At 37.8% G+C, this 144,179-nt stretch overlaps 3 protein-coding genes across 8 annotated transcripts; 1 reads left to right on the forward strand and 2 right to left on the reverse strand.

Moving 5' to 3' along the window:
• Window positions 1–7,457: 7,457 nt before the first annotated feature.
• On the forward strand, window positions 7,458–66,877 carry CLCN3 (chloride voltage-gated channel 3; the record flags this gene model as incomplete). 6 transcript variants are annotated; one of them, XM_080710784.1, is made up of 13 exons in its annotated part: window positions 7,458–7,626; window positions 35,417–35,574; window positions 39,151–39,250; window positions 40,763–40,950; window positions 42,443–42,565; window positions 43,602–43,808; window positions 48,995–49,075; window positions 49,909–50,454; window positions 51,981–52,167; window positions 53,549–53,947; window positions 59,251–59,467; window positions 65,005–65,080; window positions 66,719–66,877. In XM_080710784.1, 13 exons carry the CDS (start codon window positions 7,458–7,460, stop codon window positions 66,875–66,877), a joined length of 2,610 nt encoding a protein of 869 aa, XP_080566910.1. The 6 variants fall into 6 exon arrangements, with proteins under 6 accessions (XP_080566910.1, XP_080566911.1, XP_080566913.1 ...); XM_080710785.1 differs by having other exon boundaries at window positions 7,458–7,617; XM_080710786.1 differs by lacking the exon at window positions 7,458–7,626 and adding an exon at window positions 18,693–18,771.
• Window positions 66,878–72,988: 6,111 nt separating this feature from the next.
• Window positions 72,989–97,613, reverse strand: HPF1 (histone PARylation factor 1; the record flags this gene model as incomplete). The annotated part of the gene is made up of 8 exons (XM_080709869.1): window positions 72,989–73,120; window positions 75,272–75,444; window positions 78,257–78,344; window positions 84,102–84,252; window positions 89,238–89,336; window positions 91,202–91,391; window positions 94,250–94,409; window positions 97,566–97,613. 8 exons carry the CDS (start codon window positions 97,611–97,613, stop codon window positions 72,989–72,991), a joined length of 1,041 nt encoding a protein of 346 aa, XP_080565995.1.
• A 1,569-nt stretch (window positions 97,614–99,182) lies between these two features.
• LOC308273025 (calponin-3-like) lies at window positions 99,183–100,146 on the reverse strand (the record flags this gene model as incomplete). Its single annotated transcript, XM_080710122.1, has 2 exons — window positions 99,183–99,754; window positions 99,858–100,146. 2 exons carry the CDS (start codon window positions 100,144–100,146, stop codon window positions 99,183–99,185), a joined length of 861 nt encoding a protein of 286 aa, XP_080566248.1.
• Window positions 100,147–144,179: the final 44,033 nt, after the last annotated feature.

Consider the following 144,179-nt stretch of genomic DNA (forward strand, 5'->3'; position numbering starts at 1 on the left):
TTACCAACTCCTCTTAAATATTTGTCAAAACTCTTTCTGCTTCTCTATATTGCTATGACTTAGTTCATTTATGCCCTCACTGTCTCTTGTTTAGAATTGTCCAAGGGTCTACTCTTGTCTAACTCTTCTATCTTTAGTCCATTAATCTCTTGTCCATTGCTGTCTTCCACACTGCTACTAGTATTGCTTGATCGCATTAATAGCTGATCCTGTGCTTTCTCTTTTTAAAACTTATTTTCCTATGTGTGCAGATGAGCACAAGTTGGCTTAGCATGACATATGAGCCCCTCCCTTTGTGATCTGGCCTGTGCACGTCTAGCTACTCTTCAGTCTCTCGCCTCTTAATCTGCCCAAGCAGGTTTTGTTATGCTTATGCTTCCCTGTTGTTGTTTTCTCTTCTCTCCTTTTCTTTTCTCTCCTCCTCCTCCTCCTCCTCCTCCTTTTTCCCCTTGTGTTGACTTTTTGCCTCATAGTTAACTAGTTAACTCATCCTAATCCTTCAATACACTGCACAAACGTTCTCCTTATTAAATGTTCTCAGGTTATTTCCCAGCTAGAGTGGTCACTTCTCAATACATACGTTTCTTATGGTGCTTGTCATACCCAATGGTATTGATCTTGTCACCTTCAGTACCTTTGGAACAGGAACCATTTCTTATTCACTACCCCTGGCACCTGGCTTTGTGCCTGGACATGCTAGTTGCTAAGTAGTGATTGTTGAATAAATAGCACTCAAGACTAGCTCTGGCCACCAGGTCAATGCTAATCCTGCAGATTAAGACTGGCAAAGTAGGAGGACAAGAAAGTTTAGGGCAAGTACCTATTTAGGTCTTGCTGAATTTGAGCTCTTCTACAGTAACTAGGTAGCAATTTATTATTTGTTTTTATTTACTTGTTTATTGATCTATAAGCTCTAATTGACCCAACAACATTTTTTGGTTGATATAGACAAAATTATTCTAAAATTTACAGGGAATGGAAAAAGCTAGAAATCAGTGTACCGATTTCAAGACAATATAGCTGCAGTAATCAAGACTAGATGGTATGGGCATACATATAGACACATAGATCATTGGAACAGAACAGAGAACTCTAAACTCATACAAACATGCCCAACTATATTTGTTTATTTATTTGTTTGTGGTACAGGGGATTGAATCAGGGGCATTCTACCTCTGAGCTAAAGCCCAGCCCTATTTCATTTTTTATTTTGAAATAGGGTTTCTCAAAATTGTGGAAGGCCTAACTGAATTGCTGAGGCTGACCACAAACCTGTAATGTCCTGTCTCAGCTTCCCAAGTATTGAGATTACAGATGTGTGTTACCGTGCCCAGCTGACCAACTTTTTATTTTTTATTTTTGCAGTGCTGGGGATCTAACCCCACAGTCATGCTAGGCAAGTGCCCTGATACTGAGGTTCACGCTCAGCACAACCCAACTACTTTTTGGCAAAAGCATGAAATAATTCAGTGGAGGGAAGCTACCTTTGAACATATGGTGCTAGAATAGTTGGATAGCCCTTTACAACCCTCCTAAGACTCACAACACTCCTGGAAACAAGCTCAAAATGAATCACAGACTAAAATGTAAAACGATTGGAGTTAGGGTTAGGCAAGGCTTTCTTTGACTTGACACCCAAGGCTAAATCCATAAAGGAAAAATTGCTAAACTGAATTTTATCAATTTAAGTACTTTTATTGTGTGATAGACCCTGTTTAATGGATGGAGAGATGAGCTTTAGAGTAGGAGAAACTGCTAAACAAAATATTTGACAATAAGTAGTATCTGCTGTATATAAGTGATTCTTCAAACTCAACAGTATAAAAGCAGTTTAGTCAGAAAATGAGCAAAAGGCATTAAGAATCATTTCACTTACAAGGTTATACACATAATAAATTAGTAAATAATAACATGTCCAACATCATTACCCATTAGGAACATGAAAAATAAAACTAGAATATTATGACACACCTATCAGAATGGCTAAAATAAGCAACAGTGGTAGCACCACATATTGGCAAGGATATAGAGAAGCTAGATTACTCATACACTGTTGGTAGAAATGGAAAATGGTACACCACTGTGGAAAACAATTCGGCAGTTTCTAAAAAACTCCCCCAAACTAAATATGTAACTACAATGTGGTCCAGCCACTGCAGTCCTTGGCATTTATCCCAGAGAAGCCAAGACTTAATTTCACACAAAAACCTGTGGATGGTTCATTAGTAATTGCCGAAAAACCTTGAAAAAAGCCAAATGTTCTTCATTGGGTGAATGCTTAAATTGTGGTACATCTACACTATAGACTACTCAGCAATAAAAAGGAAAAGACTGTCAACACATACAACAATCTTGATAACTCCAGAATTACACTGAGTACAAATAGTGAGTCCCTAAAAAGTAATGTACTATGCAATTCCATTTATATGACAATCTTGCAGAAAAAAATTATAGAAATAGAAAACATTGTGGACTGCCAAGGGTTAACCAGGCTGTGGGGTGCTGGGGAAGTGGCTGGGGCAATAAGGGGAAACATGACAGATCCCTGTGGTGATGAAATGTTCTGTACCTTGACTCTATCAATGTCATGTCCTGATTGTAATACTGTATTAAAGTTTTGCAAGATGTTACCATCAGTGGAAATTGGGTAAAGGAGCCTTTCTTTATTACTTGTTAAACCACAGGTGATCTCAAAATAAAAAGTTTAGTTAAAAATAATTGAATCTAGGTGTAGTGATACATGCCTATAATCCCAGCAGCTTGGGATGCTGAGGCAGGAGGATCACAAGTTTGAGGCCAGCCTGGGCAACATAATGAGGCCATGTCTTAAAAAAAGGGCTGAGTGTAGCTCAGTGTAGAGCACCTGCCTAGCATGTATAAGGCCCTGGTTTCAATCCCCAGTGTTGAAAAAGGAGAAAAACTGAATACCAAATATGTGTTAGATATTGTGCTAACCATTGAATTTACAGTGTTGAGCAAAAAGTGACTTAGTGCGAGACCTGACATTCTAGAAGGGAAGATAAGAAACATTAATAAAGCAACACATAAATAAGTATAATATTACAATCAGAGTAAGTGCTATAAAGGAGAGCTATAAGAATTATGAGAAAACTTGACCTAGTCAGGGAAGACTTGACCAGGTAGTAAGTAGGTCAGGGAGTTTTTTTATTTTTACTTTTCCCTAGGTACATGACTATGGACAAGTTAGTTAAGTGTTTGTGTCTCAGTTTCCTTCTAGTTAAGCAGGAATACTAGTAGCACCTAAGCTACGTATTTTAAGTGAGTGAATTTGTTAAGTGCTTAGCATAGTGCCAGCATATAGCGAGCTCTTTATTAATTAGATGAGCACTTTTATGAGATCTGGAGAATGAATAGGCGAGGTAATTAGATGAATATTCTGGGCAACGAGATTAACAAAGGCCTAGGGGCAGGAAGCATCTGGTCTTGGTAGGACTGAAAGATTGAACAATAATGGAGCCTAGAGTATTATGAAAAGTTTACATTATAGAGTGAAAGTGGGAGCTGTGGCCCACACCTGTAATCCCAGCCACTCCGGAGGCTGAGGCAGGAGGAGGCTGGAAAGGCCAGCTTGGGCAATTTAGCAAGACCTTGTCTCAAAAATAAAAAGGAGGGCTTGGGGTCATTCCCTAGCACCAAACATACAAACACACACCACACACCAAAAAAGGAGGAGGGAGAGGAGAAGGTGAGGAAGAGGAAACAGACAAAGGCCAGGCTGAGTAGGGCTTCTAAAGGCAGGGAGAAATGATTCAAGATTTCGTTTTTTTTTTTTTTTTTTTTTTTTGTACTAGGGATTGAACCCAGGGTCTTTTTACCTTTTATTTTGAAATGGTCTAAGTTGCCCAGGCTAACCTTGAAGTAGATTACAGGCATGTATCACCACACCTGGTTGATTAAAGGTTTTTAATCAACCAACATGCAAGGGTAGTACATAGGCCATTTAGGAATGTGTTACAGTAAAGCAGGCTTTATTCCTAGAAATTTTCATTGGTTATCTTTAATCTTCATAACTGCAAGAAATAGGTTTGAAAGCTACTATACATATATTACAGTGTTTTAAAGTAGTTTTTAATACATTTATTCAATTAAAAGGAAAAGGTAACTTTATTTTCCTTTTTTAATATGCAGAATTTTAGCTGCTGCTTTATGGTTTTTAAAAAGCCTTCTGTTGTTAAGCTTGGTAACTGAGTTAGAATCTAAAAAAGATTTAAAGCTGATATTCAGATTTTCTTTTGTATTTTCTTTATGCTACCCTAGAAATATGAATATTTTGTAGCAGTGCTATTCAAAAAAAATTTGTGATACAAGTTTGAGCCAAATTTAAGAATTTTAATAGCCTCTTTAAAAAGGTAAAAAGAAAGTGTTGAGGTTCAATTTAATATTTTAACTCAGTATGTCTAAAGTCTTATCTTTAGTCAAATATAAAATTATTAATAATAAAATATTTGACTTTCTTTTTTCATATTGTTTTGGAAACTTGGGAAGTATTTTACCCATAAGGTACATCTTCACTTGGACTAACCATGTGTTAAGGGCTCAGTAGCCATGCTTGACTAGTGTTTGATGCATCAGATAGTATAGCTCTTTGGGTTTCCAGGTTAATAAAATAAAAGCTTTTATTTTTTCTTTGTGGTGCTAGGGATTAAACAGGCATTCTGCCTCTAGCTACACCTCCAGCTGTATTTGTTTTTTTATTTTGAAACAGGGTCTCATTAGATTGCAGAGGGCTATGCTGTTGTTGCTAAGATGGTCTTGAGCCTGTGAAACTCCTGTCTCAGCCTCCCAAGTACTGGATTATGGGTGTGTGCCTACCACTCCTAGCTAGGAATCATTTTTTTTTTTGAAGTTACCAAATTTATAGAAATAGTAACCCTCTCAGACCTGAGTTTAATTAGTTTTTTTGGAATTTGGTTGGATGCTGTTATTATATAGAAAGGTCTGGAGTCTACGTGCCTCAAAGGTGTTATGAAATTAATTTTTTTTTATAGTGTGAAAGAGTTAAGTTTCCAGTTCTCATTTAGTGTGTGTGTGTGTGTGTGTGTGTGTGTGTTGCTTGGGATGGAACCCAGAGTCATGCTACCTTCAGTCTATACCACCTGCCCTATTTTTTATTTGGAAACAGTGTCTTATGCACTGCTGAGATCCTTCCTAAGTTCCTAAAGCTGTCCTTGAACCTGCAATTCTCCTGTCTCAGCCTTCCAAATATAAGTACTGGGATTACTGGTGTGTGCCACCACACCCAGCACTTAGTTTTTAAGGTACTTTTAGGAATGATATGGAGCTTTCTGATTGAGGTCCCAGTACAAAGAAAAATTTGATTATTTTAGAGAGATTTCCTGGTGCTGTGTAGTTTATAATCATTGACGTATGTTATTACATAAGCCCGTTTTCTCTGATCATCATGTAAAGAGATGAACAAGAGAATGTCTATGTTCTTTGCAAAAATCTTACTCTTATGCCTTGATAAAATAAAATGGTTCTTGAACTATTAATGTTATTTTTAAAAAGCCTTTTGGTTGTTTATGTAAGAATCACAATATTTAGTTTACTTATCTTCAAAGACCTGCAGAATTATTAGCTTAAGTGGTTATTTTCATAATTTTCTATTTTAACATAACTATAAAACTTAACTTTAACATAACTATAAAACTATAAAACTTTAACATAAGTATAAAATAATTTCAATATAATAGCCATCTTTGGTAGAGGTAACTGTAAAATATAAAGTTGCAAAACTAAAAAAAAAATTTAGTTTTCTGTGTAATTTATGAGCTAGTTTTTGGTTATTCCTCCAAGTTGAATGCTGTTGCAGAGAGAATTTGTTTATTGAAAACTAAGTATGTTTCTCTCTTCATTCTCATGGAGTGAATGAATAAATAGTTTGATGTTTATTGACCATACATTGGGCTGGTCATTTGCGAGACGCTGGGAAATAGAGGTGTACTCTCAAGTACTTTCAAGATCTCAAGGAGCACTCAAAATGCACTGTCTTTAAAGTAAACTTTAAGTTAGGGAGTTTACATAATAAGCCTGTTAAAAACGGTGGTAGTTATTAGTAATATTTTTATAAAAGAACTATATGCTTTTTATTATTAAAGCTTTCTGAAGCTATTTAATTTTCCATATGCAGAAGGAAAATTTGTTGAAAGCAAATGATTGCTTTTTTTTGGTCTTCAAGTCTCTAGTAGAAGTCAGCACTAGATTGGAGTATGCTTATTTTCTTTAGCTGTCTTTCATTTTCTTTATGTACTTACTTTGACCTAACCAATCAGTCTTGTTTTACAAGTCTTACTAGTTTGACTGCTTTTATGATTGTGTCTCTCAAGTCTCACACAAGTACTTTTCAAGTCTTTCACTAATGTCAACACACTGCTGTTAAGTTCTTAATTTGATGTTGAGTGGGTAAGTGATGTATTTTTAAAATCAAACTACTTGGAAGTAATATGAGTAAACTTACGCTTATTTGTTTTTACCTGCTCTGAAAAAATGAATTGCTACTTTTTATTTTTTCCCCATGGTTAATGTTTAACTGTGGATTCTGAAGATTTAAATTTTAGAATAATGAAATGAAAAGAAAATTAATATTAAAATTTAAATTGCAGTATTAGCTTTTAAAATTTAGATAGTGCTGGGCATGGTGGTGCACACTTGTAATCCCAGCATTTGGGAGGCTGAGACGTTTTGTGCAAAATCTCAGCTACTTAGTGAGGCCCTGTGCAACTCAGTAAGTCCCTATTTCAAAATAAAGAATAAAAAATAAGGCTGGGGTTATTGCATGGAGGTAGAATTCCCCTGGGTTCCATCCCCAGTACTACAATAAATAAATAAAATAAAATTTAGGTAGTGTTGCACATGGCAATATACTCACAAAGGACAGTGTCCCTTTCAAAACTGTGAATTCAGCCATTTTATTTCCTTTCTTGGAAATTCCTCAGTTATATAATCTGCATATTTACAAGCAATTATGCACAGAATTTCTCTTTTTATCCCCCTTTTTGTGAGGAGAAAATCCCACATATAGTATACTATTAAGTGCATCTCTGTACTTTACTTTTTTGTTTAACTTAATTGATCTTGGAGATTGGCTTATACTACTACTTGAATAGTTTATATTTTTGTAGCTGCATAAGTGAGAAAAAAACTATTAAATCCCCCCCAACTTAACATAGAGATAGTTATTGTTACAGTGGATGAGCTTAGTATTTTTAATACATACATTATATTTTTCTTTTACTTTTTTAAAAAAATTGGTGCATTCTAGTCATACATCTCAATAGGGTACAAGATGGTAGAGGCATATATTCACACGTCACTTAGCCCTTCCCCACATAGATCTTTTGTGATAATAAACTAGAGGCTTTGCTTTTTTTTATATATTGGAAAAATGTTGAAACCATTCCCTCCCCTTCTTTTCTTCCAGATAATCAGACAGCTAAATGGAGTCTGAGCAACTGTTCCATAGAGGCTACTATAGGAACAGCTACAACAGCATAACAAGTGCAAGTAGTGATGAGGAACTTCTAGATGGAGCAGGCGTTATTATGGACTTTCAGACCTCCGAGGATGACAATTTGTTAGATGGTGACACAGCAGCTGGTAAGTTCAGTGTGGCAGCTCCGTGTAGGCAGCCTTGAATATCTAACTGTAAATACATGCATTGTTTTATTTAGATGGACTTTTTGGAAAACTTTTTTTTTTTTTTTTGGTGGTACTGGGGTTCCTGGAAACCCTTCTACCTCCGGGCTACACTCCCACGGGCTACACTCCCAGACCTATTTTTACTTTTTTATGTGGAAACAGGATCTCTTAAGCCAGCGAGGCTGGCTCTGAACCAGCGCGATCCTCCTGTCTCAGCCTCCCAAGCGCGGGGATTACAAGCATGCGCCACCATGCCTGGCTTTGGAAAACTTTTTAAAATTGAGATGAATGCACTCAACGTAAACTTAACCATTTCAAAATGTATACTTCAGTGGTATTTGACACATTCACACTATTGTACAACCAATTCTTTTGTCTAGTTCCAGTACATTTCTATCATCCCCAAAGAAAACCCCACATTTGGGTAAACTTTTAAATTGAAATATAATATGATATAGAGAGGTGGATAATCATTATATGTGTAGAAATTGATGAATACCTGTAAAGTGAACACAACTCGTATAACTATCCCTCAATAAAAAATGAAATATTGCTGGGCGTGGTGGTGCACGCTTGTAATCCCCGCGCTTGGGAGGTTGAGACAGGAGGATTGCGCAGGTTCAAAGCCAGCTTCAGCTGCCTTAGGAGACCCTGTTTCCAAATAAAATATAAAATAGGTCTGGGCGTGTAGCCCAGAGGTAGAAGGTCCCTGGGTTCCATCCCCAGTACCACCAAAAAAAAAAAAAAAAAAAAAGAAAGAAAGGAAAGAAAGAAGGAAGGAAGGAAGGAAAGAAAGAAAGAAATGTTACTAGTACTCCAAGAATCTTCTCTTGGTCCCCTTTTCATTTCATTATTTTAACTTCTATTTAGATTAGCTTTGTATGTGTTTAAACTTTATATAAAAAGAATCGTATGTGCTCTTTTATGTAAAGCTTCTTTTACTTGTGTTTCAAGCTCATCTGTATTGTTGCATATAGCAATATATTTATTTCCCGTGCTGCGTGGTATCCCATTGTGTGACTATGCTGCAGTTTACTTATTGTATCTACAGCTAACATACAGACTTTTTCTCTGCTGGTTTTGGCTCTTGCTGCTATACATTTTCATGTAAATGTGTTTTAATGCACTCTCTGTACAAAGTTCTTTGTGGAATGGAGTGCTTAGATCATTGAGTGTGTGTATCTCAGCATTATCAGACACTACAAAAGGTATTTTTCAAAGGGGCCATAGCATGTGAATTTCTACCAGTATTGTGTGGAAGTTCTAGTTGTTTCATATCTGCACTAATACTTGATATTATCAGTTTAAAAAATATTGACTATTCTATTGTGATGCAGTAGTCTCTCATTTTGGTTTTAATTTGTATTTACTTGATAGATTATGAGTTTTTTGTGCATGTATTGGCTTTTTAGATTGCCTCTTTGAAATGCCCAACAGTCCTATTTTTTAATTTATCAGAGTTTGCTGTGCTTTCTGAGTGGTCAGATAATTGTTTTGCAAATGTCTTCTCTCACTTTGCGGTATGTCTTCTCATTCTCACTGTGTGTGTGTGTGTGTGTGTGTGTGTGTGTGTGTGTGTAGTGCTGGAGTTATATTCTTGGCCTCTTTTTACTTTTTGTTTGAAACAGGGTCTTGCTAGGTTGCTAAGAGTTGAGCTAACTTGTTGAGGATGGCCTCAAACTTGCAGTCCTCCTGTCTCAGGCTCCTACATACTGTGATTACAGGCATGCACCACCACGCCTGTAATGTACCACCATTTTCAGCTTCTGTTTTATTTTTAAATTTGTCTTTTTTCTACCTATAGTCTACTTAACATTATCACCAATATACATTTCTTCATTATATCTGTTCTTTTCTTTCCCCCTCTGTCTATTCCCTATACTACCTTGTTAGTTATATATATTCTTTTTTGTTCAGTGGGTTATTTTAGAGATTATAATATGTACCTTTAATTTATTAGTTATATAAATTAGTACTTTTTACCACTTCATGGAAAATATAAGGACCTCAGAATAATTGTTATTTTTATCCCTCTTCTGCTTGTATCTTTATTGTCCTCAGTGTTTAACTCTTCGTGTCTATATTTTTAAGTGATGAGGTTTCACTGTGTTCCTAGGATGACCCCAAACTCCTTGGTCGAGCAGTCTTCCTGCCTCAGCCTCCCAAATAGCTGAGAATATGGGGGTGCACCACTATGTCCAGCTTCTTCATGCATTGTAAACTGCATAAGACCTTATTACTATTTAGTGTGGTCAGTCTCTATTTAGATTTAGCCACATTTTTACTTTTCCCATTGCTCTTTATTCCATATATGGAAGCACTGTCATATTTGTGTGTGGGATATTTCTCTGTCTGAAGAAATCTTATTAGATGTGTGTGTGTGCGTGTGTTACTGAGGGTGGAACCAAGGGGCTTTCTACCTCCGAGTGTGTGTGTGTGTGTGTGTGTGTGTGTGTGTGTGTGTGTTACTGAGGGTGGAACCAAGGGGCTTTCTACCTCCGAGCTATACTCCCAGACCCATTTTATATTTTATTTGGAAACAGGGTCTCATTAAGTTGCTGAGAGCCTCACTAAGTAGCTGAGGCTGGCTTCGAACCTATGAGATCCTCCTGTCTCAGCCTCCCAAGCGCGGGGATTACAAGCGTGCGCCACCACACCTGGCTATCGCTGATGTTTTTTAATTAGTCATTTGATGTTTATTTTCTTTTCTCTAACAAAAGCATTTTAATGACAAAGGTATGAGCTAAAAGTACATGTATTAATAATTTGCAAAATCAGGTAAAAAATAACAGTATACTCATTTTTTTGTGTGCTTAAATAGCACTTTTGTCCTTTATGTAAACAGGAAATATACTCAGGAAAGCAGAAAGAAATAGGAAGATCTAGTCCTTTCCATCTTTCCACACTGCTATCAAGTGTTGGTAATGTGTTTACTCATGGTCTTCAATAGGAGAGTGTCGAGCAGAAAGGAAGGGACAAGAGCACAATGCAGTATAATTTTCCTAGAACTCTATGAATATATTTTCTCTGTGTCACCACCCAGAATTAAGTTATGTGTTCAAACTAAGACGGTTCACTGGCAAAGGGAAATGAGATCATTGCCTGGGTAGGACAACTAGGATTCCTTCATTGGACTTAGACATGCTACCAACCAAATGAAATGAAGGGAAGAACTCGGAATGACTGTAGGGTAAGCAGCCATTGGTGTTTTCCATACAGCTTTTGTATTCAACAGTAGTGTAGTTCACTGAGATGGCAATCATCAAGGACTGAAAATAACAATGTGTTGGCAAGGATGTGGTAAAAATAGGAACTCTTCTACCCTGTTGGTGAGATTGTAAACTATTTCAGCTGCTATGGAGGTCAGTGTAGAGATTCCTCAGAAAACTGGGAATGGATCCACCATTTGACCTGGCTATACCACTCCTGGGTATCTTTCCAAAGGGCCCAAATTTGAGAACTACAATAATATATGCATATCCATGTTCATAGCAGCACAATTCCCAATAGCCAAATTATAGAATCAGCCTAGATATCTATTAACATATGAATTGATGACATTATGGGAAATACACAAAATGGAATTCTGCCCAGCAATAAAGAAGAACAAAATTATGTCATTTGCAGGAAAATGAAAGGATGGAGAATGTTATGTTAAGTGAAATTAGCCAGTCAAATAAAGTGAAGGGTCAAATGTTTTCTCTCATATGGCAAGCTAGGGAGTAATTAGGATATAAGAGGGACTCCAGATAATGAAGGAGAAACCTCAGTGGAACCTGGGAGGTGGTCTAAGGGAAGGAGAGAGGAAAGACTGAGGTTCATTAATGGAATTACTACTGTTGACTGTGTACATATGTGAAAATACTAACGCCAATCTCAGTGCTTTGATTGGGAAGGGGGAAGATGGGGAGGTGGTGGGGAAAGCACCTAGTGCCTTGTACATGTATGTCACTGTCAACATTTACATTATGATGTGAGATTATAAGGCATCAGTAAAAGCACTTTATAAAAAATAAAGTAGATAAATGAAGGTGCAGGTTCAGATGTGAGACAGTAGTACCACCCCCATTACTTAAATATATATATATATATATTTTTTTTTTTTCTTCAGTATTGGGGATGGAACCCAGGGGCATTCTACCTCCCCAGCCCTGTTTTTTATTCTTTATTTTTTGAAACAGGGTCTCACTGAGTTGCAAAGGGACTCACTAAGTAGCGGAGGCTGGCTGTGAACCGCCATCCTCCGGTCTCAGCCTCCCAAATGCTAGGATTGTGAGCATGTGCCACCACACCTGGCTCCCTAAACATATGAATTTTAAAAAGAAAATGAAGCACATGACTTTTCATCAATAGAATTTAGAATTTATCGAATAGTCTTCAACTGAAGTAAGTTATAGAGGATGACTGATGGTGTAAAAGCTGTTGTCAAACAGCCTGTGAGAAAGCTTTCAGGAAGAAAGGAGGGTGAAACTTTAAAGGGCAGTGACTGGGGTACACGGAGTGAGAGAAAGGACGAAGGAAGGGACCCAGACTGAGAGGTAGTTAAACAAGGTTTAAACCATGTAAGGTAAGGTTTTTACACTCCTTTTCTAAGATTCGTAGAAACCCCTGAAACACTAGTGGTAAATTTAATAATTATGAATAGAGATGGCAGTATACAGTATTTTGAAAATTGGTAGTAGAATTATTTCTAAAGATAAAACATCTAAATTCGGCCAAGATTGTTGGAGTTGATTAATTTCGATGAATATTCAAGGATAACCAAACTCTTTGATATCAATTCAGTAACACTAACAGAATAATCCAGGTATAGCTTTTTAGTAAACAAAGTATTCTTGTATGTAGACTTGTAACGAAAAGAAAATTTTGATAGTATAAGGTTGTGGAGAAGCTCAGAAATTCAAGAAAGGAATTCTAAGTTAGAATAATTTGACTTTGCTACAGCATTTTAGAGGGTATACTTGTGTGTGTTTCTGTGGTAGATGACAAGCCAATTTTAGTTGTATTGTTTTATTTGGCCTCTACCAATAACATTGGTGGTATTGTTCTCATGAATGTGACATTTGGCAACATGTCAAATTCTAAAGTAGAGTTTGGCAATATAAATTCCTAAGCCTTTTAGAAAATATAAAATAGTTACATTGTTAATCTTTGGAAACTGATGTTTTAGAAATTGTTAAAGTTAACAAAACAGTTAACTACGGCTACTACTTAATGGCTGTCTCTAGTGAAAAGGTCACAACTATTTCAAATGGACTACTCAGAATTATTTTTAGAAATAATTCCAGAGTTCATCTGATACTTACTCCAAGCAAGATTGTGTTCTTCTAATATTTGATATCCTTCATATACTATTGCCAAATGTTTACCTTGTAAACATTTCCTGCACCTACATCTGCAGGCTGCTCCAGTGAGAGCAACCTACTTAACCTACTGAATGTTCATAGAAGTAGGGGACTGCCCAAAATTGTGTATTTGTCCCCAAAGCTGTGTATTTATGTAAGAGTGTCGTAGCACCTTTATTGATAATCAACCAGTGCCGAGCTTATAATGTGCCTAAGATAACAAGGCTCATGAAATACTGGGTGGGTATCATGCAAAATCAGGGGAAAGAAGTGAGCTTCAGTCTTAATTCTGAGCTTAATTCTTAATTCTTAGCCTGTTGATTTGTACCTCAAATATCATCTGTAATTATTGCTATTGCTCTCTCTCTTAAAAAAAAAACACAAAAATTAAAAAAGAAGTCCAAAGAAGACTACAATTAAGTCATTGGAGAGCCGCCCTCCCCATATGTTACTATCTACTCTGCCTTTCTCACTTGAATCTCATGGGCAGTGAGTAAATCTTCCTCCTGTGTGCATACAGTAATACCTTTCACCTGGCCTTGGGAGAGTTAGGAACATGAAGGAGAAATTTCTTAGGAATCATGTTTTAGAAGAAATTGAAAGTCATTGTTGATACTTATATAAAACTGTTACCTGCAACAGATTAAGGCTATAAGTAAGATAAAACTAGAGGGGTTTAGTGGGGGTAAGAAGAGGAGGAGGGAGAGGAAAAGGAAAAAATCCACATTAGATATTAATAGGAGACTTTTAGAATAATTTTCTAACTCAAAGATTTTCTAATTGTGATCTTGCACATGTCAAAAAAAATCCATGAAATGTATTTGTATAGTTTATTGAGTTATTTTTTTAAAAAGCATATTTGCAGTCCACCCAGGTTAAGAAAATAAAGCATAGCCATATTCCAGAAGTTTCTTGCATGTGCTTCTTGAATCATGACCTCTTTCTGTTCCTCTAGAGGCAAATATTTTCTCCTTTTTAGTTGCTTTATTGCTTTACTTTATGATTTAATCATCTAAGTTTGCAGTGTAAAGAATTTAGTATTGCTAGTTTTTGAAGGTTTAATGAATGGAATAAGTTGGTGTATTATATGGCTTTGTTTCTTGTTTTTATGCACTGTTGATTTTTAAGGATCATCCTTGTAGTAGTAGTGGGTAGTAGCTATTTGTGATTTTGTTCTAGATTGTATTATTTATTTATTTATTTATTTATTTATTTATTTATTTATTTTTGGTGGTACTGGGTTCCTGGAAACCCTTCTACCTCCGGGATACACTCCCAGACCCATTTCATATTTTTTTAAAATTTGGAAACAGGGTCTCTTAAGCCAGCGAGGCTGGTTTGTCTCCGCCTCCCAAGTGCAGGGATTACAAGCATGCGTCACCACGCCCGGTTTTAGACTGTATCATTCATTTTTAATGAATGATCTATATAGCTTGTTCATTCATTTTACTTTTGTGAGGTCTTTAAGTTCTTAACAGATTTTGGTGGTTAAAACAATGCTCCTTTGAATATTAAGCATGTACCCTGGGGTGTATATGCAAAATTTTATTTATTTATGTGACTCTTGTGTCTTAGGTTATGTTTTCTATAGTGGTGTTCCATATACACTTAGACCAGGAAAGTTCCACCATTCATTAACCACTTCATGTTGCCAGGCATTTAATTTTCTTTTAAATTTATTAAAATTCATTTATATATTTTTCTTTCTGGTGCTCAGGTTGAGCCTTGGGCCTTATGTTGCTGAGCCTATTCTCTATCGCTAAGCTACATTCCCAGTTCCTAAACCATTTTTTTCAATTTCTTTTCTGACCTGTCAATCTTTGACATCGATATTATAAGTTTGTAGCCAACTGTGTAGCTTTGCAGTGGTGTGTGTGTGTGTGTGTGTGTGTGTGTGTGTGTTTATGTGTGCATGTGTGTTGATGCTTCACCTAGGGAGGAGAACCAACAATGCAAGTGTAATGCCATATTATTACATTTCCTAATGTAGATGTATAGTAGCCACTAACCATTGTAAGTTGTACTTATTAACCTGCTGCTTCTAGTGATCGTGTATTTAGTTTGAAAACTAAAGGATATAATTTTATTAGTATTTAGGATATAATTTTATTAATATTTCATACAAGTGATTTTAATTTAGAAAATCATTTAGAAACTATTTTCAGAATGAAAAATCTTAAAAGTATGGGTATGAGTAGTATGTACCTCTTTGCCTATATCACTTAGCTTCACAATCATTAATTTATGGCCAGTCTTATTTCATCTTGTTTATTTTGAAATCTGAAATATATAATTCAATATGGACATATATGCATATATATTTCATTATACATTATGAAAAATTTTTAAGACTATTATCACAAGTAAAATGTGAATAATTACTTAAAATCAATGTTGTTTTATATTTTCCCATATGTTGCATAAAAATATTATACATCACAATTGATATATATTTTAAGTATTTTTTTAAAAGTTTATAGGCTCCCCCTCCCTTTTTCCCTATTTATTTGCTGAAGAAATTAGCTCATTCTTTCCTAGTTTGTGTTTTTCTGATTGGATTCCCAAGCTATTATGTTTCTCTGTCCCTGTATTTTTGCAAATTGGTAGTTAGATCTAAAAGCAAAAACAGTATCAGAAATTATTATTAAATCTAAGTCTTTCTTAGAACTAAGGTTGTGGATTTCTTGAATCCTTAGTGGAAGCATTGTGATGTCCTTGTTATCTGGCCTGCCCCACTCTACAGATATGCAACACATCTAAGAGAGGAGGTGGAGAACCAGCCAGAATCTTACAGGCTGAGATTGGTGTGGAGGGTGCTTTTGAAAATAGCAATGCCCTTCTTTCTGATTTTTTTTTTTTTTTTTTTTTTTTTTGGTGGTGGTAACTGGGTTTCCTGGAAATCCTTCTACCTCCGGGCTACACTCCCAGACCTACTTTATATTTTTATTTGGAAACAGGGTCTCTTAAGCCAGCAAGGCTGGCTTCGAACCTGTGTGATCCTCTTGTCTCCGCCTCCTAAGCGCAGGGATTACAAGTGTGCACCACCACGCTGGCTCTTTCTGAATTTTTAAGTCCTACATGTGCACCTCGTTAGTGTTTTTGGTTCTTCAGGACTTCAGTCTGAGTGTTTTCCTCAAGTTGTGCACACTAATTCTTGAATTTGCCTTCTGTTCTCCTTGCATCTCACCCTCACCTTATTGTAATTCTCTTTAACCTGGGAATACCTAATCTTTGTCAAAGTTCTTTTTTGCCTCACCTCCCAGGGTACTTTGTACTTTTTGAAGTGTAACTGGAAAGCATTTTAGCCTAGGTAATGATTCTTTCACTTTAAGAGAAAGTGGTGTCCTTGCACTCGATAAGCATGAGGTTTGCTGACTTATGGAATGTGCTTAGGCACTGAGTGAAGCCCTCCTCTCCACTTCTTCCTCATTCCTTAGCGATACCAATTGCAAAATTTGTTTTGTCTCATTAAGAAATAAAAAAATAAGCTCTCAACGGGGCATAGTGGCATATGCCTACAATGCTAGTATTTGGGAGGCTGACACAGTGGGATTACAGGTTCAAGACTCACTTCAACAACTTAGTGAAACTCTCAGTAACTTTGCAAAATCTTGTTTCAAAATAAAATTTTAAAAAATGTCTGGAAATGTGGTTCAGAAATAGAATACCCACAGATTCAGTGCCTAGTACCCTCCTAAAAAAAGAAAGAAAGGGAAAAGGAGAGACAGAGACTGAGAGATTGATTAGTTCTCTACAAATACAGGTATAATTCTAATGTTATATCAATACACAAATTTAGATCTTTAAAAATAAATACGTCTATAAAACTTTTAGTTATGCTGCACTGCCAGTATATTTTACAGGGAAGACATCCTCTTCCCTGAAGTTAATGCCGCTTGTTATTTTCATTCTTTATGACCAAGTTGTCTATCAGGAAAAACAAGTTAGGATGGTGCCTAGAAATGCCAACAAAACTTATAGATAGGCCTTTCATTTTTACTTAAAGGCATACAAGAACATGAATAGTGGCCTAAAAGCTAATTATTTATAAATGCCTTATGATACATATTTTCAGAAAAACTGTACAGTGGTGGAACATACTAAGACCATAAAAGGCTACTTTTACCTTGAGCTGGTTAATGAATTTAGCTTGTGGTCAAAGTTGTCCTGCTAGCTGACTGTTAATGTTGATAGCTAATGTCAGGATTAAGTGGAACATTTCTGTGGTAGTAATTCTAGTCTGTATTCCTTTCTTGGAACCCTGGTCTCTCAGATTCCTGGGGGTGGGGGGCTGGTAGCAAGAGCTCTCTATCTAAGATTTGAAAATTTTAAAGCATTGAAACTAGTTTGACCTATGAAATTAATAAAAAAAAGACCCACAGATAACTAAAATGTACTAAACAAATTGAATAGAATTTCTCTCTTCTCTTTATTTCGATGAGATCTCTGCTTCTTTTTCATGTATACATTTTGAGTTGAAGTGAACCTTAGAGGTTGTCTCAATACAGGAGAAATAAAATTTTGTAGAAACGCTCTAAGTTCTATGGAATAGTCTCTAAGATACATTTTAATTTAGTGTTACTACATAACATAGACATTTAATAGATTATTCCAGTCTGAGCTATCACCTCAGAGGTAGCTGTAAAATTTTGAACTCTGATTGCAAATGAGCATCAATTTTGTTTGGAATGACAATTTTAAATAAAACTTTATTTTTAAATTTCACAAACATATCTAGCAAAGAGACAGTTGGAGTACTTCGAGAAACATTAAAAAAATCTAAAGAACAAAATCTTTTTGAGGTAGGAAAAAATAGGAAGGTAGGAGGGACAAGAAACTTTCTTGCTAAGTAAATCTCTTTTTGCATACTTTCTGCGCACACAGTAAAGTTACTTAGTATATTGGTTGATAAGTTTTTCCTTTCTCCTCTAAAGCTAAAATGTCTTATGAGCTAGTTCCTTGAAGGAAGGAAAATTAGACACTGCTGGAGGGGATTAGTGAGATTAAACACTGCTCAGCTGTTCACTTATTCAGATTTTAGTTTTCAGTAGAAAGCTGCTATACATTTTAGACAATTATGAATATAGTAGAAATCAAGTCTCTTGAGAAACCTTTGGAATGTTTTAGCTTTTCATCGTTAAGACTCACATGACATTACTGCATAAAATTAGCACATAACATACTACCTTATTGTGTAGTTCCCAGCTTGCTACATTAGAAATAACAAGGAATATTGTCTACACCCAGAATTTCCTTTCATGTCTCTGTGTTAAATACTTTTCTCTCCTATTTATCTTAAAACCCAAATTGGCTTACTACAGTCCTCACTGGTGCTATTGAAGCTGTATTGTGAGTGCTTTAAAATTCTCAAACCAGTTCTGTCTGTTATACTTGGCGCTTAGTCATCAGCATACGTAGCAGGACCTGATTAGAGGCTGTTCTGCCACTAAGCCTTGCTAGATTGTAGCCACTAGCAACCAGGCTGCAATAATTTCCCTTTGATGACATCATCCACTGTGGAAGAACCCAGTTGCTTCAGTGAGTGGAACTACAGTTCTTGCCCTCATCAAATATGGCATCTCCCTTGCCTGCTGCAGCAGGGGTGGAAAAAATGCCACTGTCTTTTTAAGCTAGCAAGCTCTTCTTTTTCTTTTTTTTTTTTTCTTCTTCTTCTTAAAAATTCTAATCATGGATGCTTCTTCCGATCCCTACTTGCCTTATGACGGGGGAGGAGACAATATTCCCCTGAGGGAATTACATAAAAGAGGTAATACTGTTCCCTTGCTCCGAATCCTCTGTTGGTATGTTTGTTTTGCATGCTGGGCGGTTTGCTAGTTTAAGCAGGTTCTCCTTCCTTTCAGTACTGCAGTGGGTGGTTCAGTTGCACCGGATTGTTAGTGGGGGGAATGCAACCTTCAAAACGGTTCTGTAGTCGTCCCGGATTGTTTTCTCAGCGCAGATTAGTACTGCTTCAGATCACATCGGGCTCCGACTCCATCTTCTGTGTGAAAATCCTTTCTATTTAACTACGAAAATGAATTAAGCCGCTTTTACAGAGCTAACATCCTGTTGGTTGGCACCTAAAAATTGTTTTTCTTCCTTCAGAAAACTTATGTTTCCTTTCACTGACACAGGGAAATCAAGTGTCTGTGTGGTATTATATTTCATCTGCTCCCGATTACATGTAGATTTTATATCACAAAATAAAATTGGAGTGCAAACTCTTAATTACATTTTAGAACACTTTAAAATGGCAACAAAGAACCGATTTTTATATTAACATTTTCTACTTAGTATGTATTATAGCAGATTAACATACGATATTGTCTTTCACAGAAATGAAATTTGATCTGTTAAAACATATTTAAGGTGCTTTTTACACATCAGGAAAAATGTACATTGGGGGATTTAGTAAACCGATCTGTGTTTACTTTATTGATATCTTTTGCATTTTAACAGCATTTATGTCAAATAGAAAGGCACCCAGTAATGGTGTAAGTCTTTTGACAGGCACTGCCTTGGTCTGCTTAAAACTAATTATATGTTAATTAGATTGCCCTTTTATTCGTTTTTCTTAAATTGATATTCTAAAACTTGACTGGTTAACATTTATTATTCTAGAACAAAATTAACTTCAAGAAAGATCTCCTACCTGCATGAATTTATGAGCCATATTTGAATTACTTCATTATATTATAAAGTTATTTCATGGCTTAACCCAAACTTTTATTAATAAAGTAAATTAGGAAGTCATGACTTTTTTGAACATATTTAGCCTATTTTATTTAAGATATTTAAATTATTTAGAATATACATTATGTTTCAATAACACTTTAAGGTCCCATTAGAATTTAAAACTTATAATGTATTCTACAATCATTTATTGGTTACATTGTGTCTGCTAGACACTATTTTAGGTTCTGAACAGTTGCAGTATTATTTGTCCTGTAGAATTCTGTAGTTAGTAAAAGGTTGGTTTTTATTTTTTGAGAAAAAACTGTAAAGATTGTTTTGCATGTATTTTACTTTCTCTTAAAGAGTTTTCCTCTTTATAAAATTTCAATTGACAAGTAAATATATTATATTAGGACACTTGAGGAAACATCTAAGAGCACAAAGAAGAAAATTTCAAATTTCATTACACAGATATCTTTTTCTATTTTTAATATTGTGATCATAATTCTCCTTTTCCCCTATGTTCCCGTCATCAGTTTTCTGTTAAGAATTTCTTCAAACAGGAAGCAAGGTGAATGAATAATGATTGTTCAAATGTCACAGTATTTGTTAATCAGTAATTAAACTGTAAAACCAGACAGGCATGTTTTCTCTGAGCTATTACAACATCCGTTTGCTAATGATGACAAACTAGAAGGCCTGGGCTTTGAGAAATTTAAATTTCCTGTGTGATGTCTGGTCAGTCTTTGACAGAATTAGTGTAAAATATACTAATTCTGTGTAAAATATACAAACAATAAGAATAAGTTAAAGATTATATGAGAGCAGCTATGGTTACTGATGATACCAAAATATGTTTTTTTAAAATTTCTATTATATTTTCATAAATTGTCTTTTAGGAATCATACTTAAATAAATCCCATTCTACGTGGCCCAAATAGGGTCCTCTTTTCTTTAATAAGACTTGCTCTATCAAAATAGTTTTTTTAAAGTAATGTGTAGTTGTGGTATAGATCAGCTTAGTTATTATTAGGCTTACTTGATTGTATTGTATTACCGAACACATACTCTGCTATCTTAGTATCTATGGATAAGAGGCTGTTTTCTATAATTTATGGCCCATTGTAGCCATGAGTCAACACAAAGAAACTGTTGATTTGGAGATTGGCAGCTAACATAAATCAAGAAAACTGAGTCAGCTTCCCAGTGAGGACAAAATTATAATGATTAGAAATAGATCTGAAGGCAAAGAGTGAAAAAGAAGATAAAGCTAAAATTGCTATGACTATCAATAAAGTAAACATAGATTTGTTTACTGAATCCCTGAAGGTAAAGCTAAGAATTACCTTTGTTGGGTGAATTAGACTTAGCACTTTTATCAGTTTAAAAAGGTGAGATGGTAAATGAAGCTTCATACTCAAGTGAATAATACAAAAACTAGAAGTATAAGTAGATTAAAAATAGAATTAGTTAATATATTATTGGTGGATTAGAAATTAAGAAGTAATTTTAGAAATAGCCATCTTTGGGGGATAAATAGCCTATATAGAAACAATCAAGTTCTCTCATAAACTGTGTTTTCCTTTTTTTAGCAGAAAAAAAATCTTGATTTGTTTGGGCTGTTAGTTTTATTTGTTACTTTGACTTTCTTCATTTCATAAAGTTTAAGTGATTTTGAGGTTGAATATCTTTATTTTACCAACCCCTTATAATGAATTTGCTCTTTGAAGTCTCCATTTACTCCATGATGAATCTTTAAAAACTACTTGAACATGGTTTTACTCAAAGTATTTACTGAGCTCTTGTGTATAAATAAAGTAAGACTAATTTCTGTGGGGAATGATGGTGATAATAATGGTATATTAATAATAACTAATACTTTTGGAATGTCTGTTAAGTCCAGTTAGAGGCATAAGGATTTCTGAGTTGAAAAGAAACAACCCCCCCCCCCCGGATGTTAATAAATTTTAGTGAATAACATAGACTGCGTTTTCTGTGCATTTTAGGAGAGGAAGTGATAAGACTCCCTTTGACAAGAGCTATAAAGTAGGTCATCATCAAGAACACAGGAAATTTGATAGGACATATCCTGGCGGATAGAATGAGTAAATGCTACAACAGGAATAAATGCCTGATTAACTTTATTGCATCAAAACTAATATATTTTGTTAAATCAGTGAAGGAATAGTAAAGAAAGGTAGATGTGTGTGTGTGTGTGTGTGTGTGTGTGTGTGTGTTCTACTGGAGATTGAAGCTGGAGGCATTCTACTTTTGAGCTATAACCCTAGCCTGATTTTATTTCTTATTTGGAAACAGAGTCTCGGTATGATGATGAGTCTCACTACTTCCTGAGACTGTCTTCAAACCTGTGATCCTCCTGTCTCAGTCTTCCAAGTACAGAGATTACAGGTGTGCACCACCGTGCCCAGCTTAGGCAGATATATTTAAATAAAGCTTTTTTGTTCTTAGTATATACAAAAAGTGAATTGGTTCCTTTTTCTTCCCTACTGAAAGTATTAGTAGTTAGCACTTTTGCACATTATTTAGAAATACAGAAAATGATATTCTTACTGCAGAGAGATATTCTTTAGGTTCCTTGTAAAATGATTTTAGGATTCAAGTAATTTTTATACTTCTACCACCCCTAATTTTTATCCAACAGATGTTAAAACTCTTCTTAAAAAATAATTTGTCCAAGTGGCTATAATTTAAAAGAACAAATAAATATTCCTTATTTGGTTAAAAACTCTGTTTTATACTATTGTTTTAGAAATAGTCATAAAATTTATATTGCCCATAATATCTGAATTTATGTTATCTCATGATTTCTCATACTTCAGAAATGTTTTGTGTATTAAGATTTCAAAGTGAGCCAGTCTCTGACAACATTTTGGCTAATTTTTTCCAGTCTCTGTTTTGTACCTATAGAAGAGACTGGTAGTAGCTGGGCATGGTGGTGCATACCTGTAACACCAGTTCTTGGGAGGCTGAGTCAGGAGGATCATAGGTTCAAAGCCAGCCTCAGCAACTTAGCAAGATACTGTTTCCACATAAAAATAAAACTGAGCTTGAGGTGTAGTTTAGAGGTAGAATGCCCCTGGGTTCAATCCCTAGTAACACACACACACACACACACACACACACACACACACACACACACCAAAAATAAATAAATAAAAGACTAATAGCTAAAATTGATCATTTTCCAGCAGACATTTAATAGACCATCTACTAGGTTCAGAACACTATGGTTGGCATTACATGTTTAATCTTTAATTTGGAAGTCTGTTAACTTTCTGGAACTCCTACTATCATTAGCTTTCTGGAACTTCTACTATCAGCTTGTAACATTTACTTTCCCTTCCCTTACCAGGATGACCATGTCTTATCAGTAAGGTCACAGAGGGAGAAAAAATAAATATATATTGAGGACTAGACTTCCTGCTCTTAATATGCAGAAGTAACCTCATTGTGAGAGGATACTTTGAATTTTGTTATTTCTGTATTCTTTTATACATACATTAAACACACACATATTTCTGTGTGTTTTTAAAAGTTTATATGTTTTATGTGCATTTGATACAACAGTAATCTATCTGTACTGTGAGCTTAAATGACAAGTTTCACTACTCTCTCATCTTGGAGATTGACCCCAGGATAGTTTATCGAGTAATTTATGTGCTTACTTTTTTATGGAAAACTATTATTTGTGTTCACCGTTCAGGAAAGTCTTAGGCTACTGTTGATATGATTATAAAATTTATTGCTAAACAAGCATTTGTTAAACTATAGGTTTTAACATGTTAGGCATGAAATTGATTGGGTTGTGACCTACTAGTATAAAAAAAAATGAAAATAGAAAGTAAAGTCACTCGTGTTTTGGCCAACATTCTCACTCAGTGATTTAATTACTGGCACACAAAACATAGAGGAATAAAGATTTAATGGGACTCAGTTTCAGAGGTTTCAGTCTATAGGGCCAGCTCCAAAGCATAGATGGTGGTGGTGGCAGGGTTCTCAGAGGGATACCGCCCTCATATCATGGGGCTGAAAGCAGAGGAGAAGGGAGCGCAGGGAGCTGGTGGACATGTATAGCCCCCAAAACCACACTCCCAGAAACCCGCCTCCCAAGCTGTGCCCCACCTGTCTGGATTGCCATCCAGCAAAACCACTCAGCCTTTTAATCTACTCATGAGATTAGGACCCTCCTGATTCAATTACTTTATTATCTCCAAGCATTTATGTATTGCCAATACTTAAGTTTTTCCAGGGGACATCTATATCTAAACCATAACAACTATAACCAAGTAATAAAAGTAAATATTCTTTAATAAGAATTAAGTTTACCAGCCAGGACTGGTGGCATATATCTGTAATCTTACTCCTTGGGAAGCTGAAACAGGGGGATCAGAAGTTGCAGCCAGCCTCAGCAACTTAGTGAGACCCTGTTTCAAAATTTAAAAATTAAATAGGGCTAGGTATATAGGTCAGAGGTAGAATGCCTCTGTGTTCAGTTCCCAGTACCACTCAAAAAAAAATTTTTTTTTAAGTTTACTTAGAAGCTTTAGTTTTACTTGGGCATATGTTTGTATTTTATATCAGTGAGAAATATATTTTTTGTGGGCCACAATCAAAAAAGGTTGAAAACTAATTTCTAGGTGTTCACCTGGAGGCACAGTTAGCTCTACTTGGAGTAAGGGAGTGGGCTTGCTACAGCATAAGATGAATCTGGAGCAGCCTGAGGGTGAGAATGGGGGTGTATTGTTGTCATAGACATCTGCTAAAGCATACTGACATGAGTGTTGGGAACAAAGTTGTGCCTGTGACTATTACTGCAGCATTTTAAAAAAATTTTAAACATTTAAAGAGATTTAGAAAAAAGTGGGCTGGAACACCAAAGGCAAAGAGGAAAATGATGGTGAAGTCTAAGGTTGTATCTATTGTCTAAAGGTCAAGGGCACATGTGCAAATGTTTGTGAGAAGGTACTCCCTAATAATGCTAATCTACTATGAGAGAAGGATGTCTACATATCTTAAAACATACAAGTAGTCGGGCGTGGTAGTGCACGCTTGTAATCCCCATGCTTGGGAGGCGGAGACTGGAGGATCACGCAGGTTCGAAGCCAGTCGCACTGGCTTAAGAGACCCTGTTTTCAAATAAAAATATAAAATAGGTCTGGGAGTGTAGCCGGAGGTAGAAGGGTTTCCAGGAACCCCAGTACCACACACACACACACACACACACACACACACAAAAAAAAAAAAAAAAAAAAAAAAAAAAAAAAACCCAAACAAACAAATAAAAAAACCATGCAAGTAAAATCAACTATGAAATTATTTTGTGGCAATGGTACTATTAGTAATAATGACTTTGAAATTAAGCTTTTGGAATAAACAATTTTATACTGTTAATGCTTACATTTAGATCTATAATTCGTTTTGAATTATTTTTTATTTGTGCATGTGAGGTAGAGGTCTAATATTCCTTTCCATGTGAATATCCAGCTGTCCCAGTATTCTTGGCTCTTTCCCCATTAGAAAAATTACTTCTTTAAAGAATAATGAATAATAGCCAGGTATGGGAGTACATGCCTGTAATCCTTGCCCTTGAGAGGCTGACATAGGAGGATTACAGATGTGAGACTTGCTTCAGTAATTTAGCAAGGCCCTTGCAACTTAGTAAGACCCTGTTTAAATACAAAAAATAAAAAGTAGTGGAGATCTAGTTTGGGGATAGAAAGCCCTTTGCTTCAATTCCCCGTAAAACATACACACACACACACACACACACACACACACACACACACACGAACTGTGTATATTATGTTTTTATCACATTGAATCTCACTGTGATGTATAGTTGCAATGCACTAAAATAATTTTAAAGACTGAGAAAATGCACATATTTTAGGTATTTTTACAGTGACAAGCCAGCCTAAAGGTTTACTAAATTAAAATTTGTAACAATTGAATATTATAATCTGAAATAACCAAAAATTATGTGCATCTAATAATGTGAAATGGATGTCAGATAGTACAAATGAAAAGATACCTGGCTTATAAATAAGTGTGGCTAGTAGTATAGTCTCATGTATATTTCATTTATAGAAAATGTAATATGCTGAAGGAAATAATCAGCTTAAGAATCATAACTCTTGTTTATTCGTTCTCTTCCTTCTTTAGAAAAACCTCATGTAATTGGGCAAAATTGATTCTTCATCAGGCTTATTTTGGAAACTCTAAGCCTTTTACTTAAGCCTTTTGAAACCCAGAATCCCATCTCTTACAACTCAGAAGTATTTGCTTTTATAACTTGTCTTTTGTGTGGGTTTTAGAAGCCTTAATTTGAAAGGTAGGAATGGTAATATTGAAGTGTGTTCCCTGTGATCCTTGTCGTGCTCTCTTCCTATGCCATAGGGTATCCCTGACTGAATTTGTTGGGGGAAAGCATGTGGGCAGTACAAGAAAATACTGTGGGCTAAAGGACCTTTATTTGTGTTTTCCAAAAGGTATTCTGTTATATCTCCAGTATCATCTTCATAAATAAATAAATGAGAGCTGCATATGCATTGATAACTAAGTTCTTAGGTAAGTTCTGTTATTTTTAGCTTAATAAAAACCCAACTGTAAGAAGAACATTAGCTGAGGACAGTGAAAGACGTAATCAAGGAAGCAGTGGTCTCACCACCTTTATTTCAACTTGAAGACCTCTTTGTCAGCCAAAGCTCTACTCCATATATCTGTTTTAGAAAATTTACATTTTATTGCCCAGTTAATCAATTCTTGAAATATTTTTATAGGAAAGAAAGAAAACTCTCCTTTATATATGAGAAAATTTTAATTAATGCTTGTGTCAATTAGCTAAAAGATGTATGCCTCATTTATAAGATGAAGTGGAGAGGTAAAGTTGGATAATTTGCATATTAAACTGTTGCTTCTTAAAAATGTTAACACATAGCCAGGCGTGGTAGCGCACACCTGTAATCCAGTATTCAGGAGGCTGCGACCAGAGGATCATGGTTCGTGGACAGCCTCAGCTACTTAGTGAGGCCCTCCGCAACTTAGTGAGACCCTGTTTCAGGATAAAGAATAAAAAATAGGGCAGGGGTGTAGCTCGAAGGTTGAATGCCCCTGGGTTCCATCCCCAGACCCACACGCACAAAAAATTTAACACATGTATATAATTGATTTGTGTTCATCTCATTTAACATGTGTAAGTTAAACATTACACACATCTAGATAGCAATGAACTGTACACAAAAATGATATTTTAGGAATATTGTAAAACTTAAGAAACATAGTTTTAAACTCCTTACATGGAGTATTTATGGATTTCTGTAATAATATTAGAAATGGAACATTCTCTACCCAGTTTAGAGTAGGATAGAAATTCTTTCTTCTCTCCTTTCTTTTACTACTTACAGTTCCACGTTTGGCAGAACATATTACAAAAGAAAATATTTAAAGCATCACCTACTAAAGTTAATGATTAAATTTAAAAATTGCTGGTTTTCGCCGGGCGTGGTGGCGTTTGGGAGGCAGAGACAAGAGCGCTGATTCGGAGCCAGCCTTGCTGGCTTAAGAGACCCTGTTTCCACATAAAGTTAAAAAATAGGTATGGGAGTGTAGCCTGGAGGTAGAAGGGCTTCCAGGAACCCCAGTACCACCAAAAATAAAAATAAAAAAATAAAATAAAATAAAATGAAAATTGCTGATTTTCAGAGGGACTCCAGATAATGGAGGGGAAACCTCAGCAATGCTAGATTGGAAGGATAGGAGAGGAAGAAGGCTGAGGTTGATTAATGGAGGAGCTACATTCGAATATGTGTAAAAGTAGTGTGTAGCATGGTCAACCTGGACATTCATCGTTGGGGGTGGGAGAGGGCACCAAGCACAGTCTGAATGTGTGCCATTTTCAATATGATCCACATTTAAAAAAAAAAAAAAAAACTAGCCGGGAGTCGTGGCACACGCTTGTAATCCCAGCATTCTGGAGACGGGAAGATCGCGGTTCGCAGACAGCCTCAGCTGCTTAGTGAGGCCCTCTGCAGCTCAGTGAGACCCGGTTTCAAAATAAAGAATAAAAAATAGGGCAGGGGCCGTAACTCAGAGGTCGAATGCCCCTGGGTTCCATTCCCAGACACGCAAAAATAAAATAAAAGAAAATTTAAAACCTGAAAAAAATTGCTGGTTTTTAGGTCTTATTAATTGCTGTATAGTTTTGTAAACTAATGTGTGAGAGTAATTTCCACAGAGTAACTATTGGAAAGGCACTGAACTCAAGGCACATAACTGATGTAACTGTTTATTGCACTGCTGTACCTTTTTCTATCTCATAAAAATGAAAATAGCAGTTTCCACTTTTTTGCTTCCTCATTCATGAGTCGGTTGAAGACTCAGGTTTCCCTTGCTTATCTTCATGGTACAAACAGCCTGAAAATTCCTTGTATGGGTGTATATTGTGGATGCATGTTGAGGGGTATAGAAGTTTTGCTTTTTTAAACATTTTTTTCCATAGAAGAGTAATAAGTCTATTTTTCCAGTTAAGGAGAGTGCAGGGAGGAAAGTGAAGTTTGCAAAACATTTCATAGTAGACTTTTTATTTAAAGTAACTTTTGCCCGGGAGGTAAAGTTCAGGGGTAGAGCACTTGACTATCATGCACAATTCCCAGCAATGATAAAAAGGTATTTTTAGACACAGAGATTTGAAAAGAATACAAAGAATCCCATATACCCTTCACTCCAATTTGTCATTCTGTCTTTTGTTATTTTTCTCAGTATTATAGATGCTATTTTATCTATAACATATATAATTTTAGAGATAATAGTGCATATATACATGTACTACATTATTTTTTCAGAATCATGTAGAATAAAATGCAGAGATAATATATGTTTACCCCTAAATATTTCAGTGTATATTTTCTTAAGGAAGGACAGTGTTTTATATAAGACTATTATTTGATTTCTAGACCTTTTTCAATATGCTTGTTGTCCCACTATGTCCTTTAGTAACAAAGGAGAGACATATTTCTTGGTTCAGGATTGAATCCTGGAGCACATGTTATAGTTGACTTATCTCTTTTAGGCTTCTTCAATCTAGAGCAGTTCTTCAGTTTTTCTTTATCTGTTTCAGCTTCAACATTTTTGAAGAGCACAAACCACTTAATATGCAGAATTTTTCTCAGTTTTATTTTTTCTTATAAGATTGAGTTTATGGATTTTTGACCAGATACTACAGAAATTATGCAGAATTTTTCTCAGATTGATTTTTTTCTTATAAGATAGTTTGTGGATTTTTTTACCAGAATACTACAGAATACAGAAGTACTATATAAGGTCTTGACTTTCTTCCAAAATATTTTTAAGTTATTAATTTTAATATTATTATATGGTAAACAGTCAAAACTTCTTAGATTTGTCAAGAAATTAAAAATCAGCCTATTATGTTTATTTTCCAATTGCTTCTTAAGAATATTTGTAGCCTTTAAAGTACCTTAGACAAAGTGAAAATTACTGAATATAATTAGGGTGGGGGGATGGGGAAGAGCTTAATGCTTGAAGTATAAATTGGAGTATGTGTTTTATGTAAATGAACACAGACATTGCAATGCTATTGGACCTTTAATCCTTCAGCTAAAATTGGTAAATTATTTATTCCTTGAGCATTTCTGCCAGAACACTGAAATCAATATACTATTCTCCTTTTAGGAGTTTTACACCTTCCCAAGGCAAACATTCAAATGTGTTCAATAGGGAGATAAGAGAGAGCACTGTTAGGTAAAAGAAAATAGACTAAGTTTATTAGTACACTTTTAATGAAATCTTTTTTTTTCTTTTTTTGACTTTATATTATTTTTTATACATTTACTTATTTTCAAAAAAAATCTATCCTAACATGAAATATGAACTCGAAAAAGAACATAGCTAGAAGATGTACAATTTCTGATTTCAAACCTTATAAAGCAACAATAATCGAAACAGTGTAGTACTGCTATAAAGGCAGCTATATAAACCAGTGGAATAAAATAAAAAGCCTAGAAATAATTTCTTCCATATATGCTCAGGTTATTTTTGACAAGGTTTCCAAGAACATTTGGTGAAGGAAATAATAATTTTTTCTCTAAATATTGTTGAAAAATAACAGTTACATGAAAAGGCATAAAATTGGACCCTTACCTAACACCATATACAAATATTAACTCAAAATAGATAAAAGACCTAAATGTAAATCTTAAGACTATAAACTTTTAGAAGAAAACCTGGGTCATAAAACTTCACAACATTGAAATTGGCAGTGATTTCTTAGATATGATTCCAAAGGCACAGACAACAAAAGAATAAACAAACAAACTTCATAAAAAATAAAAAATATTGTACATCCAAAGACAATGCAAACAGAATTAAAAGTTACTGATAGAATGGAATAAAATATTTCCAAATGCTATATCTGAAGGTATATTAATATTCCAAATAGAAATCCTAAAAATTAGCAACAATAAAAGCAAACAATACAATTTAGAAATAGGTAAAAGACTAAAATAGGTAATGAATCTCCAAAGATTTTTATATGACCAATAAACACATGAATATCACTCATCATTATCATAATATAACTAATCATTAAGGAAATACAAATAAAAACTATAGTGAAATACTATTTCACATTTGTTAGGATGGCTACTTAACATGAATTACCTTGCTCCAGCCCTTTACCTTGAATTTGTTATTCTCTTTACTTGTAAAGTGTGTTTCTTGTAAGCAGCAGATGGATGGATTCTGGTTTTTAATCCATTTTACCACTTACGTCTTCTTATTGGGGAATTGAATATTTACACTGAATGTAAATATTCAGTGTAATTATTGAGAGATAACTTTTAATACCTAACATGGTAAGATTTTATTTCTGTTTGAAATACTGTTTATTCTTCTTTGCTTAGTTGTCTGCTGGATGGAAAATCTTGTTTCTCTGGTTCTGGTGTATATTACCTATTTCCTCCTTGTAGTTAATCTCTTTGAGTATTTTCTCTAGTGCTGGTTTTGAAGACATAAATTCCTTCAGATTCTGTTTGTCATGGAAGCTTCTTATTTCCCCATCTAATCTGATAGATAGGTTTGCTGGGTAGGACATTTTTGGCTGGATGTTGTTTTCTTTCAGAGTTTGGAATATGTTACTCCAAGTCCTTCTGGCTTTCATGACTTGGTTTGGGAAGTCTGGAGTGATTCTAATTGGTTTGCCTCTGAATGTCACTTGGCCTTTTGTTTTTGTTTTTGTTGCCTTTAAGATTCTCTGCTCGACTTCTACATTGGCCATTTTGACATTATGTGGCATGGGGAACCTTTTCTCTGATCCTGTCTAAAGGGAGTTTTATAAGTTTCTTGGACCTGTGTATCAACCTCTTGCTCTATGTTTGGGAAATTTTCTGCTATTATTTCTTTGAAGATATTATTGATCCCTTTGGTTTCACTTTCTTTTCCCTTCTCTATTCCAATTATTCTTAGGTTAGCTCTTCTTTAACTGGGCCCATATTTCTTCAATGTCAGATTCCTGCCATCTAATTTTTTTTCTAAGTTATAAATTATGCGTTTGTTTTTGGAGTGCTCATTCTCTAAGAGCGAGATTCTATTTTCCATGTGGTCTAATTGATTGTTTATACTTTGAATTAATGCCTTTACTTCAATGATTGCATCCTTTATTTCTTTTAGACTCTCTCTAAATTCTTTTCGAATTTTTATTTCTGATTTGATATTATATTTCTGATTTGATATTATGGGGTTGTGGGCATTCATTGCTCTATTGTTGTTCCTCTTTCCCATAATTTCAGAAGTTTGTGCCTTCTCTGGGTTCTTACCCGGGTCACCATGACTTCACTTAGGGTGCTCTGGATCTCAAGTTTGTCGTAATCTCAGCCGCCACTACTCCTTTACTGGGTTGTATCGTAAAGTCTCAGACCCAGGGAGTTAACCGAGGCTGCACGAGACCGTGGGAGGTGCTGGGCTGGGCGTTTTCCCATAGGGAGCTACAACTAGGGTGTGGTATCTCTGCCACCGCTCCTGGGTTGGTCTGTAAAATTTCAGACCCAGGGAGATTATCAAAGCTGCGCAAGTCCCTGGGCATGCAGTGCTGGGATTTCTCCTGTAGTGGCTGCAATTTCACTTATGGTTATTGTGCGTACTGATCTGGAGTTGTCAGGCCTGGTGAACTCGCCGCCACTGCTGGCAATATGGAGCCGCTGCCACGCCCTCGGCTGTGAGGATGGTGTATTTCTTTTCTGGTTTTGAGCTCCGTTCTGAGTCCCTGGAAGGCGTGATGATCTTGTCCACTGGGAATTTTAGACGTTCTTTGCACTGGAAGAACTGCTGAATTACACCCAAATGATTCGCAGCTGCTCACTTCGGCTCTTTGTTTATCTTTCTTCTCTGGAGCCTGGTGCTGTGAGGGAAGATGGTGCCGGCGCGGCTCTGCTGCCACATTGTGGGCTGGTTTCTTTTTTGGTTTCTGGTTGTTCTTCTAGACTTCTTTTTCTCTGTCCCTTGTGTTTACATTTTTTATTTCTCTGCTGATAGTGTTTTCTGGGTATGAAAAGTGCTGATTTTGTGGCACTATTGAGTGTTAGCAAGACTCGTAAATGCTGCTTTTCTTGGTTGCCATCTTCCCGAAGTCTTAATGAAATCCTAAGTCATTGTGTACTTGTTGAATCAATCCTAAAATTTAGAAACCTTTTTTTAGGTATTTCCAAATTGCCTTCAAAATGGTCAGATCTATCTTTGCTTTTACTGTCAAATTCAATAATTCTAGTTCTTAGCCACATGTGGTGGCACACACTTGGGAGGCTGAGACAGGAAGATTGCAGGTTCACAGCTAGTGAGGTCCTATGCCACTTAGTGAGACCCTGTTTCAAAATAAAAATAAAATAGGGCTAGGGGTGTATCTTGGAGGTAGAATGCCCCTGGCTTCAATCCTGAGTATTCAATGTATGAATCTGAAAAAAAAAAAAAATCTAGTTCTTGAATTATATTTCTCCCTTGGCCTGTTTTTTTTTTTATTTCTCCAAAGAGTAATATTAAGCATTTTCCTTTTTGTTTTTCCCTATGGTACTGGAGGTGGAACCCAGGGGCCGTCTACTTCCAGGCTGTACCTCCAGACCTATTTTTATATTTTATTTGAAAACAGGGTGTCACTAAGCTGCTGAGGCTGGCTTTGAACCTGTGATCCTCCTCTCTCAACATCTCAAGTACTGGGATTACAAGCATGTGCCACCACGCCCCACTCATGAAGTATTTCTTACATGCCATGAAGTATTTCTTACATGCCAATATGATATATTTCTTCTTTTCAGAAAGTGATATAAATTATCTTACCTGAGATGTATAGCTATTATTCTCATTGTGAAACTAAAGCCTAATTACTCCACATTACAATTTAAAATTTATATTCTTTATGATATTTTCTAAAATTAATTTTATCTTGTTCTAGACACTAGTCCTAAGATTTCTTTACAACAAATTGAATACAGTTAATGTGGCTAAATTTCCATTTATAGTGCTTTGATACTGGACCGTATCATTTTTATTGCACCCTGAAGTGAGGAGGAGTATTTTTCTTAATATATTTGTATCTCCTGTTCTATACAGATGAGTGACATTTATATATATATATATATATATATATATATATATATATATTTTTTTTTTTTTTTTTTTTTTTTTTTTTTTTTTTGCGTGTCTGGGGATGGAACCCAGGGGCATTCGACCTCCGAGCTATAACCCCTGCCCTAATTTTTATTCTTTATTTTGAAACTGGGTCTCACTGAGTTGGAGAAGTCTCACTAAGTAGCTGAGGCTGTCCGTGAACTGTGATCCTCCTATCTCAGCCTCCCGTATGCTGGGATTACAAGCATGCACCACCACGCCTGGCCTTATATAAAAAATTTTAATGTCATTAGTTGAGTTTATTTTGTTTTGTTCAGACCTTAAATCATGAGTTGACAAACTTTGGCCCATGTGTCAAATCATACCCTTCACCTGTTTTGTAAAAAGTTTTATTGGAACATTTTTATACCATTCATTTATATATTTCTGTGATTCTTTTTGTGATGTTGTTGCAGAGTTGAGTAGTTACAATTATGTGGCCTCCAAAACCTAAAATATTGCCGGGTGTGGTGGTGCACGCTTGTAATCCCTGTGCTTGGGAGGTGGAGACTGGAGGATCACATAGGTTCGAAGCCAGCCACGCTGGCTTAAGAGACCCTGTTTCCAAATTTAAAAATTATATAAAATATCTCTGGGAGTGTAGCCCGGAGGTAGAAGGGTTTCCAGAAACCCCCGTACCACACACACAGAAACACCCTAAAATATTTATTCTCTGACTTTTGTCTGGCCCTTGTATTAGGTGATGCACATTTCAGCATGCTATAATCTTGTTTTCTTTTTATAGCATACAGTGTGTTGTTCTCTCCATATTGTCCATGATTTGTCTATGATTTATGAACTTATTCAAGGATTATACAAGTAATAACTGTAGGAAGAATTCCTAGGAGTGAATTTGCTGGTTTGGAAACTTTTTAAAATTTGGGTAGCTTTGGCTTTCCCCAAAGGGTTATACCAGTTTATATTTAAATTATTAATTTTGTGTCAGGGCCTTTTTTTCCGTAACTTTACTACTCAGTGCATTGACACTTTTTAAAAATCTTTACCAGCCTCTTAGAAAAAAACTATAATGAATGATTTGCTCATCTTTTTAATGTGTTGGATTGAACTTATGTTTCTATTTAAAAGCCATCTAAGACATGCATGGTGGCTCAGGCCTATAATTCTAATACTTGCGAGAATGAAACAGGAAGACCACAGGTTTGAGGTCAGCTACAGAAACCTAGTTATGACCTGTTTCAAAAACAAAAAAATAAAAAGGGCTGGGGATGTAGCTCAGAGGTAGAGTACCTCTGGATTCAATTCCTAGCAGCACACACACACACACACACACACACACACACACATGAGCCATTGGTGTTTCCTTTTGTTTTTGTTTTTGTTTGTTTTGTTATTGTTTTTGCAGTGCAGCAGATCTATTCCAGGGCCTCGCACACTAGGCAAACATTCTACCCCTGAGCTACATCCCAGCCCACATTTATTTTTCATGAATTGTCTTTAAATGTCCTCCCTGGAACCTTCTTGAAGTCTGTTATACTCTTATAAAATATATAGTGAGCATGTGTTCACTGTAGATTTATTTACCTCTAATAAAGGAAGTTGCATGATGATAAATGTGATTCTGAGGAGGATCTATGAATTTGAAATACATATAGTCAGTGAAGGAAAGAAATTCTTACAAATTATACACATACCCCCCAACAATTCCAAGGACTATATTTCTTACTAGACAGAATCCATGTACATTTTACCAGACAATTATTCTCTATTGACGACCAGTTTTCTCTGACAGTCCAACTTTAGAGTCTATTCTTTAATCAATAGTGAATGTTAATTCACACAAAATTCTCTTCTCCAGAGCATCAGATGATTATTCAGCAGGCTGCTTGTTGATAACTATACCATATGAAGGGACATGAATCATTTGCCATATTTCTACATTTTGGATAATTTTTATGAAAATTTCTCTGTTTTATTAAAATTATTTCAAGAGATACTATTTCTTTAAAGTTTACCAATGAACTTCTAAGAAGGTCACAAAATTCACTAATGTCTATTATAAAATATTTTCATTTTTCTTTCTGTAGGAACTCATTATACAATGACAAATGGAGGTGGTATTAATAGTTCTACACACTTACTGGATCTTTTGGATGAACCGATTCCAGGTGTCGGTACATATGATGATTTTCATACTATTGATTGGGTGCGAGAGAAATGTAAAGACAGAGAAAGGCATAGACGGGTAAGTGTTTCAGTTACTTTTGAAGACAGTGCATGGAGATCACATCATTGATTTTAGTCCATCAAAATATGTTAAAATTTTTTAAGTAACTTTCTTCATTTTGTAAATCTGTTTTATCCTCTTTCTTTAAAAAAATTATATACTATATCTTTTGGAAAAGCTTAAAAACAAAGAAGTATGATTAAAAGACAAAGTAGGAAAGACAGAAAAAAAGCACAGCATGGGTTGGGAGAAGATCAAGCCAAGTTTGAGCTGTGAAGTCAGCATAATTTTTGGCCTTGAGCAGCTGAGCAAGCTAAAGCAAGAGAGAAAGCTTGTGAAAATCCATCATATTATAAAAAAAGAAGATTTGTACTGGGAAATAATTTTTTGGACTTTGCTGTCTTATTCCCTTTTCAGTATTAAATTCTGAAATATTTCTCAGATTGAATCCTGAATAAAGCTTTTTGTGTGTCTTAATAAGTCAGTAATTTAAAAAATGCTTACATGTAGTACAATGTATAGATTCTTTTTATTGACAGCCATGACTCACTGGTATAATATAATCCAAAGTATGTATTTTTGAAAAAGAAAAAATATCTTTGAAAAATTTTCTACATCGCTAGAGGCTGCATTTCTAGTCTTGTAAGTTTATGTAGTTTTCTAATTAATTTATATATATATTTTTAGTGTTCTAATTTAAATTCATTTCCCAAAGGGCTTAATGTCTAGTTCTCAAATTGGTCCCCATTAAGTCACAGTCATGCCAAAAACGTCAACATTACAAACTTTGTAACTTAATTCAGTGCACATACATATGCACACACACGCGCGCGCATACACACCACTGTCAGAAAAAGTATCACCAACAATATACTTTCTGAAAATTTTAGTGTTTTTTTCTGTAATATTTGTCTTACTATTGATCCTGCTAATGTTATACAAACTACTGTTTCAAAGTCCCTTGGAATATTTTCTTTCTATGTCATTATGTTACCATGTAGATGTATTTAGATTCATTTGTTTTAATTTATTTTGATTTTTTTTCAAAAATTGTGTTTTTAGTTTTAATTTTGCTTTTTATAATTATTTAGAATATTTCTATGGTTTCAAAGCTAAATGTACAAAACATATATTCAAAGAAGTCTAGTTTCTTTCTCTGTTCCTTTTAACCTTGTCTTTCTCCCCTACAAGTAATGATTTACATTTTTAATCATATGGTTTATCCCTTCACTTTAAAAACACAACCATATGTATTTATATTATCTTTCTTAGATAAACAGCATACTTCTAGCCCATGCTTTTTCCCCTCAAACAAGTGTATCCTTACTAATTGCTACAGAATTTTTCACTACATAGATGTTTTAAAGTTTAACAAGTATTATATACTTAAAAAGATTTAGAAGATTTTTTTATTTTTCTTAGAAGTAATGATGAGTGAACATGTGCATAACTATCTTTTTTGTGCTTGTTATTTACTATCAAGCATTGGTTTAGTGATTGGGGTGATAAGCATTAGTGCAAAGAGAATGGTAGTCTGAAACTCATTTAATATTACATGTTATCAGACATTAGTTATGTTTAGTGAGAAAAAGTAATGTTGAATTTAGTCACTTTTTTTTCTTTTTTAATTAAAAAAATTTTTTTTGGTACTGGGGATTGAACCCAAGGCACTCTATCACTGAGTAGTATCTCATGCCTTTTTCATTTTTTGAGACAGGGCCTCAGTTACCCAGGCTAACTTAACCTGTAGTTGTACAAAGTATTAATGCCTGTGTTTGGATGCTTGGATGCTTTTAGTATAGGAATAAAATTTCCTTATTCCAACTGATGTAGGTGTGTGTGTGTGTGTGTGTGTGTGTGTGTGTGTGTGTGTGTGTTGTTTGAACCCAGGGCCTCATAGGTGCAGGGCAGGTGCTCTACTCCTAAGCTGTATCCTCAGTTTTGTTTTGTTTTTTTAATGGAGCCGTGTGACTTCAGATAGACCACATAGACCGCATGCTTAAAATAGACCAGGTCATTGAATTCCAGCTGAAGCTTTCCTGCAGCAGGATGGTTGAGCACTAAAGTCCTAGGTAGAGAATATAGCTTTTAAAAACACAATCCTAGTAGGACAGAAGTAGTTTGGGCTAGTTAGGGAGTAGGTTTAGAAATTCACTTACCAAGTGCTGTGTGCATGTATGTTTATTTCACTTTACACCTTACTATGATGTTTAATTACAGTGCACCAAAAAAGGTGTATGTGTGTGATTGTGTGTGTGTGTGTGTGTGTGTGTGTGTGTATACATTTTTTTTTTCTGGGTCTGAGGATGGAACCAAGGGGCATCCTACCTCTGGCCTATACCCCCTTCCCTAATTTTTTTTCCTTAATTTTGAAACAGGGTTTCACTAAGTTGCGGAGGACCTCACTAAGTAACTGAGGCTGTCCACAAATCGCGATCCTCCAGTCTCAGCCTCCTGAATACTGGGATTACAAGTGTGTGCCACCACACCTGGCCAAAAAGTATATTTTTTTTTAAAAAAAGAATTTCATTCTTATGAGAGAGATGAGACTTGTCATCTTGTGTCTTGATGGACTTAGATCTGGATCAATCTATTACCTTCCTTTTTTCTCCTAACTGCCTACACTGTATTCAATGAAGGACACTTTTCTTTTGCTGTATACAGTGATGAAGGAGCCTTTGGATCCTACCAGTGAGATTGGAACTCTTCACACTTGTATATTTACAGATCTATAAATTTGGGGACTCTCTTTATCCACAAGACTATTCTACATTGTATTTATGGTCCTTTATTGTTCTATACTGATGTTACCTTTTAAAGATATTACCTTTTATAATCCACTTAACTATAAATATCAGAAAATGACAGATATTTTCAATAGTATTTTCTTATTCCACTAACATAAACATACCTGTGTTAGAATTTGATTCAATTCAGAAGTCTTTTTGTATATGTGTTTATGTTACTGGAGATTGAGCGTGGGGACTGTAACTCTGAGCTATACCCCCCAGCCCAAATTAATTAATTGGTTAACTAATTAACTTTGTGGTACTGGGAATTGAACCCAGGGGCATTCTACATCCAAGCTGTACCCCAGCCCTATTTTTTATCCTTTTATTTTGAAACAAGTTGTCACTAAGTTGCAGAGGACCTCACTAAGTATCTGAGGCTGGTACAAACCTGTGATCCTCCTTTGTCAGCCTCCCAAGTACTGGAATTACAAGCATGTACCACCATAAGAGTCTCACTTTTTGCTGAGGTTGTCTTGAACCTGCAATCCTCCTGTCTCAACTTCCCAAGTACTAGAATTACAGGCATGCACCACCACACCCACATGGGTGGGTCAGACTTTTATGTGGTTCATAGACCCCTTTGCACTCAAATCCTGACTTTTTATTAAAATATAGATCTTTAGGTAAATGCTTATCATCTGGCTTCCCAGTCATCTGACTTTGGCCAAAACTTACCTTCCCTGCTGTTTAGTTCAGAAGGTACTTCTCTGTTTAAGGTAACTGAGAAAAACTGCTAGATCCTGAAATTGTGGCTTCTATTTATAGTTTGAAAAAAATGAAGCATAAACATTTCTAATTTCAGATCAACAGCAAAAAGAAAGAGTCAGCATGGGAAATGACGAAAAGTTTGTATGATGCGTGGTCAGGATGGCTAGTAGTAACACTAACAGGATTGGCATCAGGTAAAGAAAATCTTTAAAATAATTCTTTTTTAAAATGAACAGAACTATAAATAGTTCTCCACTTCTTCCTTCAAATTTTCTCTCCAGATTCTGCTGTATTTTTTAATGCCTTTTTTCCCTCCCTCAAAAAATATTCTTAGATTTTAAGAGGCAGGAGGGTCCTGAGTCTGGTCTTGGTTCTGTCACTTTAAGTGTCTTTTTAACTCAGTCTCTTTTTGAGCTCAGTTTCCATAACTGTAACCAGATAACCAGTGAAATTTCTTCTATTTTGATATTTTAATGGCTAATTTTTATTTAGTGCCTCCCATGTGTCATTCAGTATTCTAAAATCTTTACATGCATTTCAGTCTCATGGCAATTCTGATGCACAGTTGCTATGACAATACCCTGAAGGGACTGGAGAGCCAGAGCAGTAGAGGACCAGGGCTGAGGTCATTTGTAGGCACGTGAGTGCTTAGCCAGTTTTAATTCAGCAGTCTAGCTCAAGAGACTATGCCTTTAGCCACTGTGCTGTACAGCATGGCAACAAAGTCCCGGGTGGGCAGTTTTAAACACAGAGCAGTTGAGAATGTGAAAACAAATATTAAGGATTTTTTTTATCACTTTTATTATGTCCAGAAAACTTGAGATAAGAGGGGGAAAGATTGACAACACTAACGGTCATGCTCAAGAACCATCTGGACTCTGTGTGATTCATTTATCTTTTTATATAAAATAACTCAGATTTGACCATGAATTTATGTATTTTTATTTTGTCAATAAAGTAATCTTGACATTATATATGGTTTTTTGTTATTTAAGAAAAACTTGTAAATCTGCTGCAGTAATTTATACATGATATGAAATTCACTATTTCTAATGGACATTAAATTTTAATGAGTTTTACAGCATTTGTAAGTCTGTCAATTAAGTTTTGGTTTGAAACATACTACTTAGAAATCCTGACTTCAACAGCCAAGATAGATGAATCTCCTGCCAAATAGCTGTCTTTCTAATGTGCTTGAGTATCTTTTAAAGACTTTCTAAAAAATTACAGTTGACTTGAATGATAAGATTTGGTTTTAATTTTAAATAAGTAATAGTAATTTCTTTTTTTTTTTTTTTTCGGTGGCACTGGGGTTCCTGGAAGACCTTCTGCTGCCGGGCTACACTCCCAAACCTATTTTTCATATTTTTTTAAATTTGGAAACAGAGTCTCTTAAGCTAGTGAGGCTGGCTCTGAACCAGCACGATCCTCCTGTCTCCGCCTCCCAAGCGTGGGGATTACAAGCGTGTGCCACCACGTCTGGCCAGTAATTTATTTTAAAGAATAGCTCTTATAGTTTTTAAGGTACTGTATGTATACTTATATTTAAAATTTGAAAATCTTATATCCACATAGTTCCTAGTGAGCTTTTATTTATAGGAAATCTCCTTTCCATTAATCTCTTAACTAGATTAGTTCTTGACTCCTAAAAAATGATTTATTTTATTTATTTATTTTTTTTTACCATTTCCAATATGTTTTTACAGGGGCATTGGCTGGATTAATAGACATTGCTGCTGACTGGATGACTGACCTAAAAGAAGGCATTTGCCTCAGTGCATTGTGGTATAACCATGAACAGTGTTGCTGGGGATCTAATGAAACTACATTCGAAGAGAGGGATAAGTGCCCACAGTGGAAAACATGGGCAGAATTAATTATAGGTCAAGCAGAGGTGAGTCTGGCTTTATTCAAGATGAGTTAATCACTGAGATAGTGAAATGTCTTTAGTTCACTTAATTATAGAATTAATCATGCATTAGATAATTGCACCCTGCATTAAAGGAAAAAAAATGTGTTATAGAGTAGAATGGAAAACATGAGACTATATTACAATAGGAAAAAATACTATTTCAAACAACATTTGTATGTAATTATATAGTCATATATAAAGGTCACCTGGGTTATAGTACAAATTTATTTATGTGAGTTATGTTAGAAAACATTCATTGTATTCATTGTAATACAATCTTTGAAAGTTACTATGAAATTACTAAAATAGTTAACACATAATTCAGATTAGGAAATATGAATTATGAGAATATAAATTATTAAGATAAATAAGCCTTCTAAATGAAAATATCTTAAAGAAATTTAGAGATTTTTCTTTGTGGCATTAGAGTACTTAAATGATTATCTTAATGCTCTAATACTCTGTAATGTAGGCTATCCTGGAACTTAGAATATTATTTATATATGAATATATATCTTAAAAATTTTGCTGTCCTGAACTTAAGAGTTTAAAAGAATGCATTTTCTAATAAGATGTGTAGTATATTCTTCCTCGCCTGGTTTAATTGAGTTCAGTTTAATGAACTTTTGGAGAATGAAATCTGAGTGCCAGTCCAACTTTGTCTCCACCAGTTGTTTCCAAAGCATTGTGTGTGGGTAGGCAGAGGTTATAAATGTCTTGGTAACAAGACTATAGGGATCAGAAAGAGGATTAAATGGGATTAAGGCTACGTGGTATGTATTGGAATTATTTTTTGGATTATACTTAGATATTTTGGTAATGTAAACATTTTATTATTGTGAAAATAAACTATGAGAGCTTTTAAAGGTTTGCCTAGCTGATTATGGTATCATATTCTATAGTCCCGGCTACTTGGGAGACTGAGACAGGAGGGTCCTTTGATCCCAGGAGTTCAAAGCTAGCCTGGGCAACATAGCCAGATCCTGTCTCAAGAAAAGTTTTACCCAAGTATTTTTTTTTGTTGTTGTTGTTGTTGTTGTTGTTGTTTTTGAGTACTGGCTGCCTTAGAGATGCATTTTAGCCTGGTGAAGTGGTGACTATCTGCAACCCCAGTACTTGGAAGATTAAGATGTGAAGATCACAGATGTAAGGCTAGCCTTAGCAATTTAGCTACACTGTCAGCAACTTAGTGAGATCCTGTTTCAAGAAAATAAAAAGGAGCCAGGCATGGTGGTGCATGCTTGTAATACCAGTACTTGGGCGGCTTAGACAGGAGGATCACAAGTTCAAAGGCAGCCTCTACAACTTAGTGAAGTTCTACGCAACTTAGTGCGACCCTGTTTCCAGGGATAGAGGTATAGCTCAGAGGTAGAATGCTTCTGAGTTCAATCTACAGTACCTCCTCCCCCCTCCACACACACACTCAAAGAGAGGCACTGTAAATTAATACTCTTGGGCTATTTTTTTTTTTAAGGGTCCCGGTTCTTATATCATGAACTACATAATGTACATCTTCTGGGCCTTGAGTTTTGCCTTTCTCGCAGTTTCCCTGGTAAAGGTATTTGCTCCATATGCCTGTGGTTCTGGAATTCCAGAGGTAAGACATATAATATTTAGTAGCCATAAACAGTTATTATTATGATCCTTTTTTGGGGAAAATGCTTTTTCTAATATGAAAAAAGAAATTTAAAGCATATAAGCTGATTGTAGATATCATTGAAAAAAATTTTTTTCCAATAATCGGTTCATCATTTGCTGTGGAGACTGATTTTTTTTAACTCATCACTAATTTAGCACATGACAAATATCAGAAAACTTGGTTAGACAACAAGAGCCTAGAAAAATATCTTGTGCCTTAAGATTCTTTGATGTTTTCTGTTATGACCCTGATTTTAATACAATAATTCTCTTTTGTATAACTTTTGATTACATCAAATAAGTTAATGATTCTTGAATTTGGCCATTTTACATTTTGAGAAAACATTTGATCACAGTCAGTACAAATTTTTGGGTTTTATTTTTTATCCACAGTAATTTAAAGGAGAATCAAACTTGAACTTATTTCTTCCCCTTTTATTTTTCTGAATAAGCTTTTTCCTAATGGATTTCTTTAAGAACTAAATTGTAGTGATTGTTAAAGCTGAACTAGTTAAGAATATCTTTAATAAGGAACATTATAATGCAGGAGTTAGCCATTATCATCAGTTATTCTTAATATATAGTAAAACTTTCCACATAATTAAAGTACTCTGAGAATGCAGAATATCTCATTTTCTGCCAGCCAGTCTGAAGTGCATCTAAATTTTTTATGCTCATTTCAACAATAGAAATACTTACATTTGCCTTTCCTGGGTTATATAATCACAGCCCTTGAAATTAAGATCTGCATTTGCTGTAATGTTGCCTGTTATTTTTGTTTATTGAGATAGGGTTGCCTTTTGGCTCTAAGTAGAGAATTAGAATGTGATATAAGTTTTATAAACGGCATAATAAAGTTTTTGAAAAATTGTGGGTTGTTCCATAGTTTACTAATATATGCCATGTAGTCTTGAGTAAAACAAGAGAACATTTTAGATTGGTTAAATTTTTATGTTTTCTAAAGGAAATTAAGCTGTTTCAATTTTCTTTCGTAGATTAAAACTATTTTGAGTGGATTCATCATCAGAGGTTACTTGGGAAAATGGACTTTAATGATTAAAACCATCACTTTAGTACTGGCTGTGGCATCAGGTTTGAGTTTAGGAAAAGAAGGCCCCCTGGTACATGTTGCCTGTTGCTGCGGAAATATCTTTTCCTACCTCTTTCCAAAGTATAGCACAAACGAAGCTAAAAAAAGGGAGGTAAGTGTTCTTTTGTAGTTCATTTGACAGAATCATATCTGTTATATAGGCGATGTCCACGGGGACTCTCCTAGTATGAAGGCCACATTTCACTCCATTGAATGACTTCGGTATTTTAAAAAATTGTTTTGGAATTAGTTTGTGCTTCTTTTCCTTTTCTGATTTCCTGACATCTTTGCTGCTCAGTTACTCCTATATTTTAGAATGCTTTAGGTAGACCAGCTGGTATCCATTTGGTTTCAGTTGATCTTTCATAAGGTCTTTCCTCTTTGGAAATGTTTTCCAATCATAACATTATTTTTAGTGAGACCCTGTTTCCAAATACAAAAAATAAAATAAGCCTGGGGGTATGGCTCAGAGATAGAATACCCTTGGTTCAATCCTCAGTACAAATAAATAAAATAAAAGGCTTCTTCTCATTTCTCTAGATTTTCTCTATATTACTTCTAGACTTCAGAGCCTAATTCTGTTTTCCCAGATCTTAATCTACAGCCTAAGTGTTACAGAGATATTAAGATATTAAGTTTTTCCGGGCGTGGTGGCACATGCTTATAATCCCCGCGCTTGGGAGGCAGAGACAGGAGGATCGCGCAGGTTCGAAGCCAGCCGAGCTGGCTTAAGAGATCATGTTTCCAAATATAAAAAAGTATAAAATAGGTCTGGTAGTGTAGCCCGGAGGTAGAAGGACTTCCAGGAACCCCAGTACCACCAAAAAATAATAATAATAATAATAATAATAATAATTAGTTTTTACATATATTAATTGTACAAATTAATAACATTTCCATGCATTAACACATCATGCACTGAACACATCTACCTTCCCTCCTATCTTCTCTTACCCTCCTTCCAACTTGCTCAACCAAGACCCTAATATCTCCTTAGAGTTCTTAAAGTATGTGTGTATATCATTAAATACTGAGAATTTAAGGTTCTGGCTCTAGCACAGCATCTTTCATTCTGTTGTGCTTTCATTGTTGTTGTTGGTTGTTTTTTGGTGTTAGTGCTGAGGATCTCAAACTTGGAGCCTTGCAAATACTTGGCAAATGATATACCACTATGTATACTGTCATCCCCATCTTGCCTTTTTCATGTAATATAACAAAAAAGTAGAATGTTTTGTCAAACTATTTAGTTCTTTAATTGATAAATTCTAGTGCTTTCTAATAAGTATTAATAAGTTTTTCAGCAGGGCGTGGTAGCACAAGCTTGTAATCCCAGTTTGGGAGGCTGAGACAGGAGGATCACAGGTTTATGGTCAGGCTCAATTACTTAGTAAGGCTTTCCGTAACTTAGTGAGACCCTATTTAAAAATTAACAATAAAATGGGGCTGGGGGTATAGCTCAGAGGTAGAATGCCCCTAAGTTCAATCTCCAGTAACACACACAGACACACACAGACACACAGACAAAATAGGTATTTCAAAAATAGACACTTAGCTGGGTGTGGTGGCACATGCTTGTAATCCCAGCATTTGGGAGGCTAAGACAGGAGGATTGTAGTTTGTGGACAACCTCATCTACTTAGTGAGACAACAATCTCCAGTACCACACACACGCGCACGCACACACACACACACACACACACACACACACAAAATAGGTATTTCAAAAGTAGACACTTAGTTGGGCATGGTGGTGCACGCTTGTAATCCCAGCATTTAGGAGGCTGAGACAGGAGAATTGCAGTTCATGGACAGCCTCATCTACTAAGTGAGGCCCTTTGCAAGTCACTGAGATTCTGTTTCAAAATTATGAATAAAAAATAGGGCTGGGTGTGTAGCTTGAATGTAGAATGTCCCTGGGTTTCATACCCAGCACTGAAGAAGAAGGAAAAAAAGGTATGCATTTATAAACATAGCTCCATCTCTGACTAACAATTGTGATTTTTTTTTTTTGTGGTACTAGGGGTGGAATTCAGGGGCTTTCTACCTCCAGGTATACTCCCAGCCCTATTTTTTATATTTTATTTTGAAACAGGGCCTCACTAAGTTGCTGAGAGCCTCACTAAGTAGCTGAGGCTGGCTTCGAACCTGTGTGATCCTCCTGTCTCAGCCTCCCAAGCGTGGGGATTACAAGTATGCACCACTACGCCTGGCTAACAGTTGTGATTTTAATACTGTATAACAAAAATAGCTAGCATTATTCATTACTATGTATATGGTATTATATAACAAGTACTGTACTTGGATCTTAAAATTTAATTCCCTAATAACCCTAGTAATGTTATTGTTTTGCTCACTTATAGATTAGGAAACTAGGGCTTATAATAGCCAGCTGACTTCTCAAGATCACATGGCTAGTTACTGGCTGAACATGGATTGAGTTTCATTTTTTTTCCTGACTCCACAAGGACTATACTCTTAACCTTTGTCCTGTAACTGTGTGGGTGTGTGTTTGTGTGTATTCAAAACAAAACCCAAACCATACTGTAACACACAGCAAGTTAGTGGCCAAGCTGGAGCTCTTGCATATGTCTCCTCAGTTCAGTTCGTTTCCTTTCTTTTGTGCTTTGACATTTTGCAGTAAGGTTTTTATTTACTATAAATTACATTAAAAGCCGGGTGTGGTGGTGCAATCCCCGCGCTTGGGAGACAGACACAGGAGAATTGCATAGGTTTGAAGCTAGCTGCACTGGCTTAAAAGACCCTGTTTCCAAATAAAAAATATAAAAAATAGGTGTCTGGAAGTGTAGTCCGGAGGTAGAAGGGTTTCCAGGAACCCCAGTACCACCAATAAATAAATAAATAAATAAATAAATAAATAAATAAATAAATAAATAAATAAATAAATGTGTAATTTATTGTAATAGGTTAAGTTGAATTAATTCACCTACATTTTTTTTGGGGGGGGGACTGGGGTTCCTGGAAACCCTTCTCCCCCCAGGCTATACTCCCAGACCTATTTTTTTATATTTTCATTTGGAAACAGGTCTCTTAAACCAGCAAGGCCGGCTTCGAACCTGCACGATCCTTCTATCTCCGCCTCCCAAGCGCGGGGATTACAAGTGTGTGCCACCACGCCCGGCTAATTCACCTACATTTAATGTACAAAGGATGGTGATTAGTTTCCTTTTATGATATTGTCATTCTGTTACCTTAGTTTATACATGGTAAGAATTTTCTCCTTAAATGCAAGATTTCTTCCTATGCTTACTTCCTTGACATGTTTGTTTTTTTGTGGTTTTTTTGGTGGTACTAGGGTTCCTGGAAGCCCTTCTACCTCCGGGCTACACTCCCAGACCTATTTTATACTTTTTTATTTTTGGAAACAGGGTCTCTTAAGCCAGCCGGTCTGGCTTCGAACCAGCGCGATCCTCCTGTCTCCGCCTCTCAAGTGCGGGGATTACAAGCGTGTGCCACCACACCCGGCCCTTGACATGTTTTAAATTAATGCTTGTTAGATACTTATGAAACAGATTAAAGCATGTACATAAGTTATATTGGATTAGAACAAATCATTGCATAGATGTACTGTGTGTAGTCCTATTAGAGAAAAAAAATAAAATTTGCTTCTCTTCCTCTTTGAAATAAGCAGATTCTATATCCTAAAGCCAGGCACAATTTATTTAAAACAAATATTTGTTTATTTGTAACTTACCAAACTCATATAAAGTGCTTACTGAATTCCACATGATGGTCTAAGCACCTTATGTATATTATTTAATCCTTATGAGCTATGTAATGCTCTTGCATCCTCCATTTAGAGAAAACTGAGGCACATAGAGGGTAAGTTATTTCTTCTTGGTCTCATTGGTAGTAAGTGGCAGAAGCAGCGTGTCATCCCAGCAGCTCTAGTGTACAGCACATGTTCTCAGCCATGCTAACGTAATGTTTATTTATAATTTCTCTTCCATAGATGTAAAAATTGACTATTTGAGGAAATGCTCTAGGTAGCCTCATATTTATTGGATGAAAGTAGTTAAAAATAAAAGCTCTTTGAAAAATAATTATAAATATGGGTCAAATAAATGATATGTATTATTGGTTTCATATGAGTGGCAATGATCAAGTGACAGATTGAGAGAGTTAGAGGTCTCAGAAGAATGTGTTTGGAATTCTCTTCAACTTCATTCTCAGGGTTCTGGTTGGTGAGGCTGTAACTCAGGGGCTGTTTAAGCTTTCAAAATAAGGCTTTTTATATCAAGGGTAGCAAGATGTTCAGAGAGTTTAGAGTAGTAAAATACAGGAAAACTGTTTAATAGAAATTAGGAATTAAGGTTTTGATATCTTGCTAGGATTTAGAAGCAATTATCTCTCAAACTAGGAGAAATTACATCTTTTTTTTTTTTTCTTCAATGCTGGAGGTGGAACTCAGGGACATTCTACCTCTGAGCTACACTCCCAGCCCTATTTTTTATTCTTTATTTTGAAACAGAGTCTCACTGAATTACAAAGGACTTCACTAAGTAGCTGAGGCTGTCCTTGAACCGTGGGATTACAAGCGTGTGCCACCATGCCCAGCTCCTGTTTTTTTTTTTTTTTATTAGTGCATTGTAGTTATACATCTTAATGGAATACAAGATGGTTGGGGCACACATGCACACTCACTCTTTTAGCCCTTCAAATTAAACTCTCCCCTTCAATCCCATCATCTCTCTTCTCTTGTCTCTACAAACATACACATTGAGGGTTATCTACAGAGTGCCTTCTCTTTGCAACATATTCTCATTAGTCTATCTGACACAAATGTTTTTGACTGACTAGTGAATGTGTGAATGAATTTTCAGTTAAGGCAGCAGAGAAAAAAATGTTTTTAGAAAAATGTAGCCAGCCGTGATGGCACATACTTGTAAATGCCCTGTACTAAGGAAGCTGAAAAGAAGTATTGCAGGTGTGGGACCAGCCTTGGCAACTTAGTGAAGCCCACCACCACAGTTTAGCAAGAACTTGTTTCCAAATTAAAAAAAATAAAGTAGGGCAAAGGGTATAGCTCAGAGGTAGAATGCCCCTGGGTTCCATTCCCAGTAACAATAACGAAAGAAAAGGAAGGAAGGAAGGAAGGAAGGAAGGAAGGAAGGAAGGAAGGAAGGAAGGGAAGAAGACAAGATAATGAATGCATACCCTTTGCTTGGGGAGCAGGGTACTGGAGTAAATTCAAAAGAGGCATTTTGAAATTTCATGTAATGGGAATTTTCATTTGCTATATTTGAATTTATAAGAAAATAAGCCACATCCTCTTTCTAGGTGCTGTCAGCTGCCTCAGCTGCAGGTGTTTCTGTAGCTTTTGGAGCACCAATTGGAGGAGTTCTTTTTAGCCTGGAGGAGGTAGGTAAAATAATGTATAACTACCATTACAGATAAATTTTGGCATACATTTTGGTTTTATAGCTGATGTAACAAGTACAAAAGTTTGGTTTTAAGTTTGTAAATTTGCTTTTAGAAAGTTTTTATGTTAAAAGTCATATGCTCCATACCTAGCAAAAAGTATGAAGTCTATTTTTCATGTATAAATATTAGTAATTATTTGAAGTTGAACCTTACTTTGTTAACATAGAAAATAAAGAAAATGTAAATCTGACTTAATGGAAGACATGTAAGAGAATCTGTCATTGGTCAAATTATAATCTCTATTTTTATTTTATAAATTTAAATCAATTCCTAAATTGGCTTTTAAAGTTGTGCTTTTCTTAGTTATTGATATTTCGGGAAGTAATTTTAATTGTTTCAGTGGAATATATTATTTTTGTTTATTCATTGGTGCATAAAACCTTTTTTACACAAAAATGTGACTAGGAATGTTTTTAAATTTATGTTTTTTTGTCTAGTTTGTGTTCCTTTTTAATATAGAAGAGGCAAATCAAATACTTCTTTATGACCTAACAGTCACTGGTGATAGTACATTTATATTTAACTATCATAATTGAACTGGGTATAAAACTTCTTTCAAAAATAAAACAATACTAGGTATCCTAAATAATTATTAGACATTTATAATTTTTGTGATTTTGTAATAATATGACAACCAAAGATAATGTAAATTCTAACTGCGATAAAGTTTAGAGATGGCTACAGTAATAATTTAGAGATGTATTTTCCATTCAAATTATAAAAATATTAGAAACATTAATTTTTTGTTTCCTTTTCTTCCTCTTTTTTAGGTTAGCTATTATTTTCCTCTCAAAACTTTATGGCGATCATTTTTTGCTGCGTTAGTGGCTGCATTTGTTTTGAGATCCATCAATCCATTTGGTAACAGCCGCCTGGTCCTTTTTTATGTGGAGTATCATACACCATGGTACCTTTTTGAACTGTTCCCTTTCATTCTTCTTGGGGTATTTGGAGGGCTTTGGGGAGCCTTTTTCATCAGGGCAAATATTGCTTGGTGTCGTCGACGCAAGTCCACCAAATTTGGAAAGTATCCTGTTCTTGAAGTCATCATTGTTGCAGCCATTACTGCTGTGATAGCCTTCCCTAATCCATACACTAGGCTCAACACCAGTGAACTGATTAAAGAGCTTTTTACAGACTGTGGTCCCCTGGAGTCCTCTTCTCTTTGTGACTACAGAAATGACATGAATGCCAGCAAAATTGTTGATGATATTCCTGATCGTCCAGCAGGCATTGGAGTATATTCAGCTATATGGCAGTTATGCTTAGCACTCATATTTAAAATCATAATGACAGTATTCACTTTCGGGATCAAGGTAAGTGCTAATGTGAAGTGATATTGAAGTAATTAGGCGTGTTCAGATTTGTATGTGGAATGAGAAATTAAATCTTAAAGGTAGCTGTTTCATAAATGAAGGATGAAAAAGCACCTATCTTTTGAGTCTAGTTTTAAATAATGGAAAAATTATACCTTGGGATAGATTGTCAAGCATGTTATTGGTTGCTATATAACAGATTCCCCAAAAACTTGGCAGTAGCCTCCTGGAAAATACTGTCCCCAGCTGCATCCCCAGGGATATTTCCCCAGCAGTCAAGTCCCACCTCTAAACATGAGATCTGGGGGACATTTTAAAATACAAACCACATCATTGATATATGGGGAAGCAGATGTTGGCCTGTCCTTGTTCTTGAAATTATTAAATCCATAGTTCACATAATAGTTAATATCTACTAATGATAGTATGCTTTTTACATGTGAAATAATAGCTTTATTTCTTTGAAAATGGAATATTGGTAGTTTTTGAAGTAAGATCTTTTTTTTTTTGTTGTCTTCATTATTCAGTCCATTTATTATCTAAAGTCTTTAAAGCTTTTTTCTTAACAAATCAAGTTAAAGGGGATGTTAAAACTCCTTCTTTCTACCATACATCCTTTTCTGTAAATCCCTAGTTTCTCACTATCAGTTGAACTATGCTGATGACCACCAGTGACTAGAGCTGACTGTCACTTGACAGTGATATAAGGAAACTGGAGGCGATTGTCAGGCCTTTGTTAAGTTCCACTTTGCACTGAGCTCCAGCCAGCCAGACAGTTGTAACTGTTAGGAGGTTGTAGAACACACTTTGATCCCTACTGTTGTGCATCTGTTTAATGACCCTCATGAACTCCAGCTCCTCAGCAGTCTACATTCACCTGGTTTCAGGTCCAAAACGGGTTAAAGCTATCCGTCTTTAAGATTTTTCTCAAGATGTTCCTATTATTCTCTTTAAATTTAGCCAAATACTTTTCTCTTTTATTTGACACACACACACACTCTCTCTCTCTTTTTCTTCTCCCCCCCTCTCTTTTTCTCCTCCCCCCCATTCAAAATATTGGGGGACTTGGATAAGATCACCAGCCTTACATTGTACCACCGAAGAGGAATAGCATCTATCATTTATACATATGTAGGAAGTTTATAATCTTGAAGTTAAGTATAGCACTTCAAACTGAATTGACTTAGTTTTATGAAAAATACTTTATATTTTTCTTTTTTTCTCACCATGGACTTATAATAAATTATGTTCGGTGCTAGGATGAGATTCCCAGAGGAAAAGGATAAATGACTCTTGCGTTATTTTCTCTTTGGCCTAGAGGATGTGGCATGTTATTTTGCAACCAAATTCATGGAATTGTTAAGATACTGTTAAAATAGGATTTTGCTATATTTTGTTTGCACTGGGATTTTGCTATATCAGTAAGTGTGAAAGAATCAAAACTTAGAAACAAATCCATAGAATGTGGATTCCAAGGTTGTAATTTGAAGATCTCCACCTCATCAAGCATTCTGTTTTTATTGTAGGTTCCGTCAGGCTTGTTCATCCCCAGCATGGCCGTTGGAGCCATAGCAGGAAGGATTGTGGGCATCGCAGTAGAGCAGCTCGCATACTACCACCACGACTGGTTTATCTTTAAGGAGTGGTGCGAGGTTGGGGCAGACTGTATCACGCCTGGCCTCTATGCCATGGTTGGTGCTGCTGCGTGCTTAGGTAACATGACTCTGTGTGTGGCTGTTTGCACTTCTGAAAGGGGAAAGAGCCAGTGGTGGCATGCACATGTTTAACTATTGGGTGATTTAGAAGGGTTAGGATAGAGGGAAGGAATATTAAAACAGAAATGAAATAGTCATGTTCTACTGTATTTTATAGTACTGGTTTTCATTTTACTGCCTGAAAATATTTGTTAATGCAAGATCTTAATATCAGTTAGCATACTTGTAGTATTACATAATGCCTTTGACAGAGACCATCTCAGGACAACACAGCCTCATTTGAATCCTGTCCAAGGAGATTGTTGCTTTTCATTGTTAAGGATCTTTGCCTGCCTTTAGCAATAATAGTGCTGTTCCTCACTTTAGCATTATAACGAGGCTTCAGAATAGTTTTATTTTGATCTGTGCAGTAACTCATTAGCGTTAGTAAAGATTTATTTGCCAGTCCAAGGTACATTTATAGCAAAATTAGAAAAGTGACAACTCATTTTAATAAGAATAAAAGCAAAACACTTGAACCAGGCATGGTGTCACACACCTGTAATCCCGCTACCTGTGAGGCTGAGATGGAGGACCACAGGTTCTAGGCCAGCTTTAGCGATTTAGCAGTGCCCTCAACAACTTAGCAAGACACTGTTTCAAAATTAAAAAATAAAATATGGTATTAAAAAACGGTATAGCTTGGAGGTAGAATTTACTTGGTTCAGTCACCAGTACCAAAAAAAAAAAAAAAGAAAGAAAAGAAAAATTTCAAGATAGCCCCTTTTTAAGAGAACTAATGCTTCATGTATAGTTGTCCTGTCTGCTCGTACTTTTTTTTATATTGCCCCCTTTTTTGTCTTCACTTGGATTATGGACTTACTGATGACAGTTTTGAAATTTCCCACCTAGAAGTTTTGGAATATTTAAACTGCTTCTAATTTGTTCAAGTAAAGCAGTTAGTTTTAGGGTTGTTTTTAGAGTAGACAGACTTGCTTGGTTCTCAGTTTCTAACACCATCTCTGAACATGAGTTAATTCGAATCATATTTGTTCCTAAGCTATCACACCGGTACCGTGTGGGATATACCAGTATTTAGGGTAAAAATATTTATTTCTAGTAATTGTCCTTCTCCCAAACATAATGAATAGTCCTGTGAGTAAAATAAGACCACAGAGTTACTCTATAAGGTGTTTTGAAGGATGTGTAGCTATAGGAAAAGCCTCACTGAGATGGACCTCCACCTGAGCTTTATTTTAAATTAGTAAAACTTAAAGAATTAGTTAATTCTCACTAAGTCCTATCTACAGTTTTGTGTTCACTGGCTAGTGTAAAAAATCTAGTCATGTGTGATGGTGAAGATTCTGTCCTTTCTAAACAGTGGCGCTTGCTTTTTTCAGGTGGTGTGACAAGGATGACTGTCTCCCTGGTGGTTATTGTTTTTGAGCTCACTGGAGGCTTGGAATACATTGTCCCCCTCATGGCTGCAGTAATGACCAGTAAATGGGTTGGAGATGCCTTTGGTAGAGAAGGCATTTATGAAGCACACATCCGATTAAATGGATACCCTTTCTTGGATGCAAAAGAAGAGTTCACTCATACCACCCTGGCTGCGGATGTCATGAGACCTCGAAGGAATGATCCTCCTCTAGCTGTCCTGACACAGGACAATATGACAGTGGATGATATAGAAAACATGATTAATGAAACCAGCTACAATGGCTTTCCTGTCATAATGTCAAAAGAATCTCAGAGATTGGTGGGATTTGCCCTAAGAAGAGACCTGACAATTGCAATAGGTACCTTTGAGATGTGTGTGTGTGTGTGTGTGTGTGTGTGTGTGTGTGTGTCTGTGTATAAATAGATTTCTGGAAGAAAAGACAGCAGTAAAGTTTAAGTGGTTGGGTTTTCAGGGGTAAAGGGTATTAATTTATGTCCCTTAAAGTCTTATGTTCTTCAGGGAAGGAATGTATGCCTCAGTGAATTGGTTTTTGCCAAATATAGTTTTATCTTTCAATTTAAATGAAATAATATACATAGTCCTGTGATACTGATGAGAAGACCAGATAATACTTTTAATTTTTTCCACTAAATTTTTTTTGGACCCTTTTCTCTCTGACACTCAAAAATCACAGAGGAGAAATACATCAAGCCATTGCTTTGTTAGTCCCCAGGTTTATTGTCCAGAACTCTGAGCTGGAAGTGTCAAGTGTTTGGTCTGTCCCTAATGGTCATTCTGCTGAGCACATTGTCTGCTATCCAGCTTACCTCTGGGGCCATTGTAAAAGGGTTAAGAAAATATATTTTTTTTTGTCCAGGCATGGTGGCGCATGCCTTTAATCCAGTACTTGGGAGGCTGAAACAGGAGGATCATAGTTTCAGGGACAGCTTTAGTAAGTAGCGAGACTCTCATCAACCTAGTGAGATCCTATTTTAAAATAAAAATTAAAAATTGGGCTGGGGGTGTAGCTCAAAGGTAGAACGCTTCGCTGTTCAGTCCCTAGTACCAAAATATTATTAACAATTAAGTATTATTAATAATAATCATTATTTTGAAAGGGAAGCCTGGACAATATAGATGGGAGAGAGTGTTTCTCAAATCAAATTGGAAATTCAATTTGCAGAAACTATTGGAGTAGGAAGGGAAACAAAATCCTACTATACTAAAAATCCTCTATATAGAGAATACCCAGTTTAGAAAAGCCTACAGATTTCAAAGAATTTTTCAAAGATTAGCAGTCTCCCGATTTTAAAGGTTTTTCCTGGGTATCAGACTTGGCTGTATTCAGATATCTTAGCTTCAAGCTTTTACCATGGCACACATAGTTAGGAAGGAAGTTTCTTGTTTAGATTGCCATTGTCTGGGTTTTACTGGTAGCCAGACCAAGTAAAGGAAGTGGTCACAATTTTGGAATTTATATAGAAACATAAAGGAAAAAAAACACACCAGGTTTTTAAAAGATAAAGAAGAAGCTGCATGTGGTGGTACACACCTGTAATGCCAGTACTTGGGAAACTGAGACAGGAGCATCACACATTCAAGGCCAGCCTCAGAAAATAAGAAAAAGGAGAAAAAGGAATGGGAATACAACTTGGAGGCTGAATGCCCCTAGGTTCAATCCCTAATAACAAAACAGAAAGAAGAAAGTGCTAAAATGAAGAATAATTATATCCACACTTTGTGGAAATATATTTTTTTAAGTTTTATCATTCTCTCTCAAGAGAGAGAATATTAAAAGATAATATGGTATAGATATGTCAAAACATGTAATCAGAAATGTTAGTCACATGACTTTTTGAACACACCTTAAGTATTTACCAACATATATTTTTGTTAGATTTTAATTATTTCAATGAAAAAACAACTTTATTTTAGATTTTTTTGCATATAATTGCACTATAATTATGCTTTATTGAAGAACAGAAAGTTCTCCATGCTGTCTCATAAAGTAAGATTATCAAATTGCTAAATTAGATATATTTCCATTTTTGGTACTAATGCAGAATTTTGTAGAATATTAAATTCAAGTAAGAAGTCTCAGAATATTTAGGGGCGTTAGAAAAGTTCTGGGACTTTAAAGTGTCTGGTCTGGATCATATCAAATAATGTTCTCTGCTTCAAAGGCCTATGAGTGAATGGCATAAAAATAATTAACAAAAATTTAAAAACCTAACATATCCTGGCATTTAGAGAATCCTTCACAAATGCAGTTTGTTAAAAAAAATAATCATATTTGTATAAAAGTGATACTTAAAACAGTTTATTTTAAATTAAATAAAAATTATTAATGTGATGTTTTGCTATATGCATACATTGTGAAAAGATTAATCAAGGTGATTGATATGCTCATCACTTCACATACTTATTTTGTGGTGAGAACATTTAAAATCTCTTAGTAATTTTCAAATAAGATTAAAGAACAAGAAAATTATTTTTATGTGTGTGTAGTACTGGGAATTGAACCCAGGGGCATTCTACCTCTGAGCTAGACTCCTGGCCCCATCTTTTTTAAAATTTTGAAACAGAGTGTGACCAAGTTTGCAGAGGGCCTAAATTGCTGAGGCTGTCTGCAAACCTACAATCCTCTCGTCTCAGCCTCCCAAGTACTGGGATTATAGGCATGTACCACCACACCTGATTAAAACAAATTCTAAAAATGACAGGCTTAAGACAAAGACTAGTATTTACATCTGTTGTTTTGTATATCAAAGGAACATTCCAAATAAAAAAGTGAATATTTTTTTCCTAAAAATTTAGTGTTTTGAATTAGGGATATAACTTAATGGTAGGGTGTGTGCTTAACATGCACAAAAAAGCCTTGTGTTCAATCCCCAACACCACAAAAAAAATAAATAAATAAATTTAGTGCTTTATCGTTGAGTTTATTTAAATAACATATATTTTCATTGATGATATAATATCCTTACAAGTGTTTAAGATTGTTAATTTTAACTAAAACATTATATATGCTATTTAATATCACATTTTATATCTTTTTATTTTGTTTCTGTTGGCAAATTCTAAGAGCTGTAGTAATTTTTTTTTTTTTTTTTTTGGTGGTACTGGGGTTCCTGGAAGCCTTTCAACCTCCAGGCTACACTCCCAGACCTATTTTTACATTTTTATTTGTAAACAGGGTCTCCTAAGCCAGCGCGCGTTGCTGGCTTCAAACCTGTGCGATCCTCCTGTCTCTGCCTCCCAAGCGCGGGGATTACAAGCGTGCGCCACCACGCCCGGCTAGCTATAGTAATTTTTAATGCCTTTGTCTTTTATAGAGAGTTAAAAATGATTTACACAATCCCCATTATAATGGTGTTAGAGTTTTTTAAAATTTGGCTATACATTTCTTTTGTGTGTGTGTGTGTGTGTGTGTGTGTGTGTGTGTGTGTGTGTGTGTGTTACTAGGAGTATAACCCAGGGGCTTTTCTAACTCCAGGCTATACTTCCAGACCTTTTTTTTTTTTTTTACTTTATTTGGAAACAGGGTTGCACCAAGTTGCCGAGAGCCTTACTAAGTAGCTGAGGCTGTCTTTGAACCTGCATGATTCTCTTTGAACCTGTATCATCCTCCTGTCTTAGCCTACCAAGTGCTGGGATTACAAGTGTGTACCACCACACCTGGCTAAATTTGGCTATATATTTCTGATAACTTTTGTTCCATTACAGAAACTTTATACCACCAGTCATGGTGGCCCACACTTGTAATCTCGGTACTTGGGAGGCTGAGACAGGAGGATCACAGCTTCAAGGCCAATTTCAGCAACTTAGTGAGATCCTGTTTCAAAATAAAAAGTAAAAAGGACTGGAGGTGTATGTAGCTTAGTGATAGAATGCCTTTGGGTATAATCCCTGAAGTCCTCCTTCCCCAATAAAAAACACCCAGAAAACTCTATACTGTTATTCTCCATACGCCAAATTTATACTGTTGATGTCACACTTCACATCATTTTATTTTGTTCATCCATTAGTAGTATGTGCTTTTAGTATTTACACTACACTATTTAGTTGTCAGACACAGGTCATTATTTAGATTCCTGTTATAGACTAAAAGCAACTTAATGAGCATTTTTCAAAAATCACGTATGTCAACTGCTAATGGGCTTTTCTCTTTTCCTATCACAATCATGCTCTTAAGGTGTCCTAATAAGTACCAGCCATTAAGACCTCACTTAGTGCCTTGCTACTCAGCTATGTTACAGCACAATTAAATAAGGCTCTAGAGGCCAGGAGGAGTGAAAAGCATTCTAGTGTTTGTTTATCAACAGTAATATCTGCTTCTTAATCTAGGACTGATGGTATTTTGGCCTAGATAACTTTTGTAGCAAAATTCATCTTCAGATATTTTCACTATAGAAATATCCTATTTGCACACACAGTTTTGAATAATACTAACTCAAAATAGATATATAAAGTTGAATGACTCTTTTATTTGCATATCTGCTGTTTTGGATTTCCTTCTTCCTGTGGTCTCTGAATTTTTCTCCATCTCTGCCGCTTCTGTCTGTCTCACCCTATCAAAGTGGAAGTAGGCAGCAGTACAAAGCTCTGGAGCTGAGCACGCTGGATAGGACCCGAAACTGACAGAACCTTTACAAATAAAACAGCCAAAGAGCCCTGTGTGTATCCATTGGAAGCGTAACTGTAGTTCCATCTGTAATGCTTATGACTCATCTACAAAATTGTACTTTAACATCACAAAAGAGAAAGAACCAGCTGATTTGCAAGGGCAGAGTATAGAGCTGAGTCAAAACTATTGTTGGTCTTATCTCAAATGTAGAGTAAGTGATATGTAGGCAGGCTTCGTCCAGTTATGGATTCCTATAATGTACTACTCTCAAAATGTGTACAGGTTTTACTTAATTTTTTAATTGATGCATTATATCATACATCTCAATGGAGTGCAAAATGGTAGAGGCACACATGCACACGTCACTCATTTAGCCCTTCCCCAGTTCTCTCCCTATTCCTTCCCCCCTCCCCTCTTCTCATGTTTGGCTTAGTGATTGACTTTGATATGATGGTAAATGTACCTCATGATGTACAGATTTTATAATTCCATATTCCACAAATGCTTCTTGTTTTCCGCAGTTAGAAGACAGCTTCAATTCCAGTAAAAAAAAAAAAATGTATTATGATGTAATTATATTTAAGTATCTTATTTATGTGAAGATTGATAGATTCTGATTGACCAAATACAAGAAATTATTAAGTGGCTTTTCAGTTGATTCCTTTCTTGGTTAAGGAAAACAGGAAGAAGTTAAAAAGACCAAAAGTCTCCAGGTGTGGTGGCTCCCTGCGCTTGGGAGGTAGAGACAGGAGGATTGTTCAGGTTCGAAGCCAGCCGCGCTGGTTTAGAAAGACCCTGTCTCCACATAAAAAAGTATAAAAATAGGTCTGGGAGTGTAGTCTGTGGGAGTGCAGCCAGAGGTAGAAGGGCTGCCAGGAACCTCAGTAACACACACGCACACACACACACACACACACACACACACACACACAAGACCAAAAGTCATAAAATGCATTCATTCTTTACCTCTAATCAAGTTGCTCATAATAGGCCAAAACCCATCAATTAAAAATTTTGGTCTTCTCTCCTTTTAGAAAGCGCCAGAAAAAAACAAGAAGGTATTGTTGGCAGTTCTCGGGTGTGCTTTGCACAGCACACCCCATCTCTTCCAGCAGAAAGTCCACGGCCACTGAAACTTCGAAGCATCCTGGACATGAGCCCTTTTACAGTGACAGACCACACCCCAATGGAGATTGTGGTGGACATCTTCCGAAAGCTGGGGCTGAGGCAGTGCCTTGTAACTCACAATGGGTAAGTTTGGCACCTTAGAAACCAGTTCACTTGCTAGATTTTATGATCCTATTTAGTGAAATCTTTTTAGAGAAGAGTGTGAATCAGTTCAGTGGAAAGTATGTAATTTGGTATGGTTATAAATAAGGTGTTAGTCAATTAAGTCTCACACTTACCAAAGAATAAGAAAGATGTCAACTGTCTGCTCTTTGCCAGAAGCATGAAGTAGCATTTGTCAAAGCTGGAAAAGAGGTGCTGAAGCCTCTCCTACATGAGCTTATAATATTTCCTTTCTTAGAGGAACAGTGATCCTAGCCTGTATAGAACACTGCAAAAACATTTCCTTTGTGTTTCCTTTTTAGCATATAGATTTTCAGTACAATTATAATTTTAGAGATATTTTGCTTTTTATTCTTTCAACCAATACTTGATTTATCAGGAATGAAGGAAAGAACATACAATAAAACTTAAAAATTAGCTAAAAATTTTCTTTAATGAATACTCAGTTGATTCTTTTTTTATCTTCTTTATCCACAAATCTTGTATATAATGACAAACATGCTCATGTATTTATAATGCATGCATCAGTCGTTTATTTTTCTGTATTCTGTGTGCAAGCTGCCAATGATTGTCCATGGTGGGAACATAAAAATGACATGTCAAAGGAGCTCTGGAGGCCTAGAGCACAGAGTGCCTGGGCAGACCCCGGTTTCCAGGGACCTGTTTCCACACCTTTCTTTAGGCTCCACTATTTCTATTATGTTACTGTTCCTTATTGGAATTCTAAAGAATTGTTTTATCTAAAAGCAGATAAGGAAAAGGGGAAGTAAAGGGTATTCTAGGGTTATGTGTAAACGGAATGGCTAACCAAGTGTGATGTTTGTTGAAGTATTGTACTCTAAGCACTTAGAAAATCACAGCATGAGCCAGGCGTGGTGGCGCACACTTGTAATCCCAGCATTCGGGAGGCTGAGACCTGGAGGATCACGGTTTGCAGACAGCCTCAGCTACTTAGTGAGGCCCTCTGCAACTCAGTGAGACCCGGTTTCAAAATAAAGAATAAAAAATAGGGCAGGGGGTGTAGCTCGGAGGTCAAATGCCCCTGGGTTCCATCCCCAGACCCGCAAAAAAAAAAAAAAAAAAAGAAAAGAAAAGAAAAGAAAATCACAGCATGCTTCTTTTTTTTTTTTTTTTTTTTTTTTTTTTTACATTTTCTGCTAAACATGTGTATAACAGTAGAACATGTGACCTATGTCTGGAGAAAGGGTAGGGAAAAAATAGGAAGGAAATTATTTTATTGTACACCTTCGTTTTTCTCATTGAGCTTTTCTTGATGTCTGCAGAGTAGGTATTGGTATCCCTACTTTACAGCTGTAGTGATAATGAGATCTCAAAGAGCTCTAATGTAAAACCCAGTCTCTTGCTACTGTTGTACATTGTGTAAAGCTTAAAGAGGTTTAATAGAAACTCCACTCTCTTACTACCTTTTTGCATTGTGTAAAGCTCAAATAAGTTTGATATGAAACCCAATCTCTTGCTACTATTTTATACTATAATTTACTGATAGATTTTATCCTTTCTTTGTAATTTCTTAAATTACTAAAACATTTTCCTGGACAATACACTTGACCTTCTTTAGTTAGGAATAAAAAGAGAATTATATTTAGAGGAATACTATATTATATTTATACATAATATAAATGTCAATGTAGAAGGACTCATATCAAGGATTATTTCTATACATAGAAAACTAGAGAATTAGATTAATGTGTAGTGTTTTTCATTGTGCTAATTAAATTAAAATCTGGCATATGGGACAAATCATTAAAAGGATAATGCTCTTAATAAAGGGCAGAGAGTTTAGAATTAATAAATAGCACAGGTACTGATTGCAGAAGAGATGTGTATAATAAATATTACTATTACTGTTTTCTTTTGATTACTATTTTATTAAAAGTGGTACAAAACTTTATTATTTAAAACTTTAATAAATACTAGTTAAATGGGCTAACCTTTCATAAGGCTTTGCTGGCCCTTGGAACCTTTTAATTATTAGATAGCTCCATTAGAACGCAGACTGGATCCTTATAAACTGTTACTTGCTTGAACTCTTCTATCTGGTATAGTTTGTCCTTTCTATACTAACAAATATAAATGTTATCTAATAGTTACGATTAACTGTGACCATAAAGTTGCTACCTGGATTAATTTTCATATTTACCTTGAAGACTAATTTCTAGAACTTTGGCAACATAATTAGAAAATGTTTAAAAGAAGTAGGTAGGGGCAGTAGAGGTAGCTAACTAAAAATTTAACCAGTGGGACTTATTTAAATGAAGAGTGGGAGAACTTTTTCCTCTTTGAATGTTTTATTACCTTGATCATATTGTCCTTACTTCTGCCCTTCACAGAGAACAAATGTATTATGTACATGGAAAGAAAGGGGATCATTTGGGGAGGTGGCTCTTAGAAATATTTTCTTTGAACTATGTAAGAAAATAGGATGTTCTATTCTCACTTAAAATTAAGTGATCTAACCCCAGAAAAGAAATGATGTTTTTTAAGGGTGGAGAGCATAAAGTTCTCGTTAGCTGTCAACTTCTTAAAGTTTAGGCTGGGACCTTAAAAGTGGAAAGTAGTCACTTAGGGGCATCGACACAGCAAATCTGGGACCTTAGGTGCAAGGGGCAGAAGAATATGTGAGAGGTGAGAGGGCAGTGGGCAGGTACATTGTACAGATATCAGTGAGGTATTGATGATGTTCCACATTCTGTATTTTATATAGCAGAATTTCTCAAACTCTTTGCTTTTGTGGAACTAGCAAGATGCTCACAAGGTTACTAAGAAAGCATTTTGTGACCAAGTAAGTTTGGAAAGTATTGAATTAAATACAGTCAAGGTTTCTTTCCTGTGAAACATCTCATAACTTGTGAAATTTATATTCTTTGCTTCCCAGATAGGAGGTAGTAGGAAACAGTTTTCCAGACTTACTTGAAAATGCAACTGTTTTTTCATGGGGCAGAGTGGGTAGCAGAATCATGGAACTAGTGTTACGTGGTACATACTTTGGAAATGTTGGTATATCTAGTAGTTCTTACATGTTTATATGTCAGCTCAAAAAGAGACAGGTTACTGTAAAGTGAGTCACATTTTCCATTGACTTTCCTTCCCCCTAAAATTAATAAAGCCGCACTGCACTTAGCCATATCATTCTCAAATCAGACTTCTCTGTTAGCTAAAGAGAGACATTCTCCCTTTTAGGCCTATTACTTTGTAAGTACAGAGATTACTTTGTAAGTATCTAAATTTGCCACTTGGTTCATATAAATTTGTAATTTTCCTCATTGTGTACTTTGTGATTTGGCAGAGTTTACTAGTATAAATATAATTGATACTAATTTAAATTATTGCTTCATTGGATAGAAAGCATGAGAATTAAATGATATCATAGCATCTAATGAATTGCCAAGATTTTCAAATTTTCTCACTTCAACCATTAAATCAAGAGAATTAATGAGGTGTGTGTGTGTGTGTATGTGTGTGTGTGTGTGTGTGTGTGTGTGTGTGTGTGTGTGTGTGTCATACTAGGGATTGACCCCAGAGACATAGAGCTCCTACATCCTCAGCCTTTTTTATTTTTATTTTGAAATGGCCTTGTTAAATTGCCCAGGCTGTCCTTAAACTTGCTATCCTCCTGCTTCAGCCTCCCAAGTTAGCTTTTAAAAAAAAGAGCCAGGCGTGGTGGTGCACACTTGTAATCTCTGTACTTGGGAGGCTGAGACAGGAGGATAGTAGGTTTGTAGCCAGACTCAGCTACCTAGTGAGGCCCTTTACAACATAGTGAAACCCTGTTTAAAATTTGAGAATAAAAAATAGGGCTGGGAGTGTAGCTTGGAGGTGGAATGCCTCTAGGTTGCATTCCCAGCACCACACACACACACACACACACACACACGTGCACACACACACACACACACACACACACACACACACACAACAACCCTAAAACATTTAGTCAAAGAAAAACATCTGTTTAATGATTGAATGTTCATTTTATATAGTAAGTTTCTGAGCTTTTGGGAAGGGAAAGTTGTTCCCATGCTTGGGAGAACTTTTGGGCTTATCTTTATTGTTAAGGATGAATACATTATTCTGAACAAAATAATGAGAAAATATGAGCAGAGAACCTATTTCTGCCTTTCAAATTCTGTACTGTCTCTGCTTCCCCACTGCCAGCCATGATTTTAAGTAACTGTATTTTAAGGTACATATCTGTAGGACCAGATGCTTTTTGAAGTCTCCTGGTGACATTTTTCAAGAATAGAACATTCAAAGGGAGTTTAACAGAAAAGTTGACCCAACCAGAACATTAAAAAAATGCCTAATTGCTCTGAAGGGCATTTTGAGAGATTTACAGAATTTAAAGTCTTTTAAAGCTTTTTTTTCCTTTTTTTTCTTTTTTTTTTTTTTTGTGGTACTGAAGATTGAACCCAGGGCATTCTACCTCCAAGCTATACCCTCACCCCTATCTTATTTCTTATTTTGAAATAGGGTGTCACTAAGTCTCTGAGGCTGACCTGGAACCTGTTATTCTTCTATCTCTGCCTCCTACAAATAAAAGGATTATAAGTGTGCGCCACCATGTCTGGCTAACTTTTGGATTGCCACATATTATAAAACCAGTAACCAGACTTTTGTTTTAATACTTACAAGCAGTCTAATTAGTTTCAGGTAGCCTCATCATGAGAATTTATATTTATCACTTTGGTATCATAACTGATATGTTAACTGAGAAACAATCGTTATTTAGAAAAAAATGCATAAAGTAAAAGTCATTTGACCCCTAATCATAAATATGTCTTATCAACTTATTTTAAGAAGTAGCATTCAGTTCCTGAAAATTTGGAAGTGTTCCTATTGGTCAGCATTAATCTTTTAGAGAACTCTCTTGCCTTAACTTTAGTTCTAAATAATAGTAAAATTCTAAGGGGTTTCCTGAGTCTTCTCACAGGCATTAAAACTAAGCCTTCTTCCACTGCTGAGAGATCCAGATGACAGCTACTGTGTTGTGACATCGTAGCAATTAGAAAACATGTGCCCCTAAGGAGAGAACACTGAAAATGAATCCAAATTTCAGAGGTTTATAGCTACGTGATAGCTACTATGTTGTGACATCTTAGAAATTAGAAAAATATGTTCCGTTAAGGAGAAAACACATTGAAAATGAATCTCTAAATTTCAGAGGTTTATAGCTTTGTGTCATTATTTTAGTTTCTTTCTTTTGTAGTCATCTTCATTTTTAATTTTCATAATTTTAATTTGGAAAGGAAAATAACCCATCATATTTTAAAATAGTATGGTGTCACTTTTGAAAGTCAGTAGAGTTTATGCAAGGGGAACCCAGAATTTTAAGTCATTTTCTTTTTTATTTTTCTAAATTTCATGAGAAACATTCTTATAGTTTGTGGTTTTATTTTCTTCTCTCATTCTTTATCATTATGATTGGAGCCTCTTTTAATTTAATTTCTCACAGTTATTAGCATAATAATCTGTTTCAGGATTGTCTTGGGGATCATCACAAAGAAGAACATTTTAGAGCATCTCGAGCAACTAAAGCAGCACGTGGAGCCCTTGGTGATTAGAGTATCAGATCTCCTCACTAGACACCTTAGACGTCAGGAGGCATGAAACTTGTGAACTGTTCAGTTCTCTCTCCCAGACACCTGTTGAACAAAAACAAAAACAAAAAATCCTACCATGCTGCCAATTGCCTTTGAATCTGATGTCTGTAAGATAAATTTAGATATGCATAGAATTTCACTCATAGAAAGTAAGCAAAAGTTAACATCTCTCATCAAAACCATCAGTTACAATTTAAGAACTGCAAACAGTTTGATAGTTGAATGAGGAAATATTATTGGACATGCTTAAAGTACACATGACAAATCTGTCTATTGTAGTGGATTCACCGGTCTCAGAAGACTCCTGACTGGTTAAAAACGCCTGACTTATCACCCCCAATCCTTTTTTATGTTTCCTAATCTGTGGTAGTCTTGTGGTAAATCTAAGCTCCTAAGTGATTTTAACTGAGCTTAGCCATCAGAATTGCTGACAGTTAAATGGACTTTTAATGGGCACACTAACTGTAGCGTAATGTGTATATATTTGTGATCATTAGTTCTTTTTCTGCTATACCCTGCATACCTTCAAAGTCAGAATGTGTGTCCTGCCATTTTACTAGTGTTGTACGTGGATCATGTGTGTGGCCCTTTTGTATGACGTTCCAAAAGTGCTCTAAGCAGCTTTTGGGGTCAAATGCATTTGTTTTAACAGGCTTTATGTCTTAGTGGTTTCATGACTATAGATAAATTTTGGATTATCTTTCCATGTAACAGAAATTGTCTGGCTTTAGCAATTAATGCCGTTAATGCCTAAAATTATTTTGCCCTGTAATTGTACCTGTTTGCTTAAGTACACAACTGATTATGTATTGCTGTTGTATGCTAATATTTCACAAGTGTTTCATGCATCCTTTTTTTTAAAACTACTAACCAGAATAATATAGTAGCTACCCATTCATTCTGCTTTCTGCTTCACCTGTAATAATCTTTTAGGACTGCTTCTTGATTTTTCACCTGTTTTTTAATGTAAGCATTAACATAAGACTTTCATAAAAGCACTGTTTCTTATTTATTGGGGCCAAAATTTAAAAAAAAAGGAAATCATAAATAAGTATAGCAGAAACTTGGGTTGTATTCTTGGGGTTTTGAAGTTTGGTAGTGAAGTTCTGTGTTGACCACTTTATCTGTATTTTATATCAATTGTATGTGCTTTCATGAAGATTCTGCGTACAACTGGGCAATCCTTAAATATTGGTTAATTGGGGTTAAACAAAAAAGTGAAGTTTTGAGGGAATTGGGGTGTTTTTTTTTTTTTTTTTTTTTGCTTTCTTGATGTAATGGGAATGAATTTTCCTTCTCAGTTGGAATCGATGTCATTTCCCATTCATACACACTCACATTTTTTGTTACATTTTTGTTTGCATACTTAATTAAAAACCGCTCTACTTCAATGAGGCTTGCAGTCCTCAGAGTCTCAGTGGAAAGGACCTTATGAGTGACCATAATACTTTTTATATCTAAGGATGGTTGCTAGATAGATGTTATCTTTATTATTAATAAAAAATCAGGCTGCTTGCTTTGCTCTATAGATTTAGCTTCTCTTTCCTTTTTCCTTTTATTTTAACAGCACTCTTCTGTTTATCCCTTTCAGGCGCCTCCTTGGCATTATAACAAAAAAAGATATCCTCCGTCATATGGCCCAGACGGCAAACCAAGACCCCGCTTCAATAATGTTCAATTGAATCCCATAGATGAGGAAAGAGAGGAAACAGAAGAGGAAGTTCATTTGTTGAATAGCACAACTCTTTAACCCAAGGGAGTCATCTACTTTTTTTCTCCTTTAAAAAGAAAAAGGAAATATCAAAGCTGGGCTTTTGCAACGTGGTTTGCAAATGACGCTGGTGGAATGGACAAATTGTTTGGGGCGGGAAAGGAGAGAGAGGAGTGAGGTATTTCCTTTCTAATGGAGAGCAGCAAATCAACTCCTGTTGTTCTGCACTGGATGCCTTCAGCTGAGGATGTGCTGTGATAGTGCAGGCTTGAGCCGCAATGGATGACACTGGAGTCCTGGAGCACCTGGCCCATTACTCCAACACTGCAAAGATGTGTTATCAGTCCCTGTTCCTAGAGGGATTACTTTGAATTGAGCCATCTTTAAGACTGCAAGGTCTTGTCCTTTTTTATCAGAATTGTTCTGTTTAATTCATGAATTGTATATTAAGCATTACCTTTCTACATTCCAGAAGAGCTTTCATTTCTTTCTCTCCTGAGCCTCTCTTAAATTGATGTACCCTTTTGAAGCAGTCCTTTCTCATATTGAGATGTACTGTGATTTTACTGAGGTTTCATCACAAGAAGGGAGTGTTTCTTGTGCCATTAACCATGTAGTTTGTACCATCTCTAAAGGCTTGGAACCAGTGCACACATACCACATTAAAGGCTGGCCAAACAGGTAAAATCTCAGATGAAGCGTGAACGAAATCTCCCAGCATGTGTGCTGTGTGTGGTTCAGAATCAAAAACAATGAAACTTGACTTTAAAGGATTTATTTTATTTTTTTTTATTCTCAGACTTTATGGATAATGTGACCTGGTCTTATGCAGATTTTTTATTTCTAAAACTATGAATATGATATACAAGTGCTGTTCAGCATAATTAAACAAAATGCTGCTACTTTGACAGTAAAGAAGGAAGTATTCTGTTTAGCTGTATCTGGAATTAATTGCATGTTAAAACACTGGAATTTTTCCCCTTGAAAATAGATCAGTTCTTTCCTCAAGATACTTTACTGCTGACACTGAAGATGAAATGTAATTCATAACTTGCACTAAATGTATATTTCTTTTCTTAAAAATTTACCATTCTTATTTATATTTTTATGGATTAAAATTTATAAAATACAGATCAGTTAATATCGCACTTAAATAATTTTACCTTTTTAATGTGATTTTTATAGACTTATTCAGACGTACCAATATGGAGATATGAACAGAGTTTACAAATGGGAGCAAGGGTTTAAAGAGATGGTGGTCCCTTCTCTATGATCTGCGTGTACATAAATCTTTCTCTGATCTTTCACTGCCATCCCTTGAATTATATCTTTTGACTTGTTCATTTGTTCCACAAACTGGAAAGAGCTGAAAACACTACTAATTACTCAGTAGATTAAAGCCAAAAGTATTAACCTTTTTTAAGGAAATCAAACCAGAAAAAAATGAACACAATAAGATTACAAAGGTAGCAGTTACAATTCTAATCGGGGCATAACCTAGGAGTCTTTGGATAAGTCACATCCACATTTGAAGTGTTCATGATGGTTTGAGTAGCCAGTGCATATTTGCGGGATGAGATGAATTAAAGTATACTGGAGTGTTTGGAATTTATGTTTTTGGAAATGTCTGTTTCAATCATGATCTTAATTCACTATTGGCAAAGGCAGTTTCCTCAAAGGACTGGCCTAAATAACCTGTGATTATGCATTTTGATAGGCAAATGAGTATTTGCAGACAGACTTTTTCTTAAACACAACTGGCAATGGGTCATTTTTACATTTTAAAAGTGATTGTTCACTTCCTAATTAACCTGTCAGGTATGTAAGATCACATAAGATCTGTATGATCTCGAGGACTTATAAGATCATGAAGCCATATTAGAATGATTGAAAGTTGAGCAAAATTTTAGGAATTTAATGAAACATTCTTAGCTGTGCTATCTGCCAAAAATTAGGATTTTGTTCTCATTACTTCCTCCCTTTGGCAGACTTCAAGTAAGTTTTTAGCTACCCAGAGTGAAGTCACTTATAAATGACAGTTCTGTATGTCTTCAACTCATCTTACATATATTTACAGTGAGGACGGCCCTGCTAAGTATTAACTCCTCAGCATGGCTAATGGATGACTTCATTCTTTATCCTGAGTCAGAAACCTTCAAACTCCTTTGAAGACAGTGTCATACATTAAACTGCACATGGGTTTTATTTTCCACTTTCTCCTTTTTGATTTTAGGTTCTGCTTTTCTTTGCCCATCTTCATTAGAGACTGACATTTCAGGGTGAATATTAAAGCATAAGTTTTCTTCTTTGATATATATCTGTTATATCTTACTGAAATACAGGAAAAGTGCCGTGTTTTAATGCATTTAGTGGTTTTCTTTGGTATTATTAACAGTTCCATTTTTTTTTAAATACATTGAGATTTATCTGCTTTTCAACCAAATGATAAAATAGTAGTGACCATGAAATACATGTGCCTAGCTAATTGGCAAATTAATTGACCAATATATTAAGTATAGCGCCTTATTTGAGTACCCTTTCTGAGAAGGTATGATGAGAATGGGCAAAGGTGTCAGCATCTCGTTTTCAGTTTTGGTTCATGCAGAATGCTTAGTTTGTTAATCTGTGATGTTGCCTAGAGCTGTACTTATCTGTTTTTATTTATGCTAGTCTAGTAAAGCTGCATATCATTACAGTAAAAATGATTACTGTGATGAGTTCATCAGAAAACTTATTAAAATCTATATGACAATGTGTGGTTTGGCCTTTAATTATAGTCCTCCCTCTGTACCGCTGCGCTCACTACGCAGTGTAGGTCAGTGTGTCTGGCATGTGCAGCCTCGGTGCTTCTGTCAGGTAACAAAGCCATTGCTGTACCTTGTAAGCAAGGAGCCAGAGAAGAGTGGATGCTAGACTGGACAGCAGGAGGAACATGCTACTGTATTAGCCTTAGCACCCCCAGATGTCAGTGAAAATTGCGGGTCTGCAAAAAGACACTATTTCAGTTCACTTCCAAAAGGCTATATTTCTAGAAGAAAAATTATGCTGTATGCATGAAGAAAGAAACTGGTAAAATTATTTACATGCTTCTAAGAAGATACCTTAGAAATATGCTAATAGAACTGCCTTAAAAGAGAGTGGTAAGAAACATTTGATCTGGGTGTGGTAGTGCACGCTTGTAATCCCAGTCCCCAGGAGGCCAAGACAGGAGGATCACAGGTTGGCAGCCAGCCTCAGCAACTTAGCAAGGCCCTCTTCAACTTAATGAGTCCCTATTTCAAAATAAAAAGTAAAATAGGAGCCAGGCGTGGTGGCGCACGCTTGTAATCCCCATGCTTGGGAGGTGGAGACAGGAGGATCACGCAGGTTCGAAGCCAGCTGCACTGGTATAAGAGACCTTGTTTCCAAATAAAAAAGTATAAAAATAAGTCTGGGAGTATAACCTGGAGGTAGAAGGGTTTCCAGGAACTCTAGTACCACCAAAAAAAAAAAAAAAAAAAAAAAAAAATAGGGCTGGGAGCATAGCTTAGAGATAGAATGCCCCTGGGTTCGATCCTCAGTACCACAAAAAACAAAATATTTGAATGAAATTTTAGTAGTTTTTTTGTTTGTTTGTTTGTTTGTTTTCTTTTTTTGCAGTTCTGGGGACGGAACCCAGGGACATTAGACCACGAGCTACACCTCCTGCCCTATATTTTTAAAAATTATTTTGAAACAGGGTCTAAGTTGCAGAGAGCTTCACTAAGTAGCTGAGGCAGTCTGTGAACCGCAATCCTCTGGTCTCAGCCTCCCAAATGCTAGGATTACAAGCATGAACCACCACGCCTGGCTGAAATTTTAGTAATCTTCTAATATTAAACTTTCAGTAAAAAGGAAAACACTAAAAGTCCAGGTAAATTTTTTAATCATTTTGTCCATTCACTGTTTATTGGATTTACTGGGTGCCTAGCATGCTAGATGCCTATCAATCTTGCCACATTCTCATCTCAAACTGCCAACACTTCCCTCATCCTCACTTAATTTCACTGAGAAAACAGAAGCAATCAAAATAATTTTAAGATCTCAGAACCCATTATACTCGGCCTTTCTGTATTTCTATGTCCTACTGTGTGTCCAAGATCCCAAGAAAGATAACTATTTTATGTTCTTCGAGGTTACATTCGGGTAGCAAAAGGAATATATGTAAGATGATGGCAAATGTTTGTTCAGCAAATTGTTAAAAAACGACTCCTATGTGCCACACACTATTATAAAATAGTGTACAAAATCAGGCAACCCCCCCCCATCCTAATGAATGATAGGGTATGGTCAGGTTGAAAAATTGGGGTACTAGAAGAAAGAAAATGGGAAGATGGGTGATTTTTAGTGGATGCTTAGACTTGAGAGTAGAGAGGTTTTCATTATTGTTATTGACAAGGTATTAGTTTGCCAAAGCCTAGTTTAGGTCATTGAAAGACACTAACTCAAAGAACTGAGAGGTCAGGGTATTGGCAAGATCTTCTACATCAATCTCAAGAATTGTAGCAGTAGTTTGGATGGAATGTCATTAAGCCAGTAAGGTCAGTGTTTGAGCTGGTGCTGGGGTCTTGTGTCATCACCAAGTACTTTACATTGCATCTCCCAGACCACTATATTATAGTGCTCATATGGTCTTGGGTGTATCATTTCCACCTATCTGAAAGGTTATATAGAAATTCCATTCCTGAGTTCCATTCAGTTTGAATTGGGTAATGAATTCCTATTAAACCCTGATAAGGTCAAAGAGCTTTATACATGAAAGACCTCAGTCACTTAAAGGTGTGTTCTCAGAGAACAGAGGTAGGTAAGTGCTGTTTGGAAGCTACTGTAGCCATTGAGTGGCCAGATCCTAGGTAGATAAAAATATTTAGTAAACTGAATTTAAAGGGACTATGCCTTTAATGCAAGAAAAATATAAGAAAAGGTTTGGTATTCTATAGTAAAGAACTTCTCTAATGAAAAAAATTTTCAGTAGCTGGAAGATCAGTATGTCCTGGAATGTTACTAGTCCTCTGACAACTGGTTGGAGTTTGTGACTCAGTCCCATTTCTTGTTAGTGACCTCTAGAAACCCTATTGAACTATATTCTCCAAATTATAACTGCCATATATTTTTTGGGGGGGTGGGTGGGTCTGGGGACAGAACCCAGGGGCATTCGACCTCCGGACTACACCCCTGCCCTATTTTTTTTTTTTTTTTTTTTTTGCAGGTCTGGGGATGGAACCCAGAGGCATTTGACCTCCGAGCTACATCCCCTGCCCTATTTTTTATTCTTTATATGAAACAGGGTCTCACTAAATTGCAGAGAGCCTCACTAAATAGCTGAGGCTGGCTGTCTGCAAACCGCGATCCTCCAGTCTCAGCCTCCTGAATGCACCACGCCTGGCTTGCTCTTAACTTTTAAAGAGAAGGACATCTTATCAGACTCAAGAAGAATCTCGAGTCTGGTAAAAAAAAAAAAAAAAAAACACAACAAAAATACAAGTGTTACCTGGAGAAAATGTTAAAATGCAGTTTTGGTAGGCCTGGGGGCAGCCACTCTAGAAAACGTACTGGTTACCATGTCATGAGTTGCTTTGTAAGCTTATTTCTACTGTGCCCCTTCTTGCCTTCATAAACCCAATCTCTAAAGCTATAGCTGTTATTAACTCAAGGCTCAGAAGAAACAAATTCATACTTGCCCACAAACTAAATAGTGTCTCTTACATGAAATTCTTGGGATCAGAATTCAGGTTTCAGGTTTTTGGATTTTGGAATGTTTGCATAGACTCAGCCAGCTGAATACCAAAATTCAGAACATTTTCAGCATCATGTCAGCACTCAAGAAGTTTCAGATTTGGGAGTTTTGGATTAGGGATGCTCAACCTACACTGAAACAGAGATCTCCTGGAAGCGAAAGTGACTTCCTGTGACATTCAGAGGACTACTAGCTGGCTCTCCCAAAGGTGATTAGGGTGTCACCAATTAGATGACTTTCACTGCTATTTATCTGCACATGAAAGAAAAGTAGGCCACAAGAACCTTACGAAAATTTTAGTAAACTTTTCCATCACTTTATTTTCTTTATTCTTAAAAAAAAAGTTTTATACTAATGTTTTAAAATACTGGACACCAAACAAAGCAAACTCTCACTCATACTGTGAGTTGGTCTATGTTCTCTTTACTTCTGTTTGCCAGATGATCTTCAATAATTTCTGCAAATAGGTTCCTCTTCAACAGATTATATGCAAGAGGTAAAAGCTGGCCAGCTACTTTATGAAAATACTAAAAAACAAAAGAACACAACATTAAGCCGAGAACACAGCAGATGCCCTAGTAGGCAGCAGAAAATACACTGAAAAGCACTTACTAAAAAGCCTGTTTCCAAAATCACATTAGCTACTTTCTCAATTAGTGAAGACTGAATTTTGGGACAGGCACCTGGTACTTTATCTTAGGGGCAATTATATGTCCAAAAAACTAATTGCATATCTTGAAGAAAATTCAGAAGGTTAAAACAAGGTAAAAATTTAAGCATCCTAGTCACTTAGATTTTATCAACTAGTTCTCATTCTAAATGGCGCCCTTGAAGACTTTTGCCTTCTCTTCCATGTACTCAAGTCATTAAGCTTTACTTTCCTGATACTGGGGACTGAAACCAGAAAAATTCTACCTCCAAGTTATACCCCCAGCCCTATGTTTAAATTTTGAAACAGGGTCTCACTAAGGTGCTCAAAGTCTCACTAAGTTGCTGAGGCTGGCCTCAAACCTATAATCTTCCTGTCTCAGCCCAAGTACTAAGAATTACAGAATTCTTGGCTCGCTTTCCTCTTTATACTCAAATTCTCCCACTGCTACTACATAACCACTTCATCCCTGTTAAGAGTTACAGCCTTAGGTTTATTGAGCAATTTTGCAGTATTGCTTTCATATTTCTAGTAGAAAAATTTGCAATGCCAAATTCTTTTGTTAAATAGTAAACATTTAGCACTTGAAGTATGGTTAAGTACTGTTTTATACCTTTCCATTACTACTAACATTTTCACAACAATCAAGTTTGCTATTTAGTTGGTTCACAGCTTAGGGCTCTACTTATTTTTTGGTCAGGTCCTTTCTGACAGATGAAGCACTATGCTGACTGGTCAATGATTATGTGATTCTAGCTATAAAACACTTTGATTACTCTTACTGAAAACCATGTATGAAGTATGAAAAGAAAGGCCATATAATATGGTTTACAGCAAGGTTTTCAGAATACATTCTCCAAGGCCGGGCGTGGTGGCGCACACTTGTAATCCCCGCGCTTGGGAGGCAGAGACAGGAGGATCGCGCAGGTTCGAAGCCAGCCACGCGTGCTGGCTTAGGAGACCCTGTTTCCAAATAAAAATGTAAAAATAGGTCTGGGAGTGTAGCCCGTAGGTAGAAGGGCTTCCAGGAACCCCAGTACCACCAAAAAAAAAAAAAAAAAAGAATACATTCTCCTGACCAGTGACATCAACTTCTGGCAACTTGTAAGAAATGCAAATTCTTAGGACCCATTCAAGAACTCAGTGACACTTAGGGGAGGGAGAGGGGACACCAGCCTGTGTGTGCACAAGTCCTCCTGATGATTCTGAGGCACGCTATCGTTAGCTGTGGGATCAGCTTTGCTCCTTCTCGTGGTCAAAGCAGCAACAATACCATCCACTTGTCATAAATGCAGTCTCAAGTCTCATCCCAGACCTACTGAGACAGTTTGCATTTCATGTTAACCTATCTGCAAGTGATTCATTAGCACTTTACAGTTTGGGAGTTACTGTCTCAGACACTAACTCTGGAACGTCTCCGCCTGTGTGAACCCGGGCAAGATTTGCTTTACCTCCAGGGAGTCAGTTGTGAAGTAGCTGGGGAAGATGACTGGAAACCAGGTTAGCCCAGAAGCATGCTATAGCCACTGCACCTTCCTGCCTTTAGACATTCAGGAAGATACAGCTTAGTAAGCACTAACTTAGCTACTAACTAACTTTTCTTATTTAATGAGCAAATAATAATAGACTACCATTGCCTACATTTTTCTTTAAGGAATATCTGAAATTTGTATTTGCCTAAGAATTTAAGCACGATAGCAGATTCTCCGTAACATGAAATAAAACCAAAAGAAAGCTGTGCACACGCCCACATATACACAGACATGTCCAACTAAACGGCATACTCCATGATATGCCTAGCAGGTAAAGGACTTCAGTGAACCTCAAAGAAATAATCTAGATTACCCGCCTTCATCAGAATACTAAATGGATTTTAAAAAATAGTTTTAAAACATCTGCTTTAAAATCTCTTTATAAAGTTCATTTGAAATACCAGCTGAGCCCAGCCCTTTCCGATGCTGGGCCCTGGGGAAGGATGTGCACATGAGCATCTGTCTGTGTGGTGGGCAGGAGACAGTGTTTTACTCACGTGTGAACCATAGCAAAACAGGTCCATTCCCAGCTCTAGCCCCATGCCATAATCACATTCATCATTAGCAAACTGCACAAAAGTCATCATTTCCTGAATGGGTGCAAAGGCTTTCAGTCTCTCCTCATCACTTGCAGCCTCAACAATCGTCTTGCAAATTCTCTTGAGGTCAGCTGAAAGAAAGCAAGGACAAGAAGAAATGATCTGCAGCATCAAAATTATAATCATCTTTAAAGGCAAACACCATAAGTGGGGTTTTTCTTTGTATGACTTCATAATATTCCAGTTGATGCCACCTTAGTAATCTGCCATGTTTACTTTAGAATGACAACTTTATAATTTTTCTCTACTTAGGATTCAAGCATAAAAATGTATTAATAGAAAATATTTCTTAAGCCAGGCATGGTGGCACACACTTGTAATCCTCGTACTTGAGAGGCTGAGACAGGAGGATCGCAGGTTTGAGGACAGCCTCAGCAAGTAATGAGACTCTCATCAACCTAATGAGACGTTGTTTCAAACTAGACATAAAATAGGGTTGGGTGGGGTATAAGTCAGAGGTAGAATGCACATGGGCTCAATCCCCAGTACCACAACAAAACAAACAAAAAAAAACTGAAGTTGTGTTAACCAAGTGTGACTATTTCATAGTGGAGTTAGTTGTAATCATGAACTGATAAGCTTTGGCTAAGCCTGGCTCATTTCTAATTAACCTCAAACTAGGAATATTTTTTGCCATTTCTTGCGGCTGTAAAACAAAATAAACAAAACAAGAATATGCAGCAGAGATGGTATATAGGCCACAAAGTATAAAACATTTGCTACCTAACCCTCAACAGAAAGCCTGCCAATCTCTAGACTTAAATCGATTTAAAAAACAAAATCCAGATACACAATAAAGTTGACTCTCTTCTTTATTATATATTATATATATAATATTATATATAATATATATAATAATAATATATAATAATATATATAATATATATAATAATAATATATAATAATAATATATAATATATTATATTGACTCTTCTTTATTTTATTTATTAAAAAAAATAATACTAGTGATGTAAGGGCTAGAAAATAACAAAAAGACAACAATATAAAGATAAATCACTGTAGAATTAAACCATTACTAAAACCTTTACCAAAGTGGGACAGTATCGCTATGGCAAAATTTGAGGTAAATAAATATAGAGAAATGTTCGAATGAAAATTAAGAGAATTTTATGGAACCAGTCAAGATCTCCATCAAGAGATGAATGGATTACAAAATTATGGAATATGTACACAATGGGATTTTACTCAGCCATAAAGAACAAAATTACATCATTTATAGGGAAATGGATGGAACTGGAGAATATTATGCTAAGTGAGATGAGTCAGTCACACAAAGTAAGAAATCGGATTCTCTAATACGTGGAAGCTAGGGAAAAATAGGGTCATAGCAGAAACTCTAGACAAAGGAGAATCTATAGATGAACAAATAAGGCAACCTAACTGCGGGTGATGGGGGGTTCCCTAATGTTCATGATGTACATTCACAAACATATCAAAGTCAATCACTAAGCCAAACGAGAGGGAGGGAGGGGAAAGATGGAGAGGGACTTGGGGAAGCACTGAGTGATGTGTGCACGGATGCCTCTACCATCTTGTACCCCATGAGGATGTATGACCATATGGGCCAATAAAAAATTTTTTAAAAAGAAAAAGGATTAGTACCAGTGGCCTAACATTTCTATTTTAGCTTTTGATGTTTTCTTCATTTCTTTTTTTCTTCTTGTGGTTCTGGGGATTGAATTGAGGGGGCATTTTACCTCAGAGCTACAACCCCAGCCCTATTATATATATTTTTTATTTTGAAACACAGTCTAACTTGTGAAGGGCCCTACTAAGTTGCCGAGGCTGGCCACAAACCTGTGATCCTCTGGTTTCAGCCTCCAAGTACTGGGATTATAAATGTGTGTCACCACGCCCACCACACATTTTCAGAATGCCAATGTATGTCAGCTCTCAGGATGTAAATGAGATTAAACATACTAAATATCTAATTTGATTTTCTCATCTCACTGGGGAAGCCTGAGAACGTTTGCTACAGAGATACCAACAGTCTAAAGCTTTAAAGCTAATGCGTGTTAAATAATAGTGCCCTCAAATAAAGCATGTCAGCCTACCCTACTGTGGTTCTGGAGTTTTATGTTTAAGCCTAATATTCTAGGCAGTAGGTCCTTCTGTGATTTGCTTTTGAGTGAGAAGTAGAAACAAATAACATTAAGGATGTAATAACTCCTAGTTCTTGCCAAGTGTAGAAGGTATAACTGACTGGCAGTTTGTGAATGTATAACCAGTCTGTCCTAAACAATATCCTCTTTGAAGCTTCCTACATTTAATATTTTAAACTGGTTTTAAATAACTCAAAAAGTAATTAAATGACAAAGTTAAATTCCTTAAATTTGTACATAACTACTATATATTGAGGCCTAGGAGACAAGCATTGTGCTAACCACTTGATAGACTCTTACATTCCAAACACCCCTATGAAATGAGTACCACCAATTTCATTTTACAGATGAAAGACAAGATTTAGTGAGGTTAAAGAATCAGCTCAAGCTGAGTGTGGTGGCGCACGCTTGTAATTCCAGTACTTGGGAGGCTGAGACAGGAGGATTGCAAGTTTGCAGGTTCCCAACCAGCCTCAGCTACTTAGTGAGGCCCTCCACAGTTTACTGAGATCTTGCTTCAAAATAAAGACTAAAAAATAGGGCTGGGGGTATAGCTCAAAGATAAAATGCCCCTAGGATCAATCCCCAGTACTATAAAAAAAAAATAAAGTAGCTCAAAGTCACACAGCTATGAACCCAGTTTTAATTGAGGCATGACTTAATAAACCTCAAGTTTGTTCTTTATGATTATTTCCCAGTAGAAGAAAAATGTAACTATATATTGACACAAATGTACATATTTACATATGAAATATATTACCATCTGTTTCAGGAAGCTCTCTGTACCCAACATCATTCTTATCCACTGGAACAACCAGGCCAGCACCATGAAATGTCTTTGTCACGACCTACAAGGAAAAAAAAATACAGAAAATTAAATCATGGCAAACAGACCAAAACAAATCAAGCCAAACCAAAAGGAAAAACTTCAAAAACAAATGCAAAAACCTTGAACATTTCTACCAAAATATAACATTCAGTGGCATTTTATTTCAGTAATTTCAACTCTGAGTAAAATTTTAATATTATTTCTTTTCTTTAAAAATAGCTGAAAGCCAAGCACTGGAAGCAATTATAAAATAGTGAGATAAATACTTTTAGTAATTGTGCTAGTCATTTAGAAGTCTGTACCCTGACCTGCTAGGAAAGAATCGCAGCTCCTCCCACACAGGAGGCAAGTCAGATTGTTTCCTCTAGAGTCAAAGCATCCTCTACATAGAAATCTTAGGAAACTAGGTTTAAAAGGAAGACAGGAGCATGAGGATTGCTCGCAGAGAGAAGGCAGCATTCCTTTCCTGTATCCTGCCAAATCCTGACCTTCCCTTTATTACCAGGAAATTATAGGCTTGTTTGTAAACTTCCCAGAAGTAGGGCAATTTCTCATTTTATGGTGCCCTTTGTAGGCAAATCATATAACCCGTTTGTTTTAATTAAGTGGTAATGCTCAAAGACAAAAATAGGCCCAACTATGACCACCGGACCACTACTATAAACCTTCCAATCAACATTCTTTTATTCACACTAGTAGCATTTATTTTTAGGTCTTTCCTTAATAAAACATGTGCTTTAATATTCTGCTTCTTTGTACTGTCCAGTGAAAGCTTTGAAAATAGAAGAACACAGTCCAAAAAATAATTTTTTTCTTTTCTTTTTTTTTTTTTAGGTACTGGGGATTAAATCAGGACCACACACGTGCTAAGGAAGTATTCTACAAGAGCTGCATCCCCAGCTCTTCTTATTTAATTTAATTAATTTTTGTGGCACTGGGGATTTTGTGGACCAGGGGCAGTCCACCTCTGAGTTATACCCCCCAGCACTATTTTATTTTTTATTATTGAAATAGAGTCTCATTAAATTGTGGGCGGCCTTGATATATTGCTGAGGCCAGCTGCAAACCTGAAATTCTCCTTTCTCAGTCTCCCAAGTACTAGGATTACAAGCATGCACCACCACACCTGGCTTTTTATTTACTTTTCAAACAAGGTCTTACTGAATTACAAGGCTAGCTTTGAACTAGGATTACCACAACTATGCCCAATTTATTTTTGTATTTAATCCTGAACACCAACTGAAAATCTTTTTAGTATAAAGATTAAAATGTGCTGGATACAGTCAGGTATGTTGGCATGTATAGGTTCAAGGCCAGCCTCAGCAACTCAGCAAGACCCTGTTTCAAAATAAAAAATAGAAAAGAGCTAGGGAACCGGGTGTGGTAGTGCACGCTTGTGATCCTAGTACCTCAATTCCTAGTACCTTAAAAAAAAAAAAAAAAAAAGCTGGGGGTAGTTCAAAGTTGTAAAATGCCTCTAAGTTCAATCCCTAGTACCAAAAAAAAAAAAAAACAAAAAAAAAAACCAAACAACAGACTTCCGGGAAGATGGCGACAGAGAAAAGCGGGACTTACGAGCCCCGCTAACAACCAAGCTCTATTACCACAAAATCAGTGCCTTTCATAGCCAGAAAACACCATCAGCAGAGAAATAAAAAATGTAAATACAAGGGACAGAGAAAAAGAGGGCTGGAAGAACGAGACACCAGAAAAAAACCAGACTGCAGTGCTGCGGCCGGAGCCGCAGCACAGAGAGGTGGGCGCCATCTTCTTTTGCAGCACGAGGCTCCAGAGAGGAGGGGGACCCAGAACAGAGCTCAGAGCCACAGAGGAGATACGCCGGCCTCACGGCCGAGGACGCAGCAGCAGCGCCTTACTGCCAGTGGCAGCGGCGACTTCACTGGACAGCTCTAGACCAACGCACTCAACAGCCCACCAGGCTCCAGAGAGCAGCAGCGGACAGCAAGCCGAGGTGAGCCACTGCGGAAAGACCGGGCAGAATTCGGCAGATTTTTCAGTGCAGGAAGCGTCTAAAGCTCCCAGGGGCTGGGCTCAGCACACTCTGCAGGGACTCAGAGCGGAGCTCAAAACCAGAGAAGAAATACGCTAGCCTCACGGCCGAGGGTATGACAGCAGTGCCATATTGCCACCGGCGGCGGCAGCAGCAGCGAATTCACTGAGACTACTACAGCTCCATCAGCACACTCAACAACAGTGAGTCAAATTGCAGCCCCTAGAGAAGAAATCCCAGTACTGTACTCTCAGGGACTTGACCCAGTGGGGGAGTGGTGGTGGCAGAGATATCACACCATAGGAGAACGCCCAACCTGGCACCCACCATAGTCTAAAGCAGCCTCGATTGACTCCCTGGGTCTGAGACTCTGTAATACAACCCAGTAAAGGAGTAGTGGGGACTGAGATACCACCGACTCGAGATCCAGAGCACCTTAAGTAAAGTCGTAGTGACCCAAGGGAAGAACCCAGAGAAGGCACAAACTTCCGAAATCATGGGAAAGAGGAATAACATTGGAGCAATGAATGCCCACAATCCCACAACATCAGAACCCAATAAAACAGAAATTCAGAGATTTCTAGAAGATCAAATCAGGAAAATAACTGTAGAAATACTAGAGGTGGTTCGAAAAGAATTCAGAGAGAGCCAAAGAGAGATAAAGGATGCAATTAATGAAGTAAAGGCCTCAATTCAAAGTACAAACAACCTATTAGACCACATAGAGAATAGAATCTCGCTCTTAGAAGATGATCATTCAAAAAATGAACGCATAGTTTCTAATTTAGAAAAAAAAAACCCGACAGCAGGAATCTGACATTGAAGAAATATGGGCCCATTTTAAGAGAGCTAACCTAAGAATAATTGGAATAGAGGAGGGAAAACAAGGTGAAACCAAAGGGATCAACAATATCTTCAAGGAAGTAATAGCAGAAAATTTTCCAAACATAGAGCAAGAGGTCGATACACAGGTCCAGGAAACTTATAGAACTCCCTTTAGACAAGATCAGAGAAGAGGATCCCCACCTCACATAATTGTCAAAATGACCAATGTGGAAGCCAAGCAGAGAATCTTAAAGGCAACAAAAGCAAAGGGCCAAGTGACATTCAGAGGCAAACCAATTAGAATCACTCCAGACTTCCCAAACCAAGTCATGAGAGCCAGAAAAGCTTGGAGTAACATATTCCAAACTCTGAAAGAAAACAACTTCCAGCCAAAAATTTCCTACCCAGAAAAACTTTCTATCAAATTAGATGGGGAAATAAGAAGTTTTCAGGACAAACAGAAACTAAAGGAATTTATGTCTTCAAATCCAGCGCTAGAGAAAATACTTAAAGAGATTAACTACAAAGAAGAAATAGGTAACACACACCAGAACCAGAGAAACAAGATTTTCCATCCAACAGACAACTAAGATTGGTTATCTGTGGAGATTCATTATTTATGTTAGTCTTTTACATATCCCTAAATTGTATTGTTTGCTTTTATTGTTGCTAATTTTTAGGATTTCTAGTTGGAATATTAATAAACCTTCAGATATAGCATTTGGAAATATCTTATCCCATTCTATCAGTAACTTTTAACTCTGTTTACATTGTCTTTGGATATACAATATTTTTTTATTTTTCAGGGAGTTTGTTTACCCTTCTGTTGCCTGTGCCACTGAAATCATATCCAAGAAATCACTGCCAGTTTCAATGTTGTGAGGTTTTATGACCCAGATTTTCTTCTAAAAGTTTATAGTCTTAAGATTTATATTTAGGTATTTTATCTATTTTGAGTTAATATTTGTATAAGGTGTTAGGTAAGGGTCCAATTTTATTCTTTTCCATGTAATTATTATTTTTCAACAATATTTAGTTAAAAGATTATTTTCTCTACCAAATGTTTGTGGAAACCTTGTCAAAAATAACTTGACAATATATGGAAGAATTTATCTCTAGGCTTTTATTTAACTCCAATGGTTTATATATCTGCGTTCAAAACAGTACTACACTGTTTCAATTATTGTAGCTATATATGGTTTGAAATCAGAAAATATATATCTTCTAGCTTTGTTCTTTTTCGAGATCGTTTTGGGTATCTAGAGTTCATATTCCATATTAGGATAGATTTTTTTCTGAAAAATAAATAAATAAATGTATGATAGTTTCACCTAAGAAAAAAAAGAAAAAAAAATATTCTCTGGTAAGAAAAAAAACAAAAAGAAATATTGAAATGTTATCTTTAGGTCATCAAAAGCTTGGTATCAGACAAATGAAACTGTTATGTGAGATTATCAGTGTTAATTCTGGATATATTGCTATAATACTAGATGTCAACCACTAAGCCAAGCATGGGAAGGAGGGATAGGAAGGGAACGGGGTGGGGATCGGGTAGGGGCTAATTGGGTGATGTGTGCATGTATGTCTACAAAAGTTATTTTTTGATCGCATTTTGATGTATGAATACAGTGCAACAATAAAAATTAAAAAAAACACACAAAAAACAAAAAAAAGAAAGCAAAAAGAAGGTTATATAACTATAAAACTACTAGAAGGCAAATACTTTTTAAAAATAATTTTGTGTTGAAGAAGGACAAGAAAGAATTGCTAAGAGTGCAACCTAATGTCTACAACTTATCAGAACATCACCCTTACAGCCTAATCAAGATTAGAGAAGGAACTGAGGTAGGATTTCCAGTAACTACAGTAAGGTAACTTGTCATCACTGCTAGTTCATGAATGGCAAGTACTTCATTTGACCTAGTATGTTCAGATGAACCAGTCACAGCAGAAAACAGGGAGGTACTGGATAAAATAGGAAAGCTGCATTCCAGTGACAAATGTCCTTCCTTCCCAAAGACTATCAGAGGAATTCTTTTGCATGAAAGCTGAATCCTTCCATCTTATCTGCTAATTTACTCCGAAGTTATTACTGAAAAACCAGAAGGATTCAAGACCCAGAAGTACTTGTTCCTTACAAAACACCTCAAACCTCAGGCATTCAGAAATAAAAAAGAAATGCTGAGGACATCAACAAGAAAAAAAGAAACATTGCTTTCACGCGCTTAGGGAGAAAATTAAATCTTAACTAAACACAGTCTCCTGAAAGGGTACCTTTGAGTCCCTTAACTAAATCACTCTAAAGCCTATCTTTATAAAACTAACCCTTCTCCATACAAAGAAGCAAAAAACCCTTGCATTAATCAACAGACCTCAGTCATAGAAAACTTAAAGCCGGGTATGGTGGCCCACGCTTGTAATCTCAGTACTTGGGAGCCTGAGACAGGAGGATTGCGGTTCGAGGCCAACTTAGTGAGGTCCTCTGCAACTTAGTGAGACCCTGTTTCAAAATAAAGACTAAACAATAGGGCTAGGAGTGTAGCTCAGAAGTAAAGAACCCCTCGGTTCCTTCCAGACCCAGAATTGCAAAAAAAAAAAAAAATTAAGTAAATATCACTATATTCAAAACTGTTTTCAGTAACTAAATTATGCACTGATAAAGATTAAAATAATAAATACTGGCACTAGTTACACAGACACAGCAGCGATTCCATCAACAGTGCAACTTAGCCTTTGTACCAACAAACAGGAGCCTCCACCCCAGTCCAGTGTTATCCTCCTGGGGACCCAGGTACTGTAAGGCTCCCAAGGAGTGTCTGAAGGATGGCATCCAGCTCTCTAGGAGGGGGCTGGAGAAGAGAGGATAGGGTGCAGGTGGAGAGGAATCAAGAGGAAAATGCTGCGGCACAGCAAAGAGAGATGATCAGACTGAAATCATACTTTCTTATCTCTCTGTTTCATCTTCATGGTTTTTTGTTCAAGTGGGTACCCCAGTTTTCTGGCAGCTTCTGTGAGTTTTTCATCTATGTTTTTCAAGAGACTAGTTTTCTTTTTATCTGTTACTTCTTTAAGTTTTTTCATCAAAAATAATCTGAAAAAGAAGTAAATGTCCTCATTATATTGCCGACCATTGTACCAAGTACACAGAATTAACACAGATAAAAAGTCACACATGAAATCTGCAGAAAAGTCACCAATACTTCTCTCGATATTCCTAACAATGCTCCTCAGGCCAGGGAAAAACAGTATTAATAAAAAGCTGCCTGTCACAAAAGCAGCAAGCATTTCAAGTTTGTATTATCTTGTTATAAACATTAGAGAATTAAAAAAAAAACTACTTAAAAAGCAGAGATTAACTCAAGTTGTAAGTTGCTTCACTTGAATATTAAGATATAGCATACTACTTTGAAGAAGTCTGGCAGGACAAGAAAAAATAGCAATGTAGACACCAAAAAGGAGTTTTAGCTAATCAAATTTATTTACTTTTGGTACTGGAGATTGAACCCAGGGGCATTCTATTTCTGATCTACACGCCCAGTCCTATTTTATTTTTCATTTTGAAACAGTGTCTTACTAAGTTGCCAAAGTCCTCACTCAAACCTGCAATCCTCCCATCTCAACCTTCCATGTAGTAGGATTACAGGAGTGCACCAGCACCCCTGGAAGGTTTTTTGTTTTTAAAAAGCCATGGAGCTGGCCGGGCGTGGTGGCGCACACTTGTAATCTCTGCGCTTGGGAGGCAGAGACAGGACGATTGCGCAGGTTCGAAGCCAGCCGCACGCGCTGGCTTAGGAGACTCTGTTTCCAAATTTTAAAAAAAAATGTAAAAATAGGTCTGGGAGTGTAACCCGGAGGTAGAAGGGCTTCCAGGAACCCCAGTACCACCAAAAAAATAAATAAATAAAAAGCCATGGAGCTGGGCATGGTGGCGCATGCTTGTAATCCCAGCACTCGGGAGGCTGAGACAGGAGGATTGTGGTTCTCAGACAGCCTCAGCTACTTAGTGAGGCCCTTTGCAACTCAATGAGACCCTGTTTCAAATAAAGAATAAAAATAGGGCTGGGGGGTGTAGCTTGGAGGTAGAATGTCCCTGGTTTCCATCCCTAGTACCATTAAAAAAAAAAAAAAAAAAAAAGCCACAGAATACTATTATACCTAAATTTAACAGATTTTTTTTAAATGTTACAGTCTAATTTGTGTTTAATAAATGTAAAAAGAAAGCAAAATTACCTTATAATCTTTTACAAAAGCACAATCCAAAAATGTGATTAGTACAATAAGCTAGTGCCAAAAATAATTTTACATTTATCATAAACAGGTTAAGATTTTTGCCAGCAGCATACTAGGTCAAGAATAAAGGGAAGAGCTAGAAATAGCATTTGAACACACAAGTCAATCCCTTTTTTTTGTAGCAAATACCAAATGCCAGGAAGAGACACTTATCTTTCTGTATTTGAGAGTTTATAGTATTCTTGGGCTGAGCATTGTAAAAATCTTAGAACATTTCTAGTGGGTACAAGTCTTCACTTCACTTTATGTATACACATATAAAGAATGATAAACTTGTCCTAGTTCAGAAAGCTAGTGAGGGTGGATTAAAGTGCCACAGAAACTCAAAACACACACATCTGTAATCTTGGGTCTTGAGAGACTGAGACAGGAGGATTGCAGGTTTAAGGACAGCCTCAGCAAGCAACGAGACTTTCAGCAACCTAGTACCTGTTTAAAAGACAAAAATAAAGACTGGGGGTGTAGCTTCTGAGGTAGAATGTCCCTGGTTTTCAATCTCGAGTACTACAAAAAATAAAAATAAAAGAAATCCCAACACCCAAACCAGTACCTCCTGAAGGCAATACACAGGATTAAACTAAATCTTGCCTCAGTCATCATCAGCTATATACCAAGAGAATGTATTTACATCGATGATAAAGAGCAAAGTTGCTCATTTCAAGCCTAGGCGAGTCAGTCTTCAGTCTTCCTTAATCTCCCTGGAACTGTGTATAAAGCCTTCAAGTACCCAAAGCCAAGTATTTCCTATACTGCTCCCTTGCCTAAAGCATTCTTTAAAACCCAGGCATTTTTTTTGGTCATACAATGGTCATCTGGAACATATAAGTTCACTAAGTTTTGTGGATCTTCCAAATGTTGAAACTTTTCCTTAAACTCATTCCACTATACAACAATATGAAAAAATATCATGTTAACATTACTAAAAGTATCACTAGAAGAGTCTTTAGGCAGTGAAAATTTTGTCAAGCTCACAGTATAATTATATATGCCCCAATCTAATTTTTGCTAGAAACCTTGAATTTATCACTGGCAACAAATACAGTCAATCAGTTGTTTCTTTGGTTCATCTGAGAAAATGTCTGCTTTGCAAGTACTGATGCCCAAATAGCCAGTTTGTCAGTCACTCACTTTCTCAGGAAATGTGGGAAAAAGTTGAATTCACAACTCCATCACACCAGGCTTTTTTCCCTTGAGACAAACCATAGTATGCAGAGGTATAGTCTATATATTTCTAATTTCAGCACATGGAATGTTAAAGATGTACTCAAGGGTAGAGATCAAATGCACTCACGCTCCCTCATCACTGACATTCTAAAATGACACCTGCATTATTCTATTAAAGCCGTGAATAATGCAATGACAACCACTAAATTAGTGTCACTGTCTTGTTACCTTCGTGCCACTGGTGAAAAAAATCATTTTATTATGACAAATCATTCTGACCTTGGGTCAGGGACTATAAAGGTCTCAGACCTTTTAGGAGGAGGTCCATGAGGTCAAACTATTGCCACATTTATTTATTTATTCATTTTGGTGGTACTGGGGGTGGAATCCAGGGGCTTTCTACCTTTGGGCTCTACTCCCAGACCTATTTTATATTTTATTTGGAAACAGGGTCTCACTAGGTTGCTGAGAGCCTCACTAAGTAGCTGAGGCTGGCTTTGAACCTGCGTGATCCTCCTGTCTCAGCCTCCCAAGCACAAGGATTACAAGCATGCGCCACCACGCCCAGCCACATTTACTTTTAGGAGTGGAGGGGGAAATTGAAGGAAAGAATGACCACTCCAAACTTTGCTGTCAAAAGATATTTTACATTTTTGAGTACATTTAGATTTATTTTTATACATATGAGACAGTATAGAATGGAATCGTTCTGCACCATTCTGTTATTTGCCCTCTTTAACAACAAATCAGTCTCATGGCATTATAGCATAGATATTCTGTAAAACAAATCTGTGTATACCTAACAAACTCCTTTTAATAGCTAGAAGTAAAATTGCTAATTCAATGGTATAAATGTGTACTTAACACAATACCTTGCAATGTTAAGTAACCATTGTATCAGTCAGCATTTAGTAGCTAGGATTAAAATGTCTGATAAGAACTTAGGAGAAAAAGCTTTTTTTTTTTTTTTTTTTTTTGCTCATGATTTCAGAGGTTCAATCCATAATCAGCCAGCTACAGACAGGAACATCAGAGCAGCAGGGTGTGGTGAACGAATGCTTCTTAGCATATAGTGGTCAGAAAGCAGAGAGAGCAAGAGGAAGGGACCAGGACAGACACAGTGCTGAAAGGCCATGTCCCCAGTTACCTACTCCCCCTATCTCTACCCCACTTGCCTACAGTTACCACCCAGAGAGCCCACTCACACTCCTAATCCATCAGTGGGTTGGCCCACCGATGAGCTGGGAGCCCTAACTCAATTATTTCTCCTCTGAACACTTTGGCATTGTCAACACAATAGCTTTCCTAGGGGACATTACACATAAATAACCTGGAAAGACGACTTAAAGTATGCTGTTTAAATATCTTCCCAGCTGCTCTCTGTAAAGGTTTTACCACACAGCACTTATATCAGTAAGATTTCTTACATCCTGACCAGTAATCACTGGTTATTACTACTGGTTAACCTTTACTAATCTTAATTTGCATTTCTTTAACTACTATTTAACCTTGCACAGAAAACCTTTCCTGGGGCACAAAAGTAATTGGCTTATAACAAATAGTTTGTTTGAAAAACCTTACTTGAGCTGCTACAGAAAATTTAAAACTATAGAAATAAATTAACAGTTTAGATTAACTAACTTAAAGATCTCCCTAAACTAAGGCAGTTTTAACACTCAAAAAGTACTGAAGTAGATATAATTTAAAGTAATATTATAGTCCTATTTGAGATAAATTATGGGAGATTAGTTCCTTAACTATTCACTTACTAGACTTTACCTAAATTACAAATAATATCATTCAGCCGTGGCTGTGTTTTGGTCATTTCCACCAGTGAATAGTTGTAGAGACGTCTGACTGCTCTGTACCAGCTGTAGAGGAGATCTCAGTACCTGTTCTTTAGCTTCATGTGGGTTGAGAGGCAGAGGGCAGGGCTCCATTTTACTGGCAAAGGCTATAGCAAAGACACTGTGGTCCTGGAGCTACTTGTTGTGACAGCAGATGATTGCTCAGCTCCCTGATGACAGCAGAGACATAAACTCCATTGGTGAGCCAGTTCTTCCATGCCACTGTCATTCCTGGAGGCTCGGCCTACTCCATTAGCCCTTCTGAGGATTTTATGAGCACCTACATCACTTTTACTGCATTAAACCTTCCTGTTCTAACTGTACACAGTGGGATGTTAAAATGAATTCTTAATGACAGTTTAAAATCAGATGCCTAAAAAAACTTGATTTTATCACAGGACATTAGCGGTCGTTTCTCTCTTCCCCTCTCCGTCTCATGTATGTAGATGCATACATATATGTTTGTTTTCCTTTTCCCACTCTCAGTACTGGGGATCAAATCCAGGGCCTTGCTCAGCTAGGCAAACACTCCTATCACTGTGCTACACTCCCAGCCCAAGATTAAGCAATATTTTCATTAAACAAATAACTCATTATGTAAGAGATTTTCAGTAGAGAGTAACAAACAGAAATGTGTAAGAGAGCATCTGCAAAAGTCATGAAAATAATTTCTAGAAGTCTATAACTTTGGGGTTATCCCACCTCACCTTTGTAATATAGACTGTAAACACATAAATGGTTAATTATAAATAGAAAAATTAAAATGTTTCCTTACTTGACTGCAGCAAATACATTATCTCCATTTTGAACAATTAGACAATTTTTCTTTGCTTCATTTGTACCAACATATACAGGAAGTTCATCAGGAGAATCCCTGTTTTAACAAAAGATATTAAAAATTCAGCTGCTCATAATTTATATTATCAGCCAAGTAGAATTTTAGCTATATAGACAATTTGTACCTGTAAAAATCAAAACAAATTTGCCAGGTTTAAATTCTAGTTTTCTTAGGAGTATCTATGGCAAATCTTCTTTAAACATCAGTACCTAAAATTAAGATTTTTAGTACCTAGTTACTCTGTGTGTGTGTGTGTGTGTGTGTGTGTGTGTGTCTGTGTGGTACTGAGGATGGAACCCAGGGGCATTGTACCTACAAGCTACACCCCAACCCTATTTTTTTGGTCTTATTTATTTTTGAAACAGGGTCTCACTGAGTTTGCAAATGGCCTCGCTAAGTAGCTGAGGCTATCTGCAAACTGCGATCCCCAATGCTGGGATTACAAGCGTGTGCCACCATGCCCTAGTTACTTTTATATCCAAGTACATAAAACGTAGGAATAAGATCTGCCAAAAACATTAAGGATAATTAAATATAATCACTTGGGCCGAGCGTGGTGGTGCACATTTGTAATCCCCACGCTTGGGAGGCAGAGACAGGAGGATTGCACTGGTTGGAAGCCAGCCTCCCTGGCTTAAGAGACCCTGTTTCCAAATGAAAAGGTTAAAAAATAGGTCTGGGAGTGTAGCCCGTGGAAGTGTATCCCGGAGGTAGAAGGGCTTCCAGGAACCCCAGTACCATAAAAAAAAAAAAGTATATATATATATATATATATATATATACTTATCATCACCATTTTAGAATCTAACAAAAAAGAAAAAATAGTGAAAAGCCAAAAAAGAACTAAGACAGATTACAAAACATTACCAACAAAAGACTCCTACTGGTGTATATAATCAAATGCTTTTATTTTAAAATTGAGGGACCCAACTTAGAAATTAAACTAATTGGCCAAGTAATGGCCTACCTAATTAGTAAGTTAATGTCAAAGGCAGAAATAATCCATTTGACCTAATTTCTTGCCCCAGAGCATTCTTCTATACAATAGTTCTCCCTTCACATGTTTCATACTTTCTATTATCTTACACATAATCTCTACTTCAAATAACAGCACCTCTCCTGGAACAAGTGGACACAGTATCTTCCCCCTCAAGTTTCTTCTATTTCTTAGCATCTGTATGTATTCATTTAATCCTCCTAATAGTCCTGTCAGGTATGTACAACTATTATCCCCATTGTTTTGGACGAGGAAACTGAACCAAAGAAAGCCATGGTCACTGTGGCATAGAGTTACAAAGGAAATAAAGTGTAGAACCAGGCTGACTCCAGAGCCCATTCTTAACTACAAGCTACCACTCTGGCCTCTGGAAGCATATGGCATACATAAGCCAAAAAGCTGCTTAAATTATCTTAGACGAAAAGAGCTCTTCTAAACCCAAAAGCATTAAAAATATTTATATCCACAGGGGGGAAAAACAACAACAGTGTGGTTCAACCTAAAGAGCTCACCATCCTAGGGTAGGTTAAGTGGCGACAACAGCAAGAATGACAGGTGGTTCACACAGCTACCAAGAAGGGAGAAAGGGGGCTTTCACATGGGTGATGCCAGTGGAAATCAATTTAAAACCATTAGAGCCAGGTGTGATGGTGCATGCTTGTAATCCCAGTACTTAGGAGGCTGAGACGGGGGTTGCAAGTTTAAGGACAGCCTTAGCAAGTAATGAGACTTCATCAAACAAGTGAGACCCTGTTTCAAAATAAAAATAAAATAGAGCTGGGGATGTAGCTGGAGATAGAATGCCCCTGAGTTCAATCTCCAGTACCACAAAAAATTAATTAATTAATAATAAAACCATTAGCAGGACAGTGGCCATGTTTTAGAGGAAAGAAAAGACCTTTACCTGAAATACCCCATGTGGTACTGAGTTTTATTATCTCCAATGATAATGGTCTGAAACTCAGGAGGATCATAGTAAAACCTCCAGTGAAGGTTAAAGTTCAAATCTATTGGTTTTTTCTTCATTTTATGTTTACCAGCAAGGATATCGTAAGGACCCACTAGCCGAAGTCCAAGGCTTGAAGAAAGTGAATCTATAAAAAAAAAAAAAAAAGTTTATTTAGGCAATACATTCTAGAGGTAAAAAGGAAATAATGCTTTTTTTTTTTTTTTTTTGGTGGCACTGGGGATGGAACCCTTCTACCTCCGGGCTACACTCCCAGACCTATTTTTTATATTTTATTTGGAAATGGTCTCTTAAGCCAACGAGGCTGGCTTTGAATCTACGCGATCCTCCTATCTCCGCCTCCCAAGCGTGGGGATCACAAGCATGCGCCATCAGGCCTGGCAAAATAATGTTTTTTTAAAAAATTAGTAAACTAGCCAGGCGTGGTGGCGCACGCTTGTAATCCCTGCGCTTGGGAGGCGGAGACAGGAGGATCGCTCTGGTTCGGAGCCAGCCTCGCTGGCTTAAGAGACCTTGTTTCCACATAAAATGGTTAAAAAAAAAAATAGGTCTGGGAGTGTAGCCCATGGGAGTGTAGCCCGGAGGTAGAAGGGCTTCCAGGAACCCCAGTACCACCCAAAAAAAAAAAAAAAATTAGTAAACTATTTCTAAGCAATCATTTTTTAAGCTTCTAAAGTAAAAAACAATCTTAGTTATAAATGCTCCATAGAAATCAGAATAACAAAAATGTGACATAACATTTAAGATTTCCTCTCAAGTTTACCTCTGAATTGACTTAACATTTCAAACTGTCCTACTGGTTATTTTAGCTAAAGCAAGGCTGCTTTGTTGTCCTACAGGCATATGAGAGCCAAATATTCAGCCGATTGCCCTGCCTCATTACTACACTGCTGTTAGTTTTAAATACAAAGCTTAAGGGAGAAAGAACAGAGATAGCAAAATAAGTGTTGAGTGAGAATGCTAAAAAACATTTCCCTCTCTTTCTCTTTAACTCAGCTAATTATCACTTCAGATTTTCTCGAATCCCCACAATTGTATATGGACAACCCTATTCCTCCATGATTCCATCTTCTTTCTCTATTTAAAAGCCTGAATGCCAAAGTCATGAAATCTATACAAATATACAACGTAGAACTCCAGAGGGGTCCTTGCTTCTTCTCAAGATGGTGGTAAGCACTCTGGGCAGGACCCAGTTATTTAAAGAGGCAGGGATGGAAAGCGCAAGAAAGTTCTTGGAAGAGGTAACAATGCAAATAAAGGCATGGCGACAGTTTAACTCTTTCCAGGGCAGAACAGTTTAGGTCAGCAGGAGTGCAAGGAGACATATATTCATTTTTAGAGCAACAGGAAAACCCCAACCACCATCTTACTCACCAGTAATGACATGGGCAATGGTCTGGCATACAGTAATAACTTTTCACACTTTTCCCCACTACAATCAGACATAAATATTTAAAAAGTAGCCATGTGTGGTGGCGCACGCTTGTAATCCCAGTGCTTGGGAAGCTGAGACAGGAGGATCACACAGGTTCGAAGTCAGCCTCAGCTACTTAGTGAGGCTCTCAGCAACTTAGTGAGACTTTGTTTTCAAATAAAGTATAAAATAGGTCTGGGAGTATAGCCCGGAAGTAGAAAGCCCCTGGGTGCCACCCCCAATACCACACACACAAAAAAAATTAAAAAGAAGTAAGATTATGTTGCTTTGTAAAGGCCTTTTGTCTTCCATCCTGCCCCACTTAAAATTTTTTGAGTATTTTCTCATGCTAGTTGATGTTATATCATTTTTAATATACCAAGATATCCTACTAAAAAAGGTTGATAACCATCTATTCTACTGATGGATATTTACTATTTCTAATTTCTTTTCTATTTTAAAAATGCTTCAGTCACCATCTACACTAATATTTGTATACAGCCATGACTTTTTAAAAGAAAATATCACATAGATAAGTGTTCTGCTATATTGCTAAAATTCAGTGTATATACCAATATACATTTCAAATAGTGTATGAGTGTCTACTACTTAAAAAGTTTATACTGTACAAAAAGGTGTACTCCAGCTGTGTGCGGTGGCACATGCCTATAATCCTAGTTCTTGGGTAGGAGGAACACAAGCTCAAGACCAGCCTCAGCAATTTAGTAAAACCATGTTTCAAAACAAAAAATAAAAAGGGCCAAGGGCATAGCTTGGGGTCCACAGTACTACATATAGACAAAAAAGAAGTGCTCCATGCACAATCCCTTATCAAATCATTTATGTAGCCTTTCAGAGAGTAAGAACATGAGATGTATGGGGGGGGGTGTGTCCCTGACCTTTTAAATATTTATTTTATTCTGGTACTAGGGATTGCACCCAGGGACATTCTATCTCTGAGCTACATCCCTAGCCCTATTTTTAATTATTTGTTTTAAAACAGGGTCTCACTAAGTTGTGGAGGGCCTAAGTAGCCGAGGCTGGCTGAGAACCTTCCATCCTGTCTCAGCCTCCCGAATGCTGGGATTACAAGCGTGTGCCATGTTTTTAAACACTTATGGTAGCATAAACTATATACTATTCTTTTTTCATTTAACATACTTTAGGCAGGATGCTTTATCATTTCCTTAAAAAAAGAAAAAGGTGCCTCATTCTTTTAAACTATGATGATCTATTGAGTAGATGTGTAATTTGTGGGCAGTTAAGCCATTTCCTACTTTTTGTATTAATAAATATCTTCAAACATAACTGTTCATTTACTTCATAAGACAAGTTCACAGAAGTAAAATGGCTTAATCATACTGAAATTCCTGCGACATGTAAAAATGCTTGGTTTTTTTCATGCTTGAATCAAAGAATGCCGTGAACTTTTCCTCTGCCAATATACTAGGTGGTAGTACTAATTTATGTCTTTTACTAGAAACAATTTTGAAAACGTTCTTTTTCTATGAAATATTTTTATCCTACTGTCCTCTCATTTGTAGAAGCAGAATGCTTCTGCAGCAACTCACCAGCTGGCTTTTCAGGATCAAGTTCTTCACAGAACTTCCAGAAGTGATAGAAATCTTCAGGGAGGGGAAGCTTATAATGATTTTCCACTTCTCTGCGAAGGTCTCTGGAGACATCAGCTTCACAGGGTTTACTCTTCTTCACATCAACAGTCTTCTCACACTGAAAATTGGCACATACAATTTTAGTTCCCCAAAAGTAATTTCAGTAACTTCCCTTGCATAATAATATTGCTCATTTTTACTCATCTATCTCTATGAAGTATGTGTGTGTGTATATATAAACATTCTAAGTGAAATTTCCAAGCCTGAATCCCTTGGGGCCCAGAAAAAAGAATATATATGGCTGTCAAGAGGGATCCACATAGCAAGTCCTTAAACACATTTCCCTAAGAGAATGGACATGCGCGCACGCGTGCACGCACGCGCGCACACACACACACACACACACACACACGCTAAAAAAAGAGAAATAAGCAGGAAAAAGGAATAAAGGTTTTGCCTTCTGTCTAAAAAAATGTCATTGTGTCTTTTAAGTAAATTCATTGATTACACCAGAAGCACACTATCAGAAATAACTGGATACAATGAGACTTACCAGATAAAAAGCTGTCTCCTCAGCAAAGTCCAGTGTTGAGTCTGGACTATTATAATCATTACTGAATCTTCAAGTTAAGAATAGATTCCCCCTTTTGACACCCCAAATAAAAAAGAGAAAAGCTTAGTGGCAAATGTACGCATCAATAGTCTCTAACAAAGTGAACAGCACTAAACTCTGGGGGGGAAAAAACACACAATTATTTCAGAAAAGGCCTTTTAATGCCAGGACTAGATTATAAAACTCACCTCTAGTATCTCTGCAATAGAAGTATGCTAGGTTTTATAATACCTATTAGATATCTGATAAATTTCTGCAAAGATAATATGCCTAGTTGGAGGTTATCTGTTTTAGTTTTCTAAGTAGCCATGTTTTTCTTTCTGGTAGCCTAGATCCTTTCTTCTTGTGTTAAGTTCTTTCCATCTTATTGTTCCCTTCTACTTGGACCAATGGTTCCCAATAGTGGCGATTTTTCCCTCTACCCCATCCACTTAACAAGGTCTAAAGATCTTTTTGGTTGTCACAAATTAGGGGGAAGGCCTTTAGTGGCTCCTAGTGAGGTAGAGGCCAGGGACATTGCTCAAAATTTTACAATGCACAGGAGAGTTCCCTTCAACTAAGATTTATCTGTCTCCAAATGTGAATAGTGCTAAAGTTAAAATTCTGACCCAGATGTTTTTCATATTCTTCCATTTAATTCATAGGCTCAAGTTTATTGGTGTTATTTTAGGTGTCATTCAGTCTACACATTTTTTTTATAAATCAGATGATACACAAGGTTCATCATGGCACTGAGAGAAAAATAAATGAGATGCCTGTGGACAGGAGAGTAATAGCACAACACATGTAGATGTAGTTTCTGTCAGTGTTTCAGTTCTTGAATTGGGAAACGAGTTCACAGTTATTAAATAAACAAGGTAAAGAGAACCAGGAATTGGCCAATAATAAGTTTATTACACTGAAGATTAGAATGCATCCATCCGAGGTCATGAAAAAAATTAAACTGAACAAAAATGTTGAACTATGGATCCAAAAATGGATGTCAGTAATAGCAAGTGATTATAGTGATAATAATAAAAACAAGAAATCATACTTATTGTACATTTGTTTCTTGCCACTATTCTAAGCACTCTCTATGGCTTAACTCTCTACTACCTTATGAGCTAATATGTATTATCACTCACATTTTACAGGTGAGAACACTGAGATATGTAACTTCCCCTATGTCCTTAAGTAGAAAGAAGAGGAAAGAGCAGGGATTTAAAACCAGGTTTAAATCTGACTCCAAAGTATGGGTCTTCACTACTTCATCATGTTGCTTCTCCAACTACAAATACTGAACAGGAGGAATATACTGAGTCTGACTTCCTTTCTAGTTTTTGTAATTGTCTTTGGCTAGACTTTCAAAGACTGCCTTAAACTTAAGAAAGGCCTTTAATTCGCTTTGCTGAAAGACAGTTTTGCATAATGGTAACTTTTGCTTAACAGTACCAGGGCTGACTACAGATTTCCAACTGTCACATTGGGAAAAATCACTCAACTTCACAGTGCCTTGTCCCTGATCTACAATATTGGCATATATGAAGTACCTGTACCATAAAGTTGTGATGAGAAATAAGTTATATTTAAAAGGTAACAGGGCAATTTTATTTCATATTATCAATGCTGGCCATTATTGTAGCTAGTCTTTAAAGAATCATCTTTACCTTTCGTGTTTTACTTTTGACTAAGCCCACTGCGCTGCCAAAACAATTCTTGACTGTATCTTCAGAGGGAAATTTTTTCAACTGTCTTAACCCACACTCCTTCAGCCTCTCCAAATCCCTAACAATTAGAATATGAAACAGCTACTCACTTCAGAGGCTACATTCTTAACTTCGTGTTCCTAAAAAGCATGACTCAAGATGAAGAATGCCTATAACCACGGACCTCTAACAAACCTTCTAACAATGTCATACCCTTTCCAATTTAAAGTACAGCATATTTGCAAAACTTCAGTTATCACCATGATACTTCTTTTTTGCCTGATTCCTCATATTGCTAACATAGTGTTTCTAGGATTTCTGAAATCGCATAAAGTATGAGAGAATGAACATTCTTCCTGTCCAACTCCCTCAATAGTGGATTTGCGGCTAGGACCTTCTTTCCCATCTCCCAGGCTTGAGCCAAGCCTAACGGAACTTTGTGCACCCACATCATGATGTGTCTTTTCTACTTTCAAGAACCACTTTCAAACATGAGTTGCCTTTAAAGTTCTTTACCATCCTCTGGGCCTCGTTATGTCCTCCTCCTGTGTTCCCACTGCACTTTCTACACACCAGCGTTTCAAGCCCAAGCAATAGAGTTAGAATACAATGTAGATATATCTGCACCCCATCTCCCCAGGCTGGGGGTTTGACACGTCGCCGGGGTAGCCTGGCTCATTCTGGATCTGCGGCGCCTGCACAAGGCCTGGCCGTTTCTAATCAACTCGGCTGGCTGAATGAATGATCCGTTGGTTGGTTTAATCTCCTTCTCCAGGAACTGGGCCAAGAGAAGTAGGACGGCAGATGTAATGTCACTGCTTTCCAGGTGCAAGCCCCAGCAGAGCTGCAAACAGCGGCCCTGGGCAGGGGGCCCTGGAGCAGACAGCTGCTCCGGAGCACACCGCGAATGAAATGTGCTGCCCCCGGGTTCCCTGATATCACCGAAAGCTCCCCGCGGAGCCCGCACAGGCAGTACCTGCTGCCCTTCCCCGCCGGGCCTGCGCTTCCCGCCACCGCCGACCATTCTGCACCCGCAGCGCTGGCGGAGTCGCGACTTCCGGTCGCCGAGGCGTGCCGCCGAGTGCTTCCGGGTTCAACAGTTCCCGGCGCGCCCCGGGCGCGTCAACTTAGAGGAAAGACCCCGCCCGGCCCCGCCCCCTGCGCGGCGCTAATTTGAATAAAAGACTCCGCCCACGGCAGGAGCGAGGCAGGTGCCGTTGTAGTCCATGCGGTCTGCGGGGGCTTATGCTTCCTCCTGGAGCATCTCCCAGGGATGATGCAGCAGGTTCTCCCCCAAGACTGCCGAACTGGGTCAGTCAAGGTGAACCTGAGATTCAAGGCTGCATGCATGGCGCTGCCCTAAACTTCAGCCTCTTCGTTGTTTTTTCTTCATTTATATTTATTTCGAATTCACTCTCCTTCATCCCTCCGACTGTGGTACTGTACTATTTTTTACTTAACACTAATTCATCCTCAGTTATCTCCCAGAAGTAACTCGATCCCCTCTCAACCCCACCCTGCCATTGTCCCTTTCTCTCGTTCTCTCCTCTGCTTTCTTAGTACAATCTGTCTTCTAAATCCTGGCTCTGCCAAGTGTGGAACCCGAGTCATCAGCATCTTGAGGGAGGTTGTTGAAAAGGCAGATTCCTACCCAGATGAATCGAATCAGAATCTGCATTAACAAGAACTTCCCGGGATTCCTACACCATCAAAGGTTGAGAGGTGCTACCCCAGCGCTGCAATTATGGGCAAGATACACCTCATTCCTGAGATGGATTTTCTTTGTTTTTTTAATGTTCAAAAATATTTATTTATAAAAAGTACAATGGGATAAGTTTATGCTGAGAAATGCAGCAATAAATAAAGTTGAAGAAAACATGGCAACTCTACATTGATACATTGGCACAAACAAAGATTTTGCTATTGCACCACCCAGACCTAAATGTCTGCAGGCCATTTTTATACATGCTCCTTTAGGAAAAAAAAAAAAAAACACTCTGAAAAGATCTTGTCAGCTTTAAGAGAATAAATACACATATAATCAATCACAAATGCATACTGATCATTACTTTATTTAAAAATTAGCAAAAAATACTGTAGAAACATCAATATGTAAATTTCTAAAATGCTGCATCTTAGATTTAGTTGGCAAAGACCATATTTAGCAATAAGCAGGAGTGTAGTCTTCCATGTAGAATCCAGATACACTAAACTGTAAAAAAAAAAAAATCCTGTTGTTTGAAAATACCAAAGTGTAAAGATTGTAAAAATGCATAGATCTTTAATAAAACAACTGGCTGTACAAGAGTACTTTCACAGTGTTCCTTTTTATTTCATATGCAAGTTACTGGTTATGCTGTAGGATTTAACTGTTACAGCACTAAAAGGCAACTATTTAGGGAAGAGGCAGAAAAAGGAATGTATGTAAGGCAAGTTTTTTTTTTTAATTTTTAGGTACAATAAGCATAATAGTGTTTTAGGAAGACAAGATAAAAATCACTCAAGGCTAGCTTGGTTCTCACTGAATAAAAACAATGAACTAAACACTGAGCTCCTCCGTGTGCACCTAATAATCAATGCCTTGGTCACCATACTAGTAATCTCTGGGGTAGTCATCCTGGTACTCGCCATGGTACTCATCGGGATATTCTGCCTGGTAATCACTATCACTGATCTCCGACCCATTTGTTCCTGTGTCTTGGCTTTCGTTATGAATGACAGGTTCTGTCGGAGGAGCAGCACAGTATTTGGGGTCATACACTTGCTGCCCAAGCCCATATACACTCATGCCCTTCTGGGAAGCAACTTTGTTGGTTCCCATTTGTAGAGAAATTGTTGAGTTGTCCACGGGCTGTAATGTCAGCTTCTGATCATAGATGTCTTTTCTGGTACCTGGTGCTAACATCCCCGCCTGGCTGGCTCCTTTGTTGGTGCCCATCTGCAGACTTATCGTGGTCTGGTCAAAAGGCTTGTCGGTTTGCATTTTGGGATCATAAAGATGCTTCCTAGTCCCATAGGCTGTCATACCTGCCTGGCTGGCACATTTGTTGGTTCCCATCTGCAAACCAATTACACTTTGGCCAGTCTTTAGTTTTCCTTCATCAAAACGTCTTGTTTGTTTTTCTGCATACTTAACTCCAATGTCAATGGATGTTTTAGCCAGACCTGCTAGGGCCACCTAGCAGTCTGAACCTAGTAGTCTGAACCTGGGTCATGTTCCCATTCTCAAAAAGATCATTTGCTTCAAATATGTCATGAGGCTTCATACCATAAATCTGAATAGCTTTAATGAAGTTGCCAATATTCTCCAACTGAAGCCAGTTTAATGAGGACTCATTGACCTTCTTCACAGAGCCTGGCTGTAGCTTGTTTATGAGTTCGCAGAGGATGATGCCATCCTTGAGGCCCCGCTGGAAGTTAGTGCCAATGCTCACGCCTGTCACCTCTTCTATCCAATTGCGAAGATCTTCCTCTGCCTGGTGGTCATACTTGGAAAAAATCTTGTTCTTGACCTCGGCCGACAGCCGGTAGGATGGGCCCTTGTTGAAGTGGGTCATGGTGGTTCGGGTGGCGGGAAGGGGCTGCGCTCGTCCCGGAACCTCTGGCGCTCAACTGGCCCGCTTCTGGCCCCAGCAGTGGCGGCGCGGGGGATGATCGGAGCTCGCTCCTCGGCGCGGCGGCTGGAGGCTGGAGGCCGGAGGCCGGAGGCTGGGGATGGAGCCCGCGGCCGAGATGGATTTTCTATACCCTGAGTATCTTTCTTTTTCCTGACTTACATTCTCATTTTGTGTAACATATCTTCCAGTAGTTTTGGGTGAACATTGCAACAGGCACTTACCCCCCCTTAAATCGCTCATGTCAGTTACTATCTAACATACAGCTCCACAGAAACCTATGCTGTTGTGATTTATTTTCATTTAAGGGTGACTAATTTCTTTATGTGTAATCTGCTTTTGTTTCTGTTTTATCTCAAGCAGTGTTAGGGTTTCTTCTAATTCTCAGTGTTTATTGAGAATTTTTATTAAGTTTACCCTAGCTTGGCTGTTTTCAGCCTTGAAACACATATTCTTTAGTTTTTGGAATTGTTCAGGTATTACATATTTAATAATTTCCTCTTACCCCAACCCCCATCTCTTTTAAACAGTGGATTTAGGAGAGAATGCACAAGTATGAGAAAATGCTACATATGAGGGGAGAAGGGCCTATTTCCTCTAGAAATAATCTTCTAATTACTTGCTTTAAGAATATACTGCTTCCTTGGAGGTCAATGGAGGAGGAGGCTGAGAATCTAATAATTTTAATACATACATTACATAGGGTTCTCCAGAGAAACAGAACCAATAGGATTGGTTCTCTTTTTATCTGTCTATAGTCAGTTCACATGACTGTGGGTAAATGAAAAGTCTCATAAACTTTGTCTGCCAGTTAGAGACCCAGGAGAGCAGTTTGGATGCCGATTGCAACGGAGTTGCCGGGAAACTGACAGAGGAGATTCCTATCTTAGTCTGAGGGTCTGTGAGCTAGAATCACAGAAAGCAGGGAGAAATGGATGGTCCTTTTTAGGCCCCTAGATAAAAATGAGTAAGTCAGGGCAAATTGGGGATGCACCTCAGTGGAAAAAGTTAATCGGCCCCTTATGAATGGAAATGTGAAACTTCCTGCAAAGCTGTGGGTAGAGAGCACAGTTAGAGAACTGTAGGAATATCACAAGGCTAAGCTTACTACATGCGTGACCCACTCCCCTAGGGTTTCACTTACACACCAGGAGGAAGTTTCCAATGTGGCAAAAATGGTGCTATAGCTATAGCTATAGCCTGAAAAGAAATGGCGACCTCCCCAAATGCATGTGCAGGACGGAGAAAAGGTTCCAGAATGAATAAAGCTCACCAGGAGGAAGGTGCAATACCATATTTCTACTCTAGAAAGCAGCTCATTCCAGAGCTTTTCTCTAGAATACACTTCTTAGTTCCATGCCACTTTCCACTCTGAGAAGTGCCCCTTTCTGGATCCTTTCTCCAGAATGTAACCCCTTTATTATGGCTCTCTCAAACTAAGCCTCTGTTTCCCTAAATAAACCTCATATGCTCCCCTATTTGTGCTTCCTGTTTGAACTCTTTCTTCTGGAAAAAGCAAGAATTGAGGAGAGACAAGTGCCCTGTAACAATTTATTTCTGGGTGAGATTATCACCCTACTACAATCCTGCAGAGAGAGAGTGAACCTTCCCTTCCTTCTTTTTGTTTTATGGGTTGCATAGTGCCCCCCACATTGATGAAGACAGTCTGCCCTATTGGGTACCCTCCAGACACACTCAAAAGTAACATTTTTGAGTCGGCTGTTTGGACATCCCGTGATCCTGGCAAGTGGACACATAAAATCGACCCTCACTTAGACTTTCACTTACATCACTGTTCCATTATGGCACCTGTGCCTTTAGCTGGGTCTGCTGTCCCTGAATCCATAGTCCTCCTCCTTCGATGTCTCCTAAGAAATCAATTCCCAGGTTCCAGTTGGGACAGAGCATAGAGAATTTTGTCCCAACTTTGCCAGCTGAAGAAATCTAGAAGCCTGACTGCTTCTGACACTTCTAACAGTTCTCTTTTCACCTCATCCCCTTGATGAGGTGAGCCTTGGCGAGGTTTTTTTTATATCAATTAGCCTGCCCCTAGGCTTCTCCTTGAAAACACTTGGGTTTCTGCTTCGTCTGCTTTGCTCTACTAGTTTTCACTGGTTCATATATTTACCGCTGTATTAGCCTCCTAAAGCTGCCATGTCAAATTACCACTAATGAGGGTCTTGGAACAATGGAAATTTACTCCGTCACAGTTAGAGAGGCTGCAAAGTTAAAACCAAGGTGTCTGAAGGGCAGTTCCTGTGGGGACTCTGAAGGAGAATCTGTCTTTACTGGAAATCTTTGGCATCCTTGGCCTGTAAAGGCTTACAGACTTTTTTCCAAATTGGTTGTTCTAATTTGCGTTCCCACCAAAAGTGTGCAAAGGTTCCCTTTTCCCCACATCCTCACAAAATTTATCATTTTTCTTTGGTACTATCCATTCTAACAGGTATGAAGTGATATTTCCTTGTGGTTTTAATTTGCACTTCCTTCATGATTAATTATGGTGCACATTTTTCATATACATATATACATACACACACACACACATACCTGGGGATGTAGCTCAGTGTAGAGTGTCCCTGATTTTAATCTCTAGTACCACTACCACACCCCAAAAATACATATAATATATTTAAAATATTTTTATAGAAATATGTATGAAAAAGATGCCAGGTGTCATTACACACGCTTGTAATCCCAGCATTCGGGAGGCTGAGACTGGAGGATTGTGGTTCTCAGACAGCCTCAGCTACTTAGTGAGGCCCTTACCGACTCAGTGAGACCCTGTTTCAAAATAAAGAGAAAAAAAAAAAAAAACAGGGCAGGGGGTGTAGCTCGGAAGTCAAATGCCCCTGGGTTCCATCCCCAGACCAGAAAAAAATATGTATGAAAAAGATACATAGTATGTGGCTCTGTAGATGTCCAATGAATGACAATTCTGCCATTGGCTACCAAAACTATAGAGTGACAAAAAAACAAAACATGAAATGATAAGATGACAGTTCCAGGCTCTCAAACCAAATATAATGCCAAGAATAAAAGGATTTTAACCACACAATGTAAATTTTAAAAATATACTGCAACAATGAAAAGTATGAAATATATATATATATATATATATATATATATATATATATATATATAATCTTTTGGATCTAAAAGTTACTGGAATTACAAGTAGGTGGTAGGATGTAATGAAACACAGGTTAATAAAAGACAGAAAATGGAAGAGAGACTTATTCTCATGTAGTCTTTAAAAGAGTAACTGATTCTAGCATCCTGCTTGTTTTAAGCTCTGATCAAAGAGAAACTTTTAAAAAGGAGTAGTCTTTCCGATCTTTTGTGTACTTTCAAGACCATAGGTGTCGCATGTAGCATCATCTTAAATAAGCACTTCTTTCTGCATCTGTAATGAGAACTGTTGAAAATTAAAAACAAGGCAGGGTACCACTTAGGATTCCAGATCTTGGAGTGTAGCCAGATTCTCATCTTTGAAATTTATTCCAGGCAAGATGACCACCTGCAGTGCCGCGTGTGTGATGGAATTGCAGGCTTAGACAATCCAATTCATAAGGCCGAAAATGGAGGAAATCTTTCATCCTGGCAATCAAGAATGAGATGAGTCCCTGAGACTAAAGTCATTGACTACCCTAGGAGGATAATATCAACTTTGAGATGGCCTCAGGGCATTAGATACCCAACCTATTCTACAAAATAGAACTCTATGTAGGGGATGTTGATAATGGGAGATCCAGTTAGGGGGATACAGATGATTATATTAAGTCCAGAGAAAAGGAAGAGTTGGGAGGGGTATACTTTTGTCTAAATTTCCATATTAAAAGTCAGCAGAATGCAAGGGCTGATGGTGTATACTTGTAATCCCAGTACTTGGGAGGCTGAGACAGGAGGATCACAGGTTCAAAGCCAGCCTCAGCAATTTGGCTAGGCTCTCAGCATCCTTGGAGACCCTATTCGCCCCCCCCCCAAATAAAATTAAATAAATTAGGGCTGGGGATGTAGCTCAGAAGTAAAATGCCCCAGGTTCAATCCCCAACACACCCCCTTCAACAATAAAAAGTCAGATGCTTCAAGCATACTAATCCCAGGTAGTTACTACACTAAGGGGCTAAGAACAAGCTATAATATTAACCTTTTGAAACAGCCCCTCTGAAATTAAAAGCTTCAGATTGTTGTAACTTCTAAACTTCCTCATACTGAGAATAAAATTTTCTGATCACTGCTTTTTTTATGTTTTTTTTTTGGGGGGGTGGTACGGGGGTTCCTGGAAACCCTTCTACCTCCAGGCTCCACTCCCAGACACCTATTTTTTATATTTTTATTTGGAAATAGGGTCTCCTAAGCTGGCAAGGCTGGCTTTGAACCTGTGCAATCCTCCTGTCTCCGCCTCTCAAGTGCGGGGATTACAAGCGTGCACCAACACGCCCGGCTGATAACTACTTTTATTTCCTCCAGCTGAGGACAGACACCAAGGAAGCTGATACCAACATGTTTTCTGATTAATACTAGCCAAATCTACATCTGTACATCACTTGGCTTTTGTTTCTATAAATTCTAACTGCCTCTATGGGAGCAGGAAAAGCAATTGCTTAATTGTCCGTCCTCAGTTTGATCAAACTGCATAAAATTTATTTTTCCTGTATTACTTGCTTGTTTCTCTCTTCTCTCTCTCTCTCTCTCTCTCTCTCTCTCTCTCTCTCTCGTACTGAGAATGGAACCCAGGGGTCTTCTACCTCTGAGCCACACCCCCAGACCTATTTTATATTTTCTTTGGAAACAGGGTCTCACTAAGTTCCTGAGGCTAGCTTTGAAACTGTGATTCTCCTGTCTCAGCCTCCCAAGTACTAAGATTACGAGCTTGCACCATCACACATGGCTCAATTGTTTACATCAAATGATGTGTACTGGCCACTGAATCCAGCCAGTCACCATCTAGGCAAAGTCCCTGAGCTAGGCTGCCAGTAACACCTTGACACCATTCAGACTTTGACCTTATTGTTACTCCTTGACCAGAGAAAATATTCAATTAAATAGTAACCAAACTGTTCTGCTCAAGTTCAAATAATGTAGGTCAATAACACAGGGACCATGTAGCCTTTAGTTAGCACTAGCTAGATGAGCCAAAATTTTTATTTTCTTTTTTGTACTGGGGATTGAACCCAGGGGCCTTCTATTTTTGAGCTGCACCCCGGCCTGATTTTATTTTTATTTTGAAACATTGCTTCACTAAGTTACTGAGAGCCTTGTTAAATTGCTGAGATTAGCCTCAAGCCTGTGATCCTCCTGTCTTAGCCTCCCAAATATAGAGATTACCGGTGTGAACAACCATGCTTGGCCCAAACACATTAAGGCTCTAAATGTTTCTTAGTCTTCATATTTTTATTGGTGAAAAGTAGAGCTGATTCACCCATTTATTTTTTTTAAACCATAATTTCTTGTAATCTAGCTCTAAGCACAAACTGGCATATAACAGTACTCAGTAAATGTCAACTGGCTGACTTCCTTTAGTAAATAACAACCAATATTAAATGGTTACTTGCTCATCCTTCCATCCACTCTGTCATCTGTACAAAATACTTATTAAGTGCCAATTATATATAAGAACTATGCTGGGCACCAGGAAGACCAAGATAATGCAGTTGCTATTCTGGGAAATTACAATGTACCAAAGAGATCTGAAAATTTAGTAGTCAGTGTTCCTGCTACTCACATTACAGAGAAATAAGAATGATATGTCTTTATAACACTCTAATCTTTCAGACACATTGCTCTAGATCAGTCTTCCTTAAAAGAACTGCTCTACTCATTTGACTCTTTGAATATGACTCAGTTGTCCAAACCTAAAATTCCCAGTGAGTAGAATTATTACCAGGAAATAACAAATGACACAGCAACAAAGGGCAGTGTTGTGGGGAACAAGCTCAGTTAATACAAGAAATTTACTAGTTGATGAAATAGGAACCATCAAAAGCAACAGCCAAGATTAAGAACTGGGAAAGTCGCCAAGCTGGGAGCACAGGGAGCAGTTTGTCCTGGAAGGATCCAAGTAGATATTACTGCTGAGTAATAGCTGTCTTTCAAGGTCCTTCACCTCCTCCAAGTGTTTTTTTAACCTTCCTAATATACTGTTATACACTGATTTTAGAAAATTTAAATAGTACAGAAAAATAAAGTTAAGGAAATTAATTACCATGGTTCCCACCCGGAAGCAACAACCACAGCTATTATTTGGTATATTTGTTATTTTTCTAAATGTTTCTTATGTTTTTTACATACTTGAGATAGTGTTACACATAAAATTTTGTACCTGGCTTAAAAAAATACTTAACAATAAATAGATACTGTTGTAATACTTCAGTGACTACTTGCAACTATACGATTAAGCAGATGTTTTGATGATGCAATTACTCTCTTAGTGATAAGTTTTCACTAATTGTTTGTTACTATACATAACTCTGTGGCTTTCGTCTTTATGCATTAAGATAGCTGGGCATGATGGAGCATGCCTATAATCTCAGTACTTGGGAAGCTGAGATAGGAGGATCAAAGGTTCAAAGATAGTCTCAACAACCTCATGAGGCCATCCATTACTTAGTAAGACCTTGCTTCAAAGTAAAAGAATAAAATGGCCTGAGGTTATAGCTCAGAGGTAAAATGCCTCTGGGTTCAATCTCTAGTAGAAAAAAATAAGATTTTGGAATATTTGCTTTAGTTTGGGTTCTCAGAATCACTGAAATCAAAGACAGAAAGAAAACATAGTGTCCTGATATGTATTGCCAATTTGCTTTGTAAATAATGCAGTTTGAAATTGGAACAAATTTAAACTGTGTGCAGTAATGTGACTATAGTCACAAATTGTGATATATACTTAGAATTTGCTAAGAGGAAATATTTTAGTGTTCAGTTATGATGATTATTTAACAAGGTATATCTAGATTAAAATGTCAAATAGAACACCTCAAATATATACAATTTTTGTCAATTACAACTCAATGAAGTTGGAAAAATAAAAATAAAACAAAGATGTAAGATAAGTAAACAAATGAAAACAACACACATTTAATTTTTTTACTAGCATGAGTTAAGGACACTACTAGTTGGAAATAACCTATTCTCAAAAGACAAAATTAACCAGGCACACACGTATAATCCCAATACTTGGAAGGCTGAGACAGGATGATCACAAGTTTGAGATCAGTTTCAGCAACTTAGTAAGACTCTCAGAGACTTAGGAAGACCCTGTTTCAAGACAAAAACTAAAAGAAGGGGTAGGGGTATAGCTGGGAGGTAGAATGCCCCTGGATTCAACCCCAGTAAACCCTACTCTCACCCCCACATAGAATGACAAAATTCTAACACAGTTTCAGTATTTAATTGGTTTTTATTTATAATTCTGGAATAAAGAAACACTTTATTCTGTAAGATAGAATGAGTTACAATTGAAAGATCAGATTTTAAAAAACGAATTGAGCCAGGTTTGGTGGTGCACACCTGTGATCCCAGTACTTGGGAGACTGAGACAGGAGAATCAAAGGTTCAGGACCAACCTCAGCAACTTTAGTTAGACTCTCAGCAACCTAGCAAGAATCTGTTTCAAAATAAAAAGTAAAAAGGGCTCGGGAGTAGAATGCTTCTGGGTTCAATCCCCAGTACCCACCCCCCCCAAAAAAAGGGGAAAAATGTATTTAACCAAGGGATTGTCAAACTTGAGTTGTCAAATTAGTGCCATTTCTCTGCTCAGAAGTCTTGACAAATCAGTCATATATATATATTTTTTAAAATGTAGTTTTCCAAACTAGAAAATAAAGATGTTTGGGGGAAAAAGAATGAAAATGCTTTGTCACTTAGAAGCAGTACATGAAAGTATACTTTTCTTTTTTGATTTTTATGGGGATCATATTGAAAATGGCATACACAATGCTTGGTGTCCCCCCGCCCGCTTCCCCTTTTACGCTGCCAACAATGAGTGTTCAGGTTAACCATGCTACATTCACAGCTATATACATATTCGAATGTAGCTCCTCCATTAATCAACCTCAGCCTTTGGCCTCTCCTACCCTTCCATTCTACTTTGCTGAGGTTTCACCTCCATTATCTGGAATCCCTCTGGTATTCCTGATAGTCCCTAGTTTGGGCATATTAGAGAAAACATATGTCCCTTCTCTTTCTGTGCTTGGCTGATCTCACTTAACATTATGTTCTCCAGGTCTTTCTATCTTCTTGCAAATGACATGATTTTGTTCTTAATTGCTGAGTAGAATTCCATTGTGTGTATTTACCATAATTTTGAAATCCATTCATCTGTTAATGGAGACCTAGGTTGGTTCCATATTTTGGCTATTTTAAATTGTGCTACTATGAACATGGGTATGCATATGTTACTGTAGTTCTCTGATTTCAACCCCTTTTGTAAGATACCCAGTAGATTCCTTAGAAAACTGGGAATAGATCCACAGGTTCACAGCCAGCCTCAGCTACTTAGTGATGCTCTCAGCAACTTAGTGAGACCCTGTTTCCAAATCAAGTATAAAATAGGTCTGGGAGTATAGCCTGGAGGTAGAAAAGTCCTTGGGTTCCACCCTCAGTAGAGAGAGAGAGAGAGAGAGAGAGAGAGAGAGAGAGAGAGAGAGAGAGAGAGATGTGTGGACAATTAGGTGAGAAACGGGTTATCCTGCAGGTGTATGCACAGATCCTCAATTCCTCCTCACCAGGAAAGCTATAAGAAACCTTCTCTGGTTGCAAGGTGCGACCATCAATTAAATAAGCCACTTTTAAAACAGTACTTTTTTCTGTTCTTGCTTTTTTCTTTGAGCTATATTTTTTTTGTTTGTTTGTTTTTGTTTTTTGTTTGTTTTTTTTTTTTTTGGTGGTACTGGGGTTCCTGGAAGCCCTTCTACCTCCGGGCTACACTCCCAGACCTATTTTATATTTTTATTTGGAAACAGGGTCTCCTAAGCCAGCGTGTGTGGCTGGCTTCGAACCTGCGCGATCCTCCTGTCTCTGCCTCCCAAGCGCGGGGATTACAAGCGTGCGCCACCACGCCCGGCCTTGAGCTGTATTTTGGATAAGCTGAAAGTACTTGCCTGATAAACTATTTACAGATAAATGGAAGATTATTTTTTCATTTAATATTTTGGGAAATTAGAGCTGTGGAAATAGGTAGTTTTTTTTTTTTTTTTTTAAAGGCATATCACTTTTCCCACTAGTAGCATAGCTCCTGAATTCCAGGTCATTCTGTTTGGTAAACTACCATCATGAAATTAATGAAAATGGCTTTGGATGCCATCTGCAAAGTAAAGAGGCAAACTCTGCTCCTCCCATCCTCAGGCATTATTTTCTCTTTCTAAGGAGATATTTATTTGTCATAGGGCTACTTAATCCCCGGGGTCTTAGACACAAAGCACATTGTCATGGCTGCAGTGAAGCTGTTTCTTGTATTTGTTTTTTGCTTAGCTTAGGGAAAATTCACTAGATTAAATTAGCCACCGGAGGGCTCCTATGCAGTTTCTGAGAAAAATTTAATTTTGTAGTTGTACTTTCCTGGCACACTATTGCATCTCTGTGCACTTCAGTGAGTGGGCCATACCTATTTATAGGAGCCAGATAAAAAGCAAGAACATGTAGCTCAGGTACATTTAGAATATTCATTAAAAAAATTCTAGAGAATTTCTGGAAAGCTAAGGTATATTTCTGTAGGAAATAGCATAAAATGAGACAAAAGGTGGCACATGTTTGTAATCCCAGTAACCTGAGGAGCAGAAGCAGGAGGTTTGCAAGTTCGAAGCTAGCCTGACCCTGTCTCAAAACAAAATTTTAAAAAGGGCTAAGAATGTGGCTCAGTGGAAGAGTGGCCCTGAATTTGATCCCTAAAATAAGAAATTGAATTATAACTAAATAATTCAAGAGAATTAAAATATAACGCAAGCATTTAAAAATTCACATCAACACCTTATATTTGGAAAATGCATTTTTAGATGTCTAATACACTTACAGTTTTATATTATTCATTATTTTTCTTCCTGTCAGCCAAAGAGACTTTATTTTAACAATCTAGTCAGAGAGTTCAGCTGTTGCATGTCACTATTTTCATCTGTAACGAGGCTTCCTGCTGTGTCTACAGGATGATAATAGCTATTATAAGAAGAAAAGTATGAAACTTTTGGGTAAAACAAAATTGAACACAAGTTTTTACTGTGGAACCTAAGAGCATGGTTGTTATGGATCTCCTAGAGTTGCATTGTGTGTGTGTGTGTGTGTGTGTGTGTGTGTGTGTAATAAAAAGCAAGTATTTTTTAAGTTTCTATATTTTATTTTATTTTATTAAATTTTTTGTGGTACTGGGGATTGAACCCAGGGAGATTCTACCTCCAAGCTATATCCCCCAGCCCTATTTTTTTTTTATTCTTTATCTTGAAACAGAGTCTCACTGAGTTGCAGAGGGCCTCACTAAGTAGCTGAGGCTGGCCACGAACCACAATCTTCCTGTCTCAGCCTCCTGAATGCTGGGATTACAAGCATGCGTCACCACACCTGGCTAAGTTTCTATATTAAAAAAAAAACTAAATTAAACTACATTAAAAGAATACATGAGAGTACAAAATCAAGAACATTCTTATTCTGAGAAATGGTGAAAAGCATATGGAAAATATAATTTTTTCCATATCTGATGCTTTTCGAATGTCACTATGTCACTATGTTACCTTTTTCATCACTGTGACCAAGACACCTGACAAAAACGACTTAGAGGAGGAAAGGTTTATTTGGCGTATGGCTTCAAGGGCTCAGTCCATGGCTGGCCGGCTCCAAGACAGAGCATAGTGTCAGGGTATGCTGGAGGAAAGATGTTCAGCTCATGAGGACTGGGAAATAGAGAGAGAGAGAGAGGAAGGGAGCAGGGATAGAAATAGTGCCAAGGCCATTCCCACAGTGGCCATATCCTCGAATTATTAATCCATCAGTGGATTTACCCACTGACATGGTTATAGCTCTTATTCAGTCCTTTTACCTCTGAACATTTCTGCACTACCAACACAAGAGTGATTCTAGGGATTCCATATCTAAAACATAGCACTCAACTCACAGGAAAAGTTACAGCAAATCCTACAGAAATTAAAATGATAGAGCCTGACCCAGCAACAACCTGGTCACTCACAGTTTTGAAGTTCTACTCATTCTTTCTTCAGCTATTAGTGGCTGCACATGTGTTTTTTTTGTTTCATTTAGAAAAAAAAGACAGGAGCTTAGAGTCTAGTCAGGTGAATAGGAAAATTATTTGACACATAAATTTGTAAAGTCTTTGACTATGAGGATTAAAGGAACATGGAATTAGATAATAGGGGGAGATATGATCACACAGGAGAGGTGAAGAAGTAGTACTTAGAACTGGAAAAACCACGAATCTTTATCATTCTAGGAGGGTATTACTCTATAAGTCATTGAACATAGCAGACAATATGCTATTTTCTTTTAAACAAAAGGGCATCCTTGTGGCTAATGATAATTTATATCACACTCCCTACCTACTGAAAATCATAAGCAGTTATCTTTCTCTGAGTAGATAAATTACTTTTTCTCCCATTTTGACAGCTCTACCCTCCAGGTCATCTCAGTATTTTATTCCCTAAGATTGACTACTTTTCCTTTTCCCTCAAATGGCTCTCCCTTTCTACCTCTCTCCCATCCAACTTGCCAAAAGATGAAACTAAAGCAGCCTTTGTTGCTGGAGACATTTTTTTTTCAGTACTGGGGATAGAACCCAGGGCTATTCTACCTCCAAGCTACACCCCAACCCTACTTTTTATTCTTTATTTGAAACAGGGTCTCACTGAGTTGCAAAGGATCTTACCAAATAGCTGAGGCTGTCTGCGAACAGTGATCCTCCTGTCTAAGCCTCCTGAAGCTGTGATTACAAGTGTGTGCCACCACACCGGGCTTGCTGGAGACTTTTGATATACATTTTTGTCCATCCGGGTTGTGGTAAAGGAGATCTACCCAGACATCTGGAATACAGGACTGCATAGACGTAGACCGTCCTCATATGGAAGCTGTACAGCCAGCTTAATAAAGAAATAAAGAGGTAAAATAAAGACAGCCTGAGCTGAAAGAAGTCATGTCATGTGGTTAGCACCAGGGGAGATGTTAACAGAGGGGGTCAGTATCTTCCAGGTATGCTTCTCAATGAATGGTTGTTTTTTGTTTTTGTTTTGTTTTTGTTTTGTTTTGTGGTACTGGGGATTGAACCCAGGGGCATTCTATCTCTGAACTACATAGCCAGCCCTTTTTTTATTTCTCATTTTGAAATAGGGTCTCACTAAGTTGCTGAGGATGGCCTCCAGCCTCTGATTTTCCTCTTTCAGGCTCCCAAGTTCTGATAGATGTGTGCAACCATGCCCAGCTCTGAGAATGGTTCTTAATGGCTACTCAGATCTGGAGGTCATTGACTCCTCACTGCCTCTTCCAACTCTATGAGATTATCTCTGGTCAAGTGGGATGTCACATTAGTTTACTCTGTGACACCCTCTACCTCTCTTGCCTCCAGGTCTGCTCTCCAGTTTATTTTTTTCCCCACCTCTACCTCCCATTGTGGAAATTTCTCTGTAGGAATCCAGACAAGACAATATTCATTTAATTCTCTGATACTTCACTTCCCTCCCACCTGTGTGAACTTGGCAAGCTACTTATTATTACTAGACTTTAATTTTCTTTTATGTAATTACAAATTGTAATAGTACTTATCTCATAAAGTTATCCTAGTGACTAGTAACATATACATAAAATGCCATATTAAAGTATTATTATTACAGAGCCTTTAATTTTGAAATTCAAATCCCACTTGCTCATAAAGTCATCTCCAATAATCCTCTTTGGAAAGGATAGTTTCCTTTGCTGGTTTCTAGAAGTGCTTACTGTTTTCCTGACCAGCTCTCGATACATGTGGTCTTGTGGTCCAGTTACTTGTGAACATATTTTCTTATCTAGTTCAACTAAGGGGAAACTTTCAGAATGGTCCAGGGTTTTTCTTATTTCAGTATCTAGCACAGTGCTCTGTAGGTTGCAGATATCCCATTAAAAAAAAAGTGAAATGGATATTTTAATGACTTGGTTAACTGAGTCCATAACTTAGGGTTTTCAACTCTTAATTCATGACCCACATGAACATTATAAAAATATCTTGCTTAGAAGATTGGGAGAAGTGAAGAGGGTTTTTGGAGAATTCAGCTTCTGGGGACTAGTGGGTACAGGGATGGAAGTGGGCAGCCAGAGCGGAGCAAGAAGCTCCCAGCCCCACTTCCCCATGGTGGGCCTTGGTTGAGAGGGAAGGCTTGACCTTTGAGTGAGGACTGAATTTTTGGAGATGAGCTGGGAATGGAACCCAGAGCCTCTCACATGCTAAGCAAGTGCTTTATCACTGAGCTTCTGAAGATTAAAATTTTAGTTATTGCACCAGACTGGACATATTCATCACTGAACCGAGACTAATTTTTAATGACTTAATGTTGCCAGAAAATTCTCTGTTATTTGAGAGTGATGGAGAGCTATGTGGTCCATCCTACTTTTTTCCAAACAGCCATGAGGAGTGCATTTTAATAGCCAAATGGGAAAACAAAGCTGTTTTCTTTCTTTCTTTCTTTCTTTCTTTCTTTCTCTCTCTCTCTCTCTCTCTCTCTCTCTCTCTCTCTCTCTCTCTCTCTCTCCTTCCTTCCTTCCTTCCTTCCTTTCTTTCTTTTTTCTTTTTTTTTTTTTTGTGAGTCTGGGGATGGAACCCAGAGACATTCGACCTCCGAGCTACACCCCCTGCCCTATTTTGTATTCATTATTTTGAAACAGGCTCTTACTAAGTTACAGAGAACCTCACTAAGTAGCCGAGGCTGTCCATGAACCACGATGCTCTGGTCTCAGCCTCCCAAATGCTGGGATTACAAATGTGTGCCACCATGCCCGAGTCAAAGCTGTTTTTTATCTTATTATTATTATTTTTTTTTGTACTGGGGATTCAACCTAGAGACATCCTACCTCAGAGCTGCCCTCCCAGACCTATTTTATTTATTTTGAAATAAGGTCTCTATAAGTTGTGGAGGGCTGCAAAACTGTGATCCTCCTATCTCACCCTCCCAAGTATTGGGATTAAAACATGTGTCACCATGCCTGGCTAACAAAACTGTTTTCTAATTTCACCCCAGGAGTCCCACTACTAATGTAATGGTTTCCGAGGTCAACTCAGTGTCCACCCCAGCCTGTAGGACAGCACAGATAGGTATAAAAATCAACAGAGGGAAGCAGGGGTCGTGGAGAGCTGACCTGCTCCTCACAGAAAGAGGATTACTGCTGTGAGGCCGGACCTCACCTCCTCAACTGTCCTGATTGCTATGTGGACATTTTACCTCTCTCTCTCTCCCCCTACCAACTGAAAAACTTCAGCTGTTTCCCCTTGCAATAGTGCCACCTGGAGTTACTGCCTGGCTTTTGCTTCTTGGGCCCCATGACACAAGCAAGCACCTCCATCTACCAAGTTCTCAAGAGTGTTGTGAATCTTTCATGGATGCATTAGATTTTTTTTATGTTGCTTTGGGGATACAATCATCAGTTGCCATGGTATTCCGTGCAAACAGCAGCCCTTTTCTTCCATGGCAGGCTTTCAGAGAAGTCGTTGCGCAGTGTCTGCCATGGAATGAATTGCTCCGATAAGCAATTTGTTCCCAGGCTTCACCTCTAGCTGGAAAGTCCTTGAGATTTTATCATTATATTAGCTGCACCTGAGAGTCACTTGAAAGTGGTGCTCAGAAATCATCCCACATGAAACTGTGAACTCCCACTAAAGCATTTGTTGGGATTGTTTTGGGGAGGGAAAGATGTGTTTGGGGGCTGGTAAAGATAGGTAAGCTCATTTTCTATTAATACCCAAGGATTTGGGGTAATACTTATAGAGATCAGGTTTGCCTTACAGCATCATAGTAACTGGTCTTGTGGTAAGTTGGGGGTATTTGCTTTGTCATCTCCCTCCCTGCCCTTTCTGCTGTGCCTTATTATTGCCTCTCTGGTCCCCACTGCCTCTCTGCCCTCACTTTACAGCTTGTTATAGTTTAGATCTGGAATGTTCTCCAAAGGCTCATGTGCAGAAGACTTGGTCCCCAGGGGTGGTGCTTTAGGGAGGTGGTGGAAACTTCAGGAGGCAGGGCATAGTTGGAAGAAGTAGGCCAGTGCAGGCATGCCCTGAAAGGATAAGGGTGTATTCCATATTTATTCTCATTCTCTCTCCTCTCTCCTCTCTCCTCTCTCCTCTTTCCTCTCTCTCTCCTCTCTCTTGGCAAGCAGCTCTGCTTTGCCAGGCATTCTTGACAATGATATTCTTTCTGCCTCAAAGGTTTGAAGTAATGAATCCACTGTTACCATGGACTGAAGCCTAAGCCCAAATTCTTGCTCCTTTAGATTAACTTCCTCAGGTATTTTGTCATAGCAACAGAAGCTTAACTAGCATAAAGTCACATTCCTACAGTCCGCACAGTGGCTCCTATTCTAGACTTCTCTGTCCTTCCATTGTAACTTCCCTGTGCTAAAAGAACAGCTAAAAAATATGACATACAAAGTAATTTGTTAGCATGGGCGTGGTGGTGCATGCTTGTAATCCCAGTACTTGGGAGGCTGAGACAGGAGGATTGCAGGTTCATGGCCAGCTTCAGCTACTTAGTGAGGCCCTCTGTAGCTTAGTAAGACCTTGTTTCCAAATAAAGAATAAAAAATAGGGCTGGGGGTGTAGCTCAGAGGTAGAATGTCCCTGGGTTCCATTCCTAGTACTGCAAAACAAAACAAAACAAAAACTAGAGCAATTTGTTAGTGAATTTGAATGGCCAAATGCATGCTATCTGGGGCCTGAGAAAACTGTTTTGAAATTATGTTGGGGAAAATAAGCTTTGGATGATGCTTGTGTAGGTCCTAGTCTAAGCCAGTACGCCCAAGAAGTTTGTTCTCTTTAGTTATTTGGCTGGAGGAGAGTGGGTTTTGTGTGGGTACCTGAGGGAAAAACAGAATGCCAAGGAACAGATAGATGTTTGCCAAGGGATAGTCTTTCAGGATGCAGATTTTATAGCCTTGGGGTCAGGCCCCAATTCTGTCACCTAGCAGCTGGTGCCCACCTTGGACAAGTTGCTTGACCTCGTGTCCTCAAGTTTCATACTGGGGATATTTGTAGTTGCTGGCCTCTTGGGAGTGTTTTGAGTTAATTCGTGTAATCTACTTAGAGCAGTGCATGGCACATATTATGTGCTATGCCAGTGCCAGCCACTAATATAATTCCATGCTTCTTAGCCCTTTTTAATGGACTCCTTTCCGAGCTGGGTGAGGAGAGGTGCTACAGGAAGGACTCTGTGAGACCCAGGGACATGGGAAGGACTCTATTTATTACTAATTGAAAAAGTGTGACAGCCAGGCATGGTGGATTACACTTGGCTTGTGACCCCAGCAATTGGGAGGCTGAGAGAGAAAGATTGTAGTTCACAGAGAGCCTCAGCTACTTAGTGAGGCCCTTTGCAATTCAGTGAGACCCTGTTTCAAATAAAAAGAATAAAAAATAGGGCTAGGGGTGTAGCTTGGAGGTAGAATGCCCCTGGGTTCTATTCCCAATACGAAAAAAAAAAGGGGGGGGTTGTGACCCAGAGAAGAGAAAAGAACAGTCTGTCTCTTACCTTGAGGAACATGACATGACTTTGGTGTGGTGAAGACTTATGACTTCTGGCATTTGCATTTCTGGGAACATCAGGAAGCAGTAAGATTTGTTGGAAAACAGGGACCAGCACCGATTTCATTGATAAGACAACAGTGTCTGGGAGGGGAACCAAACTGAACAGCATGAGAAGCCCGTTTGTGCCTGCAGGATCCATTCCCTGGGACTCAAGAATCCTTAAGAGGAACTCTGCAGGGACTCACACCTTGTTCTCTAAGGGCAGGAATATGAACCAATTTAACCTGAATTATAATCTATGGGACCCATCAGTGTACTAAGGCTGGCAAGGCTTAGGAAACTCCAGTTACACCAATAAAGCAATCTTGTGAAATCTGTTGGCTCTGAGGAAATGGGGCTCTTGGGGCTTTAGCTTCTCCTTTTTTTTCTTTTTTTTTTTTTTTTTTGCAAGTTTCTCTTTCCCTTTTTCCTGGACTACATGGCTATTCCTTGAAGGCCTGAGTTTTAAGCATATGATTTGACTTATCTGGGAGAACCAGGACCCAAGCTGGTTTAGTTGTCACTACTCAGAATTTGCAGTTCTTTCTTGTGGGTGCTGGCTCAAATCTAACTCTCTTGTTCTCCACATTCAGTATTACCCACTAGTGAAGTCCTTGTGCATGCGGACGCAAATATTGTTGGGAATGTCGAGGTAAGGCAGGAGCAGTGTTGGCACCTCTGTGCTCAGTGGTAATGTAACTTTTTTTTTATGTGTATCATATTGAAGATGGCACACATTCAGACTGTACTTGGTGCCCTCCAACCCCCCCCCCCTTCCCCTTTCTCCTCATCTCAACAATGAGTGTCCAGGATAACCATGCTATATTCATATTTTACACATATTTGGATATAGCTCCTCCATTAATCAACCTCAGCCTTCTTCCTCTCCTACCCTTCCATTCTAGCTTTTCTGAGGTTTCTCCTCCATTATCTGGAGTCCCTCTGGTATCCCCAATACTCCCTAGTTTGGACATATTAGGGAAATCATATGTCCTTTCTCTTTCAGTGCATGGCTGATCTCACTTAACAATTTTGTCCAGGTCTTTCCATCTTCTTGCGAATGACATGATTTTGTTCGTCTTTACAGCTAAGTAGAATTCCATTGTGTGTATTTTCCATAATTTTGCAATCCATTCATCTGTTGTGTAACTTACTTTAGGAGGTGTCATCTTGATGCTAAGTAAGCCTGAGGAGGCCTGGGCATGCCCCCCACCCTCCTTGTGCTCCTGGTGGAATAAATGAGCTGGCTTTTGGAGTTTGAGAACTGACCTGCTCAGGCAGGGTAGACCTAGATCAGCATCTTAGAGTTCAGCACTTAATTGCTCTCTACACAACGGCTTTGCATGTGCCAGTGTTGTCTTTCCAGATAGATGATCACTTTGGGGGTGGGGGCCAAGGGTCGTCTGGTCTTTCCTTGGTATTTCTGCATTGTTTAGCAGAATCCAGCAAACAATAAAAGCTTGATAAATATTTAATTGCTCCTGTAAAAAAAATAGAGCCACAGAGCAAGTATATTCTTCTCTCACCTCCCATAGGATCTACATTATTGTTGCTCATATACTGTTTCAAAGGTAAGGAGGGGACAAGTCCATCACCAACAACATTTCTCCAGACCTCCCATAGGGATGTGGCTGGTCTGGATTTTCTACCTACAGCCACATGGCTGCCATGTCAATGCTGCTGGAAGGGGTGAAGATTGCTGGAGAGCTGAATGCAAAAAAGCAAGCCTCATGTTTTTGAACAAAGATATGCTATGAATCTGCAATGATGATGAAAATTAGCAGGATGCAATAATAATCTAGTGGGTCAGAGTGACACCAGACTAATGCATCAAAAAGATCCTATGGTAGTGCAGAATGTGGAAATGAAAAATCAGTCTTTAGAGTTAGATTCTTGTTAATCTATTCAATAAACATATTGGGGGGTAGCAAACAATCACTCACAATTGCTCCCTTGACACAGAAATTATTGTGAACAGTGACTTCTCTATGAGGACCTGCCTTTATTTTTCCAAGTGTTGAGCTCAGTGCTAAATTAAAGGAGCAGGCAATGAAGTCCTCAAACACAAAGCCATTCAGCCCTCCTAATCCCCCTCCATCCACTGAGGTGCTACTTCTCAGTCTTCCTTCTCACTCTTGATGGTCCTGAGCAGGAGGTCTGGGCTGCTGGAAACCTCCCACCTTGAACCTAGGAGTGTGCATTTGTCTAGGAGAGATGCCGAAACAAAGTACTGCAGACTGGTGGAGCAGAAATGCATCTTCTCACGGTTCTGGAGCCAGACGTTCAAGGTCAAGCTGCCAGCAGTTTGGTCTCTTCTGAGACCTTCCTCCTTGGTTTGCAGATGGCCACCGCCTCACTGTGTCTGCACAAGGTCATCCTTCTGTGCTTTCTGTGCCCTAATCTCCTCTTCTTATAGTGAATAGAAGCAATATTACCAGTAGCATTTGGATTATATCTCACCTTAACCAACCCATTTTAACTCATAAAGGCTCTGTTTCCACATTAACTCATACTCTGGGGTACTGACTTAAGAGCTTCAATATATGAATTTTGTGGGGACATAGCTATCCCATAATGATGTTGTGTAAAGATGTCTTTCAAGTCTGGTTTCATTTAGAACAAAGACTTATAAACTCCAAGCATAAATCCTGAAATATTAGTAGGTGCCACTGTTTCGAACACATAGAAAATAATTTCCTTCTCTTGGCTAAAAATGATTAAACCCCTTCCTTCCCTCCCTCCCTTCCTTCCTTCCTTCCTTCCTTCCCTCCTTCCTTCCTTCCTTCCTTCCTTTTTTTCTTTCCTATACTAAAGGTTGAACCTAGAGACATTTTACCTCTCAGCTATATCCCCAGCCCTATTTATTTTTAAAATATGAAACAGGATTTCTCCAAGTTGCTAAGGAACCTTAAACCTGTAATCCTCCAGTCTCAGCCTCCCAAGTACTGGTATTACAGGTATGGGCCACCACACCCAGCTAAACTAGTGGGTTTTTTTTGTTGTTATTTTTGTTTTGGTGGTACTGGGGGTGAAACCCAGAGGCTTTCTACCCACAAGCTATACTCCCAGACCTATTTTATATTTTATTTAGAAACAGGGTCTCACTAAGTTGCTGAGAGCCTCACTAAGTAGCTGAGGCTGGCTTCAAACCTGTGCGATCCTCCTGTCTCAGCCTCCCAAGCGCAGGGATTACAAGTGTGTGCCACCATGCCCGGCTAAACTAGTGGTTTTCAATGGGAGCAAAACAGCTACTATTAGCATTTTTGGAGACCTATTAGTTTTTGGTTGTCACAATGATGGGAGAAGGCTACTATGTAAGGCATAATAAGATCCATAAATAATAATAAGGTTATTTCTAAGGCATCAGCATGTTGAGCTACATTTTTCCAAATTACAATTTTGTGGACATTATGGTATAATAAAAAGTATATATTTTTATCTTTGTCCCCAGTTCCTAGTATGGAGCTTTTAAAAATCCTTGTAATTTCCTGAACAGTAGGAACATCTTTTATTATACTATTTGGTTGAGGTCTCTGCTACCAGACTCCCAAGACCCTGGGAATCTTTTGAGGCTCTTAGGTAGCTTCAGAGAGACAACTGGCTGCCAGAACAACCATGGCATAATTAGAAGAGAACATTTCAGAATGAGGACAGTGTCATGGCCTCAATTTTTTATTTTGTATACAGACTAATTTGAGGATTGCTTTGGTGTATTATCACATGAGAGTGGTTCTGAATGCTTTTCTAAGTGGGACCTCTGGTAATCCTACCTCTTCACATTCTCAAAGAAAAGAAGAGATGAAAGATGACTAGAAATATGAGTTAAGAACCTCCCACTCTTCTTCCCTTTTTCTAGGAAAATAAACAAACAAAGCGCACCAGGTTGGTAATCCCAATGTGTTCTCTGGGAAGCCTCTAGATGGAGGTGAGCAGGCAGGAAGTTTATCAGTGGAGGAGGAACAGAGTGGGCTGTGAAGATGTCTTGATGGCCCTCAGCTTATCCCACAGGGAGTGCCAAAACCAAAGTCCTTCTGAATGTCTCATCTTGTAGCCCTTGGGGCTGGACATTTACACGACACACTGGCCAATCATTGGGTGTGGGCTGTCCACCCCCGCAAAGGGCATGACCATGAGTGAGTCGACTTTTCAGCTAAGAATGATGTGCAGAGAGAGTCTGAGAGCCGCGAACTACCCCTACACCCAGCCTCTGGGGAGCGGGGAGTGAGGTCTGCGGGGTTCAGGTGGCTCGCCACAGTGTCCACACCCTCTCACATCTGCTTTTCTGGGACTCTGCTTTGAAGCCAGCAGCTGCACTACAGATCCAAGCATGCAGTGTGAAGTGTTACATGATTTTTTTTTTTTTTTTTGGTCTCTCTGACTTGTGGGCTTGTCCTAGGCTGTGTTTGAGGATTTCTACTCTTGCTTTTCTTTTTGTCCAACATAAAGATGGAGACAAATGCACACAAATCTGAAAAATGTCACAACTAAAGCAGGTGGGTGATCATTATGTTCTAACCTAATGAAGACAATTATTCCTCTTTATAGGCTAGAGGTCATAATGATTTCTAATTCAGCATGGAACTCACAGAACAAGTAAAACAATTTTGTTCACTGTCCTCCCATGGACTTTTGAAATGAAGGGCCAAATTAAGCCACCCAAGTGCACTCTTAACTTCATGTTCTCTTCCTTACATTTGTTTTTTTTTTTTTTTTTGATGAAATGGAAAATAGACTTAATTCCTTTTCCCTGCCAGAAAATTCTCCAGTAGTGTCCTCAGATGATCTCCTACACGTAAATATGTTTCCTCAGCGGAAAAGACTTGGGCTCCTTATTCAAACTAATTTTAACTCTTAGACAATTTAAAAGGCTGGTGTTTTGCTGACTAAAAGATGCTTTCTGCTTTGGGGCCAGAAAATCTATTTTGATTTTATACCAGTGACTAAACCATTTGTGATACACAGGGCATAAAAGTAGCAGGGGATTCAAAGTAACATTTCTCATGGTTTTGCGTGGCGTTGTAAATCTTTCAATGTATTTTCACACTAAGTATTTCTGTCTTTACAGAAAAAAATATATAAATTTTGTGGATTTTTTTTTACTTTCCCTAATCTGTTGACTAGAATGCTCAAACTCTGTTACAATGACTATAATACTCAGAAATACATGTTCCAGCCAGGCCTGTTGGCACACGCCTTTAATCCCAGTACTTGGGAAGCTGAGACGAGAGGATTATAGGTTCAAGGACAGCCCTGGAAATAATGCAGTGAAACTTTCAGCAACCTAGCGAGATCCTGTTTCAAGACAAAAAATAAAAAGGGCTGGGGGTGTAGCTTAGAGATAGAATGTCCCTGGGTTTGATCCCTAGTACCAAAAAAAAAAAAAAAAAAAAAAGAAAGAAAAGGAAGGAAGGAAGGAAGGAAGGGAGGGAGGGAGGGAAGGAAATAAGGATGAAAGGAAGAAGAAATATATGCTCCATGTATGTTCTGTTCAGGGCCTAAGCAGTGCCTTGAAAATTAAAGGTGCTAAACATCCTTTCCTTCATTGCTTGCTTGTCTGCTATTACTGAAACCTTTGCCTTCGAGTTCCTCCATGATGGTTCTGCTTGCTGTGACTTTGGAAGGTGGGTTGGTACAGAGCAGGCGCTGTGCCAGACACCCAGCAGCTTCAGAGAGAGGAGGGTAGGGAAGTTAGAGGGATGCATTCCCTGTTGGCTTTTGTGAGCTTGGGTGCCATCTAGCTTCTCAACATTATTGGTATCTATCTTTGAAGATCATTCATTGTCTTTGTTGTGCTGGGACTCATCTTTAACCTCCTTTCCTTTACCCTTCCTCTTTGCATCATCCGAGCCTGTCAATGTAATCTTCAAGTGAATCTTAGTCGTGTTGCCTCCTGCCTGCCTGGGCCACCACCCAGGTGCCAGCCGCAGCACTTCTTGGTTGAATGCTGCAATTGCTTTTTGATGAGTCGCCTCCCTTCAATCTTCCCTCCAATCTTCTTATGCATGCAGCTTTTTTTTTTTTTTAAGAAAAAGCAGGTTGCATGTGCTAGTCACACGCTTGACACACACTGAGAGTTCCCAGTGCATTTAAGATATTGCCCAAAGGCCACATGTGGTCTACAAGGCCCTGCATGGCCTGGATTGTGTCTAAGAGAGTCCGCTACCCTCTCTTGCCTCATTCTCCAGCTTCACTGTGTTCTTGCAGTTCCTCTGAGTGATCAAGTTCTTCCCGGTTCTTGATTTTGGTGTGTTTTATTTTTCCTACTTGAAATAATTTCCCATGCTCCCTTAAACTGGCTTTCTTGTCTGTCATCCGTCCATCTGTCTGTCCTCTTTTTTCCTTCCTTCCTCCCTTCCTTCCTTCCTTCTTTCCTTCTTTCCTTCCTTCCTTCCTTCGTGAACAAAGGATTGAACCCAAGGGCATTCCACCTCTGAGCTATACCACCAGCCATATTTTATTTTTTATTTTGAAACAGGGTCTTTGTAAGTTGTAAAGGGCCTCGCTAAGTCGCTCAGGCTAGCCTGTACCTTCAGTCTTCCTGCCTCAAACTCCCAAGTGCTGGGATTACTGGTGTACACCAGCATGCCCTGACTGGCAAATCCCTTTCAGTTATTTCTTGGAGAAGCCATCTCCTTGATAGTGTCATCTACATTAAATCTCTGTCATTTTCATTTACAGTGATTGCCACACCCAACACCAACTTGAGTACCTTCACCAATGCCACAGTTCCTGTGTGTTTAATGTTTGTCTTCCCAGTATAAAGTGGGCATTATGGAGCCCTGTCTTGTTTACAGTTGTATCTACAGTGTCTAGCACAGTATCTAGCATAATTAGTACTCAAAATATATTTCTGGGATGAAAAGATGAAAGTAGAGTTTCAGAGACTGTGCCAAAGGCCACCAAAAAATGTCAATGAAAGAGGACGTGTATACCTTTTGGATCTGAAGCTTTTCAGCTGAAGATAGATAGATGAAAATCAGGATTTCTGAACACCTTGCAGCTCAACCAATCAACTGTAGGCAGCCATTCACCTAATGACCTGCTCTGGCCAAAGCTCATTCTTTCATCATAGAGAAATATAGTCCTTGAATTAGATGCAGCTGAAGCTCCACACCAGAGTTGCACTTTGAAACCCTATCTATCTATCTATCTATCTATCTAATCTATCTACTTAGTGGTACTGGGGATGGAACGCTATACCCCTATTTTTATTCTTTGATTTTTTGAAACAGGGTCTCACTGATTTGCAAAGGGCCTCATTAAGTAGCTGAGGCTGTCTGCAAACTGTGATCCTCCTGTCTCAGCCTCCTAAATGCTGGGATGACAAGCGTGCACCATCATGCCTGGCTTGAAACTTTGAAGCTGGCTATGTCCATACATAGCCCACAAGATGTTGTATTTATTCCAGCCCCTTACTGTTTCCGTCTCCCTACCCTAGCAAATATATAACATATAATGTTAAAAATAAATATGCAGGGAAATTGACCAAACTCTGGATTGCTTAATGACTTTTTGGGCCACAAGAGGGAGCTGTTTAAATTCTTGTTAAACACAAGGAAATAATTCAAGGAGAAGAAATTTGGCAATCATAGGGTTGTCCAGATGGACACCTATTTATATGATATTGACTCCGGAATTCCATTTATTTTGAAGCTAAAATAATTTCAATTCTTCTTATCTGCAATGTAATTTGCATTTTAAGTAGTGTTATTAAAGAAAGAGAATTGTTTTTGCCTAAAAAAATCTATTTTAAGTTTCATTTAACTAGTGTGAAAAATGTAAGCATTCAATCAGGTGACAAAGAGATGATAATTCCTTTCAAAATAAATCTATTTCCTAAATTCTGACTAATAAACAGTCTCATGAAGAAATAGCTTTTCTTTAAGACATTACGATTTCTTTCAGCAGCTTGTTTATAAGATTCTAAATATTTAATCTTGGTAATCATAAGATTTTTGAAAAAAGTGCAGAACTCATTTTTTGAGGACATTGAAGTGTAATTATAGACATATTTACGTATCATTAATCCAATTATACAGTAGCTGCACCTGCCAACCTACCTGGTCACCCTGAGATGTGATAAAATTGCCTGAAGGGACATGACCCAAGGGCAGAGTATGCTTTTCTACAGGAGGGCTATTGAGAGGGAAAGTTGTATGGATTTGAATGACCACAGTAGTAACTTCCATTGCGTGATTATGTAGGCCAAGCTCGGTGCTTGAAGCACTTTATGAGGACTAGCTCTTCATTTCTTACAGCCCTATGGGATAGCTATTATTATTGTTTTCATTTTAGAGATGAGAAAGCAGAAAGGTTAAAGTGACTTGCACAAGATTAAAAGCTATTAAGTGAGGGAGTCAGAATTTTAAGAGTCAGAAGGCTCTTAAATGTGATTCTACTCAGTTGGCAAATCTGAGTCAAATCACTGGGCCTCTGGGTCTGATGCTTCTCCTTGTAATGTGCCAAGTCTGTGCATGGTTAACCATAATTTTGAAGTGGGACATTCTTCCCAAATTCTCTTCTTCCCATAACATGTATTGTCTTAAGAGGGGGAGAGAAAAGCTATTGTATTTTTGTAGTTGTATAATAGATAGCTATATCTTGGCTGATTGTCAGTCAATAGGAAAAGTGAGAAAGACACGTTTTCTGCAGACTCACTACTGTGATGTCAAGCCTTTGGGACTAAAGACAAACTCATTGGAATCATAAAAACAGACGTCATTTAATGTTAAAAGAGAAGCCACTGAAATGTTCTAAGACAGATGACTTTTAAAAAATTCTACATTTTACTATAGTGGTCCTGGAACTAGAGTGTGTTTTGAGTAAGTATTCAAATATGTTCTATGAACAGAATCCTAAATATCATCTTCTTGGCTCAGAATGAAGCTGTGGCCCATATGGTGCCAGGGAGTTAGAGGTTTCAGAATCCTCTTGCTAATAATGATCGCCTACAGCTTTTCTCCTTCATTTTTCCTTACCCATACTCTCAACCCTGCTCCCAACTGGGGTCTTTACATACTTGGAAAACATTGCTGATTTTTCTTATTAGGGCATTTGTGAGAAAATGTCAACCCTAAATATAATCAATGCTCATCCTTTCATCTTTTGAAATGTCTTCTCAGGCCTCCACCCAGGCCCAGAACCCGAAAGAATGTTTACAAAGAACTGGGGAAAAAAAATTCATGGGGCCTTAGGATTCCTGTGATTTCTGCTTCCTGTGGTTTCAGTATGGCCCATGTGTTGAAAACTTGCTCCCCAGGGAGGTGGTACTGGGAAGTGGTGTGGACCCTTATGAGGTGGGTCCTTAGGCCAGCCAGAGGCATATCCTTGAATGGAACTGTGGGACCCCAGAGGCCTTTTCTGCTTCCTGGATCTCTGTGATCCTTCCTTCTTCTTTACTGTCCCATCTGCCATCTACCATCTGTCATAGGCCCCTCCCCAGAGCCACAACCTATGCGATGCCATTTGGCTTTGACCCTCCAAAACTGTAAGCTAAATAAACTTCATAAGTCACCTGTATCAAGTATTTTCATTATAAAATATTTTGATACTATTTTTTGTGATACTGGGGATGGAACCCAGGGGTATTTTGCCTTTGAGCTACACCACCAGCCCTATTTTTTATTCTTTATTTTGAAACAGGGTCTCAGTTGCAAAGGGCCTCACTAAGTAGCTGAGTTGTCTGTGAATCGCAATCCTCCTGTCTCAGCCTCCCAAATGCTGGGATTACAAGCGTGTGCCACCATGCCGGGCTTTTGAAACTATTTTTAAAAAGTTTAATTGACACAAGAATTGGACATGTTTATGGGGTAAATGTGATAACTCAAAACCTGGACTGGACCACCCTGGACTGGACCTGACTCAAACCTGAGATCTTTCTGTTTCAGCCTCCCAAGTACCCGGCTGAGGATAGGTTTTTGAAAGGCCCCAAGAGAGGGAGAAAGGGGGGGGGGAGAGAAGGAGAGAGAGAGATAGATAGGTAGAGAGAGAGAGAGGGAGAGAGAGAGAGAGAGGTGTTTTAGCGTATAAATTTCATCTCAACAGTCTGATTACATACACTTGTGGTCGAGCTTATAAATTTATTCAAAGATTCTGAGTCCAGGGAGAGTAAATGCTTTGGCCAAGGTTAAGTCACTTTATGGCATACTCAAACAGTAGGACCTATTCCTGGGTGGTTGGGCTCCCTCTAGTCCATGAACCTTCCCAAGAGGCTCACTCAGCCCCAGGGAAGGGCATGAGTGTACCAGAGAATAGTAATTTCCATACAGCCCCAGATTTGCCAGAGGAGCAGTTGAGTATAAATTCAAGGTCTAACAATTTATATTATCTATTAACAATTGAACTATTGAAGGTCTGTGAAAACTGAAATCTGCAGCTCCTGAGAGCTATGTGCTCACAATATTGATGAGGCTTTTATCCTATCATCAATTTTTCTCACTTGAAAATCACTAAAAGCAGGACAAAAAGAAACAGGACTTTTCTTTCCACCCTATTATTTACTCCAAAGATTGCTCCATGGGGCCATGAGAATGAGAACTACAGTTCTATTTCTGCAAAGGCCAGAGAAGAGAAAGAAGAGCTATGGGCCTACTCTTTGGACTTAGCTTTGTCTAGATGGAGATGAAGAGAAAGGCCAACTTTGAATATTTATCTGCCCCTTCGGGATGTAAGAGTGCCCCAAGATTAGAAACAGATGCTATCAAAACCAGCAAGATGCACAGATATGTAATGGTGCATCTGTAGTGTGAACTGTCAGTTTATAGACAAAGAAGCCCAAGCCCAGAACAATCTGGAGAATTCCACAAGGCTACATGTCTGACTAGTGGTGGAGCTGGAGCTAGAACCTTTTTCTCTTATCTTCCGAACTCATGTTGGTTTCATGAAAGGACTATCGCCGTCCTTTCACAAAATGCCAAGCTGAAAATTGCTGGGAACTTACACCTGTTAGAGAGGAGGAGCTGGGGAAAGACATGTCACCCCTGTAGGGCTGAGTATAATTTTAAGAAATAAGGAAATGACTAGGACTGTTCTTCAAATGCCGAACTGTCTAAAGAGTCAGGGTGCTGCCAGGTGTAATGGCGCACACCTGTAATCCCAGTATTTGGGAAGCTTTGAGAAGAGGATCATTGGTTCAACATCAGCTTCAGCAACTTAGCAAGACTCTTGGCAACCTAGCAAGACCCTATTTCAAAACAAACAAACAAACAAACAATAAATCAATAAATAATAAGGGCTGGGATGTGTATCTTAAGGTCGAATGCTTCTGTGTTCAATTCCTAGTTATCCTCCCCCCACCAAAGAGTCAGGGTAGTTTTGAACCTCAATTTATCTTTTACATGAAGTGATTATATGTGGCATGGTGGTAGGAGGTTGGGCCAGGGAAGGTTTCAGGACAAAACCAGACAGGATAAAAGAGAAACCTAGGATGTGCTTCCTGCCTATACAGTGTTTACAGACCAGGCAGAAAGGCAGACCAATCACACGCAGAACCAAGAGGGGGTGACTCACCATGTAATAGGCAACCAAATGCTAGGTGGTGTTTTGAAGCTTAAGTTCAGCCCATCTTTCTTTTTTTTTTTTTTTTTTTTTTTTAGGTGTGCTAGCTTTGTGAGTCACTCCAGGGAGAAACAGTGTTTTGTGTCATTAAGATGCTATGTGTGGCTTATGTGGAGACCAGAAGTCTTAAAATACACAAAGTTCCTATTTAATAGAAGACACAATAGCAGTAGTCTATAGACAGCTTTTCACTCTTTTAGAATTTTTGTCCAGAAATTGCTACCACATGGAGGTTGTGCCAAGAATACGCTGCAAAATCTTCTCCCAGTGACACTGTAGTCATCATTGTCATTTTTTCCCCTTTTCAGTCACTTCTCAGTTGTTTGCTCTTTTCTCTCTCTGGTCTTCCAGGACCAGACATTTGTTTGTAATATAACCCTTTAATAGCCGGGTGTGGCGGCGCACGCTTATAATCCCTGAGCTTGGGAGGCTGAGACAGGAGGATCACACGGGTTCGAAGCCAGCCTCAGCTACTTAGTGAGGCTTTCAGCAACTTAGTGAGACCCTGTTTCCAAATAAAATATTTTAAAAAAGGTCTGGGAGTATAGCCTGGAGCTAGAAAGTCTCTGGGTTCCACCCCCAGTACCACAAAAAATAACAAACAAACAAACAAAAATAACCCTTTAATAGCTGAGATGGTGTTGCACGCCTATAATCTCAATACTTGGGAGGCTGAGACAGGAGGATCACAGGTTCAGCAAATAAGGGAGACCCTTAGCAGCTTAGGGAGGCCTTGTTTCAAAAAACAAAATAAATTAAAATATGGTCGAGCGTGTCATTCAGAAGTAGAATGCCCCCAGATTCAATCTCCAGTCTCTCTCTCTCTCTCTCTCTCTCTCTCTCTCTCTCTCTCTCTCTCTCACACACACACACACACACACACACACACACGTACATGCACACGCACACACACACAAATACAATGCAGTTAGATGCAATGGTTGCAGTATAATACAAATAACCCTTCAGTGTTACTTTAAAATAGTCAAAGATGTTATGCCATGTGCTGTATGTTTTACAATGATGAGACAGATGTACCTTTTCTCTGAAGCAACACACAGTGCAGTGGAGATGAGAGCAGAGAGAAGCAGGAGGGATGGAAGGAGGGATAAGACAGGCACATCGATTCCTTTTCCTGAGACAGGAGGATTGCAGATTTGAGACCAGCTTCAGCAAATTAGCGAGACTTTCAGCAATCTAGGGAGAATTGTTTCAAAATAAAAACAAAAAAAGGGCTGGGGTGAAACTCAGAGATAGAATGCTTCTGGGTTCAATCTCCCATAAAACACACACACACACACACACACACACACACACACACACACACACACACGAAAAAAGAAAAAAGAAACAACAGGCAGAAAAGCTAGCTGATATGTAGACCATATTAAAAAATGACAATGTAGTGTCACAAAACTATACCATATCTCCTACACTTTCTGTATGTTTGTCACTCAATAAAGAAATGCTGTTTTTAACATCGACACAAGGAGGTATAAATACTGCTTAAAGGAATCCTCAAAAGAAGATGTATGTAAAAATATGGGCGAATCTCTGTCTTTGTGCCAAGTGAAAGAAGCCAGATTAAAAAGATTACATACTGAATGAATTTATTTATATGGCATTCTGAAACAAGGAAAACCATAGAGACATAAAAGGGATCCGGACTGGGAAGTCTGATTGCAGAAGGGTCAACATGAAGGAATTCTGTAGTTTATGGTAGTAGTTAAAAGGATCTATGCACATACTATAGCTCATATACTTGATTTAAAACATCAACAAGCCAGGCATCACCATGCTTGTAATCCTTGTACTCAGGCAGGAGGCTGAGACAGAAGGATCATAAGTTCACACATGGACAACCTCAGCCACTTAACAAGGTCCTCTGCAACTTAGTGAGACCCTGTTTCAAAAAAAAAAATAAACTAGGGCTGGGTGGAGGTGTAGCTTGGAGGTAGAATACCCCCAGGTTCAATCCTCAGTAACACATACACACACGGTTTGATTATGTTTAAGTACTTTTCTGGAATAATTTTTCTGCTGCCCAATTTCGCAAAAACTTTTTTTGTGGTACTGAGAATTCATCCCAGGGACATTCTACATCTGAGCTGCACCCCCAGCCCTTTTTATTTTCTGTTTGGCAATAAGATCTTGCTAGGTTGCTGAGGCTGGCTTTGAACCTGTGATTCTCCTGTCTCAGCCTTCCAGTACTGGGAATATAGGTTTTTGCAACTACACCTGGCTTGATTTCTTTATAGTATAAATGGCAAGTAAAAATGTGTGTGTGTGTGTGTGTGTGTGTGTGTGTGTGTGTGTGTGGCTATTCCTCATTGTCCATTGTGGATTGGTTCCAGGATCCATCTCAGATAAAAAAACAAACAAACAAACAAACAAAAAAAACATGACATCTCAAATCTCTCATATAAAATGGCAAAGTATCAGCATATAGCCTATTCATAGCCTCCTAAGTATTTTGGCATCTTTTGTTTTGTTTTGAAAAATTCACTCTTGTCTGGGGCACTTTAAAATCTACTAGCAATTACATACTGTCCAAATTAATAAGTGGGACTTCCGGGAAGATGGCGACCGAGAAAAGCGGGGCTTAAGAGCTCCGCTAACAACCAATCTCTATTACCACAAAATCAGTGCCTTTCATAGCCAGAAAACACCATCATCAGAGAAACAAAAAAATCACCAGCCCCAGAGAGGAGGGGGGTCTCATAACAGAGCTCAGAGCCACAGAGAAGATACGCCAGCCTCATGGCCGAGGACGCGGCAGCAGCGCCTTACTGCTGGTGGCAGCGGCGAACTCAACAGCCCACCAGGCTCCAGAGTGGAGCGGCGGGCAGTGAGCCGAGGTGAGCCGCTGCGGAATAGCCTGGTGGGATTCGGCAGATTTTTCGGCGCAGGGAGCATCTAAAGCTCCCAGTGGCTGGGCTCAGCACACCCTGCAGGAACTCAGAGCAGAGCTCAAAACCAGAGAAGAAATATGCCAGCCTCACGGCCAAGGGCGTGGCAGTGGCGCCATATTGCTACCAGCGGCAGCAGCAGCGAATTCACCGAGTCTACGACAGCTCCATCTGCATATTCAACAACAGTGAGTCAAATTGCGGGCCCCAGAGGAGAAATCCCAGTACTGACTCCCAGGGACTTGACCCAGTGGGGGAGTGGCGGTGGCAGAGATATCACACCATAGGAGAACGCACAACCTGGCACCCGTCATGGTCTAAAGCAGCCTCTATTGACTCCCTGGGTCTGAGACTTTGCGATACAACCCAGTAAAGGAGTAGTGGTGACTGAGATACCACAGACTCGAGATCCAGAGAACCTTAAGTGAAGTTGTAATGATCCAAGGGAAGAACCCAGAGAAGGCACAAACTCCCGAAATCATGGGAAAGAGGAATAACAATGGAGCAACGAATGCCCACAATCCCACAACATCAGAACCCGATAAAACAGAAATTCAGAGATTTATAGAAGATCAAATCAGGAAAATAACTGTAGAAATAATAGAGGTCTTTCGAAAAGAATTCAGAGAGAGCCAAAAAGAGATAAAGGATGCAATTAATGAAGTAAAGGCCTCAATTCAAAGTACAAACAACCTATTAGACCACATAGAGAATAGAATCTAGCTCCTAGAAGATGATCATTCAAAAAATGAACGCATAGTTTCTAATGTAGAAAAAAAAATCTGACAGCAGGAATCTGACATTGAAGAAATATGGGCCCATTTTAAGAGAGCTAACCTAAGAATAACTGGAATAGAGGAGGGAAAAGAAGGTGAAACCAAAGTGATCAACAATCTCTTCAAGGAAGTAATAGCAGAAAATTTTCCAAACATAGAGCAAGAGATCGATACACAGGTCCAGGAAACTTATAGAACTCCCATTAGACAGGATTGGAGAAGAGGATCCCCATGCCACATAATTGTCAAAATGACCAATGTGGAAGCCAAGCAGAGAATCTTAAAGGCAACAAAAACAAAGGGCCAAGTGACATTCAGAGGCAAACCAATTAGAATCACTCCAGACTTCCCAAACCAAGTCATGAGAGCCAGAAAAGCTTGGAGTAACATATTCCAAACTCTGAAAGAAAACAACTTCCAGCCAAAAATTTCCTACCCAGAAAAACTTTCTATCAAATTAGATGGGGAAATAAGAAGTTTTCAGGACAAACAGAAACTGAAGGAATTTATGTCTTCAAATCCAGCGCTAGAGAAAATACTCAAAGAGATTAACTACAAAGAAGAAATAGGTAACACACACCAGAACCAGAGAAACAAGATTTTCCATCCAACAGACAACTAAGATTGGTTATCTGTGGAGATTCATTATTTATGTTAGTCTTTTACATATCCCTAAATTGTATTGTTTGCTTTTATTGTTGCTAATTTTTAGGATTTCTAGTTGGAATATTAATAAACCTTCAGATATAGCATTTGGAAATATCTTATCCCATTCTATCAGTAACTTTTAACTCTGTTTACATTGTCTTTGGATATACAATATTTTTTTATTTTTCAGGGAGTTTGTTTACCCTTCTGTTGCCTGTGCCACTGAAATCATATCCAAGAAATCACTGCCAGTTTCAATGTTGTGAGGTTTTATGACCCAGATTTTCTTCTAAAAGTTTATAGTCTTAAGATTTATATTTAGGTATTTTATCTATTTTGAGTTAATATTTGTATATGGTGTTAGGTAAGGGTCCAATTTTATTCTTTTCCATGTAATTATTATTTTTTAACAATATTTAGTTAAAAGATTATTTTCTCTACCAAATGTTTGTGGAAACCTTGTCAAAAATAACTTGACAATATATGGCAGAATGTATCTCTAGGCTTTTATTTAACTCCAATGGTTTATATATCTGCCTTTAGAACAGTACTACATGCTTTCAATTATTGTAGCTTTATATGGTTTGAAATTAGAAAATATCTATCTTCTAGCTTTGTTCTTTTTCGAGATTGTTTTGGGTATCTAGAGTCCATATTCCATATTAGGATAGATTTTTTCTGAAAAATAAATATATAAATATATGATAGTTTCACCTAAAAAAAAAAGAAAAAAATATTCTCTGGTAATAAAAAAAGTAAAAAGAAATATTGAAATGTTATCTTTAAGTTATCAAAAGCTTGGTATCAGACAAATGAAACTGTTATGTGAGATTATCATTTTTAATTTTGGATAAATTGCTATAATACTAGATGTCAACCACTAAGCCAAGCATGGGAAGGAGGGATGGGGAGGGAATGGGGTGGGGATCGGGTGGGGGCTGACTGGGCGATGTGTGCATATATGTCTACAAAAGTTTTTTGTATCCCACTATGATATATGAATACAGTGCACCAATAAAAAATTTAAAAAAAATTAAAAAAACACAAATTAATAAGTGGGAAAGAAATTATATGGTAGAAGATGAGAAAGGTAGCAATGTTAAAGTTCAACCCCAAACACTGTTTTCTTTGTGGTCCCTTGGGGCTGGTGCTGCTGGGTCTTTCCAGGAAGCCCATCTGTGGAGGGCAGTGCCACCTTTCACATCCAGCACCAAACGTGCCCTTCTGGGAGCTGGCAGCAAAGCACGAAAATCTGCAGGGCAGATGAGGAAGATTTGGGGGATTTTCCACAATATGCTAGCAGGTGAGATTTCATGGAATTGATTTTCGAGTACCTTGAGCTCTTTGTCCAATGATGATGTCCCCTCAGAAAGAAAAAAAATACACTCATTCTTAGGGTGTTGTTCATATTCAATTCATTTCTGCACCTCTGCCTTGGAAATGGTGTTGGTTACTTCCTGATCCACACAAGAACAGCAGGTCTCATTAGCTTAAGGCCACTCCTCACACATGGAATGAAGTGTAGCCTTGGAGGTATTGACAAGAACTGATATTCCATACCTTTGAAGCTCTTTGGCCCTGTTTACATTGGCTGGAAAAATACTATGTCAAACAACCATTCATGTTCAGGTAAGCAAAAAGTCCTTCAGTTTATACAAAAATTGTTAAGCCTCTTCAAATCAGAATTATGACTCTCCTCACATTTTTTATTGGTGCATTGTAGTCATGCATCTTATTAGATGGTCGAGGCATACATGCACACATCACTCATTTTGTCCTTTCAGCTTAGTGAATGACATTGATGTGTTTGTGAATGTACATCATGTACATTAGAGAATTTCCTTCCTCCCCTTCCCATCCCCCTCAGTTAGGTTGCCTTACTTGCTCATATATGGTTTCTCCTTCATCTAGAGTTCTTCCTATGACCCTTTTCCTCGCTAGCTTATGCATATTAGGAAGAGCATCCGATTTTTTACTTTTTGTGGCTGAATTATCTCATTTAAGCATAATGTTCTCTAGTTCAATCCATTTCCCTGTAAATGACATAATTTTGTTCTTCTTTATGATTGAGTAAAATTCCATTGTGTACATATCTCATAGTTTTGTAATTCATTCTTCTGTTGATGGATATCTTGGCTGGTTCCATAGTTTGGTAATTGTGAATACCAGAAGTGGTATTGCTAAATCATATGGTAGGTTTGTTCCCATTCTTCTGAGGATCCTCCATACTGTTTTCCAAAGTGGTTGCACTAAATTGCAAACCACCAACAATGTAGTAGAATTCCCACTTCTCCACATCCTCACCAGCATTTGTTGTTTGTGTTTTGAATGATCGCCACTCTAGTTGGAGTTAGGTGAAATCTCAGGGTAGTTTTGACTTGCATCTTTCTGATTGCTAATGATGTTGAACATTTTTTCATATGTTTATTGGTCTCATCACATTTTAAATTTATTTACTTACTTACTTACTTACTTAGTTTTGCGGGTCTGGGGATGGAACCCAGGGGCATTTGACCTCCAAGCTACACCACCTGCCCTATTTTTATTCTTTATTTTGAAACAGGTTCTCACTAAGTTGTAGAGGGCCTCACTAAGTAGCTGAGGCTGTCCACGAACCACGATCCTCTGGTCTCAGTCTCCTGAATGCTGGGATTACAAGTGTGTGCCACCACACCCAGCTACATTTTAAATTCAAATTAATGAATTTATTTATATTTGGTCATTTGATTCATAATATAAACTATGACTAAAAACCATAAACATTATCTCCAATTTTATTATTTGTTTATTTTTATGGGTGTATTGTAATCATGCATCTTGGTGAAGTGACAGAGGCATATATGCACACAGCCCTCCCCCAGTTCCCACCCCATCCCTCTCCCTCCCCACCTTCCCATGCTCAGCACAGTGATCATCTTAGACAAGTTTGTGTGCGTGTATCATGTCCATTGAGGTGTTTCCTTTTCATGTCTTTCTCCTCCTCCTGCTTCCACTCCACTAAGGTTTCTCCTTTAGATAGAGTCTCTCCTGTGTTCCGATTTCCCCCTAGCTTCTGCATATAAGAGAGAACCTTTCTTCCTTTCTTTCTTTCTTCCTTCCTTTCTTTCTTTCTTTCTTTCTTTCTTTCTTTCTTTCTTTCTTTCTTTCTTTCTTTCTTTCTTTCTTTCTTTCTGAAACAAGTTATCATTATGTTGCCTAGGCTGGCCTCAAACTCACATTCCTCCTGCTTTAGTCTCCTAAATAGCTAGGATTATAAATCCTGTATACTTTAAATCACATCTAGATTATTTATAATATGTAATGAAATATGAATGTTATGTAAATAGTTATTCAGGGAGTAATGACAAGAAAAAAATGAATACATGTTTGTACAAATATGATTTTTCCTCAAACATTAGCAGTCTGCTTTTGGTTGAATTCTTGGATGCAGAACTTATGTATAAAGAGGGCTGACAGTGTGCATGTGTATGTGTGTAAATATGTATGTGCATATGTAGCCCGAATAATAAATTATCTACTATGACAATAATAAGTATGGTCCCTCAAATATTCAGGGTCTTTATTAGAGATTCCACTGGCTCTGTTGTAGTAAATCAATAAGGCACCAGTGAGTAGTATTTCAATTGTTTTTACAGTGACTACTCTTGAACTATTTTATATTTTATGGATTTTAAAAACATTCATTTTTTCTTCAATCTTGTTAGAAATTTGCTCGATCAAGTTTTCCATTACAATCACATTTCTGTTTAACACAAACCTCAGGCACAGGTAGGTCTTCCAGAGTCTGATTTAGTGATGGTCAAATAAATGAACTCAGTTTTTGAAGTCTGGTTTTTATAAATGTTTTTTTTCTGTCAGTAAAGCATCTCGGTGATAGTTGATGATGCTTTTAAAAAGCGTAGCTATTAAAGCCAATGATCCAAATCAAGGCTCTAAACCACGTTATTAATTTGCTAAGGGGAGGAAGTCAAGGGCTCTGTTGTTGTTATAGCTCGGGATAAAAGTAGAGACTGACTTATGGTGGCTTGGGAGTTCTGGTATGATGTCATTCCATGTTTTCCTTGAAGCTAGTTACTCTAACTCACTGTATGTTTTTCACTAAAATGGTGGTTGGCGATTCTTTTAAAACAACACATTGCCTTTTGACTTAAACCTGTATTTAAATGTAGAATAACAGGTTCCAGGGTCTGAAAGTCCTGCTCAATGCCACTGTGATAACAGTTTGTGTGTTAATAGGCATGGTTCTCCCAGAGGAGTGGACCCAACCAAATCTAAGTCCTCTGCTAAGGTAGAGAGCTGCAGCTACAAACCACATAGTGGTTATGAAGCAGGAATATGGGGTGCAAGGGCCAATAGGGATATGCAGTAGTGTTTTTAGTCTCTTGACTATAAAGGACAGCATATATATATATGTGTGTGTGTGTATATATATATATATATATATATATATATATTTTTTTTTTTTTTCCGGTGGGGGGTGGTACTGGGGATGGAACTCTTCTACCTCCAGGCTACATTCCCAGACATAATTGAACCTAGGGGCATTCTATCTACCACCAAACTATACTATACGTCTTTAATTTTATTTTGAAACAGTCTCACTAAGTTGCTCAGGGTCTTGCTAAATTGCTGAGACTGGCCTCGAACCTGTGATCCTCCTGTCTCAGGCTCCCAAGTACTGGGATTATAGATATGTGCCAGCACACTCAGCTTAGAATTATTTTTAAATTACTCAAATTAGGTTGTTGAGATCTTTAGGCCCTTAAAATGTTTCAGGACACTGTCTTTATCGGACATAATTTGATTTTGTTCAATTATGTGCCAATTTTGGCACCTGTGAGCTATATTTCTATTGCACAGTTCTTTATTTTACTTTAGTGCCATTAGGCAAATCTGGCCTGACCTGTCACTGAATTCTGACTGCTCAGTTCATCTCTGTCCCCTTCCTTCAGTTACACAGTGGCAGGCCTGGCAGACAGTGCAGATGTTTTTAGACCTCTTTCATGATGGGTTCTTCCTGTTGTCAGGATGACATGCCAAATCCTCAGCAGACCTCAGAGGCTCAAGTGACCTGTCCCTTGCTGGTGTTTCTGGATGCTTTAGTTCTTCAGCTTAGTCCTTTCTTCCCAAGAGTTTCAGCCCTTGTCCCCTCAACTCAGAGAGCTCCTCTTCCAAAATGGCTCTTTCATACCCACTCTTCAGATCCCTGTTTAGACACCCCTTCGCAGAGCGACATCCTGGAGCCTCCAGCGTTGCGCCAGTGCCCCTTGGTATTAATGTCTTTTCTCCTTAGTCACACCTGCCAAAATTGCAGTTGAGCCATTAGTTCTGAGTTGTTCATGAGGGATTTTCCCTGTTAGAATGAGCTTCATGCTTCTAGTGAACATTTCTATCTTGTTCCCGGGCACTTCTCCAGAACTTAGCCACGAGCCTTGTTCATTGTGTTTATGCAGTGGATATTTGTTAAATACATTTAAAAAACCAAGGCAGCCGTGTGTGTGTGTGTGTGTGTGTGTGTGTGTGTGTGTGTGTTGTACTTGGGATTGAACCCAGGGGCATTCTACCTCTGAGCTACACTCCTAGCCTTATTTTCTTTTTAAATTTTGAAACAGAGTCTCACTAAGTTGGTGAGGGCCTCGCTGAGTTGCTGAGGCTGGCCTTGAACCTGAATTCCTGTTGCTCAGCCTCCCAAGTACTGAGATTACAGGTATTTACCACCATAGTGGACTTAGCCATAACTTTAATTATTTATTTATTTATTTATTTATTTATTTATTTATTTATTTATTGTGGTACTGGGAATAGAACCCAGGGGCCTTCTACCTCTGGGCTACACTCCCGGATCTATTTTAATATTTTATTTAGAAACAGGGTCTCACTAAGTTGCTGAGAGCCTCGTTAAGTAGCTGAGGCTGACTTTGAGCCTGTGCGATCCTCCTGTCTCACCTCCCAAGTACTGGGATCACAAATATGTGCCATCACGCCTGACATTCAGCCATAACTTTAAATTCAATTTTAAAATATCTTTAGTTAATGCTACTGAATGAGTAAAGTAGAAAGTGGAGAAGTGGCCCAAGTTGACTTCGCCGTGCCTCTGAGTGGCTCTCAAACGTCCCTGGGCACCTGCGTTTACACGGGAGCTTTCTGAGCACGTGGCTTCTCGGGCTCCAGTCTCAGAGTGCTCATGTCACAGCATCTGGGGAGCAGTCAGGAGTCTGCACATGTAATGAGAGTTTCAGGGGATTTGGATGCAGGTGTTTGAGAGCTACTCTTTGAAAGTGCTGCAGTGAAATAATGATTTTCGCACAAAAGCAGCCTGAGATCCTATTAAAAATTGTATTCATGGGAACCACTTAAATATGGTGATCAAATTCAATAGAACCACCTTGAAAAACAGGTTTACAACTTTAAAGGAAATTAAAAAAAATAAACCTGTCATTGCTGAGTTGCAATTAGGATGTGAGAATATTTGGGAACAATATTTATTACAAAATTGGGCTGGAATTCTAATCTTTTTTTTTTCTTTCTTTTTGGTACTGGAGATTGAACCCAGGGACATTCTACCTCTGAGCTATACTCTAACTCTTTGTACTTTTTAAATTTTGAAACAGACTCTTGCTACATTACCAAGGCTGTCCTCAAACCTGTGATCCTTCTGTCTCTGCCTGCCAAGTACTAGGATTATATCCCTGGCTTGGGATTCTTAGCTAAATAGTAGATAAACCTATGAGAATATATAAACCAGTTATAGCTGGTCATGGTGTGCAAGCCCATAATCCCATTACTTGAGAGGCTAGGACAAGAGGATTGCAGTTTTGAGGGCACCCTCAGCAACTTAGTGAGATTCTTCGTAACCTAGCTCGTACCATTTTAAAACAAAAAATAAAAGGCTGGAGATGTAGCTTAGAGGTAAAATGCCCTGAAGTTCAACCCCCCAGTAACACACACACACACACACACACACACACACACCATTAAGATACAAAGGGTAGTTTTCCTAACCTAATCTTTTATGTATAACCCAAGACTTTCCCTTCCTTTCTTTACAGCACAGGCAGCAGAAACACCTGCGGTTTCCCTTGGCAACCGTCAGGTTGGTGTCTCTATTGTCATTTTTGGCACACACGTCAGTGCATGTTTTAGGTAGGGTGAAAGTGGATTTATACAGCTTTCCATATGATAACCTAAAATCAAATATATGAGGCTGATTCAGAAAGATTGTAAAAAGAAATCTAGTGGGGAAATATTACAGTTTTCACTCTTTATTAAAGTTGGTTCCACTTGGGGCAAAACTTGAGGCTGATTGAATCCTCGGGGCTTTTGCCCAGGGAGAGAAGGATATGACAAAGGGAATGGGCTGCTTGTGATAGCCTATTTTTCATTATATTTTTAAAAAGAGGTTTTATAAATGCATTTTTTCGGCTCTTAGGTATTTTTGAGAACTTTTTATATTGTAACAATCTGGGCAAAATATCTTATTTTTTTAAGTTTGATAGTAATTATGTTTTAAAATGTGTACACACACACACACACACACACACACACACCTGAGAACAATGGTTTCAGCTATGTGTCATTTACCACTGAATTAAAATTAAATTTTATTATTATTATTATTATTATTATTATTATTAGTAGTAGTAGTAGTAGTAGTAGTAGTACTGGAGATTGAACCCAGGGATATATTCACCACTAAGCTACAACTCCAGCCCTATTTTTTAATCCTTTTTTTTTTTGTGTGTGTGGGTCTGGGGATAGAACCCAGGGGTATTCGACCTCTGACCTATACCCTTCTGCCCTATTTTTTTCCTTCCTCCCTCCCTCCCTTCCTTCCTTCCTTCCTTCCTTCCTTCCTTCCTTCCTTCCTTCCTTCCTCTCTTTCTGGTGGTACTAGGGTTCCTGGAAGCCCTTCTACCTCCAGGCTACACTCCCAGACCTATTTTTACATTTTTTGGGAAACAGGGTCTCTTAAGCCAGCGCACGCGGCTGGCTTCGAAACTGCGCGATCCTCCTGTCTCTGCCTCCCAAGCGCGGGGATTACAAGTGTGCGCCACCACGCCCGGCTTTTATTCTTTATTTTAAAACAGGGTCTCACTAAGTTGCAGAGAGCCTCACTATGTAGCTGAGGCTGTCCATGAACCGTGATCCTCCTGTCTCAGCCTCCTGAATGTGGGATTACAAGTGTGTGCCCGGCTATTCTTTATTTTTGTTTGAAACAGAATTTCACTAAGTTGCAGAGGGCCTCACTAAATATCTGAGGCTGGCTGAAAACCTGTGTCCTCCCAAGTACTGAAATTACAAGCGTGCACCACCATGCCCAACAAAATCAAATTATTTTTCTTATAAAATTGTAAAATAAATGTTTGTATACTAAATGATCAATCTTGCATCTTTGTTTTAGAATGCAAGCTTTTTAAAAAATTTATTTAAAAAATCTCATTTATGCAGGTGTTGTGGCATACACCTCTGATGTCAGTACTTGAGAGGGTGGGACAGGAGGATTGCAGGTTTGAAGCCAGCCTCAGCAACTTAGCAAGATCTTATTTAAAAATAAGAAGTAAAAAGGGCTGGGGATGTAGCTCAGAGGTTGAATGCCACTGGAATCAATCCCCAGCAAAACACACACACACACACACACACACACACACACACACACACAGGTCATGATCTATGATTATTCTCAAAGTGTCCAGTTATCAATTTAACCATATTGGTCCTTCAGTTAGCTGTTTACAGTATTTCAGATAGGGCTAAAAATCTCTGGTAGGATGTGGCATTCAGCTAGGAAGAAAACAATTTGGGGAGAATAAATGTCCCAGGTACCTTGCCGTACTATCCTGTTTGATCCCCTGAGTCATGACCACACCAGTGGCACCCTGTGCATAGTCCCCATTTGATAAATCAAAGACTCTGATGGTGGTCATTGTGGTGGGGAACAAGCATAGTTTTTGTATGTCAGAAATATGCCTGACATGTGTATGTCAAGCTCTTTTTACCAACCAAACAGTGTTTTTTAAGGGTAGTAGGGGTAGAGCTTATTATGTAAACACCAGTCTCCTCCTCCTCCTTCTCTTCCTCCTCCTGCTTGTCTTTTTCTTCAGCACTAGGAATTGAACTAAGGGACATTCTACCTCTGAGCTATACTCCCAGCCCTATTTTTAAAAATTTTCAAACAGAGTCTCACTAAGTTGTAGAGGGCATTACTACATTGCTTAGGCTATCCTTGAACCTGTGATCCTCCTGTTTCAGCCTTCCAAGTACTGGGAGTACAGGTGTGCCATCAAGCCAGGCTTAAACACAGGTTTTTCACAATAAAAGACCTCAGGCTTCATGAATGGAGTTTTGGCAGTGGGGAGCTCTCCAGGGTACTGGCCTCTTCCATCAGAAGGTAGGGCTGAGCCATTGCCATTGTCTTGCTGCTGTTTGTCTTGACACCTGCCATTTTGTTAGAAAGAAGCCCACCCACGCCAGGTCCTGGTCTGACCCCTCCTGGCCTGGACTGGCCCCTGTGCCTTGCCTAACCTGGACTAGCTGTGACTGTGATGCTGTCTGTTGTGACAATTGCCCTCATTATAGCTGAGACCAGTGGTTCACAAACCAGACCAGCATCAAGGGCAATGGGGGAATTTAAAAAATAACATAAATCAGAATCCCTGGGAGTGGGATCTAGAAATTAAGGGATAATTATCCTAGGTCTGATTCTCTTACTGTCTGTCTTTCCAGAGTTTTGTTTCATTTTTTTTTCATTGAATAAAAAGTAAATTGTAGCATCTAAAGATTTCAGAATCAGTAAAGAAACCGTGATATAGGCCTGAGATGGAATGCTATGTGACACTGGAAAGGAATGGGCAGTTGATACACTCTACCACCTGGGTGAATTGCAAAACCCTTGTACTGACCAAAAGAAGTCAAACCAAAAGTATACAAACTGTTATAGTTAGATAAAAAATGTCCCCTAGAGCTCACATAATGTTTAGAGCTGATATAATTGAGTCGTGGGGGTTGTAATCACAGAAGTGGATAAATACATTGTAGTGAATTTATCTGGATGGTACTGGGTGGGCCGGTAGGGTGCTACAGGTGGCCCCTTGGGTGCGGCCTTGGGGATTATATAAAGAGTTCCTCCTCCCAATGCTGGCTTTTTTTTTTTCCCCGCTTCCAGCCTCCATAATGTGAAAGGGAGGCTCTGTGTTGTCCTCTGCCTCATACCCCCATGCCCTGACCATCTGTGGTCCCCAGCCTCACATGGATGAACCTAAAATCATAAGAAAATAAACCTTAGTTCCTCTAAGTTATGTGGTCAGTCTTTATATTATAGCTGTAAGAATGCAGATGTATGCACATACTCTATGGTTCAATTTATATAATTTGTAGAACTTGCAGTTCAGAGTGGTAGAAGCCTAGAATGGGGTGGCCAGCTGGAGCACAGGTAAACTTTCTGTGTGCTGGATACCTTCATGTCCTTTGCTGTGGTGTTTATTTTATGGGTATATACATGAAATTGCACTCTTTAATAATTTTTTTATTTGTTGTATGTAAAGTGTAATGTAACAAAGCTGTTAAATAAAAAATAAATATTGTTCAGTGAGGTACCTGCATAAATGTATCAAAAGTTCATATTTTATTGGAAAAATTACATGTTTCCTGAAAAGAATTAAAAATAGAACTACCATGCAATTCAGCAATTCCACTTCTGGGTCTGTAGCAAAAAGAATTTAAATTAGTGTTTCAAAGAGATATCTGCACTTCCATGTTTATTACAGCACCATTCACAATAGCCAAGATATAGAATCAATTGAAGTATTCACCAGCTGATAAATGGATAAAGTAATTGTTGGCTATATTTACAATTAAATACTATTCAGCCTTAAGAATTCAGCCAGGTGTGGTGCACAGTACTTGAAGGGTTGAGACATGATCACATGTCTTAACAACATAGAAGGCTCTCAGCAACCTAGTGAGACCCCATTTAAAAACAGAACAAAACCAAAAAAAACATGCTGAGAGTATAGCTTGGAGGTGGAATACCCCTGGGTTCAATTCCCAGAACAAAAAATAAAATGAAATAAAATTAATAAAAAAGAAAGATAATTTTGTCATTTGCAATATAGAAGACATTATGTTAAGTGAAATAATCAAATCACAAAAATAATGTGGAAATTTTTTTCTCTTTTTAAAGAATGTTTGCCCTTCTCTTACTAATAGAGGAAGAAATTACAGGTAAGAACAATTAGCTAGAAGTCTAATAAGAGAAAATCATCCATTTATTTTTTCCTGAAGTGGCTCACAAAGATCTACAGTATATAGTAAGATAAAATTATTTTTAAATAAATAAGAAAATCAGAGAAAAATAAA

Source organism: Muscardinus avellanarius (assembly GCF_963383645.1).
Source record: "Muscardinus avellanarius genome assembly, chromosome: 14".
In the NCBI taxonomy this organism is placed as follows: domain Eukaryota; kingdom Metazoa; phylum Chordata; class Mammalia; order Rodentia; family Gliridae; genus Muscardinus; species Muscardinus avellanarius.